This window comes from Dermacentor variabilis, chromosome 1 (genome assembly GCF_050947875.1).
Source record: "Dermacentor variabilis isolate Ectoservices chromosome 1, ASM5094787v1, whole genome shotgun sequence".
Classification (NCBI taxonomy): domain Eukaryota; kingdom Metazoa; phylum Arthropoda; class Arachnida; order Ixodida; family Ixodidae; genus Dermacentor; species Dermacentor variabilis.
The window spans coordinates 238,539,164-238,683,342 of NC_134568.1; the positions used below are offsets into that span (position 1 = coordinate 238,539,164).

General features: G+C 46.0%; 2 protein-coding genes and 1 non-coding gene across 5 annotated transcripts in view; all 3 read right to left on the reverse strand.

Annotated features, from left to right (window-relative positions):
• Positions 1-24,748: 24,748 nt before the first annotated feature.
• On the reverse strand, positions 24,749-88,978 carry LOC142560195 (uncharacterized). Its single transcript, XM_075672117.1, has 4 exons — positions 88,886-88,978; positions 58,742-58,870; positions 31,322-31,444; positions 24,749-25,670 (listed from the first exon to the last, which is right to left on the reverse strand). The coding sequence occupies exons 1-4, from the start codon at positions 88,959-88,961 to the stop codon at positions 25,540-25,542; spliced, it is 459 nt and encodes a 152-aa protein (XP_075528232.1). The 5' UTR covers positions 88,962-88,978; the 3' UTR covers positions 24,749-25,539.
• A 6,576-nt stretch (positions 88,979-95,554) lies between these two features.
• Oamb (Octopamine receptor in mushroom bodies) overlaps positions 95,555-144,179 on the reverse strand; it is a 783,118-nt gene continuing 734,493 nt past the window's right edge. For all 3 annotated transcript variants that reach the window (XM_075672144.1, XM_075672127.1, XM_075672136.1), the window contains one exon: positions 95,555-102,907. In XM_075672144.1, coding sequence (XP_075528259.1) covers positions 101,368-102,801 — 1,434 coding nt within the window. In that variant the 5' untranslated portion in view covers positions 102,802-102,907 and the 3' untranslated portion in view covers positions 95,555-101,367. The remainder of the gene's footprint in view (positions 102,908-144,179) is intronic.
• On the reverse strand, positions 135,675-135,858 carry LOC142568388 (U2 spliceosomal RNA). Its single transcript, XR_012825431.1, has one exon. It is a non-coding gene; the product is annotated as a U2 spliceosomal RNA (small nuclear RNA).

Consider the following 144,179-nt stretch of genomic DNA (forward strand, 5'->3'; position numbering starts at 1 on the left):
GCCACTGAGTGTGCGGCAAGTGAGGGAACAATTTTCATCGTTCGCAGGCACCGGCACGCCACGCGCGAACTTCTCGTCAGCGCCACTGGATGGCGCAGCGTGTCTAGAAAGAAGCGCTACAGAGGAGTCCTCTTGCCGCATGACGCGTTTCTCAGCGTTTGCGCGCAATTGCGCGCCATGCATTTCGGGTGCCACGCGCAAGCTTCGCGGTGGATGTACTAGATGGCGGCAAGTGTTGTTACGGAAGCGCGAAAGAGGAATCCCGCTGCAGTGCACACCTCGTACATGTTTCGATGGTGGCAATACGTTGTGTAGATATATTGATTGAATGCTAACGTATTACTGTCTACAGTGGGTTCAGCCGCGATTGTCGTGGAATAATATTAGTCATCGCAATAAAAATACTAATCTTTTAGAATAAAGAATAGAACACGTGTATTTTGAAACGTGTGTATTATTGAAATGTCATAACGTTAGAGTCACATTTGTTAGGCAGCCTTTGTGGCAGTCACAGAAGTCGTGCTGGCATCAACGGGCGAAAGACAGGTGTGACCACCTTCACAGCAAAGCATCAGTTGTATACATTTGATCCTGTCAAATCTCATTGCTAATTCACGCAAGGGCTTTTCTCGAATTAGCTCATTTTGTGTTTCAGATATTGCTCTATTTGATGTACACATTCATCTCTGTTACTTATGTGACCCCAATTCTGGGCGAGTCTCTGAGAGGCTAGCATAAACTTTGTTGTTCTTGGCTTTTGTAGTGAAAAATTGAGCGTACGTGCAGTGCCTTCAGAGTTAAAGTATCGGTAAATTTAATGAAAAGGCTGTGCTAGCTACGTACAGGCGGTTTACGCACTCTGATGGACAGACTTTCTGTGCAAATCAGCTAATGCACAATTTATAAAAATGATATAACGTTATAAATATCGCTATTATGGTATAGCATATTTTATCACAAACTTAAAGATAAACGTATTGGAACTGAATTCCATGTTGAATTATGCTAGAGCGCTTAGGTTCCGTGATATTCATAATAAAATTCGACACTCAATGGTGAGTTAATCTAGCTCTTAGACGCTAGAACCTCGAAACTAAGGCACGCGGCCGTCTATATGACGCAGCCGATTTCGTGTATCACGCCAGACTATAGCATGGGGGCGCTGATAATACCTGTGCTCCTACTATCGGCTGGCAAAACAAGTAAATACTGACTTCTACCTTTCTCCTGCACTAAGCTATCTCATATAGGGGGTTCTGTGCGTCGAGACTCCCTCAATGAAACTAGTGTAGTTGTCAAATTTAATGCGGAATAAGTCCGAACACAAGCTCTCTAGAGTTATGAAAGAAAATGGAGTTGTCTTCGAAATGGGAGTTGCCTCGTATATAAGTAAACAGATAGCACAATGAAAAACTTCTCATTTTTGATCTGAAAGATAATTCCAATGAGCACTGCGGAATGCGAACGGTAAAAAAAGTGCAGACTGCCAACCGGGACTTGAGCACTTGACCCGCTCCTTCACTTTCTGCGTGTCACGTACTTCTTCCATCACGCCTTCTTTACTGGGCCTTAGTGTTGTCCATAAAATTTTTTTTCCTCCTCTCCTCCTCCTTGAGGGTGTTGTTCCTCCAGATGCACGCAGAGGCAAGAGGAGCCGGTGCCGGTCGCATGTGTGAACATTTTTTAAAAACAGGACTGGCGTATACTCACTGACGCTCCTTGCGTGCGTGTATTTAGCTTTAAAGAGCAGCTAGCGTGAAAGTGTACTGCAGCTTTATCATTTCAAATTGGGCAGAAACAACAAGTTGGCGGTTGTTTACAAGTGGATGAGCAATCGCATGTTGACAACGTGAAAAGAAAAAAAAAATGATGTCGTTTTCTGTTTCCGAAACACACACACACACACACACACACACACACACATATATATATATATATATATATATATATATATATATATATATCCGGAAGACGAACGCTCATATTGTTGGTTTTAAACGGCTTTTATTGGGATGAATTATGTTTCTTCTACCGCGCCTGTGGTTATCAATGCATAGGGCATTCTTGTTTGTTCATCAGTAAGAGTGCTACTAGGACGAATCTAATACGACTAAAAGGTCACTTATCTCGGAGAATGATTAGTGACATGATTTTGCCGATACTCATTAGAAAATACGTTTTGCCAATATTGCTGTAGTGAGCGAAAACATTTTGAATCTCAAACAGGAACACATTGGATCATGCTAGTGCTTGGCCGACTACGCTGAGGGTAAAAGACTACGCCCCCCCCCCCTCCTTTCTTTTTCTGATGTATTTCTGTTCGAAAAAAAAGTGCTGTATTTCCCACAACATGATAGGTCAGTTTTTCGTAATAGTTCCATAAAACCCCTAAAGAACCGTGATTCCTGCTTGAGATTGAGCACTGTGTTGAATAATTGGTTTGTCCCGCAGCTCGTGCTACTCACGTTACCTTAAAAGTAACGGCTCTAAAAAAAAGTAAAAAAAGTAAAAGTAATGTCTCTAGTAGTCAACACCGACAAAGGCTACTCTCATTGGCACACATTGAGATGAGATGAGCACACAATGGCACACTGGGTGAGATGAGATTAGAACGAAAACTTGTTTCCGACGAGTCCTGAGTTTGGTGACACAGGTGCACAAAGAACGAAGGATAAAGAAGAAGAAAAAGAAAAGAAATAAGGACTATAAGCTTTTCAAGAGAGCTGATATAAAGTAAGGAAAATATTATTACAGTGGGTTGAATGTTCGGCAAAAGCTTGGGAGGCTACCTTCCGATATAAACAGTTGCTACAGAATTGTGCCGGTCTAGGTCATTAGTATAGCCAAAGGAACACACAGTAGTTGCCGCTGTTTCTTTGGTTACATTATGTATACTAGGGAAAAGCTTTCACATTGAGTGTACATTCCCAGCTTTACTCGCGGACCTGGCTTGTTTAAAGGAATGGACCACGGTTGTATGTTACTAATGTGGCTGCTTGGGCGTGTTGGTAAGACATGACTAAAAATCTTAAGTGCACAACGAGACAAAGATGGTGAAAGGAAGCGGGAGACACATGACCGCTAGACACGTTGGAGGCAGCTCCGAATTGTTTGTTGTTTGCCAGGATGAGTAAAAGCAGACAGCTCTGTGTCTACTTACAGCAGCGCACCTTTAATAACGTAAAATTGAAGAATAACAAGCGAACAGGAAATTGCTTTGAAATATTCGCAGGAGATTGTGAAGTTACCAAGTGTGAGAAAAGCGATACCAAGCCAGTGTATATAAGGTGTGCCAGCTAACGTTAGCCAAGCTGGTCAACGAAAAAAAAAAAGATTTAGAAAGCATGGTGCGAGATACTATCTTAAGACCTACGGTGTTTAGTCATCAGAAGTTTGACGACCGAACACTGTATGTCTTAGTATCTCATCTTGCACCATCACTTTTTAATTTTTTTTTCGGTGAACACTTCTGCTAACGTTAGCTCGGACACACGGTATATATAGCGAAAGTTCAATTTATAAATAATGACAAAACTCGCCGCGGGGGCTCAGTGGCTGTGGCATTCTTTTGCTGAGTACGAGGTAGCGGGCTCGAATACCTGTCGTAGCGCTCTCATTCCGATCCACTGTGCTACTTTTGAATAGTAAACCCCATCATACCAACACTTAAACATGTTGAACAACAACAACAACAACAACAACAACAACAACAACAACAACAACAACAACAACAACAACAACAACAACAACAACAACAACAACAACAACAACAACAACAACAACAACAACAACAACAACAACAACAACAACAACAACGTTATTTAGAGAAGTGTTTCGACATATGTTTAGCTCCACCTCATCAAAACCGAAGTGGAATAGGACAAGCAGCCGTTTTTCCAAATGTGTTACTTTGCACTCGTATGATTTTACACTCGGATGGTGAAGGCACTGCGCACCCGCTGCGAGGCGTCGAGTGGTGGTGATCATTTATTGGCATCGTCTTTGAAACCGGGCGTTGACAAATAGTCTCCTAGCCTGCTTGAGTTATTCAGGTATGTTATACATGCTTTTCATTCTAGCACTTTTGTATAGATCTCTTTCACCTTTTTTCCCTTACTCAGGACATCTCTATCTACCTTTTACCACCACTTATGCCTGTAACGAATCCAGTCGTATTAATATCTTTCCTTCTATTTTTCCACCAATACGTCTCTTGCTCATCTCGACTGCTGACCGCTCGACGCTTCCGTCCACTTTAAATGCAAGCTCTTCTGGGAGGCGTACGTTACCTACGGGTCTCACTGGATGAATACCTTCGTATCCCATTGGGATGTGTTGAGTGGTCTCCGGACAAACTTTGAAAGTTGTAGCTTGTAGCATCGCATTCTTGTGTGACATTTTCTCACTTTTTTCTTTTTTTTCTTCTTTCACCTTTTATTTCCTTTACCCCTTTCCCCAGCGCAGGGTAGCCAGCCGCTACTTACGCTGGCTAAGCTCCCTGTCTTTCCTTCACTTTAGACTATCTTTATTTCTTTACGGATTACTGCTGCAGTATACACATGCCTCATATAATTGCGAGTATTTGCTCCGGTATGTTTCCGTCCTTAGGCAACCGACTCGAGCCTCAGAGAGCAAGGCACTGCCCTTTGTGCTATCGTACAGATATTCCCTTCTAATTTCTTTCTTCTTATTATTTTAAATCGCCATGTTTTTTTTTTGTTTCCATTCTTTGCATCCAATTCACTGTCGCTGACTCCATAGATGACTAGATGACTCCTGGTTGTCTGTTTACACTATCAATTACCCTGTACTTTGTTGCGAACTTTCTGGACCTCTTCCTCCGTTCTGCGTCCACGCTGTTCAGGTGCAGATACTTGTACACTCTAGCCATCCATTTATTTTCATCCATGTTTCTGAGTCTTTCTTGAAAATTAGTTTTGCTCTGTGCTTCTCTGATTTCAAAAAGGGCTCAACATATGTCACCCTGCACTGCCTCATTTGCAGTTTTACCGTGGGCTCCCAAAGTCAACCGGCCTACCGATCTTTGATTAACTTCTATCCCCGATAAGATATCCGATTTTAGGCACCGAGTAGTATTTGCGAACGTTAGCGCTAGTACCATTACTTCTTTCCAGATTCCGTGCACCACCTCATACTTACTTATTGTGGCCCTTGATTGTTCCGTGTTTCATTATTGCTGCATTTCGCTTCACCTTTATTTTCAAATCATCTTGATGGGTGCTTGAGTACGTGTTTCCTTCATTTATGTATATGCCGGGGTACTTATATTGCTTGACTATGGGCATGACTTGCTGTTGAATTGACACCACATAATTACTTGCCCCTTCAATATCATAATTCCCGATTTATCTGTGGTAAACTTAGGCCTAGATTTGTTGCTGCGTTCCCGCTCGTATTTGGAAGTGTCCGTAAATATCTTGCATTGTCTGCTAGTAGCACTATGTCGTTCGCATACATCAATGCGGGGAAGCTTCTATTGCACCATTTGCCCGTTACGCATGTATAAGAAATCAAACCCTAATTCACTGTTTTCTAGTCCTCTTTCTATGCCCATAACATAAGGCGTGAACAACAATGAGACAGATGACATGCGTGTTTCAGTCATTGTTGGATTTCCACCACTTTATTACATTTTCGGCCTTACCATTCTATTTGTATGCGGTTGTCTCTATATATATCTCTCTGCAGCTCCGATATATATATATATATATAAATATTATGGCATCCTCTATGTATCATTCGTAAGTGTATGTCGAAGCGATTTGCACTTTCGATTATTATACTTGTAATGCCAGGATAGCATGGATGTAGTGCACAGGCACTGTATTAAAAATAAAAGAAAAGGTGTGGCCTGTCGCGTCAGGCGGACTTCAATGGGAGCGGACGTGACAGCCGTAGTTGCGTTCTCAGCTGCTTGGCTGGGCTGAACGGCGCCAGCTGGCGGGTATGGGACGCGTCGGGCTACGGCGTCCCAAGCGCTTTCCTGACGCATTTTCTATGCCGATCCCAGAAAACACTCCCCGCCTGACTGCGCCGCGACGGATCACACCATTTACGACAAACGCGGCAGGCCGCGCCTTTTTTTTTTCTTTTTGTTTTTATCCAGTGGCCGTGCCAGTGCACCGATTACGTCCCATCATATTTAGCATAATAGGCGTTATCCCGCGGTGCTGTGATTGAACATTGGCGTATAACAAGTGCCTGGACGACATATCATAGTACAGGCGTCTCAGAAGTAGAAACAGTCAATTTTTTTTTATTCGTTTAAGAATGTCAACCAAGGTTTGAATGTCAAGGTTTGAACCAAGGAATGTCAACGAAATTAGGTTTGAAAAATGGCAAATTATTTCTATGTGGTTAAATGTTTGTTGCAGAAAGTTAAGGCGAACATTGTTGAAAACAAAATCTTCGCCTAGTTCCTACGTGTAGCTCATTGAACGAAAAACGCCCCTGCTATATATATATATATATATATATATATATATATATATATATATATATATATATATATATATATATATATATATATATATAGCGAGAGAGAGAGAGAGAGAAAGAGAGAGATCTGGAGAAATATTTATTTGATGCGATCGCTTTTCTATACAAACCTGGTGACCATGAAGATGCTGATGCAACGTCACGCACGTTGAGAGGAAGAACGGAGGCTTGTAATTATTGTGATCGGTGTCCATCAATTCGTTTCTTTAGCTTAGTCGGTTGTCATCTAGTATAACATTGGTCTCGCCTTTGACCTTTGGGTCAAAGCGGGTTCAGTTTCAACTACAAAGATTTTAGAAGCCTGCAGAGCTTTCCTCCAGTACCTTATACTTGGGCGAAGAAAGGTGGATATTGACAAAGCTTCGCATAAGCGCATAAACGCTTAAATACGCTTATGACGGCACATATACGGTTGTTGTCATTCATTTTGTCATCGAGGTACTTTCCTACATAGATGCACGCAAATGCAAGGGAAAGGGCAGCACGAAAATATCTCAATTACCATGAACACAAAAGTAAACTAAGTTTCTTTTTTTTCCGATTGTTTGTCTTCTTGATGAAATGAATCGCTGGTCCTTTGGTTGGGTCATTATTCTTGTTTAACATGCTTACTGCGTTGTTTTCGTTCCTAGTGCCTAGCGCACCTTAGTTTATTGATAAAAAGTAATTATTGTTTTTTTTCACGTTGTTAGCGCGATTGTTGCATTTCCGAGCTTCCTTCACGTAATATTTGGCTGAGTTCATAAACTATTTGAGTTTATTTGAGTTTACAATTCATGCTGCTTGGTATTTCCTAATCGCGATTTATTTGACGTGCTTTATTGTTTTTCTGACAAACCACTGATCATATAGTGATATCCCTAATTTAGGAAGCAGGCATTCGCGAGGTCATCTCCTTTTCGAGCCGCACTACTGCCACTGTGTCGCGGTGTGAGTTTTCCCGATCCGCGCTGGGCTTCCGTTCCCACTCCCGGCCCTCGTAATCGGGGCCCGTCGTGCTCTGCGGGCCGAAGCGGCGCCGCGTGCTCCCGCAGTCTTCAGCGGCCTGCTCGGCGCGCGTCTCCCCTTGTGCGCAGCAGCCGGTCTGCTGATAACGGCGCGGCCGTGGTCTTAGCGGTGTCCCCGAGAGAACGCGCCCAAAGGACGTGACCTCAATGGTGGGCTGCCGTAGGGCCACCCGAGCGTGACTACGAGCCGGGCTCCTGGCTCTTAATGAACGCGGCTGGCGTTCTTGTCGACTCACGACGCGCTTTGTCGACCTCCAGTGGCGCGCGGCGCTTTTCGAAGGTGTCCGCGCTGCGCGCACGTGTCGCGCGGCAGCCGGAGCCGAGCGTGGTCAAGTGCCGCCGCATTGCAGTCGCATCGCGCGCTTTCTTTTTTTTTTTTTTTTTTTCGTGATCGACGCGCGGTCTTATCCGGAAAACGGATGGCCCTTCAGCGATGCGCTTACGCTTAAAAGGTTTCGGTACATCAGGTTAGAGGAGCCGCACCTGCGGCTATTGCTTGGAGCGACATAAACGTTTTTTTTTTTTTTTTCGGTTGGTTTGCGCACATGCGGAATTCATTCTTTCGTAAGTACGATCAGCGCGTCCAAGATACTGCGGCCACTGGTTCAACTCCTATATGCGAGGCGTCAGCAGAGGCGATATAGGTAAGACGACTGCTTGAGTTTGCTGCACTGCTTTGGTGAGACGAAATACGACACAAGGAACGACGAGGACACGCGGATCCACAACCGTTTACTGTTTTGTCCGCGTGCGTCCATCAGGCATACGAGACGCCGCGGAATTCGAGGAAAAGAGTAGTAAACGGACAAGAAAAGTACTAATGCGATCAACTCTATCAGTATTACTGGGACACGCGTGGCTGTCTGCTATTGTCTGAAAATGTATGCAACGAACTAGCATCGTATCGCCCAGTGCCATTTTGTCATAGTATCGCCCAGCATTTTGCGTGGTGACGGCAATGGATAGTTAGTTGGACAGAAGACTAGGATTTTGTTTATTTAATACAATTGAAAACTGCCAGCGCGTGTGGCTGGATTGCGGCAGCGGCTGCTCGCTGAACATAGTGTACTGGGCATTATGAGTCACAACGGACCCCGCCGAAGAGGCGATTTCTCGACACTTGCTGTTTATACGAACATTTCTAAACTATGCATGCGACTGTGTTCTAGAAGTATAGCTATCATCAGCCAGCTGAAAGCTATGGGAACTGATGTTCATGTCTTACGTCTTATTCATTTATTCTTTCCCCAACGTCTTATTTTATTCCTGATCGGAGGAAGTCAGAGTAAATTGAGACATATATTTCGGGGGGTACCACAGGGGATTCTTTTGTCACCACTGCTTTATACTTTGCCTTGGCTAGCTTCTCGCGAGTGCTTGGTTGTAGCTGAATGTCGCTTTAAAGGATATTAAAGAGCACCGAATCAGTTTAAACTGTCCTGCGAAGACTTAGTATTTAATTATCTGTGCAGAAAAAATGTTACTTTCTAGCCGACAAAATACAAGGGAAGTTTGCCTATCATAAATATTGCTCCCAAAGCGAACTAAATGATGTTCTACAAAAAAAAAAAAGAAAAACAAAAGACATGAGCGAAGAGAGGACGGCAGGATGTACTATATAGCGAAGCGATGTGTCATGTTATCCAATTTCATCGTTGTTTTTTTTCCTCCTCTGGAATATTACTTAGTCGCTACGAGAACCGAAAAATCTCGCTTATCAGTTTCATAGCACGATACGTCAGTATGACGTCATGAAATTTAAAGTATCTTCAAGTGCTGAGGGCGCCTTTGTGCACATAATGCTATTAAAAAGAAAAAAACTCGTTAGGTTGATTGTTTGGTTCTGTTAGAATGCAATGTATTCTTTATTTATCGACAAACTATTAGCTAGTCCCGAGGAGGTACCATCAAAATTCTTGATGCCACTGCTAGCGCAGTAACATCAAGGTAGCTTCTTCACTTGTCTTTCGCTTCTGCGTATTTTACGGTTTACGAAGCTCCGCACACAGTAGGACTTACCTCTTCGATGTTCCAGAAGTGTAATTTACCAATTCAGTTTAACCTGACAGTGCTATGTAAGTAATTCATTATTTATTCAACTTTATTTTTCTAGTCTATGCTAGAAATGCTCTTCTTGCTGCCGTAAACAGCTTCACTGCTCATAGCGTGTGACAGCGCGAGAAAGGCTGGTGCTCTTGAAGGGCAGACAAACGGTAAAACGAACAAAAATGGCAATTGAAAACATATCGTCGTCATCTCTGCCACCACCACCACCACCACCACCAACAACAACAACAACAACAACAACAAAGAAAGGTAGGACGGGATGTTTTGGCGCACTTACGAACGCATCATGCCAGCGACAGGGTACCTGACATGTCATATTGACGCTGGCGTAGTAATATATCAGTTTTTTACCGACAACGAAGAGAAAGGTGCGTGACCTATTTAGAGCAAACAACATTTTAACATTCTATGTGATAAAGTGGTATACAAACAATAAACTTTGTCACACAAAAAGTATCAATTACCTATGAGCATATACACCTACAAGTTCAAATACACCTTCAGGTCGTTGCGAGACAATTTAGGGGTGTTAATGTATTCATTAAGGATTTTCGGTAACTGTTTAATGAAGTGAAAATTGTATTCTGTGCGAAAAATATGCAGACAAGTGTTTGTAAATTCTGTCGGGTAAATTGTGCCAGTATAAGCTCGCGTGCTAGCGAGCGAAGCTATGTAACTGCATCGGTTGTGTACTGTTGCAGTGCTATACAATGGTCACCATCATGGGCAGATCGGGTGGCGTCATTCGCACGGTTGATATCACAAGTGCCGCAATGACCTGGTATCCACTGATATGATCTATTGTCTCCACATCTTGCATCTGATTCTACAGCTCCGTCTTTACGCCTGGAATATTACGAGCTAAGGATACGCTTCCGTGCCGCCTGTGGCTCGGCGTGTGTCACAAGAACGCCAGTTGATTTCACATCGAAATGGTTGACAGCCCTGCATGCTACACGCATCTTCTCTGTGAATGTCCTTGACACACTGTTCCTAAAGAAGATCGAATCCCGGCCATGGCGGCCGCATTTCGATGGGGCCGAAATGGGAAAACACCCGTGTACTTAGATTTAGGTGCACGTTGAAAAACCCCAGGTGGTCCAAATTTTCGGAGTCTCCCACTACTGCGTACATCATAATGAGATTATGGTTTTGGCTCGTAATACCCCATAACTTATTTTTTTGAAGACAATCATTGGACTCTGGCTCAGACTGTGAATTGTGGCGCGCTGCAACGAATGCTCTCATGAGCAGATTTTTCTTCTTATTTTGCATGTGCCTCCTTCTATCACGTTTAATTCTCTTTACCCCAGCACAAGGTAGCCAGCCGATGTGCACACTGTCTAACCTCCCGGTCTATCCCTCAATGAACATTCGCTGGGCAAGGGAAGAAGAGTTCAGGATCACCAGTCAGCCTCTAGAGTCTATGAAGGAATACGTTTACCTAGGTCAATTACACACAGGGGACCCTGATCATGAGAAGGAAACTCACAGAAGAATAAAAATGGGTTGGAGCGCATACGGCAGTTATTATCAGCTCCTGACTGGAAGCTTACCGATATAATTGAAAAGGAAGGTGTACAATTAGTACATTATACTGGTGCTAACATATGGGGTAGAAACTTGGAGACTGACAAAGAAGCTTTAGAATAAGTTAAGGACCGCGCAAAGAGCTATGGAACTAAGAATGCTAGGCTTACCGTCAAGAGATTAAAGGGGATGGGACACCAAATTTTGAGGCTATAAAAATTATGTTGTAGGCTGCTTCCGTATGCAAAGACCCCCACAACGAGGTATTGGACGCTGCAAACATTTCAAAATAATTTTAATTCAGTTCCAAAAAGTGATTAAAAGCTCCTTCTCGTGGACTAGACCCATCGCTAGCGCGGCAGTTCTGACGTCACAGCGGAGGAACGAAAATATTGACGTCATAGCACACTAGCACAAAGACGTTACGTATGATGAGTATATAACGATGAAATGCCGATTACGGAGCCTGCTGAGCCGAGCGACCGAGCATAGCCTCCACTATGACCGAGCTACAGGCATATAGAAATCCTTTCTTAATGCAAAGAAGGGGTAAGGCGTGCAGACACGGACACAGGAGGGGAGAAGTAAACAACACGAACGCCGCACGGCGGCCCGCGAACGGCAAACTGAGTGCGGCGAGTTGCCGTGCCGGTAATGAGGACGGGCATTTGAGTGCAACACGTTGAGTGCAGCACTAGCCGGCCGACTGCGAAAGCGACCAGGATATGCGGCGTTCGTGTTGTCCGTTTCTCTCCTGTTGTGCCCGTGTCTGAACGCAATCGCCCCTTAATTTGCATTATGACTCCTAACCAACTAGCTCAGCTCCCTGTCAGTCTAAAAAATCCTTTCTCTATGCTACAGGCTTCTAGAACACTGTAACCGAGCTAACCCTGGCCCCTGGCTAAACGAGACATGCACATCGCTGTCGTGGAGAGCAGTTGACGTAGCATCTGCCAGTCGCATAGTTCGGCAGCTCGGAGCGGTCTCTCGTTCGCTTGGCCTTTCTCAATGGGAAGGCCCGTCCATGTTACCGGCACGGAAACTCGCCGCACGCCGCTCGCGGGGCCCCGTGCGACGGAGGTTTTACTCGCGAACGGCGAGATTTCCTTGCCGTAGAGAGGACGGGCCCGGGACCCATTTGTGCGGTAGCCGTACGGCGAAGCGGCCAATCAGCGACCGAGGAGTGGTCACTCTGGCACCGACGGCAGCCTCAACGCCACTGATCGTTCGGCGCCGCCGATATCGTCGCTAGGCCTTTTCCGGTTCACTTCAAAGCTAAAGCTTACGGCGCTTCGGAATGAATCACCGACTCTCACAAGCCGCAATATTTTCTTACCGTTGTTGTCGCTCTTCGCAATAATTATAATAATCGCGACATGCACTTCGAATCGCCAGTTGTTTATCTCTGCTGGGAGGGCACGCGTATGCGCGAGCAGACGACGCAGCATAGTTTTACGTCACTATTTTTTGATTCCCACGTGACCAAGCCGTGTTGCGTTTCCTCTCCTATGACGTAATACCATCACCCGGAGCCCAGAAACCAAAACCGAGATCGCTCGGTATAATAACGCTATTATTAAATTATTTATCGGGTATATATGAATCCCGCGGTGTGTATCATGCTTACTGAAGCAGTACGCAACGCTTGAATTGAAGAACGCATGAACGAAAATTTTCATGTCTCCACCCCTTTAAGAGACAGAAAGAAAGCGGTGGTGGATCAGAGAGCAATTGAGGATAATCGATATTGTAATTGACATTAAGAGAAAGAAAATGGAGCTGGGCAGGTCATGTTAGACAACTGGTAGACCATTAGGGTTACAGAATGGGGGCCAAGAGAAGGGAAGCGCAGTCGAGAAAGGCAGAAGACTAGGTGTGGCGATGAAATAAGGAAATTCGCAGGCGCTAGTTGTAATCGGTTCGCGCAGGACAGGGGCAATTGGAGATTGCAAGGAGAGGCCTTCGCCGTGCAGTGGACATAAAATAGGCCTTTCTTTGCTGAGGATCTGCTTTAGCGGCATTCTTAACCTTCCATTGCACGCCGCCGCCATTCTTGACCAACCATCGCAAGCTACGTAAGGGGAAGCGGGTCAATCGTAGACGCCGGCACGACCCTCTTCATACGGTTATCTACTTTCACTGTGCCGATTCGGCCCTATCGAACCCCTCTCTACTTGAGCGTGCTCCTCGCCTCTTTTCATGCAAATCTATATAAATAAAAAAACCTGCTCAACGTAAGCAATGCTATTTGCTTTGAAAGAAAAAAAAAAGTGACCTCCTATAAACGAAGAGCGCGTTTGATTGGGCATTTCGAACAACGCTGCTGGTTACCGCCCGAGGCTTGCGTTTGTGGTTACGTAAATTCGACGACAGGAGATTGGAATCAAAACAGATTGGAATAGTTTCCCGTTATAAGACCCTAGCTTTACGTTATAGCGCCCCAATTTGCTTACCGCAAGCAACGGCATCTCCGCATGGTCACCTTCGTGTGATGAAGCCTTCAGGCAACTACGTCGCCTACTTACTTCGCCACCTATTCTTCGATATTACAATTCCACCGCGCCTACAGAGGTACACACGGACGCCAGCGGCATCGGACTTGGTGCAGTCCTGGCACAACGGAAAGACCGCTACGACAAGTACGTCGTCGCGTTTGCGAGCCGCACTTTAAAGAAGGCAGAAGCCAACTACTCTGTAACAGAAAAGGAGTGCTTGGCCATTCCTTAGGCTCTCGTCAAATTTCGTCCATACTTATATGGTCGCCCTTTTGACACTGTCACAGACCGCCCCGCCCTTTGCTGACTGTCCTCGTTAGAAGATCCGTCAGGTCGCCTAGGCCGATGAGCACTTCGCTTACAAGGATATGACATCCGCATTGTCTACCGATCGGGTAGGAAGCACTCTGACGTCGATGCGCTTTCGCGATCGCCGATACCTTGTGATGTGGCTTTAGTGTCTACGCCCTTCGCATCCATGTCACCCATCAACGTCGCTGATACGCCGGACGAGCAGCGTGTTATCCCTTGCTGAATTTAATCCGCGATCCATCCTTCACACCCTCTTCTCGAACACGTCGTCGCCAAGCCGCTCACTTCGCTGTACGCGACAACGTCCTTTACCGTAGAAAATATTTGCCTGATGGTCGCAAATGTCTGCTTCTCATACCACGACACAAGCGTTCTGACATATGCGCTTATTTTCATGCTGCTCCTCATAATGGTCACGCCGGCGTTCTGAAAACGTTTACTCGGCTGTGGCAGCGTTTCTACTGGCACGGCATGTATCACTTCGTGTGCCAGTACGTAGTCGCTTGCGCTGCGCGCCAACGGCGTAAAATTCAACAGCGCCCACCTGGTGAGTTACAGCCGCTGCCCTGTCTGGCTGGGCCCTTCCATCGCGTTGGAATAGACCTATATGGACCACTTCCATGCAGCTCCTCGGGTAACCGATGGATAATTGTAGGTGTAGACAACTTGACGCGCTACGCCGAGACTACCGCATTCCCGGCGGCCTCGGCACGCGATGTTGCGTTTTTCATCTTGCGGAACTTCGTCGCTGTCCCTGAGCCCCCTGTCGCTAAGCGAACTGCTCAGCGACAGGGGGATTCCTGTCCGAAGTAATCCAAGCCCTTCTCGCTGCATGCAGCATCGTTCACCGCGAGTGTACAGCGTATACCACCCGCAAACCGACGGCTTGACAGAGAGGTTGAACCGCTCACTCGGTGACATGTTGACTATGTACGTCGCCGCGCACCACAGTAACTGGGACACTGTTCTGCCGTTCGTAACGTATGCCTATAATATGGCCACACAAGCTACCGCTGGATTTTCGACATTTTTTCTGCTACATGGATGAGAGCCCTCGTGTACTATAGACACGCTGCTCCCATACCGACCCGACGCTTCCGAATGCACACCAGTGTCGGAAGCCGTCAAATACGCAGATGACTGTAGACAGCTCGCTCGTACCCTTACGACCACCGCTCAAGGTCGCCAAAAGCTGCGGCGTGACAGTGGCATGCCTACACCAGGTTTTCCGATTGGTTGGCTTGTTTGGTTGTGGGTCCTACCTCACAGCCCTGGACTTTCAACCAAACTTCTTGCACGCTATGATGGCCCCTACCACGTCATAGACCGTACCTCCGCTGTCAACTACGCTGTCGAACCTGTGACGCCATCACATGACCTTAGAAATCGCAGGCGTGACACGGTTCATGTAAGCCGACTTAAGCCATACTATGGCCCCCTGATCCTACCTACGCCGTAGGTCGCCAGGATGGTTCATCTTCTCTCCCGGGGGCATTTGTAGTGAAGAAGAGGACGAAGAAAACGCTCTTGCGCCTGTCGCTGTACGCGCGATCAGCGTTCGTGTACTGACGGTGCGACATCCATTGTGTGAGACGTTAGTGTCTTATAATAAATCGTCATACTACACTGGCAATGAACGAAGAGACGTTCGTGCAAAAGAAGCGCCTTCAGCGACACCAGCAGTGAGAGCACCGATCAGCCACCAGTTCACAACTGAGTAGAGGATAGCAGAAGACTAGGTGGTGCGATGAAATTAGGAAATTCGCAGATGCTAGCTGGAATCGGATGGCGCAGGACAGGAGCTATTGGATATCGCAGAGAGAGGCCTTCGTCCTGCAGTGGGCCTAAAGTAGGCTGCTGCTGCTGCTAATGATGATGATGATGATGGATCGGCGTACCCGCTACCTTGGGCGTTCAAAACCGGGCGAAGTCATCATGCGCAAATGCAATGAAATTGGTGACGTGACGTGGCTACATTTCATTTAGTCCTCCCGGCTGCTTCATTGTGAAAAGAAAGTTTTTGACAACTTGCAAATAAGAGGTTTACCACATGCGTGTGTGCAAGAGGTAGTGTGCCTCCAAGGACGAACGATCGTGCGAAACTAGACCTCGCGTACTCTACTCTCATTTTACGCAACACTGAACTCGTGGACGCGTGGTGACTCCTTTTGACTCTGCACAGTCGCGTTCAATATGAGCTGCAACATGGTGCCAATGTTCTAAGGGGGCCCAAGACTGCATGACGGAATTGACATACGAAAAATCTGAAAATTAAACACCGTTCGAGCTATCGGTATTTAGCAAACCAATTTTTCGTATGTCCGCGCCATCGAGCAGTCTTGTAACCCCTTCGACCAAGGGCACTGTGTTGCAGCTCATGTGAACGGGACGGTACGTTTCTGAGAAGAGGAAAGCTACGATAAGGGTGGAGAAATCGCCGACCCAGACTGCCAGGCTAGCCCCGCCAGTGCCAGCCACCTTAAGCGACCTATGCATATACCGACCGACCAATCGACTTGCGCAGCCGTGTGTCTTCTTAATTTCTCGTGTTTCCCTTTTCCCGAAGTAAGTGCAGTAAATTAAAGAAAGCGTCAGTTTGGAGCAGCGGTGGCGGCGGACAGAGACTCACTGAAACCTCTTCCCTCGGCGGCAGTATGCAGATTGTATAACTGCACATTCTCATTTTGTGGCATATTGCAAGACTTCACCGGGAAGTTCACAGCATCCGTGGCAAGAAGGCTCTCACTTTCAAAGTGTATGCCACTTCCTTCTGCCCAGAGATTTCCTGCGCACCAATAAAAATCTGTGTTCAAATTTACAAGGCATTTATTTCGTAAGTGACGCCTGCCATTATCCGACCAACTCTGTTAACATGTTCAACATGAAATCTGACATGCCCTCTGCTCTTACTAACGATTCTAGCATAACAATTTCTTTTTTTGCAAATACGGGTCCTGAGGCCGCGTCCCAGTGTTTAGTGCGTCTGATTTTCAATTGCACATTGTTCATTGGTGCAGGCACTTTAGTTCGATCGTTAGGGCGATGGTGGGGGAACTTCCATTTTTGGTTTTTCACTATATGTTGAAGACGAAACTGAGCTCTAGAAAATAGCCGTTTTACGACAACAGTGCAACGGAAAGACGGACATGATGAACGGATAGACACAGCAACCGTCTGTCGAGTTCTTAACTGCTAGCACGGTAGAAATAGAAAAAAAGAGGATACAGAACCAAAAGAAAAGGAAGAAAATAAGAGAAAGAGAAACGAAACAAAACAAAACTGACAAGTGAAAACAATAGCGTGACGAGTGAGGCAGCCTGGACACTCTCTGACTTTTATTTTCTCCTAAGAGGGTTCGGTTTCTCTAATGAAGCACAGACGCATTCCTTAACGAAGGCTTGAAATTACGGAATGCATACTGATCGAGGCTCATGTGAAACCAACTGTAGCCTAGAAATCCTTTCTACCAGCATATTTTGGCGTTGCGTTCCTTGATGCGTCTTTTTGGTGTAGCGCTCAATATACCACATGTTAGTGCACAATTAACGGAGCACACAAAAGCGAGCGCGATAAACATTCTTTCGCACAGCAAAGTGAAAGCTTCACCATTGCTTGACGTTAGATTTGTAGGTTTTTTTAAGATATGTGCAATCGTAACCATGCTATTCTCATTGCTGTAAATGATGTTATGAAATGAAGTTAACATCTCCTAGTTGAAGTAGTCGGCTCCTATCCTCAGCAGTGTTCAAATCAATCGTCGAAGACAGATGTTGTGATGACTTGTTAGCTAACTTGTTGACTTGATAGCCTGGATCACACAATAAAGGATGCCCTAGAGACTGCCACGCATTCGCTTCAGATAACATCTACACGCACTGAACACGGCATTGAACTGGAGAAGCTTCGTGCAATTCTTCGCCGTGCAGAGCGAAGATAGAGGCCTACAAAGTCTGTACACGACTGGCGGTTGGCCAGAAGAACTCAAAAGAAAATTCAGCGTTGGATGGAAAAACTTGCATCGCAAAGATGGCCGTCATTATGCGAGTCTTTGGATCCACGAAAACCTTTGTCTCACGTACGGAGAACTGTTCGTGGTCTCCGTGGAATCCCTCAGCAACGCCACCCTTTCAAGTCTTTGGCCCTTTGCCAACAATGCAGAGAGATTGACGCCGCTGAAGATTTCTGCAGGAGGACCGCTGGCAAAACTAGTTCCGATGGAACATCGACGCTCCACCATTCACCGATTTCACGCGACCCCTGCATAGACAGTACTTTCTGCATGGACGAACTCGAAGCTGCACAACCTTGTGCGCGCGTTCATCTTCACCAGGACTCGACGGTATAACCTACCGTGCCCTATGTAATGTTGGTGAAGAGGCTCGGAAATTGCTCCTGCTCTTGTTCAACAGCTCTTGGCAGAGAGGTACGTTTCCCTATAAATGGAAGACCAGTCGTCTAATTCCACTGCTCAAGCCTGGCAAGTCGCCTGCAAACATTGCATCATACCAACCAATTGCGCTTGCCAGTTGCACCGAAAAATTAAGAGAGAGGGTGGTTCTCGCACGGCTAGAATGGTACCTCAAACATTACCAGGTATATCCAGATGCAATGGCCGGTTTCAGGTGTGGCCGTTCTTCCATAGACAACGTTATCGACTTGCTGACGTATGTCGAGCACCAGAAGTCCCGCAAAAGATTATCTGCTGCCCTGTTTTTGGATGTTACAGGAGCATACGATAACGTAACGTACAAAGCGATTTTCAACGCCTTAGAGGCAGTAGGACTTGGCGGCAAGATCTGTTTCTGGATTAGTAGCTATCTACATAAGGGATTTTCTTCATACTTACCGAGGATGGCCGAACCTCCCAGCATTGCAGTAACCGTGTGGTGCCTCAGGGCGGCATACTGAGCCCGACGCTCTTCAACTTAACACTCATTGGACTCGCCGACACCCTTCCATGCACTGTTAGGCCCTCTATCTATGCCGACGACATCTGTATTCGGACGTCGGGTGTGACGCGACAGCAGCTTCGCACGCGGTTTCAGAAGGCAGCTACTTTAACATCATCCTACCTTCGACAACAAGCACTTTCATTATCATGTGAAAAGTGTGCAGCGGTGGCATTTACCAGAAAACCAGTGTCTCCATACGTGATACCTGTCGACGGACAGCTGATCTCCTACAGCACAAGTCAGAGATTTTTGGGGGTGGTCATTGACGGAAATCTCTCCTGGACTCCTCATGTGAATTATGTGAGAAAACGCCTGACACGAATTTGCCATATGTTCAAGTTTCTAGCAGGAAAGACCTGGGGAGTGTCAATACAATCTATGCTGCAACTGTACAGGGTCCTCTTTATTGTATTCCTGTGGTACAGCCAACCGGTCTTCTCCAACAGCTGCAGAACTAACCTGAATACAATCCAAAATATCCAAGGCCAAACGCTCAAGATATGCCTTGGTCTACCGCGGAGTGAGTCAACGACTGAAGTTATTGCAGTCGCTCAAGATTAGACTATTAGAGCGCACATTACCATTGAAACAATGCGTTTGCACCTAAGACACTTCGCCCGGACCCCCATCCACCACCTCGCAAGTCTACCTGTAGAAAGGCCCCACACGACATTCAGTGCAACTGTCTTCGAGCACCATGCCTCTCTCAGGCAAGGTTACGCACCTGCGACAAAACCTTCGATTCTTCCATAATGTGTGAACCGTGCTCAAGTAAACCTTACAATCCCAGGACTTCAGAAAAAGTCGGACTTGCCGGCATCAGCACTCAAGAAACTTACTTTACTCCTCTTGTACGAGAAATACAGCGACTGCACACACGTATATGCAGATGGATCAACTACATCAACCAGTTCCGGTGGCACTGTAGTCATACCAACAATGGGAATAACCCAGGAGTTCAAGACTTCCCATAAAACTACGTCTACGGCTGCAGAGCTCGCGGCTCTCCGCGACGCGCTTCTTGTGATAAATGCATAAAGTCCTCGAAAACGGGAAGTCTTCTGCGATTCAAGGCCGGCCTTGCAATATGTACAGTCGTTTCTCAGATGATGGCAAAATACAAAAAATGATGATGTACAGTCGAACCCACATATAGCAACATTCAAGTGCCACGAAAATTCCATTGTTATAACCTATAATTGTTATAACAGCGTTGCATGAAAAGATCAAAATAGGGGGACGGCTGATCTGATGTGAGAAAACTGGAATGGCGGGGAGGCCAGTGGCCCTCCCCAGCACCTTCCTCCATCCGGCTGCTGATTGTGTTTACTCGTTTAATTGCTTCCTGGGTGCTTTGATTGCGTCTAACAAGCCACGGCTCTCAGCGGTAAAGAATGGCACTGCTATAACAACTGCAAAGAGGGGTCACGGGTGGCAGGCGATATGCGAGCGCCGGCGAGGCATCGCTTTGGTGGCCCCATAAGGGTCCTTGTAAAAATTGCGAGAAGTCTGCTGAGGCAGCCTGTCAGCTTGAGAAATCCAGAAGAAACGTTGAGGTGAGATCGCCACAAGCATCTCACCACGTACTTCCCACTGGCTTAGACGAGAAAACCAGATGAAACAGAAAAACATGAAACTCACGATCAGCTCACGTGTGAAATAGTGGAAGTTGTGCACCTCTTGAGAGAAAAAGGACATGATATCTTATTTCAGTGGATACCAGGTTATTGCGGTATCGTTGGAAATGATGACGCAGATAAGGCAGCACGGACGTCAAACAAACAAGACCGCTGCCTTCCCATTCTTCTCTGAAGGATCGACGCTGTGAGAGAACTTCGCCTTCTAGCACACAAGCTCTCCTTAGCAGAGCGGAATACCGCACATACAAGGTGCACCATACTGCACAGACTAAACCCTTCACTGCGACTCAGATCTTCGGCTGGACTGCACCGACGCGAAGCGCCTCTTCTGTGTCGGTTGTGGCTTGGAGTTGCATTCACGAATGCCCACTCAGCACTAATTGGAATAGCCGATAGTCCTGCATGTGATGTTTGCGGATGCGAGGAGGACATTGACCACTTATTGTGTCACTGTCTTCAGTTTCAAGCCCCAAGACAATATTTGTCCAAAACATTGAGGAAAATAGATGATCGTCCTCTAAGTGAACAGACAGTACTAGAGCCCCGTCCCCACCGATCATCGGCTGAGAAGTCAGCGAAGGCGCTTTTGTGTGCTTTCTGGGAACGCCTGATTTTCACGAGCGGCTTTGGCTCAATGACTGTCTGTGCACGTCTCTTTACCCCTCCCCCATCTCTCTCTCTCTCTCTGCCCATTCTCCCTTCCCCCAGCGTAGGGTAGCCAACCAGACTCTTGACTGGTTGACATCCCTGCCTTCCTTATATCCCCCTCTCTCTCCTCTCCTACCTTCTGACGTGGAGAGGCTTCCACAGCTTCATTGTGTGGTCAACGAAGCAAATTTGAGAAAATAGACTGCTAGACAGGACGGAAAACGAAATGAGAGAAGAGGAGTCATTTTACTTCCTCAGAAATTTGCGTGGAAATTTGGGCCGGCTTCAAATGGCTGCATGCATGTGAAGATGCATAGCAGCCAACCACGACAGCATTTTACGAACGAAGGGACGGCTCCACTTACGTCCTAACCATTCTTGCACCCACCTCTCCACCCTCCCCGTAAATAGTGTACTTTATTTACTTGGTACGCTTTTAAAGAAACCTACAAAATTTAATCAGAATCAATTTAATTATCTGGCGAGGCGGACATCACTGCAAAAAGACTAATGCAATCAATTCACTATTTAAATTAACTACATCTTTTAGTTTCATAGTTAAAAATTTTACGGCACATCTTTACATTGGAAAGTTAAAGGAATCGTCATGAAAAACTATTTACGTCTACATTTCAGTGTGGTCACGTAGTCCGAAATACCGGGTGGTTTCATTCGTTGAATTTACTTGATTACGGATGCGGCACTGCGAAGTGCAGCTCTCCGTCTAGCGCCATTTGCAGTAAAAGCCGAAACGTCGAAATTAAATGTTTGTTTTTGCTTTTCTGCGTGCGCCTGCACATTTCCAAGCTATATATATATATATATATATATATATATATATATACACATGTGGGTGGCGGGGGGGGAGGCGGAGGCTTGATGCGATGGCTCGAGAGATAGACTTTGTGCGATGAGTGAGAGTGACATTTTTCCAAGCGCGCCTATGAATTAGGATTGAATTTGGCATGGATTCTTTTGTTCCGATTCAGCACCTGTATTCACAAATATTTCTTGCGCTAGAATTGTTATTAAAATAAAATTTGAGCCGATCGTGATGCTGGACATATCGTCTGCGAAGGCGGCCAGCCAGTGGCAAAGAACACTTACGAACGAAGAGCTTCGTGAATTGGGCCCCAGATAATTTGTCATCCATGTCACTGAGTGGCCGATACCGATGATAGCTGAGGTAAGGCTTCGTGTGTGCTCATGACAGAGAGAAAATCGAATGGAAAATGAAGCAAACAAAATTAAAGAGTATGGCCCAGAGCGTCGTAACCACCTGTTATGTTTAAGCGCATCGCAAAACACGCAACCATTACATCCAAAAGTTCGCTGAGCTCTACAGCGGAAGGCCCGGCCGGACGATGTTGGTGTCTGTTCTTGCTGCTGCGTCCAAGCACATTCGGGCGCAGCAGTCTGCGCTTAAAGTGGCAAGGGGGTTCCACCGTACTTAACACTGAAGAAAGTATAAAACACTGTAAAAACGTCTCAACATGCGCTTTATTTTGTACACTATTTGGTCACAACCGACGCAAGTGAACGTTTGTCCTTTCGTTGAATACATAACAAACGAGTATGCTGTAAATGGGTCAATGGTCTGTGGGTCAATGGTCAATGTGCCAAGCGGGCAAAATTGCTCTTTTTTGGCGTCCTCAATAATATGATGAATTGTTGTCTAAAGCCAAGGAGCAAACATATTCCTCGCAGTGCCGACAATGAGTTTCAAGGATTCGGAATACTTTTTCCCTCTGTAGCCTGGTTCTGATTTTACTTATTTTTAGTTATCTCGGTTTTCCGTAGCTCCGACATGTCACTATTTTAGGGAGTGGTGGAGTGAATAGAGATCAACAGTGGGAATCACAAAGAAGACGGTGGAAAGGCAACATAAATGTTAGAAATGACGGGTAAGAGATTGACGGCTACGCCAGACACACGGGCCCGTATTTACAAAAAAGCTCTCACGCTAGAGTTGTTGGCAAAAGAAAATTCCAACCAATTCTGATGCTGGACATTCTATTAGCCAAGGCGCCCGGCCAGTGACAAAAAAAAAAAACACTTTCGAACGAGGGCTCGTATTCCCGTCTTTTGACAATCACGCGTAGTTTTATAATGACTGGAGTGTAGCAGAGAGAATGCCTGTTCATGAAAGTGGAAATAAAAAAAAGCACCGATGATTACAATACTCCCTAATGGGAAATTTGAGCGCAGCTGTATATGCGTTTTGATTTCACCATATATTGGCAGTCGTGGACAATCGGTCTTGCGCGGCACGTTGCAAGTGGAGCGAAGTGTGGCGCGATTGCCTCGCTAATCGTGACGCGTGGGCGCGGTTAACGACAGCTGCCGCAGACAGACCTCTGCTTATGCAGTGCTTTGTTTCCATACAGACGGCGCGCGCTATTCTGGCTCAATCTCGCAGCCATCGCTATAGCCGCAAAGCCCGTCGTGCGGTGGCACTGCACTTTTCTTCTTACGCTCTCACCGTTCCGTCCTCCTCCGCTTTCCTCCTCGCGCTCTCTTCGCTATCGCCGTCTTTCATCCGCACTCCGCGTACGCTCTTTCATCATTCTGCTGTGCTCGTTCGCTCGGTTACGTCGAGGGAAGACGCCGACGCCGACGCCGACGCTCGATGCGGGAACATTCTCCCGTTAACTACCGCCGTATTTTCTTGACGTGCATTTGTTGCAAGATGCTGGAATGTACAATCGCATCTAAAATTTGCTCACATCTAGAGTGTATACCATTTTCTTTTTCACTAATCAACATGAATTTAGGAAAGTTTTTTTTATGTGAAACAAAGCTTTTTGAACTAGTGACCTGCATTATAACGTGAACAGTAGCCTAACCAGTAACCAGTAGACTGGTTGCCTGTTTCTTGGTTTCGCTAAGGCTTTCGACTGTGTTTCTCACTGCCGCTTAATCTTAAAGCTATCAACATTAGTACTTGTTAACCTCGTCATGGCTCCGTAATTTTCTTCACTTTTCGGCAGCAGTTCACAGTTATGAACAATTATTTATCATGGCTTTGTTACCTTGCTTCTGGGGTGCCGCAAGGCAGCGTACTTAGCCCTTTGCTCTTCTTCATATATATTGATGACTTGACCAGTAACATATCGTCTTGTACTATCATTTTTGATGATTATTACATTATATACTGTGCAATTAACAATTCTAATGACGACCAAGCTTTTGGTAAGTACACTGAACGTACTAGTAGTTCGTGTAAAATTTGGTTATATACTTTAAATTTGATGAAGTGCAATGTTGTCACACTTAATCGTAAACATGATAGTTCCAACTATATGTATCAAATTGGTAACCATACGGTGTCTAAAACTACTGAATATAAGTACCTATGCGTTAGCCTATGCTCTAATATTTCTTGGTCCTCACATGTAATCTCTATCTGTGCTAATGCTTTCAGGTCATTCGGCGACTTACGCCGTAACCTACGTAAATCTCTTTCTAATATACGGTAAGCAAGCATACTTACCTTATGTTCTTCCTGAACTTGAATTCGATTGTGTCATGTGGTGTCCTCATTATCATTATTTATTCGATACGCTAGAGGCTATTCAAAGCAGGGCCAGTAGATTTATTTCAAGTAATTACAGTTTTCAATCACGTGTAACACAAGCTAAACTGCATCCATCACTTCAGCCATTAACCGTCTGATGTGACACTGTCCTATTATCATTATATCACAAACTTGTTCACAGTAGTAGTATCTGTTCATTTTAAACCCACAAATCGGTCATCACGCGGTTTAGACAGTGACATCAGCGCCGCGCGCATTTACGGAAATACAGATGCTTCTAACTCATCAGCTCTGCTGCGAGATATCCGATTACAGAATGACCTTCCAGATTACATCTGTCTGATCATAACGCTTCTAAATTCCGTGATCGCCGTAACAATTATTTCTGAACCAAAAATTAATATCGCTTCTTATTAATATTTTTTTTCTTTCTGATGAGTTCCACCAAATGCGAAAATGAAGAGCTTTTCTGGTGCCGTCTTTCAAGTGTTCATTTTATCCTTCGTTGCTTAATGTATGTAACACTGGCGTCACTACGTTTGTGCAAGAGTCTGCATAAAGAAAAAACGAAAAGTTGGTCACAATACCGCCCATGGTATGGAAGAATGTCTAAATAATTACCTATGTACTAAGTTACAATAATGCTTTGAAGCCTGCAAGTACTACGGCTTGAAGGATGAGCGCACTAAGCATTTTCTTTCTGTTCATCGATGCACCCGCTGCTTTTGCACTAATGAAAAACAATTATATCTGCGTAGCTTGGCGTGTGCCGTGCAACCTTCCTTTAATCTGGTCGGTGAATGACGGCCGATTCGCTGCGCTCCGCTTGCTTTAATTTCGGCAGCATACTTGGCTAAGCGGGCAGTCGCTGGTGGGCTCTCTTGAGATACATTTATCCCAGCTTTGTTTGGGCACGCATACTCCCTGGTAAGCGGCTCCTGTGATGCAGCTGGTGCCTCTGGCTGTGTAAGAAAACATAGAAGGCATTAGTTCGTTAGCATCAACATGCCTTTCAGTTTAAGCTGCCTCGCGCGTTGGCGCCATGAAAGAAAAATACAAAAGCAAACAAACACATAGAACGCTTGATGTACCTAGGTATTTAGGTGCCACTAAGAAAGTAACTACCAGGTCCAAAAATGGCAGTGATTGTTTGTTGTCACGTGAAATAAATGACAGAAAACATGACGGCATCTGCACGAATAATTCGGTGCGGCGCACGCCTTGGTCATGTCTCTTCGCGGTGCTCAAGTATGAGATGATGATGATGAGAGCAGACAAAGTTGTTAGCTCGCTGTCTTTGCGGGGGGCCTGCTAAGTCTTAGAATCCATGTGACCTGCCCGCCCGCCGTGCCCTGTTCACTAGCTCACGCTGGTCATCAGGGTTAAGGCTGGTGATTTGCGTATCCCACTGCTCTTGTGTGGGGCGGGGTGATGTCGGTGTTTCGGTCGCATTCGCATGCCCTGTGGTACGGGGTGTTTGTCGTGTGTCAGAATTTGCAGTCGTATTCATGAAGTGTGCGGCAAATCAGGTGTTACTTCATGCCGTGTGGGAAAGTGTTGGTTTGTAGATATCTGTAATTAAGTTAACGCGCCCTCTTTCGAGAGCTTCGGGTGTGGCGGAATATAAAATCTTCTCTCAGAATTCCTAGAAAGCATTGTAGATAGATAGAAACTTTATTGTAATGGAAAAGATTTGAAGGAGGGGTGGTCGGAGCCTCTCAGTCCAAGGCCCAACTGGCCTCTGCCGCCTGCCTGACCTGGCTAATTAAGGACTTTTGTGCTGCCAGGTCGGAGCGGGCGAGCTGTGCCTCCCACTGCTCCATTGTGTCACTGATATTTGGCCTATGAGGTTGCTTAGTACACTCCCAAGTTATATGTATTAGGGTAGGTATGCCACCGCACCAAGGACAGTCGGCCCTATAACGAGTGGGATACATGGCGTTTAGCAATTTAAATGGGGGAATACCCCGGTCTGTATTTTATGCCAATTGGCGGCCTCTTCCCCGCTAAGTTGTGGGTGAGGCGGCGGGTATTTTCTGCGGACTCCGCGCTGATGAGCAAGGATGTCTTTGGCATTTAAATTGGTGGAATATTGTGAGGGATAGTGCGGGTGGTTGGGGTTAGAAGAGGACGCCGTCGCTCGTTTAGTGAACCCTCGAGCTAACGCGTTAGCCTTTTCGTTCCCCTGTAACCCCGCGTGGTCCGGGAACCAGATTAGGCGATGATGGTGGTTGAAGGATTTGTGGATTATCGCGAGGCTAGCCGCAGTCACGCGCCCCTTGAGAAACATGCGACATGTCTCCTGGGAGTCCGTGACTACGACCGAGTCCCTTTGCGAACGCTCCGCGTGAGCGAGTGCGATCGCCACTGATAATATTTCAGTCGAGGTGGGGGATCCAGCCGTGGCCGACGCGGTAATTTGCTGTTGGCTGATCGCGTTCACGACTGCCAGGGCGTACCTCCTTTGGTAGCGCTGCCCGGTCGCCTCTGCATACACAGCTGCGTCCGTGTAGTACGTGTTCTACCTATGGATATTAGAGTACGCTGATTGAATGTGTTGTGCGCGTGCTTTGCGCCTTTCTTTGTTGTACTCGGGATGCATATTCTTTGGAATTGGGGCTACTGTAATTTTGGATCTCATCGAAGGAGGGAGAGGTACGGCCTGCTCTGTGAGATAAGTTGGGTATGCTGGGATATTGAGTCTATCCAATATTGCCCTACCAGTTTTTGTGAAGCTTAGGCGCTCCCTCTGTCGCATCAGGGTGGCCTGCCTCAGTTCGTCGAAAGTATTGTGCACTCCCAAAGCTAACATGCGCTCCGTTGAAGTACATTTAGGCAGGGTCAGAGCAGCTTTGAAAGCGGTTCGGATTATTGTGTTAGCCTGCTTTCCCTCCTCCCTGTTCAGGATTTGGTACGGTTAGCCATACGTGATTCGACTAACCGCTAAGGCCTGTACGAGCCTTAGGGTATCGTCTTCTCGCATTGCCACTTTTCGATACGTCACGCGGCGTATCATTTGGGTTATGTTGTGGGCTGTGGATTTGAGGGTCTTGAGTGTCTGTACTGCTCTAAGAATCAAGTATGAGAGCAAGAAAAAAACTCAGTGGCGGTTTAACGGTAAATTTGAGAGAAATGCGGTAGCATTACGGGGCACGTATTCGAGATTCCGGATACATGGGGGGATTTAAACCGCGTTCAGAACATTGCAAATTGTTGTTCAGGAGCTCACTCGACTCGTCCTGCCTCTTCGAGGACCGAATTGCAACTGACGGTGGTCCGCAGCAGACCACCGTCAGTTTCAATGTATAGATATACATAGGCTCTTTCAGCTGCAACAAATTAAAAAAAAAATTGTCTATGGAAAATAGCGCAATTGTAACCCTTGATCTAAATTACTCGATGAGGCGGCCATTACTTCTACGAGAAATCAAAATGCTTAATAGAATTACTAGCATACTTACCGTAATATCCTATTCAATTATTTTACGGCGCGTAGTATAATCTACGAAGCTACTGAGTTTGCAAGGCATATTGACTGGGAACGAACTGGTTTCGAGATATGTGCCGTCAAAGTTGCGGCAGAAATGTACTCTTGTTATGCTTACATTTATGAGAAAATGCCGTTTTATCCATTTAAGCGCAAAAGTAACTGAAACACCAATGCATTTCGTCGGACGTTATGAAAATTAATATCTCGAAACTAGTGGAGTCCTGAGAATACGTTCTAATTAGATATGCCTTGCGAACTCACGGACTACTATTCTTAGATTGAAATTAGTTATTAATGCGTAATTACTCAAAAAGCTAATCCGTATCATTATCGTAATTATTGAATTACGCATTTCGATTTCTCGTAGAATTAATGGCCGCTTCATGTAGTAATTTAGATAAAGGGTTAGAATTCTGCTAAGGGCCACAGGCAAGTTTTAAAAATTTGGTGCAGATAAAAAAAAGAAAGAGAAAAGAAGAGTGTGTGTGTGTGTGTGCGCACACACACACACACACGCACGCACGCACACACACACGCACGCACGCACGCGCACACGCACACACACACACACACACACACACACACACACACACACACACACACACACACACACACACACACACACACACACACACACACACACACACGCACGCACACACGCACACACACACACACACACACACACACACACACACACACACACACACACACACACACACACACACACACACACACACACACACGAACTGTTTCTGTGGGCACTGTCACGCAGTCTGCGAAGGCGTTCCTAGTATTTAGGTGTCATCGTCCAATCCTACGTCACACAGTGTACAGTCACAATTTGTCACAAAGTCCCGTGTGTTTTAAGCACCGCAGCAGTGCCTTCATAGCGGATCGCACTGATGTTCACGTAGGCCGGTTTCCAAGGATGTTGCTTCCTGTTATGGGGCGCTTGTCCAGGGTGGCTGAAAGAAATGCTCTTTGCGGGTTGAGACGAGGGCACTCACAAAGAAGGTGCGCGATTCTTTCATTGCACCCGCAGAAGTCACAAAGTGGCCTGTTGGCCTTTCCGATAAGAAAGAAGTACGCCTTTGGAAATGCTACTCCAAGCCATAGACGGACTAGAAGGGTACAGTTACGTCGTGGATGGTCGGGCGGAATACGGAGCTGTAAATTAGGGTCCACGGTATGAAGGCGTGCACTTGTGAACTCTGATGAATTCCGTCGAGCTAATGTTAGGTCACGCGCAAGTGCCGAAAGTTTTTTCGTTGTGTCGGCTCTCGAAAGAGAAATGACAACACAGCTGCCGCCGCGGTCGACAATTACCCCTAAAAGGTGGTGTCTCCATGCGTTTGCAATTGCTTGCCCATTGACACTTACATAGTAACGCTTCATTGCCTGCAGAGTGAATGTAACAAGGCAGCATTTCTCTGAAGGCTGCTTACTGCATGTAATATTGCGCTGACGCCAGTGTTACACACTGTTGCGTACTCCAGGGTAGCGTATCGTACTGCTGCCGAGCTGTAGCGGCGCCTGCATATCAAAGCTCGACCGACGTTACTTATTGGGTAGCGTGGCGTTGTCGGCGGGCTGCAGGCATCCGGTAGACCATGGCGAACAAACAAGGGCGAGACGATTTCTAGTGCGAAACTTGCACGGTTTATTCAAAGGTAGATGAAAGAAAATAAGAAGAGCATGAAGGGATCAAAAGTACATTTCGGAGCCCCTTAAATAGGCTCTCTACAATCGTGGGCGGGATCTTGGTTCCGTCGACGTCACGTGACCGGCACAGAAAGAGGGCCCCTCCTCCTCTGGTTATACCGAGTCTGCTGCAAGGAGGAGGTCGTCCCGCCTCCTGGAATTTTAGACGCCTGTCCGTCTTTTCTGCGCCTTGCGGGTTCGTGGAAGTTCTCCTGTAGTTTGTTCGAGGAAAGGGTCTCTCTAACACACACACACACACACACACACACACACACACACACACACACACACACACACACACACACACACACACACACACACACACACACACACACACACACACACACACACACACACACACACACACACACACACACACACACACTCACACTCACACACACACACACACACACACACACAAAAGAGGCCTGTACACTGCGGGGCTTCCGCCAGACGGGCAGACACTCGAAATGGTCATGGCGAATTAGGAAGTCACGCTTCATTTCGACGAGGCCTGACGGAAGAAGGTCGGGTGAAAGTTCTCTCTGCACGTGGTGCGGGACGCCAACCATCGCAGGAGAAGTCATGCCTCATTTCGACGAACGAGGTCGCGTGAGAGAAAAGTCCCCTCTGTACGTGGTGCAGGACGCCAACCATCGCAGGAGAAGTCACGGCTCATTCCGACGAAGATGGTCCGATTAAATTCCTTTCCGCACGTGGTGCCAGACGCCAACTCTAACACACATAAATAAAAAGAACTTGCGCCTGCAGAACTACGATTGGTTGACGCGCTGGTATTCGTTGATGCTTGGCAGCTGATCTATAAAACATCAACGAGCTTAAAGAATTTAACGAAAGCCCGTGGTGAAAGCGAAAGGCAGTAAAGGAAATAAGAGAAACAGCTCCGTCTCTCCACTTCACCGCCTGGGATGCCACGTACATGAAGTAACAGGGTGACATCCATTGCATACTGTGATTATATGACGTGCTCGAACGATGACTTGGTGCATACCAGTGGGATTTAAACCCGTATGACTGTTTACCAGCTTTAAAGTTGAAGTGCCTAATCTCGCTAAATTTCTGTAAGGGGTATGTTCTGCCCAAAGCACCTTTTTAGCACCCTGAAATTAATGAATGTGTGCGTAGGGGTTTTCTTCTAACGAGTACACCCATTTAAAATTTTTCAATAAAGGTAAGCGTGCATAAGGAATGTTTCGACATTCAATCCGCCCTAGAGGGTGTTTATTTTCTTAGGGTGTATAAAATTCTGATTTTGTGCTGTCTTTGCTTTGGCGATAACACTCATACGTTAGTCTACTGCCGGAATGGTCAACCGCTTTATATCAAAAAGATAGGCGCGCAACACCGGGTTTTCCAAAAGGTGTAATTCAAGCTGTTTCATTAGGAAATAGTGGAACTTACTCTTCTCACAGCACACCTTTCCTTTGGTGCAGCCGAATAAAAAGGGTATGAACATGTAATTTTTGCACACTTGCCTCGAAAGACATGAGTAGCCCTCTGTCTCACAATTTAATGGTTTGTTTCCTGTATGAGAAATTGAGTTCAGATATTAGTCACATGAGAATACAGTCATAGATGGCACAGAGGATTTCAGTGAGCATAGAAACACAACACATTGTGAGGGGTGTGACCCATTGCTTTTCTGCAAGCCGTGCGTAAAATGCATGCATTTGGTAGAAGCTCTAGCAGATAGCCCAACAGCTCAAACATGGCCGAGATTTGTGCTGCGCTCTATGACGTGCAATAGCATCCGGACACTGTCACATGTGAGCGACCCGACAACGCCATATTTTCCAGTGTTTACCAGTTTTTTAGTCGGAAAATTAGGTCACGTGCGCTACTTAACAAGCCAAGCTAGGCACCGAATCAACTGGCATTAAGAGTCGTGCATGACATTTACCGCTGGAAAAATCTATGCAGGATTGCATCAGTACCTACGCACAAAATAATAAAAAAGGCATCGTAAAGCGCGCATAGAATCGATAAAACTAAAATAAATGGAAGAAACACACTGACTTCAACATCACGGAATGCTACACGTGTAATTAATTATAATAAAAAAAGGTGCAGAGGTATTTGTGCTACAGCTTCTTTTTTCCGTGAAACACTGACTAGTGCGAACACAAAAGGCTAATTTCATCTTTGCTGGCATCGGCTCACACTTAACAAGACTACACACCGAGATTTTAATTGTGAAGACACGCACTGCTTAACCCAGTGATCACTACAGTTGTGCCATTGGAGGGCACTTTCGCTTCGTCTGAAACAGTGGTAGTGGAAACAGCGCCACGATGGTGGACCTGATACGTCACTCCTCCGGAGATAATTTCTCTTCGTACGTGTTTTGGCGAGCGAAAGCAAGAAAACGTTAACAGAAATTTTCGCAAGCCGCTATACAAGATGGCGCCAGTTGCACTGTTGACGTTGAAATTATCGTCATCGTACCCCACACACGTTTATAGAATGGTAGATTCTACGCGAAGCCTACCAAATCGCAACTTTGGTCGCTGACTCCGACCAAGTGGCGCGTCCACTGTGAGCGCAGGGGGCGGCATGCCGTTGCAGCAGGTTAGCCCTTAACATTTTCGTACCAGTAGACCACATCGGTGATAGGGTGCGAGACCACGTGCAGGGCATGGACTGGTTGTGTCACGTGCATGAAACGGAATTTGGGTCCACAGGTGATCATCCGGCAACTACCGCGAAAGCCTTAAGTTTCTTGCGCGTGCGTACTGGACGGAGCGGCATAAGCTTAGTGTGGGCATAAAGCAATAAAGCTCTAAGCTGATTTTGAGCAGCACAGCCTAAACTTGCAGTGTTGCGGAGTGAAGGTCGTGGGCGCGGTATCAGCATTTAACGATGACCCACGACGCAGATCGGGCTACGTGATGGGTGAACGCGAAACGCCCCTGCGGTCTCGGCGGTCGCGAAATTTCAAGCAAACTTTATTTTAATGGACCACAACATTGAGAAAAAATTCGTATACACATTATCTGTGCGTGCTGGCTTTCTTACTTTCTTTCTTTCTTTTTTTCTTACTGCCCGATTATACGGCCATTTTTGTGGCATTATTCGCGTCCGAAAAATTTTTGCTGGCTATAATTAATTGTGTTCACTGTCGGCCGCCAGGGGTTGCATTATTTTGCATACCAGTCTTGGCGTACCCAGACCCAGTACCCGCACCCAGTATAAAGTAAAAAATAAAAATAAAAAATTAAGTGCGGGCCTTACACAAATAACTACGGTATTCATTTGCTTACTGATACTGCGGAAAAAATGCTTAGCAAGCGTTGAGTTTTGGCTTTTCAACATCGTTTCTAGTGTTTAGCGTAGAAACTTGAAAAAAAAAAATGGATAGGAAACAGAAGACACGTGCTCGTCTTCGCTCCGTTTTTCTCAACTTGCTGCGCCAAACATTATAGAAAAGATGCCAATACTTAGGTTTGTGATGGAGGGGTAACGCAGAAGAAACAATCACTAGACGCCTATTTAACCGCGAGGTCGCCTAGCGTAAGATATACTAAGGGGGCGGGGGTTCTAATTAATTCCAAACCAGAACATAAAGAATTTTTCTCGCATAAATGGGAGTTATCAGCATGTCGTTCTCATGAGAAGTTTTTTTCTTGTGGCAGGCTGTAAAGTAATGCCAATTTAATTTTACCCAGTAAACAGTAATAAAGAAAGGAGACGTTGCTGACTTTTCTATGAATTACTAACGACGACATGCTATTCTTATTCATTAAAGTGGAGACGAATTAATAAGTCCATATTTACCAAGTATAACTTTAGCTGCTTTGTAGTTGCTATTCTTGCAATATCTTTCTTGGTGTAAATATCAAAGAAAGTCGAGGCATATTCGAGATTAGATAAAACCCAGGCACTTTATTCTAGAATTTGTGGGCATATACCTGCAGCATAGAGCAGGACAGATCAAACTTACGATTGATATAACACATTTTACTTACACAACAGAGTGTCGCACAACTGTTCACACACTGCCCCCGGATGCGTACAGACCTCGTACTTTAGTATTCTCGAACACGAGCCATACGTATGTTACGGTCGCTGAAGTTTTGAAGGTGATCGAACTAGCTGCGACCAAACGTTCATGCAGTGTCCGCCACGGACACCTCCTGGGGACGTAATAGTGGCGTTATTAGATTTTCTCCTCCTCTTCGGCTGTTCTCTTAAACTGTGTCACTTTCTGAATATGTCTCTCTCTCTCTTTCAAATTAAGCCCTTGACATGCAACTCATGGGAGTGGCCTTGCACTGCCGGGTATACAAACGGAACCCACGAGGCTGTGAACTACTGTTTACCTTCTACGAAAAAGAAATGTGATTCGGCGCACAAGCCCACCTCGTTGATATGCATTCTTCCTGTCGGAATTGACGCGTACGTATTGCGCTTAACTTCAGCCAGTTTTATCGTCAGCGCCACTGGTTACATAAATGGACAGATAGCGAGAACATGAGAAATAGGGTATTAATGTTGCCCATACCAGGGGAGTGACGCCTGAAATGGAACAGCCGCAGAGAACAAGAAGGTAGCTCATCCCTGCATCGCCAGTAGGGTGTCCGCCTGGGGTTTTCGGAAGAAATAACGGACCGGCGCTCCCATGATCACTTTCAGAAAGTCGACGACTCTACAACTGCTGTGGCGGGCTGAGTACACAAGGTGCCCACGGGGCAAGGGGCTGCATGTTTTAGGGCAGGCACAGGTGCATTTCTAAGCCTCCTTTTAATGAAAGACGGCTTGCTAAATGCAGACTCTCAAATTTCACACATATGGCGCGACTACTTTAACCTTTACAAAATTGTGACACCCATATGTTTATGCCTCGAACTCTGAAATCACTAGCACGAAATGAACTTGTGAAAAATTTAGGGATGCGATGAAATAATGTACATAAAGCCTACGTCAAAAGAATGTTCAACACAAGCCATCATGCCGTAAGGGGTAATGGCTATCACTGTTAAGGCTAGATGTACTAACCATTTGTAAATGCCCGAGAAAGTGGAAATAAGGATAGGGCCGCGATTTTTTAAAGGTAAAGCATCGCGCGCGTAATGCGGACGATCGTGGGTTCGGCTCTCACCTGCGCCAAGTTGTCTTTACGTCCACTTTCATTTGTAGTTTATTTTATTGTTATTACAGTTCATTTAAAAACAGCCGGTAATTTTCCTGATGCTTTCTCTGACTTTGTTGCCTTTGTTTCACTCTGCATATAGTTGGTAAAAACTGTGGAGGTCAGCAAAGAGTCAGTAATAGTTTCATTGTAATTTACGATGCTTGTTATTTTATCCTGAGGTTGACTAAGGCGCCTCTAAAGTTTCTGTGGATCAGATATCAGAACGTACGAATGTCTAAAAAATGCTTTTTCAAGTTTCGCGTACTCGCAATAGTGAAACATTTCTTCGCTCGTGTAACCTTAGTGACGAAGTGAGATTTTGCTTGTTAATTTTTTTCAGCTTCTGCTTAATGCGTACGAAAGTTCTGATAGTTTAGAGATTTTGGTGCTTGGTATTGATTTTTATGTTAGCCACAAAATTATTTATACGAAGTCTTACAACGCAGCAAACATCTCTGCCAGGAAAATTCAACTCTATTAAGGGGAAAGCCTTAGGTGCCTCATATCCCCGATGCTCTGGAAAACGTGGCATGCTGTACAGGAAGTTATGTGAGCTCGCTTCGCGCAGACACGCGCTCGTGCCTCTGCTCGCGCGTTCGTCGTCGTCGTCTTCTTCCACAGCTGACTCCGATGCCGCTGATCATGCCAGCCTTCCCATACTGTCCCTCGCGCTCGTGCCCCTCCGCTCGCCTTCGTCGTGCTCTTCTTCCACAGCTGGCTCCGGTGCCACTCATCGTGCCAGCGTTTCCATACGGCTCCTCGCGCTCGTGCCACTGCTCTCGCCTTCGTCGTGGTCTTCTTCCACAGCTGGCTCCGACGCAGCTCATTATGCCAGCGTTCCCATACCGCTCTTCGCGCTCGTGCCCCTCCGCTCGCCTTCGTCGTGCTCTTCTTCCACAGCTGGCTCCGGTGCCACTCATCGTGCCAGCGTTCCCATACGGCTCCTCGCGCTCGTGCCACTGCTCTCGCCTTCGTCGTGGTCTTCTTCCACAGCTGGCTCCGACGCAGCTCATCATGCCAGCGTTCCCATACGGCTCCTCGCGCTCGTGCCCCTCCGCTCGCCTTCGTCGTGCTCTTCTTCCACAGCTGGCTCCGGTGCCACTCATCGTGCCAGCGTTCCCATACGGCTCCTCGCGCTCGTGCCACTGCTCTCGCCTTCGTCGTGGTCTTCTTCCACAGCTGGCTCCGACGCAGCTCATTATGCCAGCGTTCCCATACCGCTCTTCGCGCTCGTGCCCCTCCGCTCGCCTTCGTCGTGCTCTTCTTCCACAGCTGGCTCCGGTGCCACTCATCGTGCCAGCGTTCCCATACGGCTCCTCGCGCTCGTGCCACTGCTCTCGCCTTCGTCGTGGTCTTCTTCCACAGCTGGCTCCGACGCAGCTCATCATGCCAGCGTTCCCATACGGCTCCTCGCGCTCGTGCCCCTCCGCTCGCCTTCGTCGTGCTCTTCTTCCACAGCTGGCTCCGGTGCCACTCATCGTGCCAGCGTTCCCATACGGCTCCTCGCACTCGTGCCACTGCTCTCGCCTTCGTCGTGGTCTTCTTCCACAGCTGGCTCCGACGCAGCTCATCATGCCAGCGTTCCCATACGGCTCCTCGCGCTCGTGCCCCTCCGCTCGCCTTCGTCGTGCTCTTCTTCCACAGCTGGCTCCGGTGCCACTCATCGTGCCAGCGTTCCCATACGGCTCCTCGCGCTCGTGCCACTGCTCTCGCCTTCGTCGTGGTCTTCTTCCACAGCTGGCTCCGACGCAGCTCATCATGCCAGTGTTCCCATACGGCTCCTCGCGCTCGTGCCCCTCCGCTCGCCTTCGTCGTGCTCTTCTTCCACAGCTGGCTCCGGTGCCACTCATCGTGCCAGCGTTCCCATACGGCTCCTCGCGCTCGTGCCACTGCTCTCGCCTTCGTCGTGGTCTTCTTCCACAGCTGGCTCCGACGCAGCTCATCGTGCCAGCGTTCCCATACGGCTCCTCGCGCTCGTGCCACTGCTCTCGCCTTCGTCGTGGTCTTCTTCCACAGCTGGCTCCGACGCAGCTCATCATGCCAGTGTTCCCATACGGCTCCTCGCGCTCGTGCCCCTCCGCTCGCCTTCGTCGTGCTCTTCTTCCACAGCTGGCTCCGGTGCCACTCATCGTGCCAGCGTTCCCATACGGCTCCTCGCGCTCGTGCCACTGCTCTCGCCTTCGTCGTGGTCTTCTTCCACAGCTGGCTCCGACGCAGCTCATTATGCCAGCGTTCCCATACCGCTCTTCGCGCTCGTGCCCCTCCGCTCGCCTTCGTCGTGCTCTTCTTCCACAGCTGGCTCCGGTGCCACTCATCGTGCCAGCGTTCCCATACGGCTCCTCGCGCTCGTGCCACTGCTCTCGCCTTCGTCGTGGTCTTCTTCCACAGCTGGCTCCGGTGCCACTCATCGTGCCAGCGTTCCCATACGGCTCCTCGCGCTCGTGCCACTGCTCTCGCCTTCGTCGTGGTCTTCTTCCACAGCTGGCTCCGACGCAGCTCATCATGCCAGCGTTCCCATACTGTCCCTCGCGCTCGTGCCCCTCCGCTCGCCTTCGTCGTGCTCTTCTTCCACAGCTGGCTCCGGTGCCACTCATCGTGCCAGCGTTCCCATACGGCTCCTCGCGCTCGTGCCACTGCTCTCGCCTTCGTCGTGGTCTTCTTCCACAGCTGGCTCCGACGCAGCTGATCATGCCAGCGTTCCCATACGGCTCCTCGCGCTCGTGCCCCTCCGCTCGCCTTCGTCGTGCTCTTCTTCCACAGCTGGCTCCGGTGCCACTCATCGTGCCAGCGTTCCCATACGGCTCCTCGCGCTCGTGCCACTGCTCTCGCCTTCGTCGTGGTCTTCTTCCACAGCTGGCTCCGACGCAGCTCATCATGCCAGTGTTCCCATACGGCTCCTCGCGCTCGTGCCCCTCCGCTCGCCTTCGTCGTGCTCTTCTTCCACAGCTGGCTCCGGTGCCACTCATCGTGCCAGCGTTCCCATACGGCTCCTCGCGCTCGTGCCACTGCTCTCGCCTTCGTCGTGGTCTTCTTCCACAGCTGGCTCCGACGCAGCTCATCATGCTAGCGTTCCCATACGGCTCCTCGCGCTCGTGCCACTGCTCTCGCCTTCGTCGTGGTCTTCTTCCACAGCTGGCTCCGACGCAGCTCATCATGCCAGCGTTCCCATACTGTCCCTCGCGCTCGTGCCCCTCCGCTCGCCTTCGTCGTGCTCTTCTTCCACAGCTGGCTCCGGTGCCACTCATCGTGCCAGCGTTCCCATACGGCTCCTCGCGCTCGTGCCACTGCTCTCGCCTTCGTCGTGGTCTTCTTCCACAGCTGGCTCCGACGCAGCTGATCATGCCAGCGTTCCCATACGGCTCCTCGCGCTCGTGCCCCTCCGCTCGCCTTCGTCGTGCTCTTCTTCCACAGCGGGCTCCGGTGCTACTCATCGTGCCAGCGTTCCCATACGGCTCCTCGCGCTCGTGCCCCTCCGCTCGCCTTCGTCGTGCTCTTCTTCCACAGCTGGCTCCGGTGCTACTCATCGTGCCAGCGTTCCCATACGGCTCCTCGCGCTCGTGCCCCTCCGCTCGCCTTCGTCGTGCTCTTCTTCCACAGCTGGCTCCGGTGCTACTCATCGTGCCAGCGTTCCCATACGGCTCCTCGCGCTCGTGCAACTGCGCTCGCCTTCGTCGTGCTCTTCTTCCACAGCTGGCTCCGGTGCTACTCATCGTGCCAGCGTTCCCATACGGCTCCTCGCGCTCGTGCAACTGCGCTCGCCTTCGTCGTGGTCTTCTTCCACAGCTGGCTCCGGTGCTACTCATCGTGCCAGCGTTCCCATACGGCTCCTCGCGCTCGTGCCCCTCCGCTCGCCTTCGTCGTGCTCTTCTTCCACAGCTGGCTCCGGTGCTACTCATCGTGCCAGCGTTCCCATACGGCTCCTCGCGCTCGTGCCCCTCCGCTCGCCTTCGTCGTGCTCTTCTTCCACAGCTGGCTCCGGTGCTACTCATCGTGCCAGCGTTCCCATACGGCTCCTCGCGCTCGTGCAACTGCGCTCGCCTTCGTCGTGCTCTTCTTCCACAGCTGGCTCCGGTGCTACTCATCGTGCCAGCGTTCCCATACGGCTCCTCGCGCTCGTGCCACTGCTCTCGCCTTCGTCGTGGTCTTCTTCCACAGCTGGCTCCGGTGCTACTCATCGTGCCAGCGTTCCCATACGGCTCCTCGCGCTCGTGCCCCTGCGCTCGCCTTCGTCGTGCTCTTCTTCCACAGCTGGCTCCGGTGCCACTCATCGTGACAACGTTCCCATACTGTCCCTCGTGCACGTGTCACTGCTCTCGCCTTCGTCGTGATCTTATACAGCCGGCTCCGGATGCCACTCGTCGTGCCAGCGTTCCCATACTGTCCCTCGGACCCGTGCCCCTGCTATCGCCTTCGTCGTGGTCTACTTCCACAGCTGACTCCGATGCCGCTCATCATGTCAAAAAAAGGCAAAGTTAATTTAGATATACTTAATTCAGGCACTTTACCCCCGATCTTGGTGGAAGTCGAACCGTAAAACTTATGTGGAAGTCGAACCCACAACCTTTGGTGTAAATCGAGGTTAATTAAGAGACAGTTATTTAATATAGAGTTAATTATTACGCATGAACCCCCGACCTTTGGCGGGAGTCGCACCTCGACCTTTGGTGGGAGTCGACCCCCTACCTTTGGTGCTAATTAGGGTGAAGTTAATTAAGCCACAGTAAATAAAGTAGCGACAATTAAGAAACTGAACCCATGACCTTTGATGGGAGAAAACAAGTAATAAGAAGTAACAACGCAGTCGACTGAGAATGGTATGGTATGGTATGGTATGGTATGGTATGGTAAAACTTTAATGAAGTCCTACAGATCGTGAGAATTCACGAAGCGGGCCGCTCCCACGTGGGAACCAGAAAGCCGAGCTTCTCGGCCGCATCGTGGGTCTGGTGGACAGCCCAGAGTTGGTCAGCCAGAAGAGGGCTGCGAAGAACCGCCTCCTATCTGGCCGAGCTGTTATCGATGATAGAGCGTGACCGGGCACACCGCCAGAGCATGTGGTCTAACGTGGCTATTTCTCCACAATCGTGGCAGGTAGCGTTGGTGTAAGTATCCGGATAGATTTTATGTAAAAGCGACAGATTGGGATAGGTATTCGTTTGTAGTAGACGGAGCTTATGAGGGAAAAAGTAGGTTCTACAGCTCAGATAGTAGTGTTTAGTAATCTCGTTGTAGGTGGAGGGCGTGTCCCTGTTCTCTGAGGAGTCGGCTTCCAATTGGTCGAGGGTAGCGCGGTGGGCAAGTTCACGCGCAGCCCCGTGAGCCGACTCGTTGAGGTTGGGAGGAGCACCCTTTATCTGACCCTGATGTGCGGGAACCCAATAAATGAAGTGGTGCGTGATTTCCTTGCCCCCAAGGAGTCTGAGGGCCTGTTTGGAAACGGCGCCTTTTTCAAATGTTCTGACTGCAGATCTTGAATCACTATAGATGACATCCCGTGAGCTATCCAGCAGGGCTTGTGCAATAGCCATTTGTTCAGCTATTTCGGAGTACCTCGTCGGAACCGAGGCAGCATTGGTGATTCCTTGCCGACCATCGACAGTGACGATGGTGAATACGTCGCTTACAAGAAGCGGCATCCACAAAGCTGACGTGTCGCTGATCACTGTGTATTTGCCTAAGGAGGTTGGCCGCCCTTGCTCTCCTTCTACCGCGATTATGATCGGGATGCATGTTCCTAGGTATGCGCGCGACCGTAATGTTATCACGAATCGACGGAGGAACGTCAGAGAACTCTTCCGCTACTCTGTCGGGATGATATCCGAGTTCCTGCAAGATGGATAAACCTGTCTTCGTTGTAGTGAGGCGAGTTAGTTGTGCGCGCTCCTGGGCCTCTGCAATCTCTTCGAGAGTATTATGAATGCCAAGCTGCATTAAGCACTCTGTACAAGTGTATACGGCTAACCCGAGAACCCGCTTAGTAATCTTTCTAAGCTGTGCATTTAATTTATCCCGCCCTGCCAGTTTCCATCGATGCATGGCTGCCACGTATGTAAAGTGGCACAGAACGAAGGCATGCATTAGTCGAATGAGTTTATCCTCCTTGAGTCTATGATGCCGATTTGATACCCTCCGAACTAAACATACAGCACTTTCAGTTTTAGCAATTAGCTTGCATATAGTCTTGCCATTTGTACCCCCTGACTCAACGATCATGCTCAAGACTTTGATTGAAACGACTCTGGGTATGCGGCAACCGTTTCTTTTATATAGGTGAATGTCTCTGTCTTCTAAACGATGTCCACCCCTTCTGCCTTGGATCGCGTTTCTTGGGACTATACAGTAAGAGTTCCGACTCCAAGGGGAAGCATCTGAGACCGGTGGGTTTGAGATAGGTTTCGATAGTGTCTATAGCGTCCTTAAAGCTCCCTCAACGTGACCATCATTGCCTTCTGTGCATCATATAGTTATATCGTCAACATAGATAGTGTGTTTGATGCCTTCAATCTTGAGAAGCTTTTCGCTTAGGTCGACCATGACTATATTGAATAAACAGGGGGAAATGATTGACCCCTGTGGGGTGCCCCTCTCGCCAAGTTCCAGCGGTTGTGATTCGAGATCAGCCATCCGGAGGGTAGCTTTCCTATCCGAGAGGAACGATCTAACATAGTTGTAAAATCTCTCACCCAGATTGAGCCGAGTTATCGAGGCAAGGATATGCGAATGTAGAACGTTGTCGAAGGCCTTCTCAAGATCAAGCCCCAAAACGGCCCGAGTGTCGCTAGAGTCGTTGTCTATGATTTGATGCTTAATCAGTTTCATGGTATCCTGTGTGGATAGGCCTGGTCTGAATCCTATCATACTATGGGGGTAAATGCCGTTATTCTCCAGGAACCGGGAGAGTCGATTCAGGACCGCGTGCTCCGCTACCTTACCCACACAGGATGTAAGCGAGATGGGCCTCAAGTTGTCAACGCTAGGTGTTTTTCCAGGTTTGGGGATGAGTACTGCGAGAGCAGTCTTCCAAGGTAATGGGACGGTTCCATTCCTTGAATTACCTTGGAATGGAATGCCAATTTATTTAATAAATGTATTTTGAGCGCGCAGGCTTCCGCCTTCATCCTCTTTGGCTTATGCTAAGATGTCTGTCAATTATTTTTTACGAACTTCACGATGGTCACTCAAATAATGAATAACCAGAATTCTGCTGCCTCGCCGTATAGTTCAACACAAGATAGCGCATATATTACGTACGAGTCGGCTTATATGCATGGCTATACGTATAAGTCGAGGCGTTATTTCTGTACAATCATCTGTACCCTGTAGATGTGCCAGTGGTAGTCTCTCTTCTTTACGGAATTACGCAATGAAACAACAAGCGTTACCTAAATGTTCTGAGTGCAACAAATGTGCGCCTTCAAACACATTATTCCTTTATTAAAGCGAACAGCTTTCGTTGGCGCTCTCCCGTTTTCGTGGTCGGAAGAGTATGCGGTCTTAATCACACGCGCACTTGTCTCCTGTGTAAACGCAAACCAGCACTTTGAGGTGCACGTGCTTTCGCGCGAGAGCTCTTTTTTGGCATCCAAAGGTTTAGACTGCGGTCAGTGGTGGGGCTGTCTCGTGTTTCTCCGCTGACTTGGCTGGCGGTTGCGAGGCGTCGTTTCGTCTTGACGTGCTTACCACAGCTTTGCTATACCAGCTGTCATAGTGCCCGTGGGATGTGCATGGTTTTTTAAAATTCTTCGTCTACTATTCTGGGAGGTTTTAAGTTGGCATTTAGGTGTTTCTCGACGATTAACAACTCTAATCACACCAGCGTCCCAACTCCAGCTGTAGTTCACTGCACCCTATATTATGTACGAAGATGCTTATCTTATGTACTGCAGCTTCACAAGAATCGCAGAAGAGCAATCGAGGCGCTTCACTTATACACAGTGACATAAATGAACAGAATGGATGACATAGATTTTAAAATATGTATCATCTATGTAGCATAAATTTCCAGACATGCACCATTGTTTAGCAACGAATACTGTGTTATCTGTACATCACGTGCAATGGAAGTGAACATTGAAAAACATCGGTCTACCAAAACCAGGCCGGACGAAAAGCGAGTTTCAAGGGCCCTTCGGAGACCGACACTAAGGAGAGAACCACTGTCGAAGAAATTCTTCTTCGCCAAGGAAGAAGAGCTCCTGCGACTAAACAGACAGAAGCTCCAAATGCAACCGCTCTAAGATCGTAAAGAGAGAGGGCGGCAGCCAACGGCAGCCACCTCGCAGTGGTTCCGTCACAAAGAAGGCTTCTGCAATAAGGAGAAGCCCCCTGAAGCGGCCCAGCGAGCAATGCCCAGAAGAAATGAAACGATTTATTCTAGGGCCGCAAAATCTTGCATTCATGGACCTCCAGAAAGCTCTAGCAATAACCTCTTGCCGCAGAACATGCTGGTTCGTCTCGTGCAGTGACAGTTCGGACATGCTGCTGACTGGACCATTTCCCGTTGCGCCAGGCGGTCAAGAGTGGCAAGCACGCCCAACCTGAGGCGCCACGCGAAGTCGCGGAGGGAACGAGACAGAAAACACGCAGTTAGCCTTCCTCATGACACCTGTCTGGCGTGAGTAGCACGCGCTGGGGAAACTGGTGGGAACAGTAAGGCCACTGTCGTGTCAATGATGGGACTAGCAATCACGTCTACTCTGGGACAGCTCAGCTGCACACAGTGATAAAATGCTACGGCAGTTGCATAGAACATCTGGAACGTTAGCGACTGGGGGCCTTTGTTGAGACGCACGTTTGGCAGCAACTGCCGAAGATGAATGCCCAGGTTAGAACTCACGCGAGACCTCGCGAGAACTCGCGCGTGGAATTTGTCAACTTGCACTAGACACAGCAGGAAAGATAACGTGACCAGAAAATGGAACAGTGGAGTGACTGAAGAGATGACGAAATGCATAATGGGGGTTGAGAGAGAGAGAGAGAAAAGGATGCACAGAAAGGCAGGGAGGTTAACCAGAGGCAGTTCCGGTTGGCTGCACTGCACGGGGGAAGGGTGAAGGGGGATAAAAAGAGAAAAAGAGCAGAAGGGGGAGATAGAAAGAAATAGAGACGAGCACGACCAAACCGCGTGCATTACAAAGCGGTAGGCAGCGGCGTTCTTACAGTCTGTCGTGAAGCCCCGCAGACCGCAGGAACCTTAATAACGCGAGTAGGGCCTTTAGCGTGGATGTTCTGTGGGAGTACTGACCTAAAATTTGAGTTCTGATAGTGGACGATTGTCCAACTGGTCCAGTACTCTGCACATCACTTGTCTCTAGGCGCTGTATCATGGGCAGACACAGATAATGTGTGCGAGTGTCTCATCGCTGCTGCATGTGTCGCAAGTGGAGTTGTTGACCATTCCAATAAGGAAGGCATATGAGTTTGTAAATACAACGCCTAGCCACAGACGGTACAGCATGGCCTGTTCACGTCCTGGTAACCCAGGTGATAGATGCATCCGGATATCCGGAAACAACGAACGCAAGCGACACATAATGAAAACGTTCGAGTCCCACAGGGGCAAAGTACATTCATGAGACATCAATCGCAGCCCAGCCGCAGCGTCTGTTCGCGAAATCGGAATCAAAACACGTTGACCACTTTCATGCGCAGATCGGGCGGCTTCGTCGGCGTGGTCATTCCCGCTGATGCTGCAATGTCCTTGAAGCCCTTAAAGATTATGTTGTGTCCTTGGTCATGGCTGCGATGATACATGTGTAGAATTTCTGAGGCTAGTTGTTCATTGAGTCCGTGGCGCATTGGGCTTTGTATGCACTGAAGGACTGCCTTGGAGTCACTAAAGACTGTCCATTGTTGTGGTGGTTCCTGATTAATGAAATCAAGTGCAGCACGGAGTGCCGCAAGTTCAGCACCCGTTGATGTGGTCACGCATGAAGTTTTTAATTTTATTTCGTCAGATTTTGCCGCGATGATGACTGCAGCAGCTGAAGTGTTGAGTTTTACCGAACCATCTGTGTAGACATGTTGCCGGAATCTATGTACGTTGTGAATATGTTCCAAAGTTGCTTGTTTCAAAGCTTGCAACGGCGCTCCAGCTTTCTGTCTGATTCCTGGAATTGTCATTTTCACTTGCGGCTGGTGCAGACACCACAATGGATCTGATAATCGTGTAGCTGGCGTAAATTCTGATGGCAAGTAGGACTGATGTCTTACAACACTTTTGGCAAAAGTTGAATGTGGCCTCTTTGCTGGCAAGCAAGTAAGATGGTGTGAGGGAATCCGAGTCAGGTGTCGGATATGTGCTCTCAGGATATTTGTATTTATATAGGCTGCCAAAGGAGTGTCTCCGGCAATGGCCACTGTCGCAATCCATTACGTAGTTTTGGGGAGACCGAGACAAGTTTTGTGTGCTTGTGCTTGCACACTCTGAAGTTTGCGGATATTTGTAGCGCAAGTATTTCCTAGTACAGGTAAGCTGTACCGCAGGAAGCCCAAAAACAGTGCTTTATATAGTTGCAACATTGATGATACTGTTGCGCCCCACGACTTCCCGCGGAGAAATGCAAGAAGGTCCACGATGGCGGCCAAACGCTTTGTCATGTACGAGACGGGAGGACTCCAAGACAAGTCCCTATCAATGATGACGCCAAGAAAGCGGTGCGTTCGTCTGTGTCGTACAGTTTGGTCATTAATCCCCAAAGCATACGGGGCCATCGCTTTGCGAGTAAAGGCAACGAGTGCACATTTCTCCGGGGAAAGCTCTAGGCCTTGCCTACTTAGGTATGTTGACACGGCCGTCGAAGCCTTCTGAAGTAGTGCGCGGACTTGTAGACGTGTCACTCCTGAAGCCCATATGCAAATGTCGTCTGCATATACGGAGACTGAACGGTTTACTGTAACGAATCGGCGAGACTAACGAGCACCAGGTCGAACAGGGTTGGGCTGTGTACTCCGCCTTGCGGTACACCACGACTGGTATAGCTAGACGTCGTTGGTCCGTCTTCAGTCAAAATAAAGAAATATATTTCATTCAAATAGCTGCGTATCCAGCGAAAGGCGTGTCCACCAATCCCTACAGATTCTAAGGCGTCCAGAATCGCATGATGATGGACATTGTCGTATGCACCTTTAACATCAAGGAATAAGGCCGCAGTGATTCGCTTTAGATGTTTCTGGTGCTGTACATGTGTTACAAGGTCAATAACGCTATCTATTGACGAGCGTCCGCGTCGAAATCCAGCCATTACCTCTAGATAGACGTTGTAAAATTCCAAGTACCATTCTAACCGTGTAAGGATTATGCTCTTCATTACTTTGCTGCCCACACAGCTGGCCAGTGCTATCGGACGGTAAGATGACAATTCCAGTGGAGACTTGACAGGCTTGAGGAGTGGAATAAGGCGACTGGATTTCCACGTGGTAGGGACCAGACTGTCACGCCATGATGCATTGTATAGGCCAAGAAGTGCATCTCTGGCCTCTTGACCAAGGTTTGCAAGCGCAGAGTATGTGATGTCATCGGGTCCTGGTGACGAAGATCGTCTGCAGCCAGCAAGTGCCGCCTCCAGTCCTTCGATGGAGAAAGAAGCGTCCATACGAGGATCTCAGGAGCAAGGGGGTACAATAATAGGAATAGGTGCCCGAGGTGAATGGGTGAACGCTGGACACGCGATCCTTGCGCAGTAATCTTCGGCTACGTTGACTTCTCGGCGGCCTTGACGGAGGGCTAGAGATTTAAATGGCCAGCGCTGTTGAGGAGCTGTTCGAAGTCCGCGGACTGTTCTCTAGACAACTGACAGAGGTTTACGCGGATCGAGAGACTCACAAAAGGATTTCCAGCGTTGATTTCGCAGCACTGCAAGACGACGTTGAATTTTCTTTTGAAGACGTCTGGCCTCTCTAAGGTTGTAAACCGATTTAGTCCGTCTGTACCGTCGCTCCGATCACCGGCGGATTGCACGGAGGCTCTGTATTTCCGTATAAAAATATGTGCATTTCTCCAATGGCCGATATAAACGCTGTTAAGAACGGCCAGCTGCAGTGCAAGTTTGCCAGCCAGTTACGCCAGCGGTGGTAACCTCATCTTGGAACGCAATCGCCAACCTCTAGACTCGTCGCCGTTGCGACTGAAGGAGTTCGACGAAGCAGGCTTTGGGCTGAAACCACCAACCTCTAACGTCGGCTCCGGACCTTTACACCTGTGTGTGTGTGCGGCATGTGTATGACAGCCCTCATCCTCCAAAAGGGCGGGTCATCTTGAATGACGTCGAACTATGACGTCGAGCAGAGAGCTTATAAGCAGGGATTGTCGGCAGCTGGGTGTGCTCGCTGTGTGCTCGTCGTGGTGAGCTGAGTGCTCGTTGTCGTGCTCGAAATGTACTAGTGAGGTGCGTGCTCGTTGTCATGCTCCAAATGTACTAGTGAGCTGTGTGCTCGTAAGCTGTTTGCTGTATGTTAGTCTTGCGGGCTCCATATGGGAATCACGCTAGACTGTCGATGTATGTCTTGTCTAAGATGTAAATAATGTAAATAAATCCTGTTCACCGAGTTCCTCTCTACGACCTTCAACTCCTTCAAATGGTGGCAGCGGCGAGATCGTCCGACGAATCCTACATCTGGTTGACAGCGGTGGGATCGTCCGACAACTCTTACAACGCATAGCATCCTGCATAGCCTTGGTGATCTGAATTTCTAGTGTGGACGAAAAGCCTTCGTGGCATGCATCTACCATAAGTGATTTAAATATAGGACAATCTATTTTTTGTTTAAGATTGGATGGGACGGATTTGGTTAGGCCTTTAATCTTCAGGTAGGTAGGTAGGTAGGTAGGCAGGTAGGTAGGTTGGGTGGTTGAACTTCGTTATAGAGATACTAGGTAGTGCCGCGAAAGATGGACTGCGCGAATTTCTCCGCTCAAGAAGTGGAAGGTCAAATTCTCGCGAATATTAAATATTCGGCTTTGATATCTTCGGGCGCATCCGACCACACGGAGTCAGAAATGCCATAATGATTACAAAAGCTGATATACGATGAGATGCGCCTAGTTGTATATAAAAAGGATGCTTCAGTCTACAGTTTCGTAAGGTAATGAACAAATATCTTCATTTTGGAATAGTAGGAGCTTTGTCCAATATGAGACCATACGCAATGGAGAGGCGAAGGCAGCGTGATAGGCTATCCTCAAGTGCGAAGTACAATGTAGTGTCGTCTGTGAGAGTTTTCACTTTGGCAGCATTGCTGCCAGGGAGCTGAAGGTTTCGCACGCATGAATAACCCTTGAAATAAATTATGGGGTTTAACGTGCCAAAACTACTATCTGATTATGAGGCTCGCCGTAGTAGAGGACTCCGGAAGTTTCGACCACCTGGGGTTCTTTAACGTGCATCTAAATACACGGGTGTTTTCACATTTCACCCCCATCGAAATAGGGCCGCCGCGGCCCGGATTCGATCCCACGACCTCGTGCTCAGCAACCCAACACCATAGCCACTGAGCAACCACGGCGGGTAATAACCCTTGAAATAAAGCATTACAATATGGCTCAGGACTACCGACGAATGGTGAAGGTTCCCGAGGAACCCATCGAGTAATGGCAAAGAGGGCGCTTTGCCGGCCTCAGTGAACAAGATGCTGTGTAGGTTAGTGTAGACCTCCCTCAGTCGTTTCGCAAAAAGGTTGAGGAAAGCCAAACGTTTTCAGGACACAAAATATGTACGCGTGTTCTGCTCGGTCGTATGCCCTTTCACGGTTCAACGTGACCAGGAGACCACGGGCAGACTTTGACATCGTATGAGCTATGGTGTCATGCGTTGTCAAAGCGAACAAGCCTGATGACGGTAAAGAAAGAAGCTCATCAAGACCCCCAAGCGCCGAACGATACTGACCAAGAAAATCTTGTAATCAATTCGCCACTTCGGCATGAGCACAATGCCGTCATTTCAAAAGCTGACTGGGAAAACGTTATCCAGAAAGCACCTGCGGATAATCGAGGTAAAGGAGACCCCAGTTTCATTCCAAAATGGCAGCTAGGTGGAAGCTCAATATGCAACACATTCGGCCCGAGGGCCGAGCCATGCTTCATGGAGCGCAACGCCGCCTTCACTTTTTCATGTGACGGAGAAGCGCGCAGATTCAGCAGCTTGAGAAGGGACCTGAGGCAGCTCTCTAAACATAAAAGGTGAGGTTGATATCCACGTTGGCTTACATGGCCAAACACGCCATTGCCTCAATATGCGACTCGAACCGATCACGCACACGAAGCGCAGCAGCAGGTGCCGCCTCACATTCGCGGAGTCCATGGCTCCTGCTGGCCTAAAAGCGAGTGCTTTGCGTACCGTAATGAATCTGAATAAGGACAGGGGTTATGCCCACACCATCTCGCGGCCGCTGCTAAAGAAGAGGCAGCGAAGAGGCGCTGAAAGCGTTGAAGCGCCGCCAAGCTCGTGTCGAGATGGGAGATCGGCGCGATGCGGAGATTTGCTGTTGTTGCAGCTAGTTCTCCAGAAGCATGGTGATGCAGTGCGCGCTCCTTAATGAAAGAGTATAAGTGCGTATGCGTTTCAAGTGCGCCTCGGTCGTCCGGTCTAGATCTAACAAGTGACGCGCGTATAGAGCGCAATACACTGACGCTGACATACACCATTCACAAGACGGAAAAGGAGAGGCACAGCTTGAGGATAACAGACCGGTTATCAGAGACCCACACGGAAGACGGCGGAAAGTGCAGAGCGTTTAAACGGGAGACAAAGGCGTGGGACGTAAGCGTGGTGGAGCCTGCGGACCACGTTGCCACGCCGAGACGAACTTAGCTCTGTGCACATTATGTGCACCCAGTAATGATAGGGCTAGACGAGACGTAAAAGACGTAATTATCTCTCAAAAGGGTACGATTAAAATCACACCTACTCCTCTGAAACTAAATGTTGGAAAAGAAAAAAAATCACAATCCTGATTAAACAGGCATTTGAATGCAAGGACGTTATAAAGAAAATAAATTCATTTTAGTTTCTTGCAAGCACGTCACATGGGAAATTACAGCTTGGACTATACTAATCAGTTCTGCTTACTGCAACGAACTGTTAAACCCTTGCACATTTAAATGCAATATTTTCATAATATCAGCCTTAATAAAAGCAATTTCTCTTCTGGACGCACAGCTCATCACGATGTCCTGGCACATGTTCAGGGGGCACGCTCTGCTGAAGTAACAAAGAATTCACCTTTCGACTCTTCAGAATAAGGTCGAGGTTTAAATGGACCGTTTCAAGTCGACCTCGTCGACATCGTCCGCGCTAGAGCCCGGTGTACACAAGGGGAGTTTGCAAGGCGGATCCACTTGGAACGAGTTCTCAGGATGACACCACTTTCGAGATATTAATTCTCGAGCTTTGGGGAGAAATGCATTGGCGTTTCAGTTACTTTTCCGCTTCAGTGCATAAAACGATGTTTTGTTGAGAAAGTGAGTGGGATGACAGGGCATTTTTTACCGCAAGGTTGACGGTGCATACTCGTAAACGGTGTCATCCACACAATTCCTTTCAAGTGGGTTTGCCTTGCAATCTCAACAGCTAGAATTTGTAAATTGGGATATTACTTAAAAACTCAACTAGTGATTTTTTATGAATTAGTCGACTAAGCATTTCAATTTTTTGGGCAAGTAATATCAGCCGCTTCGAGTAGACCAACTCATGGCCTAGAATTGCGCTCTCTGCCACAGGCAATTTTAAAAATTTTGAAAGTGTTGGCTGAAACATTCTTTATATAGCGGGTATGGACTACCTGGTGCTTTTGTTGGCGTTTAAGTGCGATAGCAATTATAATGATATTGTGCACATTTTGCCGCCGCCGTGCTGCCCCGAATAAATGCGAGGATAATGAGCGGCCCACTCGACGTATGCTGCAGGTGCGAGAGAAAGCATGCGAGGGCAAGCGGAAAAGGATGGCGGCGTGACGCGCGCTGTCTTCCCGCGCACCCAAAGCTGGAAGTCACGTAATCCAGTGCGCGCCGCGCTAGAGGAGCAAAGCGCGCCTCTTTTCTAGCTTGGCTGCGGCTGCTGCGGGTGCCAGGATATGGGCGAGCCGAGATGGTTGGTGGCTTCGCGTACATGTGTTATATATATATATATATATATATATATATATATATATATATATATATATATATATATATATATATATATATATACACAGTGAAGTAGACGCGCGTATGAAGCGGTTTATTGACGTTTCGGCCGGGGTCCGGCCTTCATCAGAATACATTGCATGATGTCACTAGAGTTAATATACATGCGCCTATCAACCAAATGAAGATACGTTTACATGAAAAACAAATAAAATGGGCGAACAAAATGCATCCGAATCGTTCAAAGGATAGCCGACACGTGTATATACCGATGGCGTTTGCAAACATATCATCTAAAATACACAGCATAAAAACGCACCGAAATGAATTGTAAAAACCAATGGCCACGTGACAACAAAACGTCAATATGTGCTATGTTATCAAGCAAACACAGACACAGAAAAAGAGGAATAGCGACGTACTAGTAGAAGAAGGGACAAGTGACGGGCTACAAAGACAGGCAACTCAATTTTCCTACACATTCATTCATACCACACGCGACGGTATCAAACTTATACATAAAGAAGGATTCGCGGGCTTCTCTATCATAATTCGAACGAAATCCAGATTCAAGCAACGTGACACGTGTCAGCTATCCTTTGAACGATTCGGATGCATTTTGTTCGCCCATTTTATTTGTTTTTCATGTAAACGTATCTTCATTTGGTTGATAGGCACATGTATATTAACTGTACTGACACCATGCAATGTATTCTGATGAAGGCCGGACCCCGGCCGAAACGTCAATAAACCGCTTCATACGCGCGTCCACTTCACTGTGAATATTTACCCGGACCCAGAACTGCCTTTTTTTCTGGTATATTGGAACAATGGGGGGGGGGGGGGTTCCGGAGAAGACCGCGTTGAAGCACGTCTACTGGAAGTACCCAAAGAGAGCTCCGTCACTGACCGTTGTAGGTGACTCCCAGACGAAGCATATTTACCAGTACTTCGATCCTGCGGTGAACGAAACGCCAGCGTTTGTGTCTCAGTGCGGTGCATCAATCAGTGACGTACCAGCACTATTGGATTTCGTCCCCCAGTACACCACAACAATCGTTCTTCATGTAGGCACCATCGACCTAGCTCGAGTATCAGCCCGAAAAGCTTTCCAAAGTTACTGTGAAGTCATCAATCACATCGCCAAGGAACGTCCTGAAATCACCAGAATCTATGCCACTCTCATACTACCAAGGACCAGGAACCGCCGACGAGAGTACCCCAGCGCCACATTTGTTCGCTGCTTTAACCAAGAAGCGTGTTATTTCAACACCCGGTTGAAAAAATTCTGCAGTCGCTCTCGACTAGTATTTTTGCTGGACCATGGGTTTGAATGGCTCCCCCCGCACCGCGTGCTCGCAGCTGATGGTTTACACCCGAACTTCGAAGGCGTCTCACTCATGGCCTGTCACATTCGGCACCTCTGTTACAAGCCGTCCAGTGCTATGTACCATTCTTGGTTAGACAGTGCTCCCAGCAATCCGCCTCAGCACTGCACTAAGGAACCGAGCGTTGAAGGCCCATCTTCTGACCCGGCGTTATTGATAGGACAGACAACGAATGGTAGTCCCTCTCAAAAGGAGTCATCACCCCACAATCGAAAGACACAGGTCCATCGCAAGAAGGCTGCTTCAAAGAACCGCAAGAAGGCTGCTTCAAAGAATCGCCCAAAGAACGCCGCAGTGATAGCTCCGTCAGCTGAACAGTCGCCTTCAGCACAGGACGCTACAGGTTCCTCCCCCAAAAGGTCCCCGCTACGAGTTTCTCAGAGCCCACACGAAAACCGTGGATGATGCTCCGGCGAATTAACTAAAGGCTGTGTCTCCGGGTAACAATATTTCTTACCTCTGTTCAAATGCATTTCTAAGGCTATAGAAGATTACAGAAAAAAGAATTCGCCATGCTCTACATGTAGATACGCTAAATACCTACCTAGCTGCGGCTGTTGCACCAAAGGGTCTCCGTATTGTTGTAAAACCAGCTCTGTCGGACATGTCTGAGCGCAATATAGCTAGATGGGATAACATACTAACAAATGCTTCACTACAACTCACCCGTGTCATGTTAGATCACTATAGTTCTTCCAATAAGAAATTCATGAACCAAGAAAGTCAAATTGCTGCGAGCTTAAACTTGTCCTCTAGCCAATCCGCCGCATTAGAGGAATTCGCAACCAAAATACGGAATGAAATCTACGCAATGAAAGCCAAGAAACTGTCCCGTGATGGTGTTTTGTGCTCTTCTGGAAGCCAGGACAAGGTATTCAACTCTGCCCCTCTTCAAACCAAACCTCTAGAAGTACACTCTGGCACTTCTTCGTCATCCTCTGTTAGTAGGTTTGCCCATCAGGAGCAGAATAATATTGTTAATATTTCGGACATTCAGCTAACAGCTGAGGAGTGCAGTGTTCTACGTCGTGGTCTTAATTTTTGTCCAGCAACAGGTGGACATAATGAATTTCAACTACTGAAAGATTTGGATAATTTCGCCCGTAACTTACGCTGGCTCGAATACTTCCATGACCGCTCCAATTTAAGCAATTCGAAACACGCGTTACCCTCTGGCAAGCGCTGGGTCCCTCCTACACAGCGCGATAGATTTTTGGACATGTATATCAAAGCAGTACAACGAGACGTTCTACAATTGTATCAAAAACAAGCACCCTTCCGCCGTAATTTGTCCGCCAGCGAAATGAAAGCACTAAATACCCTGTCCTCTCGCAAAGACATCGTCATTAAGCCTGCTGGCAAAGGTGGTGCTGTTGTCATAATGAACAAGTCCGATTACGCCGCAGAGGCCCACAGACAGCTAGCAGACGCGACGTTTTATAAACGCCTTGATCATGACCCCACTGAGCAATATAAATCTTTGATCAAAAGCACAGTGCTAGATCTTGTCAAGAAGAAAAAGGTGCCTGACAATGCGGTTCATTCTCTAATTCCACTAAGTCCTGTTGCTGGTCGTTTTTACCTTTTACCTAAAATTCATAAGATAAACAACCCAGGTAGTCCCATCATTTCTGGTATTGGTACAGTCACAGAAAATTTGTCCAGCTACGTAGATTCCCTGATTAGTCATATCCCAACTACGTTTGCCTCTTACGTAAGAGACACTACCCACTTCCTGTCGGATATAATCGATCTCATTATTCCTCAAGGTTCTCTTTTGGTCACACTTGATGTAGCATCTTTGTATACTAACATTCCACATTCTGATTGCATCATGGCTGTCGTCAATTGCTACGAATGTGTATCACCCAAGAAACTCATCGATAGCGACACATTGACAACTTTGCTAGCCCTTATTTTAAAACTAAATAACTTCGAATTTGAAGGACAGAACTATGTGCAAGTTAGTGGGACGTCTATGGGTACGCGAATTGGCCCGAACTACGCCAATATATTTATGGGTCAGCTAGAAGAAAAATTTTTGCTAACCAGGACGTTAAAACCTTTTTATTACAAACGCTACATTGACGATGTTTTTCTGATTTGGCCTCATGGGGAACAGGAACTGCTTTCTTTCATATCCGACTTTAACAATGCCCATCCATCCATATCATTTTCTCACTTGTATTCTGCATCTACTATTAACTTCGTTGACGTCAGCGTTTCAGTGCTAAATGATAAACTGTCTACTGCCCTATACAAAAAGCCGACAGATAGATGTCAATATTTGCACTTCGATAGCAGTCACGTTAAACATTGCAAGACTAGCATTCCTTATAGCCAAGCCTTACGTTTTAAAAGAATTTGTTCTGCGCAATCAGAGTTTCAAAAGAATTGCGGTACCCTAAAAAACGCTTTAGCCAAACAAAATTACCCACCACAATTAATTGACGATGCAATAAAACGCGCAGACGTGCATGACCGAAGGACGCTTCTTTGCATTAAGAACAAACCGACTCCCTCACCCCAGACAAATCTTGTCCTAACCCACACTGCGTCAGTCTCAAGTGTTTCGCATGTATTAAAGAAACACCACAATATTCTAATGCAAAGTGAACGCCTCAAAAACATATTCTCTGATCCGCCTAAAGCAGTATACCGTAAAGCTAGAAATATTCGAGACATACTAGCATCATCATCTAAGACTGACTGCCCTGATGCCATCGGATGCCATCCTTGTCGAAACCGCGATGTAAAGTATGCCCCTACATGGTGACATCGCAACAGGTTACTAGTACGTCTTCAAACTTTTGTTTAAAAATCAAAGGCGATTTCGACTGCGACACAAAAAACGTAATATACATGCTTGAATGTACGGTCTGCAAAAAAACGGTACATCGGACAAACAGAAGGGCCTTTCAGATTCCGCTTTAACAATCATAAATCCCACGCTAACACGTTGCCCAACCTGCCCATCTCAAGACACGTGCATCTTCCTGACCACTCATTTGATAAACTGAGAGTCACGTTGCTTGAATCTGGATTTCGTTCGAATTATGATAGAGAAGCCCGCGAATCCTTCTTTATGTATAAGTTTGATACCGTCGCGTGTGGTATGAATGAATGTGTAGGAAAATTGAGTTGCCTGTCTTTGTAGCCCGTCACTTGTCCCTTCTTCTACTAGTACGTCGCTATTCCCCTTTTTCTGTGTCTGTGTTTGCTTGATAACATAGCACATATTGAGCACATATTGACGTTTTGTTGCCACGTGGCCATTGGTTCTTACAATGCATTTCGGTGCGTTTTTATGCTGTGTATTTTAGATGATGTGTTTGCAATCGCCATCGGTATATACACGTATCAGCTATCTTTTGAACGATTCGGATGCATTTTGTTCGCCCATTTTATTTGTTTTTCATGTAAACGTATCTTCATTTGGTTGATAGGCACATGTATATTAACTGTACTGAAACCATGCAATGTATTCTGATGAAGGCCGGACCCCGGCCGAAACGTCAATAAACCGCTGCATACGCGCGTCTACTTCACTGTGAATATTTACCCGGACCCAGAACTGCTTTTTTTCTGGTATATATATATATATATATATATATATATATATATATATATATATATATATATATATATATATATATATATAAATATACTGTGTGGCGCCCCATACTTGGCCCACAAGCTTTGAGTCAATTGTCAGGACAGCACCTACCAAAGCGACGGCTCTCGCGTAGGACCAAATCTGGGTCCGTTATCACAAAGCTTTCCGACCGGTAGCTCTTTTTTCCGTCGCTCGCCCACGTTGGCTAATAATATGTCCAGCATCAGGATTGGCTAGAATTTTTTCTTAAGAACAATTCTAGCGTAAGAAGTCCTTGTGAATATGGGCTCTGATCTGTTTTCTGTGCAACTAGTGACGGTCGTAAGAAACAAATGCTGATATAGGCGATCGCTTTCTCTTGTCTCATGCATATGATAGAGATTCAGCATTAAATTGCAGCTGTCTTTCAGATCAGTTGCCGATTCGAGAGCTCGTACAGACCTAAAGGGGGATGTTTACGACTGCAGAACCGAAGATGAATTGCTTTGGCTGATGGTGGTTAATAAGATACCCACACATAATTAAACATAATAAATTGTCCACTGGTAATGTACTAACACTCAGTTTTTATGAAGAACCGAAAAACATACACCGAATGCAAGGCCTATGTCATCTTTTACATTATTATTTATCGTAGCTTTGCTTTCTAGCCGTAGTGGCGCCGCAAGCGCAAGACGCAAATAGGTAGTGAAGAAACCCTTCTCAAGCTCGTATATCCTGCGTATCCAGCGTTCGCAAAGCTTTTTGGAGCCCCCAAATATTGGTTTCCCATTTCATAACTCTCCATTATAAAAGAGTGTGCACTAATATATACTTCATATGCTTCAGAGAGCCGGTGCGAAGAGCAAACTTCAAACTTATAAATAGGCGACAAACAACCTGTATTTGCGGCCCTTTACTAGCGCACATTGCACAGAAGACACGCAATGGTCATGTTAAAGATTTGTAAAGCGGTCGTTGTCACCTTACAAAGGAATATCACTGCAGCGCGTGCTTGCTTTTCATGGTTATGGCTTCTATGCAGAGTTAGACGGGCTTCGTGCTTGTCTTGATACCTAAGAAGTGCCTACTTATAATGTAGTGATATCCGAGCAATGACGTCTAGGAAATCTAACGCAACCTAAAGAAAAAAAAAACACTGAATTAGTGTATCCTTAATAGGTCTACGCAAGCTACTGAAATAAAGCCCGCCATCCGGTGTGTTTTCTATGTACGTCACCTAAACGCAATCGCCAAAGTTGAAAGCTCCTTTTCTTTCAGTCTTGCAGTAACTGAACTTCTGCCAAAACGGGGCCGCGGTAGCTCAATTGGTAAAGCATCGCACGCGTATAGCGAAGACGCGGGATCGCTCCCCACCTGCGACAAGTTTATTTTTCATCCACTTTTATTTCCATTAATTTATCATTGCTTTATTTCAATTATTAAGTACAAGTTATTTCCCCTGTGTTGTCCTTGCTGTCTTTGTTTGTTGGCTTCTTATGACATGAATGTATATATATATTTAAAGTTTGGGGGTAGACCTATTTTCCAGTTCTTACTATATATATATATATATATATATATATATATATATATATATAGTAAAAACTGGAATATAGGTCTACCCTCTCCCCTATTTTACTTCTAACAAAAATGAAAAGAAGAAATGGTGTAGTCCGAAAAAAATGATCGGTATATAAGACGGGGATCGATTTTATGCCGTGGTTTTTTGCATACGGGGTATACATATATGTATAATAGTGTGACTGGCGACGACACTATTTCTTTACCAAAGGCGTTTGGCGCTTCTACTTTAAAACCACCTCTATTGTTTTTGAAGCTACCAGTTTAACACATATGTGCATTGGGCCAGCACCCTTTTAGTTTCTTCACACTCTAAGGTTATGCGAGATAACCTGTGCGGAAGGAAAGGAAGTGTTCTTCTAGAATGTTCCTTATGGCGCGGAAGAGAAATAGGGAGACGTCACTTCTGCTGATTATTCTACAGCAATAACGTTGGACACAGTTTGTTTCGAGTGTTGGCTAAAGACATACTATATATGCCGCCCGAGTTCAAGAGGCCCTACATAGCCTAACGTTTGGCCACTGCAACCAGCACAAAAAAAAAAGCGAATGAACTCTGTATCCAGATAGAAAAACAGCTGCTAAGACAGTCTCTAGTCCTTCGTCAACGTTACAACAAGCGCAATTTGTTTCCTCGCGGCGTCACAAGTCCACACACACACACACACACAAAAAAAAAGAACGACTGCGACCATCCTCCTCCCTCCCACCTCACTTCTCCCCGAAGAGTGCTCTTGCCAGCCTCCGGGAGAGCACTTTTCGGGCTGTAAGAGGTACTCTTATCCTCCCAATCGAATACTCTGCAAGGCGGGATTGTGGAGGACATTTGATCATGATGACAACCGCTGTTCTTGGTGCACAAAAGACGTCATGCAAGCAGACAGCTGTCCTGGTTAAGATAATGCACATAGTCACTGGTGGCCTTGGATAAGTTCGCAGCGAATTCTATTTGTACTTATGGAAGGCGTGTGCAAGAGTGGAAGGAACAATCAGTGGTACTTACGATCTCCAATATTTCCTGATGGATTCACATCATGGGCGGCCCTTCTCTCTCTGTTCGGCAGATGTTCCTTTATTCTCACTCCGGCGATGTGGGGCTCAGAGGTGCGCGTAGCCGACCCCGAGTGCTCATCTGCTTCGAGAAAGTTTCGGAGCGAAATGAGTCGGTCCTGTCCTATGCCACCTATAGACGGGAGATCACATCCCGCCCCAGTTGCTACGAAGCTAACATAATGATGGCACATGTCGTTCGGAACATCGAGAACTGCAGGACGACGCTAATAAGCCGTACGAGACATCACCGACAATTAGTCAATACTCGAAGTGCAATGAGGGAACGCAGCAAACAACTGTCGCAACGCCGTATTCACGCAGTTTGCGGAAATGCTGTAATGACGCATTGTTGAGAGCATTAATCGCCTATGAAGATACGCGATATCGCTGGTGATAGGTTCACTTGCATGGATTCCCGCCAAGTTATACGGCAGACTGGGAGAGTGTACGGGGCTTTCCAGCGCTGTTTTCGTATGTTATTTTGTGTATAGCTCAGACTCTCAACTGCTTGCCCGCACGATAAAGACTGGGAATAACAATAGGCTGATTCCTTTGTACCGGAAAGGCGCTCGAACATTGTGCGCAGCAGTGCGCGTAGCGTGACCCTCGGAAGAAATGCTGAAGTAACGTATCAAGGGCCGGTTGCGGCGTCGTTTCGGTGGTGCCCAAGTCATCGACGACACTGCGCGACTTCTCTTCGGAGATTTTTGGCCTTTTGGCCCTGCAACCGAAAAAACTATGAATTATCTGAAAGTGCGAGACAACTTGAAACGATTGATCTCTGAAGGCGAGAGAGAGACAGAGAGAATGAAGAGGAAAGACAGGGAGGTTAACCAGATATGAGTCTCCGGTTTGCTGCTCTACACTGGGGATGGGGGATAGGGGTTAAGAAGATGACAGAGAGGAAAAAAAAAGAAAAGAAAAAGAAACACGCACACATGGAGACACACACACACAAAAGGCGTTCTAGTTAAAGGCGTTCGCAAAGGCCGGTAGATCGCAAAAAAGCGCGATAGCGCTTGCACGGACTTCTTCTGTGACGTTAGCTCCCTTCGATGTTGTAGAATTCTTTTTTCGGATAGCGGTTGGTCGTCCAGTTGGTCAAGTTCGTGGCGAAGGCATTCCCTCTGTAGACCGTACTGCTGGCAATCGCACAAAATATGGCCAATTGATTCTTCATGGCCTGGCCGCAGTGGTCACAGGTTGGGGTGTCGGTCGTCCCTATGCGGAATGCATAGGCTTTGTTAAAGGCAACGCCCAACCACAGTCGATGCAAAAGCCTGGCGTCTCCACAGCGAAGCTGTGATGGCGCTCGAAGCCTTAATGTTGGATCAAGTGAGTACAATCGCGCATTTCTTAAAAGGGGGCCATTCCAATGTGACATGATATACTGCCGAGCAAGCAGGCGGAGTTTCCGTGCTGCGTCAGTTCTGGAAAGTGGAATTGGTACGTGGTGCTCCTCAGTATGGGCTGAACGGGCAGCTTTATCGGCCCGTTCATTGCCGATAATCCCGCAGTGACTTGGAAGCAATTGGAAAGTTATTTTATGGCCTGCATCACTTAAATGGTGTAACGTCTCTGTAATGTGAAATATTAGCTGTTCGTGTGGTCCGCGTCGTAAAGGTGACAGTAGAGACTTCACTGCCGCCTTAGAATCACAGAATATCGTCCACTTGTGTGACTGTTCATTACCAATGTAGTGAAGGGCACTAAAGATCGCTGCGAGCTCTGTTGCCGTCGACGTTGTCGCGTTAGTCGTCTTAAATTTGATTGTTGTGACTGTCGCTGGTATCACGATTGCCGCCGCGGAGCTGTTTGGCAAGATAGATCCATCAGTGTAGATATGTGTAGAATCACGGTAGTTCTCGAACAGAAATAGTAGCGTGAGCTGTTTAAGGGCTGGTGATGTTAGATCAGCTTTTTTCGTGATGCCAGGTAATGTGAGATTGATTTTTGGCTGAGCGAGGCACCACGGAGGAACCAACTTGTTTCACTCCGGCTGCGAGAGAGGAAGAGAAAAGAACGTGCTCATACTAGCCCTGCTGGCGCCACTTGTTAACACGTGTAACGCGTGGTATTACGCTCGTTAATCGAGACTGCGCAAATTTGTTTTCGCTTTTTTGTGTTCCAAGTTTTTTTACGAAGTGTTATCCTCAAGGTTCTTAATTTATTTCTTGATCGGACCTTACTCGTCGAACAGAGATATAGTGAGAGGGAGAAAGAGGGAAACCGAATCAAAGGTTGTTATTGGTGAGAGCTGTTTAGGTCGAAAGCCGTCGCTGCCACTTACTGCGCCTAAGTGTCTGTTACACAAAACAATGGTTCAAGCTAACACAACTAAAGTGGTCTCAATTGGTTACAAAACGATCAAGAATGGACGCAAATGGCTATTTTAGTAACATTACAATCTTACGGTGCTCTCATTTTCGGGGTGCCCGAGAACGCTTCTATCACCACTCATTTAGCTTTCTCAATCTCAGCAATGCTAACGATGTACGGTAAGAATTGAGAACTCAGCGTGAACTCTTTAGTTCTGAGTTTCATAACGTGCACCAGCGCCTGTTGCAAAACTTGCGAGTCGACGTGGTTTATAGGTGGGTTTACCCTGGTATGGTGTAATTCATGTAGTGCAGGCCTCTAGTTCATTGAGCTGTCAAATAAACGTATTGAGGAGTTTAATGACAGAATCTGTCTTGGCTAACGCATGTAAAGCTGCACGTGTATAATGTCTAAATTCAGGTTAGCAAATCCTGTTAGGTGTTACCCATAGACGATGAACGTTTGTTCAAGCCCCCGATTACTTCGCTTTTTTTTTTCAGATTTCGTTGCAAGCGACCGTCACCGGCCTGTTTCCTGTGGAAGGCCAGCCCTACGCACGCCTTTCTGACGCAGAAGCGTCCACGGCGTCCGCCTTCAGGAAGCGAAACGGCTAAGAAAGCAGCGCTGACACCGACGACACCATGATCTACTGCATTGACTGTGAGGAAACCATCTGACGACAACTTTGAAACAATCCGACGACAGATTATGCTGAGCCGCAGGGGGAAGAGAATGCTCAGCGTCGCGTCCCGTTCGAATGCGTCCAATGTAAGGGGGACACGAACCCCTCAGCAATTCGCCATCCTTTTCGTGCCTGTACTCGCCACCAGCAACATCAGAGAACTCAACAGGCAAAGCGTATCTATGCATTTCGAGGCGCTGATGCCTAACGAAGTAAGATACATCAGTGTCAACACTCGAAGGAATATCCTCGCCATAGATGGGGAAGACCGCATCTTTGTTCTGTAGGACGCCTCTCATTCGGTCTTCTGAGTTCTTGCGTTCTTTAGTGTATTTTGGGGATCATGGGTCTCCTGCATGTGATGATATATCCTGACCCCGTTGTACGTAGCCCTAAACGGCATTGCCTTCGACGTCAACCTCAAGGAAATGGAGCAGCCGGGATGATGGCACCGACAGCACTCAACTGTACACGGTGAGTAGCGATGACAGCAATGACAGTTTCGTCCCTATGATAAAGCGCAAAGCCAAGAGGAGGATCCCCAGCGCGTCTTCACCAGCAAGTACGGCCACCATGAAGAGTAGTCGTGGTCCTCCGTGCCATATTATACTGTTTGTTCCCATCAATTCATCGGACAACCTGAGGAGCGTGAATCGGCAAATCATTTCGGCATGACTAGAAACTCGTGCCGAATGAGATAGAGGACATTTGACTCAATCCCCGGAAGAAAGTTCAGGCCATGGACATCGAACACCCTGCCACATAGCATGCTTTTGCGAACCTTTGCGGAGCTTGGGGACATCAAAGACTGCGCTTACATCCCGCAGGACCGACACACGGCAAGGAACCTCATATATGATGTCGACGTTTATATTCCAATTGCTGACTTTCCTGTTCTTGGTCCAGCCGGCTACTGACCCTACAGATATATTGGAAGTTTGCCTACATTGTAACTTCAATTGCGTCAAGGTGATCTTCAAGGGTGACTGTCTTCCTTCACATGTGAAAGTGGGTCCTTTTCGTCTTCATTGGAGCCTATATTCCGAGGCATCTTTAATGCCACAAGTGTCTGAATACCACAAGCACCTTCATGTCCTGGTCAAGCCAGCTACTGATACTACGGCCATATTGCAAGTTTGCCGACTTTATACAACTCCCATTGCGTCAAGGTAATATTCAAGGGCGACTGTCTTCCTTCACTTGTGAAGGCTGGTAATTTTGCCACGCCATTGGAGCCAATGTTCCGATGCCTCTTCAATGCCACAAGCGTTTGAGAAAGGGTCACGTGAGTGGAGTATGTTACAACAAGCCAGCTTCCCCCGCTGCACCGAACCCCACACAGTAATTTCTTGCAACGCGACTATCCTGTAATGTAGATACTGAAATGGAAATCATGATGCCTCATGAAACAACTGACCACTAATAAAGAAGAAACGGAGCCAAATGGTGAAGAATAACTCGTCATAGAAGGAAGCGATAACGACTGTTAAAAGACGACGTTCCCGTTGATGGCGCGCTCACTAGAAAGAACAAGGTGTTATTTAGCCTCCAGTGTGGTCCTTTACGCGGGCGCCACCGGCCCCACCGCCAAATAGACTACATCTAGATTGTCAGAAAAACGCTGAGGCTCAGAAAAGAGCTGCTGACGCTCCTTGGCCTGCACAAGCAAACTTCTCCGTCTCCATGCAGCGACAGTATCGACTACCGCCAAGTGCTACTTGCTGTAGTGACGTCGCGGTAATTGCTGTACTGAGGTCGCTGTTGAGTGTTATCCACCCACTCCTGAATGTTCTGCCAACACCTTCCGCTAAAGGCGCACTGCAAGCCCTGGACACCCTAGAGCAGTACTTCCAGGCTTGCAGTAACATGATGGCTTGCCATCCACAATCACTCAAGCCTTTCTGGAAGCTAGTCAAGTGCACTTCCATACTTCAATAGAGCGTCAGAGATCTGAAGTCAAGGATCTGAGAATTTCGGGCCTAAAGTAATATCATTACTTGCCATCGGCAACCATTCCGGCCTTTCCGGAAGCAAGTCAAGCGCGCTTCCATACTTCAAAAGAATGCCAGTGGTCTGCTGTCATGGATGTCAGAATTTCAGGCCTACAGTAACATGAAGGATAGCCTTCCACAACTACTTCGGCCATTCTGGAAGCAGGTCAATTGCCCATCTGTCATACAATAGAACGCCAGAGGTATACTGTCACGTATGTAAGAATTTGATGATTGCTTGCCATCGACAACCACCTTTCCGGGAGGAAGTCAAATGCGCTTCTCTATTGAATAGAACACCAGAGGTCTGCATTCATGGATGTCACAACTTCGGCACTTTGTTTTATTGCGATGTCAACTGTATGGACACTCACGGCGCATTTCTGCCATTGGCTTCGCTGTCACCGTCGCCGTGATGTTCCGTAGAAAGTGCAAGGGTGATAACATCGTTGCCGCGCGCCGTATGCTCTATGTGCGAGTGAAACCGTCCGAGGGTGAGCCGACGAGCCGACGTGGGTGAGCCGAATCTCGCGCGCGCAAGGGAAGAAAGTGAGGAGAACGCACTCGCTTTTCACTTTTCGCACTTTTCATCCCGCATGGACCACCGGTTCAAAGTTGGCGTGCCAAGCTGCAGGACTAATCTTTATTTTGATTCGTTTGTTCCGAAGACAAGCGCGGACTGGAACCACCTTCATGCCTCCATCGTGTCCATCGCAGTAACCGAAGTCTTCAAGTCTGCTGTACATGATCATCTTCATTAACCTGCCTACTAAAAATGTATTCGTGTATAGCCATTTGCATTTTTGTATAGCCACTCCTCTCTGTAACGCCGAACGGCCCTGAGAGTAAATAAATGAAATGAAATGAAATGAAACGAAATCCCCGGGGAACGGAGGGGCGGGAGAGGGGGGAGGGCGTTCTACTCTGGCGGCTGCTGCATATCGCACGGCCGCACGTGGCTTCGCGGGCCCTATCTTGGAATCGATCTGCGACGGGGACAGAGTCCGCCGTGCGCTGTGTTTTCGCCGCTTCATTTGCATTGAAGCGAGAGGCAGCACGAAGGTCAATTCGTTCGCTGCTTCCGCTGCGCTTCCTTATTCCAGCGTTTTGACAGCGAGTTTCCGCGGTCAACAAGTGCGATGTGTTCCTGTTAGCTTATGCGTGCGTGGCACCATGCTTGTTATTTAGTTAGTAAGTGAATCGAATGTTTTTACACGTTTATACGGCAGATAAAACTACTATCTTTATTTCGTAAAGCTGTCTACTAATTTGCTATTGCAATCAATGCTTCGCCTTTCTGACGAAACTGCGACTTTTTTTCAAACAAGTTCGCCATTATCAATTTTTGTGAAGCTAATTTTTCAAAGAAAGTGTGACTGGTGGGTTATGAATAATTTGTTTCTTCATCATGCATTCAACGCAGTAAAGTTATTGTGCATATTCTCAAGAAGATCACATATGTTCACCAAATAGTGCAGCCTCACGGCGACAATGAGTACTTGTGTATTCGTGTTGCAAAACAAATGTGTCATTTACACAGATATGTGCCTGTATGTCTCCTTTACGTCAGTTTGATAGACAGACTGAAAGATATATTCACAACAACTTCTGGTTCTTGGGCAATTATGGGCGACATTAACGCTCATCATCCACACTGGGGAAGCATCAGGGCAAATTAGAGGCTCGAGTATAGTTCACCTGGCTTCCGAGCATGGACTGAGAGTTTGGAACCATGGCAGCTCGATTTATCTCCGAAGATTGACTTACATCAGCTGCTCGGACTTGACATTAGTGTCGCAGAGTTTAAATGGCAAAGTTGACTGGTTCTCAGATATTGAAACTCACGGCAGCGAGCATATATATCCCTACGCACATGACTATTATAGGCCTTGATAGTTCTCTCACTTAGGCTCTCATACAGGCAAGCATATCGCATTTAGGTCAAGGCCAAGCGTAGACATGAAGCTCCCAAGTCCTTTGTAGACAAAGTCGCACAAACGCTGCAGGCTTCTACGCGTACCTTTACAACATGTATAAGACACACAGATTGCGTCGAAGAATTGGAGAGGCTTCGGGCGATCCGTTGGCGGGTCGAGAGGCGGTGTAGGCACATCAAGTCCATATATGATCTCGGGGAAGCCCAAGGTATTCAGAAGAAAGTTCAGCGTCAGCTGAATAAACTTCAGGACCAACGATGGAAGCCATTCTGCGAATCACTGGACCCTCCGAAGCCATTATCCCCTGTATGAAGAACCCTTTAGGTTTTTCGCTCGTTTTCACGACAGCGTCGTCCCTTCACTGCACTGGACTTACAGCAAAGCCATCCAGAGCTTGATGTTGCTGGTTATTTTTGTCCTAAGGTTGCTGGCGATGTCGTTTTGCCAGTCGACCAATCACTACATGATGTTCCCGTCGCGTGAAATCAAAGTATGGGAGTGCTTTTCTCTGTGGAAGAACTTCAAGTGGCTTTGGCTACGTGTAGGCGGTGGTCATAACTAGGTCCCGACGTGGTGACCTACACAGCCTTAAGCCACCTAGGTCAAAGATCACAATCCTGTCTTGCGGATACCTTCAATTATTCTTGGTATTACATCATAGCCCTGGACGATTGGAAGTGTAGCCGCCTGGTGCCTCTACTGAAGCCTGGAAAATCTCCGCTGCACCTTACACCTTACCGGCGGATTGCACTTGTGAGTTGTATCAGCAAGGTCATGGACATGATTGATGCTGCTGACACGTATAGAATGGTGCCTAGAATATTATGTCACCTACTATTATGCTATGGCTGGTTTTTGACGTGTCGTGTTTTGGCTGGTTTTTGACAGAGTTATTGATCTTGGCACAACCGTGCAACAATAAATATCTGTGAAGCGTCTCTCTGTAGCACTGTTTCTAGACGTAAAAGTTGCCTACGACAATGCTACCCACGAAGCCATTCTCTAAGCTCTTGAGCCTGTAGAACTAGGATGTAATGTCTTTGGATGGGTTAGGACCTATCTCTCAAAGAGATGTATGTTCGTTCTTACAGAAGATGGCGCGACAAATAAGTATTCTTCCAGTCATGCTGTCTCACAAGGCGAAATGTTCAGCCAGAGTCTTTTCAGCCTCGTGCTAGTGGGGATTACCGAAACGCTACCATCAAGCGCTCATGTCTCGCTCTACGCTGATAATATCTGCATCTGGTCGTCCGACGTGACACCGCCACAGGTGCGCACAAGAATACATCTAGTGCCGACCCTGACTTCGACATACCTTCGCCGGCAAGGTTTGACGATATCTACCGAAAAATGTACATTAGTGGCACTTACACGCAAACCGATTGTTCTACCCGGTGTGCATTGAGGGCCACTCACTCACGTATAAGAATACTCACGGGTTCTTAGGTTTATTGTCGATCGTGATCTCACCGGGAGTCCCCATATCTCCTACCTGAAAATTAATTTCTAATCCTAATATGTTTAAAATTGTAATTGGAAACTTGTGGAGACCATCCATGCACTCCATGTTACAGCCATAGGCAGCACGTTTTCTTGGATTCGTGCAACAGCCTTGTCTTTTCCAACACATCCAAGACCAATATTCGTGCGCTACAAAGCGTACGATCTGAAGCACTTAGGACACGTCTGAACCTCCCGAGATGTTCTTCGACAATGGCAACAACCGTCATTGCACAAGAGCACCCGGTCACCACTCATGTCGCCGTTGAACTGTTAAGAGTGAACATCTAACACCTCTCACGGCTACCATCCCACCATTTATCCTGTTTGCAAGTGCGGAGAACACAGGCTTCATTCTCTAATATTGTGATTAAATACCCATAACGCATTACAATATGGCTTCAAGTTTGCGAAACGCTCAACATCTGCATTGTGATATCTCCGGTAACCTTACGTGTGCCTCTCAGTTCCTGGGATTGTTAAGTACGCAGACTTGTCAATGATAGCTTTGAAGCAGTCTCTGCTCCTTCTGAACAAGTCCTATCAGAACCTCTTACACATGTACACAGACGGTTCCACCAATGCCAACAGCTCTACCTAAGCAGTGGTACCTACCTACCTACCTAAGAGACGCCGTCTCTCTGCAATTTAAATTTTGTCACATTACGACGTGGACAGCAGCAAAACTTGCGGCTCTTAGAAGTGCAGTCTCTTACGTGCTCCGACAACTACCAAATCGCTGGGCCATTTTCTGTGATTGAAAACAGCACTACAAACTTTGCAGTTTGCCTTACGTTATCGGCTACACGACCAGCTACTATACTAAGTAAGGCATAGTCATTACCAAGCACTCGAGAAAGGACACGACATTCTATTTCAATGGTTGCCGAGCCACTGTGTAATTGTCGGCAATGGCAGTGGAGAAGAAGCTACGTGGTCGGCTCATCAGAAATAGCGGGTACCTATACCACTCTCGAGAACGGATGCTGTACTCCAACTTCAATCACTTGCTCCCCAATTCCCACTTCTAGAATGAAATTCGCCGAGTTTGACCAACTCGCGCTTGTATTCTCTCCACCTTAACTTGCGACTTCGCCTGCCACCCGGACTCTCCCGTCGTAAAACTACTTTATTGTGTCACATGTTCTTGGGCGTCACATTTACGAATACCTACTCATTCCTAATAGGAATGGCCAACAGTGTGGCGTGGAATTTTTACAGGTGCGACGAGATAATGGGAAACCTGCGCCGCTGCCCATCCTTCGAGGATAAACGATGCGTTCTGCAAGCTAGGGCTGCAGGGGCGCTATAACCGAAAGCTATTCAAAACTTTTCCATTCCGATTCTGCAATCAGGCCTCCACAATCGGTCAAAAAATTTTCGGGCCACCCCCCACTTCGTCTCTCAGTCAAAAGACGTAACAAAAAGCGCGATAGCTCCCCATTTGATATGACGTGTACACGCTAATTATGCATGATCGGACCAAAGAAAAAGAAAATAGTTATTTCTGATTCGACGCCTTTTTGCGAATAAGCCTCTGCTATATTGGGCAAAAGCCTCTGCTATATTGGGCATATTGGGCAAGGCAGGTGAAGCGGGCTGCACCCACTTCACCTGCCTTTCACGCAATGTCACAAAACCGCAATAACTCACTGCGTCAAAGTGACGAGTGCTCCTTAAAAATGAAATATTATGCCGAACAAAACTGTATTTTTTTTCCGAATAGCCGCAGGCTGCCCCGTTCCGAAAGGAATAAAACGTGGCTGCCGCCGATCGCTCAGGCACTGGCTACTCGAACCTGCCTGGAGCATGGGTTTATTTGGGTATAATAGAACTTTTTGCGTGGCAGTATAACGTTGCCGAGCCCTTTAGGCATGTATATCACATCACTCTGCCAAGTCTTCTTCGGTGAGGAGCCTTTTTAGCGGCATTTTTAACCTTCGGCTGCACGCCACCGCGATTTTCGACCCGCTTCCGCAAACTAAGCCAGAGAAAGCGTACCAATGGCTGACGCCGTCACCGCCCTCCTCATACGGTTATCTACTTTCACTGTGCTGGCACGGACCCACTGAAACCGTCTCTATTTCTGCGCGCTCTTCACCTCTTGTCAGCCAATTAGATAAGAAAAATCTGTCAACTTAGGAAGAACCATTTTATTTCAATGTAAACAAAAGTAACCTCCTATAAACGAGGAGGCCGTTTGATTGGGCTGTTGAAACATCGCTGCGGGTCACGCCATGATGCTTTCGTCGGCGGTTATGTAAGTTTGACGTTAAGATATTGAAATAAAATCAGAATGGAATAGCTTGACATTATACAGAGGCCCTATAAGGTCAAAATATTCCAATCTGTTTTTATTAGAATCTCCTGACGTCATATTTACGTAACTGGCGACGCAAGCATCGGGACGTAACCCGCAGCGTTGTTTGAAAAGCCCAATCAAACGCACTCCTCGTTTAAAGGGGGCCACATTTTTTTGCTTTCAAAGCGAATAGTATTGCCTACATTGAGCAGTTTTTCTTATCTAATTGGTTGACATAAGGCGAGGAGCACGCTATAGTGGAGAAGATTTCGATGGGGCCGAGCCAACGCGCTGAATATATTTAACCGGTTGAAGAGGGTGGTGCCGGCGGCTGCGATTGACCCGCTTTTTCTTAGTCAGCTTGCGGAGGATGATCGAAAATCACGGTGGCGTGCAACCGAATGTTTAAAGTGCCGCTAAAAAGGCTCCTCACCGAAGAAGACTTGGCAGAGGGATGTGATACACATGCCAAAAAGGCTCGACAACGTTATACTGCCACGAAGAACTATTTATTTCACCCAGAGAAATTCATTCTATCCGGCAGCTCAGAGTATGCAGTGCCAAAGCGATCGGCTGGCAGCCATCTTTTATTCCTTTTGGAACGGGGCAGTATCTTGCTATTCCAGAAAAAGAATCTGCTTTGGTCGGCGTATAATTGATTCTTTAGTGCGTACAGGTCAATTTTCTGTGATGAGTTTTCACGGTTTTGTGACGTGGCGTGACAGACAGGAGGAGCGGGCACAGCCACAAAAATGTTGACCAATGGCGGAAAGGGCATAGAATCGGAATAACTTATTTTTCTTTTGTTTGGCCTAATCATACATAATTAGTGTGCACACGTAATATTAGAGGGGGTGTCTTCTCAGTTTTCGTGATGTCGCATGACAAACAGACGTGGGATGGCCCGAAATATTTTTGACCTATCGTGGAGTTCTAGTGACAAAATGGAATAGAAACAGCTTGGAATAGCTTTGTGTTACAGCGCCCCTAGACTCAGTCGCTTGGATGACAGATCACTATTGGACGAAAATGTTCTGGGTCCTTCGCCTAAGCATTCTTGAATGCACTAGGCCACAAAACGCGTATTGCACTTCTTGAAGGCGACTGGCCTGTACGAACGCCTGTGATTGTCAGCGAACATTCCTCTGCGAGTCTGTTCAGAGCGACTGCCTCTTTATTTATTTTTTCTTTTCTTTTCTGCTTATATATTCTTCCCCCTCCCCAAGCGTTGGGTAGCCAACCGCGAACGTTTTTGGTTAACATCCTTACCTTTTCATCTCTCTCTCTCTCTCGAAATATATGTTTAAGACGTGGGCGCGTTAGAGACCTTATGCCAGGTCACCAAACTCGGTGGTATGCAAATCTGATCCCATGTTCTACCCGGCAAGGAGGTCAACACTGGCGTCATCTACGACATTGACGAGGCCATTTCAAACACAAATTTGCCAATAGTTATTAAGCCAGCTACAGACTGAGCTACAAATTGGTCCCACACATTTCTCGCATCAGCAAGTGACGTTGTGTCAAGATGACTTTCAACTGTGAATAGCTTCCGTCACATGTCGCGGTAGGCCAATTTCGGCACATGATCTGTTTATTCATACCAAGATCACTGTAGTGCAGTAAATACATGAAGCTTGGACACGTGAGTAGTGCGTGCACGAATGGGACGGCGTGCACCCGTGGCTCCAAGCCTCATAGCACTGACTGCTGCAAAGCCACGCTCTCAAGTGGCCTTACTGTTTCGGACCCCATGATGCCTCGTGAAAGGAGTGCCCCCTTATTCAAGCAGAAATGTCCATATTGAAGCAGGTGGCGAGGGGCCAATCGTCGTAGCGAGAAGTTGCCGACATAATTTAAAAACGACGCTGACGATTCTCAAGGACCCTTACAGCACCTATGATGTGAGTGCCACTTCCTTCATCACTGCCTCCTTTGCCACCCACGCCAAGCAGACGTTATTCGATTAACAAATAATCCAAGCCTAAGAAAGCTGCGGAGAGCGAAACTGCTGATTGTTGACCTGCACTTCCAAAGCATCGTTCAAGCTCGGATTTGCAAGGCACAACGCCAGCGTCGAACTCTTTAGCTGATCCCCAAAAACTGCAAGAGGAAGACCAGCAGGTCGCCGTCATACTGCAGTCACTAGTGAATGCTCTTCACAGGATACTTACTAAGCTGCGCACACTTTCAGCTCGAAGCGACTTACAAGTACTCAATGTCCTGCATCCAGTACTTGCATGATTTCAGTGAGCACCATAGGTCGCCTGTGGTCATCGTTTCCCACAGAAGAAAGATGCTTAGCGATGTGCCAATGAATGCTAGAGGCATAATTTCTCGCATTTTCTCACAATGCTGAACCAACTCGTACAACTAGCTGCGCTGTGCCTATAACCTGTTCTCCCTATTATTGCAGGTGATGAGAAAAAGCGCACGCTGATGACATCGTCTTTCACGCAAGGACTGCCGTATTCACGCTACTGGCATGCTCCGATTGGGTAGTGGACAGCGTTCCAATACTATACAACTGCTCGCGATCCGAACTAGCTATTCCAGGGTCTCGTTCTTCGGAGAGGCCATTCGACACACTTCTGCGGACAGCATGAACTGAAGGTGGTGCCACAATTGCTTAGAAGTGAAGGATGACGTCCAAGGCGATGCAGAAGAGAGTGAAGGCCTCGTAGTCGAGGGCCTCTCACAGGCTCTTCACTAAGGCTGCTGAACGAAGACAAGAAGTGGTATAACAGGGTGTCCCGAGACAGGCTATCAGATAGCAGCCAACGAACTTGCGGGCGCACTGGTAAAAGCGGCCCATAACAAAACGGAATTTCAGCTTATTCAATTCGCATTAATGGATACGCGTTGTGCCTTAAAAATTCTGAAGTAAGAAGCACAGCATTCCGACTTCTTTCACTGAAAATAAGAGTTCGATCCGTTGCAAAGTGTATTCTCGTCTTAATTACGCCTCGTATCTAGAGCTTTCAAATAGGTACGGAAACGCTAATGTATCGACTGCAGCTCGGTACAACAAAAATTATGTACTTCATGAAACGCGTGCCATTCCCGGCTTGCTCCTATAGCTACCATAATGAGGACATTCGCCCGTCTGTACCTCAGGAGCCCCGTACACGCTTCGATTGAAACTCGCGGGCCCTGCCTGACACCATTCAGATGGCGCGCCTCTCCAAGCTTCCTCTACTTCAAGAAAGGTGGCGCGCTGCTTTTGGACTTCGTTGACACATGGCGCGACCAATTTTTATCGCAGGAGCGGTTTTTCTCGAGGTATCCCGCAGACTTCCGTTTCACGGAAACGACGTCATCATCCGACACGTTCAACACAGGACAGCACACATACTAGGGGCTTATTCTGATGCGGAACACTTTACGTTTAAGGAAACTAACTTGTAGGCTCCTGCCGTCTTTGTAGATTGGTTACGTGGCTAGGCGTTTAGTAAAGCAATGAAGGGGGCTAGTTGGTGAACGTTCATGGTTATATTGCTCTCAGTTTTACGAACACGATATTAAGGAAGGACAGGTCCTGTCCTTCCTTAATATCGTGTTTGTAAAACTGAGCGCAATATAACCATGGCTAGGCATGCATTAGCAACATGCCAAATTGTGACGATAAAGTCGTTAATGACCGAAATTATAACATTTTGTAAGAATTGTAACTAATATTTTTAATAACTTATTTTAGGGCACAATTGTAGTTGCGAAATTGACGCTGAGAAGTAGTCGTCATGTATGCTTAAGACAATTCCTAAGACTAGCACCACTTTCGAGACATCCGTTCCAAAAATTTGCTAATATATGACTCGGCATTACAGTTAAGATCGCCACATACTGTTGGAGAAACGTTAAGGAAACTGTTAGCTGGAATGGCAATACACTCTAAGAAAACTTTACAACCTTTGGGTCGTATCTTGCCACACAAGGATAATCGTCATCTGCCTTGTCCCCATATCCTTTCTTTAACGCTGCGAGCCCGGTACTTTCCAGTAACGAACGGCATGCGCGTTATCAGCATAACATAGGGTTGCCGACAGCAAAGTATAGCGGGCGCGGCGTTTTCAAGAAAGGAAACGCAAGCAAGGCAGATGACGATTATCGTTGTGTAGCAGGTATACACCACAAAGGGTGTAAACTTCTTTTAGAGTGCGCTCTAAGAAAAGTTTACACCCTTTGGGTCGTATCTTGCCACACAACAATAAACGTCATCTGTCTTGTCCGCATTTCCTTTCTTCAACGCTGCGGGCCCGGCACTTCCGACACTCTTAAGAAAAATTACACCCGTTTGCCACACAACGATAATCGTCATCTGTCTTGTCCGCATTTCCTTTCTTTAACGCGGCGAGCCCGGTATTTTCCAGTAACGAACGACATGCGCGTTATCAGCATGACATAGCATTCCCGACAGGAAAGTAGCGGGCGCGGCGTTTTCAAGAAAGGAAACGCAAGCATGCAAGGCAGATGACGATTATTGTTGTGTGGCAGGTATACACCCCAAAGGGTGTAAACTTTGCCTGAGAGTGCAGTAACGAACGGCATGAGCGTTATCAGCATGACATAGCATTGCCGATAGGAAAGTAGCGGGCGCGGCGTTTTCAAGAAAGGCAGATGACGATTATTGTTCACTCTCAGACAAAGGTACAGCCTTTGGGTGTATATCTGCCACACAACAATAATCGTCATCTGCCTTGCTTGCGTTTCCTTTCTTGAAAACGCCGCGCCCGCTACTTTCCTGTCGGGAATGCTATGTCATGCTGATAACGCGCATGCCGTTCGTTACTAGGAGGTACAGGGCTCGCAGCGTTAGTGAAAGGAAATGCGGACAAAACAGAGGACGTTTATTGTTGTGTGGCGAGATACAACCGAAAGGGTGTAATTTTGTTTTAGGGTGTTGTGTGGCACATATACACCCCAAAGGGTGTAAACGTTTTTTTAGAGTCTGTGTATATTGTAGCCCACGTTGAGGTCGCATATCTTTGTTATAACTAGCGGAACATCATCTTCAACAATCTATATATCACATAGCTCGCACAGAGTGTGCATGGTTTTTCTCATGAGACCTTGCTTGCGCGTTCTTCAAAGTCAGAATCCTGTCACTTGATTCATTGCCCCCTGTGACATTGTCGGAGTCACGTGATATTTCCGCAAGCTTCTCATCTGAAGCACCAATCAACAATAATAAATAACCAGCCTTCGAAGACCGTTCAAGCAAGGAGTGATTAACAACTTCTACGACCACGAACTCTGTCATAAAGGGTGTAGCACTTCTCTAGTACGCTACAAACTATTCGCAGTTTTACCATCTCTAGTTATTTTTTTTTCTGAATTCATTAACTGTGCACACAACCACCCGATTCTTTCTCCCTGCCTCACAGTGGCCACGAGCCATGCTCTGAAGGGGCATCATCGTCATGATGGCGAAGGTGCCTGTATGGAGTCCGTCCTATAAACGTTTCCGGTGTCTTAGTTCACCCATAGATTCACCCATGGACACCCTGTGTCATAGTTCAAATTTATCGGTAGGACACGACAGATCAATGGCAAAAAAAAAAAGATGTTCCTTAAGAGCTACTTCAGTACAGATCTATAAAAAATGACTAAATACTCGAGAGTATTGCTGTTTGAAACAAAGAAATTGGCAAAGGAATATTTGTTTCATTATGAGTGGCTTCGCAATGCCAAGATTTTCATCAGGCGGAAAGATGGAGAGCGAGTGGTGCTAGTATAGACGGCGGATGACCTATAAATTTTCACTACCACTATATCAGCTTATCTAATTGTGCATTTCTTAAGTATTTTTCTTATAATGTCTGATCAATAAAAACTCAGTGCCCTTTCACTCTGTGAAGAAGGATGAGCATGCAGCGAATCTGTGTATGTGGGCCCCTTAAGAACCCGGTTAATGGCGAACTGCACCTCCGCCGCGGGCCGGCCCGGTATTGCACCATTTTGGGGATCGGCCCACGTATGAGGAGTTCTTAACGCCTGCTTCACCTCCGCCGTGGGTCGGTCTGGCTGTTCACATCTTCGGGATCGGCCCACGTATGGGGAGTGCTTAACGCCTGCGTCACTTCCGCCGCGGTTAGACCCGGTATCGCGCTATCATCGGGATCGGCCCGCGTACGAAATATGTTGGTCTACGCCCGGACGCGATCCGCCAGATCCTAGCCACAGACATCTGCGTTGTAATAGCTCCTAATTACAGTAGCAATATTGACGGGACTCAATTCAAGTCGTCCTTTAAGCTTATTAATGTCTGCTGTCGGGCTAGTTTTTACGTGGCTAGAAATAGTTTTAGGCGCAAAATAAGACATGGACAGGCGCACACTCGCATCTGCTTCTAATTATTTAAGCTTTTTTCCCGATGCTTCGTTTTACATACTATCAGGCATGCGCACAAGAACATAAAAAAATGAGTTTACATGAGAATGATACCAAGCTCAATCACAACCTATCAGCAAGAAAACTGAACTCATTCTCGTAAAGAGACAACCGCGGAACTCTGATATACTGGCATCTGCTAGTTCCCGTACCACCGTATTTTTACTTTTCCGTGGTATGCATGTGTTTACCAACAAAGGTTCGCACGTACACACCTTCCAACGATACGGCAAATGCGAGCCTGTCCTGTTTCTGATGGATCATGGGTGCTCTCGCAAGGGATCACTTATACAACGGCTAGTTTTATTTTCGGTGGGCGAAGCTATGTTGAAAAAATTTCAGTGTGTGCCAAAGAGTGCTTCGGAAGAAAGCGAAAAGAAAAGGAAAACGCGTCCTGTTGTCATTCCGTATGTACACAGAGTGGCTCATTCGTTAAAGAATGTGGCTTCTAGGTATGACGTTCTGGTAGTGTTTTCGGCTCCTCGAAAACTTTCTCGTATTTGTGCTCGCCTGTCATTTGTAAAAAGTGCCGAATGTGTTGCGAAGCACGCAAAGTGTTTTTTTTTTTAAATCTACATCCGGGGTCGTTTATAAGATTCCTTTAAGCTGCAGTAAGGTATACATCGGCCAAACTGGCCGTTGTGTAAATGATCGATTGTGAGAGCACGCATGATCACTCAGAAATTATAAGTTGAATTATGGGGTTTTACGTGCCAAAACCACTTTATGATTATGAGGCGCGCCGTGGTGGGAGAGTCCGGAAATTTTGACGACCTGGGGGTTCTTTAACGTGCACCTTAAGTACAAGGGTGTTTTCGCATTTCGCCCGCATCGAAATTCGATCCCGCGACCTCGTGCTTAGGATCAATCAGAAATGGGACAGGCTCGCATTTGTCGTATCATTGCAAGGCGCGCACGTGTCAACCTTTTCTAGTACACACATGCATACTACGTAAGTATAGATAGATAAGTATAGATAAGTATAGATACGATGGCGCGGGAACTAGCAGAGGCCACGTATACAGGGTGTCCCAACTATCATGCACAAAGATTTAAAAGTTTGCAAATGCCACATTGCTGGACGGAACCAAGGTAATGTTGCTTGCCGTCGCTTGGAGATACTGAGAGCGTCTCTTGCATTCCGTCTAATTACATAATTAGTTTTAACTAAATAATCAACTTCTCAGATATTATATATATATGAGAAGCGTGAATGAGACAATTGTAGAGCGACATGAAAAGCTCCCAATACAGCTTTCTGTGGCCCACTAAGTGTTTTTCTGAGCGTGAATCAAGCCCGCGAATGCGCGCAAGACTGCCGTGCGGCTGGCCGCTCGAGGCACTTTGCATGTATTCGCGGGCTTCTTCCACGCTTGTGCGTGCATTATTTTGCTCCCCAAGCCATTTCCAGTCTATTAAGCTATTCCTCTCATGCTAGCATGCAATCGGCCAGAGACAGAAGCCTTTTTCCAGAAGGATTACTTAGCCAAATAAATTTTGAATTCAGTTCTAGCGTGCTAACTGAAACTTGGTTTTAAGTGAAGATGTGCCTTTTAACATTTCTGGCTTCAAAACAGATAATCTTAACATAAATAACGGAAGAGGTGATGGCGTCGCTGTACTGTCAATAACCGACTGACACTGCGAGGTACTGACTTCCTTTACGTATTACGCATTGAGGTGTTGACGGAACAAAGTGGCCAATTAATACTTGTTACAGTTTATCGGCAACACAACGGAAAGCTTCCCTCATTTTTCAGTTATCTAGAATCTCTTTTTTCATTTGTATATGAAAGTAAGCGTGCGGTTACGTGCGAAGGATAATTTAATATTAACATGTTTTCTAGTTCCAAATGCGCTAATGAATTTGAATTAATGTTTCATACAAACTGCATCTATACCCTTATAAAGTTACCGACGAAGATAACGAGTCGTTATTATACTCTCATTGTCCTGTTCATGACAAATCACAAGCCTCACTACACTAAAGCAGGCGTTTTCGCTTCTGACATTAGCGAACAACTTCCGATATTTTTATGTGTTAACACAGTAGAAAAAACAAGCACTTACTTGCACGGCTATCAAGTACCGAAAAATTCTGCCATCACAGCTGGTTTATTTCCGACATGATATAATACCTACTGAATGGTCACCCATTCGCGATGTTAACATTGGGTTCAACCTGTTTTTTAGAAGAGTTATGCATCTGTGCTCAAAGTAGTTCCCTTTCACGGCTTTTCGAGCTCCGAGAAAAACCAGAAAGCCATCGATAAACAAGACCCTGTTAGTGGTTTGGCACGGTAAACCCCATAATTAAAATTTTTTAAAGACCCTATTTGTGACAACCATCCTAAAAGAAACGGTTTATATGAGAAGTTCTTCAAACTCGAGGCCCCTCAGATTTTCAAGAATTTAAGAAGTACCGCAGTGACCTGAATAAAGAATTGAAGAAAGCCAAGACCCAGTACCTCGAGAACGGCTTTGTTTCCCTCAGCCGTGCTATGAAAGGTATCTGGACGAAATTAAATGACGTTCTAAACCATTTAAGTTATCAAACTGCGGAAGTGATCTGACAATAAATGCTGAATTTATAAGTGGGCATAGTTAATCGGATGCCTTGAATGCAAAATATACGAATTTGTCACTACCATCAATAAGCGATCTGATACACGTAGAATCTAATACCGATTGTTCTAGTAGCATGTTTCCCAAACCCGTTACGGCAGTTGAGATAGTCTACTATTTTCGCATTGGATAACACTACTAGTTGTGGCACTCAAGGGATACAAATAAGACCTGGGAAATTTGTCATTGATGTGATAGCACCAGTCATAACGCATATATATAATGTGTGCTTCAGCTGGGAACATTCTCTAAAAAATGACCATACATATAAGAGGAATTACAATAATTTTGGGCATTGTCGCCCGGTTCCTGTGCTGGCAGTCTTTTCAAAGGGCTTAGAAAAATTGATTTTAATGCGACCTTCAGATTCTTTTAATAAAGCAAACATTCTGTTCGATGCGTAGTACAGTTTCCGCCTACATTGGTGAACATAATCTGCGTTACTTGACCAGACGGAGTATACTATAAAGAATATAGACAATAGGAAATATGTATTAGCTATATTTGCTGTTCTTACAAAAGGATTTGATCACCTAGACCGAAAACAACTAATTAGCAAGTTGGAAATTTACGAAATACGAGTTGAACTGTTGCAACCAATCCAATATTATCTCTCATATAGTTTTCAATACGTAGAACGGCAACTATTCGGGCTTGCTCCCGATTTGCACAGTAGTACTCCAGGGCAGCATCTTGAGTTCATTTTTATTTATTCTGTACTTAAATACCATTTTGGACGAACAGATCAAATTAGTCATCTATGCTGACGATACGAGTATTTTTAGCTTCAGAAACTACCTCAAAAATTTTTGACCGGGCAAACACCGCGTTAAGAAAGATTAGTACTTGGGTACTTCAAAATTGGTTGGTGATTAACACACGCGAAGCAAACGCCATACTGTTCAAGCAGAGTGAAAGGTCATTGCCCCATGTCTAAAGCTGATGCAGTCTGGTAATAAAATGGAACTCGTACACCAGTTTAAACTTTGGTGTGATAATTACCGCGAACATGTCAGACATAGAATAGATGCCTAAAAAAGCTTGTGCAAATAACTGGACAGCTTTACAGACACAAAGGTTGTCACCAAAAGTATCTTATTTCTTCTTTACAATACGTTGTTTCCATCACACATAAATTATTGTATGCTACTTTAAGGTACAATAACTATGTTTAATATTGAGAAGTTTTACTATTAATTCTATACTTGATATGTATAGTATTAGGTGGACCCACTGACAGTTTCATAACTATGGGACCGCCGAATATAATAACGAAAAAAAAACAACTACGCAGAAACGTTATTCGAGTTGCTAACCCCTTCTTACTTTATATAATTCCCCCCTCCCCCTTCGGTACAGCCATTACTCCATAAATTAAGCTTGTCACGGATTGAAGACATTCATAGCTATAAATTGTGCAATGCGCTAACAAACGATTTGAAAGACAATATAAATTATCTCGCTAAACTTCGTCAATACCCGCCGTGGTTGCTCAGTGGCTATGGTGTTCGGCTGCTGAGCACGAGGTCGCGGGATCGAATCCCGGCCACGGCGGCCGCATTTCGGTGGGGGCGAAAACACCCGTGTACTTAGATTTAGGTGCACGTTAAAGAACCCCAGGTGGTCTAAATTTCCGTAGTCCTCCATTGCAGCGTGCCTCATCATCAGAAAGTGGTTTTGGCACGTAAAACCCCCTAATTCATAAAAAACTTGGTCAAGTTTTTTGAAAACGTCATACTGATTACAGCACACGTAAACTAGAATATAGGAAACTACACGCTTACCGCGCCAACTATGCGACACAGTGACTTCAGTGCCACATTCCCACTTTGCTGAACAATTACATGAAAGACAATATTGATATTATGAGCGTGAATGTAAGAGAATTGGAAAAAAATGTTTAATTAAACATCAGAGTCTTTTAGTTATGAACACGGAACGCGAATCTTCTAATATTATTTTGATATGTACTTTCTTGGCCAGAATTTCTTTTCAATGAGAAAGCGTCAAGTGACCCATTGAGCGAAAAATCCGCCGTCTGTAGTCTGTAACAGCGAAACGGCGCCTAAAAAGCCATCGGCTGAGACGCCACGTCACGAACACGCCTCAACGGAGCAGAGTGGGAGAAAGGGCAATGATAGCGTGCGAGGTGTCGCGAGAACGGAGAGGGCATCACCACGTCAGTCTCGCTCTTGCTGCCGGAAGCCAGCGCGCCGCGCCCGAGCCAGCACCGCGGGCCAGCACTGCCGCTTGCTGGCTCGGGCAGCACGTACCGCTATGGTACTCGCAGCATAAACCTCGAAGGACCGCTCAGCGACATTAATCTTAATGCTTTCGCATTCACAACTCACAAGAAGTGCTTAGGTATCCTCAGATTTTGAATGAATGATGTACGGTCTGAAGTTATATACTTGATCATTTTGTGTTCAGTACTTCTTATTTTTGACAGCGACTTTGCTTCTCGCAAATTTCATTTACGCAATTTTACTCTTCAGCTATAATATATTACAGAGCTTTTTGTTGTTTTTTTTCTAGGAATATTATGGTTTCCTTCTTACTGGAATGTATATCTACATTTCACAACTGTATTTGGCGTTTCTTTTTTCTTGAGGACCTCTTCTGCATCACCTGCTCTATCCAGAAGGGGGAAGAGGGCCAGTCAGGGGTGGCTATACAGCAGTTGTCCTCTCCTCATCCATTAATGACGGAAACAAAGTATTTTATTCTGTTCACAGATAAAATATTCACTATTGGTGAGACGGTTGAGCGCTATTCTGTAAGTCGAAGTGACATCTTCAGCCAGCTTTTAGCTGCCATCCTTGACAGAGCTGCTGGTATTTCACACAAATTTCTCCGCCCATGCAGCAGTGCAAGCCTCGCAGGCTAACTACGGTAGAAGAACCGCGTTCCTTTCTGGGGATCCGTCACAAAGGAAGTTGAGATAAGCATATCAAAGTCTAATGTAAACACTATGATACGTCTAATTAACAGGAAGCGCCAGCCGAAAAGGCACACACTACGGAGCTGACCCATGTTCAGCACAAATTTGCAGCCGTCGAGGACAACGTGGATGGACGAGACATGCAATGCCCCCTTGTGCCTGCGAGGAAACCAGGACTGTTGTGCTGCTTTCAAGGAAAAATGACTACTAGACCCTTAATGTGTGGTGGCCCCTCAGGTGTCCACCTCACTTTGTCCGACTGAAAAGTGGCATTTTATTTCTTCAGCTGACAGCAGCATTTTCTTGCGAGATACTCACAATTTGTTCAATAATATTCGGTTTTACTCCTCAAACAAACTTCTGTGCATGAAGAGTTAAGCTCTACGTAAATCTTTATCGCGTATAGTGCAACTTGTTCCTGCACTTCTGGAATGAACGTGTCGCCGAGGGATTGTACCCAATCTTGGGCCATGATTTAATGGGTTACGCGTCGGGTGTTTTAATGTGGCACATCGCCTGCACTGACAAGGACGTTTGCCGAGCCCTTTGTTCTCGGCTTTCAGCAGTTATCGCTCTGTTCTACTGGGTAAGTTGCAGAAGCTTTATCTTTCTCGAACTATGCAGGGTGTCCCAACTATCATGCACCAATATTTAAATATATGCGAATGTCACGTAGCTGAACAGAACCAAGGTATTGTCATTTGCCGTCGCTTGGAGATGCTCAGGTTAATTTTTGCACTCCGCGTAAATACATAATTATTTTCAGTTTATTAATCATCTTCTCTTATAATTAGGTGAAAGGTGTCAATGAGAAAATTGTACAGTAATATGAAAAACTCTCGATAACGCTTTCTGTTTCTCAATACGTGCTACATAAAAGGGTTTTTCCGTAGGTGAAAGGAGCCCGTGAATACACGCAAAGTGCCTCAAGAGGCTAGTCGATTGGCGATTTTGCGTACATTCGCGGGCTTCTTTCACGGTCGAAAAAAAAACAGCACTTTTGTGTAGCACGTTTTGAGCAACAGAAAGCTTTATCGGGAGTTTTTCTTTTTCAACACGCACGCACGCACGCACGCACGCGTACACATGAAATCCCAGTTATAATTTTATCCTAACAGACAGCACTTACAACATTCACCATTCCCGAGGGACGCATTATCATTGAGGGACACGTATTCCTGAAAGTGCACTATTAATAGGAAGCTTTCTGAAAAATTTCAGTCATGACGACTTGAGACCAAAAGCGAGGAAGGCTCCCATAGTTCTACAGCAGTATGGACAACAATTTTGTTAGGAATCTTGTTAGAAATTTGTGCCTTGATATGGAAGAAGCTCGGAATGCCGACTACGTTACTTACTAAGACGCAAGAAGTATTTGACGAGTGCCTTGCATTAAAACTATTGATCGGGTGGGCCGAGAATGGAAATTATACGAATAGAAGCAGAAGTAATCGTGCACTGACCAAATGCAACTTTGAGCGGAAAGTCCAAAGTTCATACTAGAGAACTTCAATTAGCCCATTCAGAACTTCGCGCAGTGCCAGTTTACTGTGAATGGAGGATTGCTAAATAATAACATGCAGCAATGAAATCAACAACGATAATCGCAATGGCGACTGTATGGCTGTGGGTACAGAAAGAAAGGCACACCTCAAAAATCTGCTGTTGAGATCACGGACACACAGGTTATCTGGCTAGGTGGGTTCATAAGTGTAGTACAGCAGACATGCATTATACTACTTCGCGTTGCTATGTAAATCAAAGGCTACCAAAACTTGAAAGCAGCGAGAAAAGTTCCTGAAGGGTGTTTTGTTTTCTTAGCACAACGGGGGGGGGGGGCGCTGGCTCAGACGCTTAGCAACAAAATTACTGGATTGAGCAGAGGGTTTCACTGCATTAACCATCCATCATAACAAGCACTTAGTCTCCGTTTGACTGGTATTGCTTCTCAACACGCACAAATGGAAAGTTAAGAAAAATTTCTGAAGGATTATATGGGGATAGCTTCAGGGGACCTTATTCAAAATGAGTACAGGAAGAGGTTCTGGAGTTACAAACCTGTCGGGGTGACATCCTACAAGTAATCAACAATATATTAATTAACTTGTTATTGCGAACATACAGTGACAAGAAAGTACACAAGTTTAAATAGCAAATAATTAGGCAAAACAAATGTCTACAATATGTGAAGTGCAAGAGTAGTATAAACTAGGTATGTACAACACAAATGAAAGCTGTAGATTTTCTGAAAAGAGAAACTGAAGACTAAGGAACATAAGTTAATCAGGGCACAATATGAAAAACATAACCATAAGTAAACGTTGAAGAATGTAAAATAAACAAGGTTACACTATATATTCACGTCATGTATAGTGTAGACGTCATACTGATTACAGCACACGTAAACTAGAATATAGGAAACTACACGCTTACCGCGCCAACTATGCGACACAGTGACTTCAGTGCCACATTCCCACTTTGCTGAACAATTACATGAAAGACAATATTGATATTATGAGCGTGAATGTAAGAGAATTGGAAAAAAATGTTTAATTAAACATCAGAGTCTTTTAGTTATGAACACGGAACGCGAATCTTCTAATATTATTTTGATATGTACTTTCTTGGCCAGAATTTCTTTTCAATGAGAAAGCGTCAAGTGACCCATTGAGCGAAAAATCCGCCGTCTGTAGTCTGTAACAGCGAAACGGCGCCTAAAAAGCCATCGGCTGAGACGCCACGTCACGAACACGCATCAACGGAGCAGAGTGGGAGAAAGGGCAACGATAGCGTGCGAGGTGTCGCGAGAACGGAGAGGGCATCACCACGTCAGTCTCGCTCTTGCTGCCGGAAGCCAGCGCGCCGCGCCCGAGCCAGCACCGCGGGCCAGCACTGCCGCTTGCTGGCTCGGGCAGCACGTACCGCTATGGTACTCGCAGCATAAACCTCGAAGGACCGCTCAGCGACATTAATCTTAATGCTTTCGCATTCACAACTCACAAGAAGTGCTTAGGTATCCTCAGATTTTGAATGAATGATGTACGGTCTGAAGTTATATACTTGATCATTTTGTGTTCAGTACTTCTTATTTTTGACAGCGACTTTGCTTCTCGCAAATTTCATTTACGCAATTTTACTCTTCAGCTATTATATATTACAGAGCTTTTTGTTGTTTTTTCTAGGAATATTATGGTTTCCTTCTTACTGGAATGTATATCTACATTTCACAACTGTATTTGGCGTTTCTTTTTTCTTGAGGACCTCTTCTGCATCACCTGCTCTATCCAGAAGGGGGAAGAGGGCCAGTCAGGGGTGGCTATACAGCAGTTGTCCTCTCCTCATCCATTAATGATGGAAACAAAGTATTTTATTCTGTTCACAGATAAAATATTCACTATTGGTGAGACGGTTGAGCGCTATTCTGTAAGTCGAAGTGACATCTTCAGCCAGCTTTTAGCTGCCATCCTTGACAGAGCTGCTGGTATTTCACACAAATTTCTCCGCCCATGCAGCTGTGCAAGCCTCGCAGGCTAACTACGGTAGAAGAACCGCGTTCCTTTCTGGGGATCCGTCACAAAGGAAGTTGAGATAAGCATATCAAAGTCTAATGTAAACACTATGATACGTCTAATTAACAGGAAGCGCCAGCCGAAAAGGCACACACTACGGAGCTGACCCATGTTCAGCACAAATTTGCAGCCGTCGAGGACAACGTGGATGGACGAGGCATGCAATGCCCCCTTGTGCCTGCGAGGAAACCAGGACTGTTGTGCTGCTTTCAAGGAAAAATGACTACTAGACCCTTAATGTGTGGTGGCCCCTCAGGTGTCCACCTCACTTTGTCCGACTGAAAAGTGGCATTTTATTTCTTCAGCTGACAGCAGCATTTTCTTGCGAGATACTCACAATTTGTTCAATAATATTCGGTTTTACTCCTCAAACAAACTTCTGTGCATGAAGAGTTAAGCTCTACGTAAATCTTTATCGCGTATAGTGCAACTTGTTCCTGCACTTCTGGAATGAACGTGTCGCCGAGGGATTGTACCCAATCTTGGGCCATGATTTAATGGGTTACGCGTCGGGTATTTTAATGTGGCACATCGCCTGCACTGACAAGGACGTTTGCCGAGCCCTTTGTTCTCGGCTTTCAGCAGTTATCGCTCTGTTCTACTGGGTAAGTTGCAGAAGCTTTATCTTTCTCGAACTATACAGGGTGTCCCAACTATCATGCACCAATATTTAAATATATGCGAATGTCACGTAGCTGAACAGAACCAAGGTATTGTCATTTTCCGTCGCTTGGAGATGCTCAGGTTATTTTTGCACTCCGCGTAAATACATAATTAGTTTCAATTTATTAATCATCTTCTCTTATAATTAGGTGAAAGGTGTCAATGAGAAAATTGTACAGTAATATGAAAAACTCTCGATAACGCTTTCTGTTTCTCAATACGTGCTACATAAAAGTGTTTTTCCGAGGGTGAAAGGAGCCCGTGAATACACGCAAAGTGCCTCAAGAGGCTAGTCGCTTGGCGATTTTGCGTACATTCGCGGGCTTCTTTCACGGTCGAAAAAAAACAGCACTTTTGTGTAGCACGTTCTGAGCAACAGAAAGCTGTATCGGGAGTTTTTCTTTTTCAACACACACGCACACACACACGCTCGTTCATACGCACGCACGCGTACGCATGAAATCCCAGTTATAATTTTATCCTAACAGACAGTACTTACAACATTCACCATTCCCGAGGGACGCATTATCATTGAGGGACACGTATTCCTGAAAGTGCACTATTAATAGGAAGCTTTCTGAAAGATTTCAGTCATGACGACTTGAGACCAAAAGCGAGGAAGGCTCCCATAGTTCTACAGCAGTATGGACAACAATTTTGTTAGGAATCTTGTTAGAAATTTGTGCCTTGATATGGAAGAAGCTTGGAATGCCGGCTACGTTACTTACTAAGACGCAAGACGTATTTGACGAGTGCCTTGCATTAAAACTATTGATCGGGTGGGCCGAGAATGGCAATTATACGAATAGAAGCAGAAGTAATCGTGTGCTGACCAAATGCAACTTTGAGCGGAAAGTCCAAAGTTCATACTACAGAACTTCAATTAGCCCATTCAGAACTTCGCGCAGTGCCAGTTTACTGTGAATGGAGGATTGCTAAATAATAAAATGCAGCAATGAAATCAACAACGATAATCGCAATGGCGACTGTATGGCTGTGGGTACAGAAAGAAAGGCACACCTCAAAAATCTGCTGTTGAGATCACGGACACACATGTTATCTGGCTAGGTGGGTTCATAAGTGTAGTACAGCAGACATGCATTATACTACTTCGCGTTGCTATGTAAATCAAAGGCTACCAAAACTTGAAAGCAGCGAGAAAAGTTCCTGAAGGGTGTTTTATTTTCTTAGCACAAAGGGGGGGGGGAGGGGGGGGGCGCTGGCTCAGACGGTTAGCAACAAAATTACTGGATTGAGCAGAGGGTTTCACTGAATTAACCATCCATCATAGCAAGCACGTAGTCTCCGTTTGACTGGTCTTGCTTCTCAACACGCACAAATGGAAAGTTAAAAAAAATTTCTGAAGGATTATATGGGGATAGCTTCAGGGGACCTTATTCAAAATGAGTACAGGAAGAGGTTCCGGAGTTACAAACCTGTCGGGGTGACATCCTACAAGTAATCAACAATATATTAATTAACTTGTTATTGCGAACATACAGTGACAAGAAAGTACACAAGTTTAAATAGCAAATAATTAGGCAAAACAAATGTCTACAATATGTGAAGTGCAAGCGTAGTATAAACTAGGTATATACAACACAAATTAAAGCTGTAGATTTTCTGAAAAGAGAAACTGAAGACTAAGGAACATAAATTAATCAGGGCACAATATGCAATACATAACCATAAGTAAACGTTCAAGAATGTAAAATAAACAAGGTTACACTATATATATTCAAAGTATTGAACCTGTAGATAGTAGTTCGGTTAGCAAATGTTTCTTGACGTCTTTATTGGGTGTTAGGCTATATAGTGCAAAGGGCTTTAGTGCGAGATGGTAGTTCTTTCGCGTATTTAATACCCATACAAAGAGCAGTGAATCTTCCATAATTACTGTTTATTCAGGGAAGTGAGAAATTGTTCTTAGACGAATCTCTTATATTTTTATGGTTAGTAAGAGAACTATTATTTCTGTCTAAGAAGACTTCATGGGTGAGCATGCGGTACATCAGTAAATTGGGGTGAAACATTTAACGTAATGGTAGGATGCTTAAAGAGCCGTAAATTAGAACTGCGTACTTCATATAACTACAGAAATTGACAAACTTCGGAGCTTGTTGTAAATGTTGCAGATGCATTATGGGCGTAGACTGTGTGTTTCCGCAATCTGAGGTGCAATATTGCAAGTGGAAATTACACATTTGCAATAAAGTAAAATATTTTTGTGTCGTGGCATACAGGAGCCTGTTAAAATTAGTGTGCTTAAACCAAAGCAATTTTTTGGCACCATATGTCAGAATAAGTTAAACTAAAGGTGATGGTATAATTTAACACCAAAAACACAACCTCAACTGAAGCTAAACGGACATGAGTTTCTAGAAAGAGTGGCATTGCAGGGCGTATTACACGGTTATATGTATGAAAAATATAGCGAAAATAGGTTGCTTAGGTCGGAATGCACTCGATTTATTACTGTTTTTAGGCCTTCCCACGTTGCAAAAGTAACGGTGTCATCAGCGTGTACTATGGATGAGGGACTAGTTAAACTGCGAGGAAGATCATTAAATACATAACGAATAATAGAGGGCTTAAAAGCCAGCCTTCTGGAACAGCTTTCATTACTTGTTTGGTATGCGAACCACTGATACCTACAACTTGAGTTATGTTAGTTACATGGAAGAAAGGTTAAGAATGAATGTGGTGGCTGATGGTGTCAAACGCGACAGTCAGTATTCAAAATTCAGTATCTTTATTCCTCCAGAAGGCGGACATGAATTCATTGGAGTTCGTGGGGAGTTTGTAGAAGAAAGCGCGCATATTCTGGTTGTTTGGCTTAGTGGGGCTCGGAAAATTTGCAATAGCTCTGTATAACTTGCAAATTAATAAATTAAGGAGCAGATGCAATGTGCAAGGAGCCTGCTGCCCATAACTTAATTGCTTTGCTTTAAGTCTGTCAATAAGGTAAATGCGCCAGAAATGCTCTGCTATATTTGCGTGGGGGACTGCGGATTTCAGGAACGCTATATGCATTGTCTATTATAGCGTCACCACGAAAGAAATCTACGGGGCTACCACTGCGTGGTTTAGTTTTCAATGTGCCTTGGTCTTACACCTTTCGTGAATAGGTTAATGTAATCTCGATGGTAGCCTGAAGGTAGCTTTGCCAACTTACATGATTCAGGACTTCCCCCGCCGAATGTGGTCCCGCTCGCGATAAGCAGCGCGGCAAGTACAGCGTGACTGGCCATGTCAGTGCTGCAGGCCACTCGTGTCTATAAAACAACGGTACTTGAGCTCAGTACGAAAAAATGCGGGCCTTTCGAGCTTCTTTGTTCGGATGCCTTTTGTTTCTTATTTTTCCGGCGTTTCTGCCAACTTGGAGCCCTTTTTGTGAAACCTATTCATGTGAAGCCACATGTTTCGTGCTGAATGCTAAGTCCCCTTTTATGAGCGTAATGACGTGCTTTGTTCATTTGAAGACTGTATGATAGCTTTCACACGAATTCTGCCACATAAACTCAAGAGCCTTTGTCAAACGTACCGTTCTTTCTATAATACAGGGTGCTGCAAACGTTGATAAACAAAGAAGGTGCCTGATTTAAACTGTAAAGAAAGACTGACTTCGCCTTCAAAAGAAAGTGAAACCTGTAAGCTGATCCCTATGAATCTAAAGCAGGAAAGAGCGGCAAGACCGGCGTAAACATTACACTCGCCTACTTAGTCGACACTAGTAAACCTGTTAGGCTAAGCAAAAAAAAAAAGTCAGCAACAACAACAACAAAAGTAGCTATCGACTCTGTATATATTGTTGGCTGTTTTGCTGAACCTGTGCATACAGCATACAGAAAGCGCTATTAGCCTGTATGTGATACCATCTAGGGGAATCAACTTCTGTTCACGCTGACTATAAAACGAACTATCTCATTGAGTCGTCTCACTACGGATAGGAGATTCGGTGCTATTTCAGACGACAGACGAAAATAGACACATAGACGAAAGGTAACGAACTCATGATTGAAGGGCGTCGCAAATTCTGCCTTCCTTTCTGCATAGCCCACCACTTTACTCCACCAACATTGCTATTACGGCCTCTTTGCGTCTCAGTCATTTCTCTATCATCGCACCATATGCTTTTTAGGATCAGGTATCAGTTCAGTATACAGTTCTTTTTCTAGCCGTAGAGTGAAAAATTAACCAAGGAAAATACTGTAAGGACGGCTGGAGCAGTTGACAGCATTACACCCCGAACCACTACTTCTGCACCCCTTGATGATGCCTGATGCCTTTCGCTGTCCTGGCTGTTTAGATCTTGTCTGATGCTTTGCAGCAAATGCGTCGTGTTAGCCGCTTGCTTGATCCCATGCCTTCTACCTGTATGGAGGAATAGGAGCAAAAGAAGTAAAGAAAGACAGGGAGGTTAACCAGACGCACGCGCGGTTTGCTACCCTATGGTGGTCTTCCCTTCCTCCCTCCCTTTTTTTCTTTCTTTCCTTCTTTCTTGTCATCCCTTAGCCGTCTTTCCCCCTGTACGAAAATCACACAACTGATAGCGCAAAAAAAATCTTCCAGAGTTGAATCAATCGAAGAAAAGAAAGGAAAGGAGATGGGCTTAGTTTACGCAGCGCAAGCATGACAAAAGATGCAGACTTTGTTGAATCTTCACAGACGTCACACTTTATTTACAAAAAAAAAAAAAAAAACGTGAACAGCATCCACATATGGTAACGCATGGTTCAAACAAGTTTTCATCTTCGCAATATACGCCTACGTACTGATCATGGTGTGTTTACAACAACCCAAAAAGGTGGCACACAACACTAGACGCGATCACAAATCACAAACGCAGACATTACGGTATAGTTTTATTATTAGCTCACCTCAACTCTCGTGGACTGAACAACCCAAAAGAATAGAATGTCGCAATAATCCAGCTGTCGCATTCTTTCCGTGAGTTTGGTTTTTTATTCTGGGCGACTACCTTACAAACTACCGTAACAGCAGAGAGCTGCAACACGATCTTTTGATATAAAATAGAGAATATAGGCTCACTTTTCTGTTTATGTACACTTACACACTGACACACACTGACACACACATTTGCACATGTACTTTCAATTACGTGCACACAGACTCTGCGGTGGATACGGCCTAGTTTACACTAAGATAAAATGGAACACGTAGAACTCAGGGTGCATGTTAAGTCTTACTGGTTTATCTTTTGTGTTCAGCTCGCGGCATGCTTACAAGACGCTGACTTCAATTAAATCAGCAGGGAAAAGTGACCGCAACAGGCGTGATTACTTTGGGTTGTGTATTGTGCATGGGCGACAAAACCAGGGAATAGCTCGGAGAGTCATTGTGTTTGCCGAATTGTTATGCTTTTTCGATGTGCCACAATATTTTATCGCACTAATTTTCTGGCAAGTGAGCACAGCTTTATCAGCGTTGTGCATTCGCTTTCTCTCCGCAACAATCCACGAGCAAAACATCGCCGAGAAACTTTTGCATTTTAGTGCATTGGTATAAGCTCACTCCATTATAGGCTGTGAGTGCCATGAAGTTATTGTTCGCCAACGCAAGAGACGCCTTGCTGTGTATGGAAAGAATCGGAGCCGCTTTCCACAAATTAGAGCCATTTGAGCAAAGGGTACTTTTAGGATTAGGTAATGAAATAAATCATGGTGGTGGGCCGAAACCAGTGGGTGTAGTTATCAGCGACTGCATATTGCCTGAACGTGTGATGGATCTCATGCCTGTCAGATATTACACATAACGCACCGTGACGTTTGCAAAATGTCTTAAGAATGTAAACATTCACAAACACTTCCAGTTAATACTTATTCCCAGAGCTGTAGTTTGTTTTAAAGAAAGTAAAAATAGCTTGGTGATAGAGTTGGTATCTCCTACGAACCGTGTTCGCCGTCGTAGCCTTCACATAAAAACGACGACGACTTGGAGAAAGGAATTCACTACAAGCAAATAGAGTGCAGTAAGAAAGGGCATGACGGTATATGATGAGCCACTAGGGAGGCACGGTGTTGCCTGTGAAGTGCAACACAACGAATGTTGGAATCAGAGAAGGCTCTGCATTTAAGGTTTACTTTATGGCATTACGAGCAGAAGAACTTCGTATGAGCCCATTCCGGTCAGAAAAAAAAAAGGTAACAATGATGCAGCAACCAGCAATGCGTTTCAGGCTTTTGAAGTGAAGAATGCATAGAAAACACGACCGTGCAATGACCAAAAAGTATAAGAACGAAATGCCTCGTTGTGCTGCTCGTCTCTGGTGAAGAGTAGTGAACTGCCTTTTGAGAACTCTCTTACGTCCTCTACCATTGTCGGGAAACACATCGTCTAAAGAGGATAGAATTTTATAGAATCTGAGTTCTTTTCATTGTTTGTTAACGACAGAATTGTAGCTCAGCACTTATGGTGCCCTCCCATTAGACACGTGCATATCCTAACGGGTTGCGCACATCCGCTCAGCGGGAACACCACTCCGCTTGCGCACAGTGCTCAAGCCGGCAGCGGAAAACAGAACACTGCCCTCGCGCCGCTGCAAGACGGTTGAGCAGAACGGGACAGTTCGTCCATTTGGTTTCCTTGTTTCTCCGCAAGACGCGGACTTTTCAAAAATGTGAAATCAACGGAGCTTTCTGGCTAGCTTGAGCGCGTGAAAGGGGAGCGTAGCGGTAGGTAAACGACGCTGAGCTACAGCAATCTGATATCGGACTCCTACAGATCTTGAGCGTTGTTTCACCCAGAATCTCGTATACTGCTTTCTCGGAAACTTGGCTACAATTTCAGCATGGAAACTTCTACAAACGAACATTTATGAGTGTTAAACGCTACCTCATTTAAGAGACAATTTAATAGCGCATCGTAGGCTACCTTGAAAGTCGCGTATTGAACGCATGTAGCGGCGAGGCTCAGGGGACCCTTCTTTCCCTTAAATGCCTGGTATCTCGGTAAGCTTAGATATGTTAAAACTTTTGTTTTATGAGTAAAATAATTAAGACGGCAACCGCTTGCGGATAATGTGCACTTGTATTGGTATGTTCACCACTCCTTGTTTGCCGATACGAATGCCTAACTAAATTATTTCAAAGCCGAAAAACGGCAGGCCATACGAAGGCTCCGGATAGAGCCGAAAATGGAGACAAAGATTTCCACTCAGATGACACATCATACGAATAATTAAGATCCAGTTAGTGAACCAGGCTGACTGCAGCAGTAAACTAATCCAACAGGTATGCGTATGCGTAACCAAGATCGCCATATTGCGATGTGCAAAAGCACTGTGGTGCGTTTGCACATAGCATGGCGAGCGATAAAAATAAAAAAAGAAACATGCTCACATCCTGCAAAAGTCACCGGAAAAAAAGTCCACAGAGGCGTCCTGACAGTTTACCGAATGTCCAAGGGAATTCGTGCTAGGTAGACTGCACTTCTTCAGGCAGCGTCCCTGCAAGAACCATAAGTCGTTTATAGTTGTTGCAGGAACCCCACCACAGGAAGCACAGTCGTTTGTAGCCTACGTCCCCTTTTCTCAACAGTTATTACAGCGGAGCTGGTATATGTTAGATTCTGGCGGTTTGTGTGCGCAGGCAAGAAAGACGGCTGCCACCTCAGAGCCAAAAGAGCAAAAGCATAAAGCAAAAGCGTACCGCCGGGTATGCCCCAGCTGCGTTTGATCCCGAGAAGTGTCAAAACGTAAGGTGATAAAAAAATATCGTAATAAACAAAGTAAAACCGGAATAGACACTGTTTAGTGCGGATTGTGGTTTGACGTCACGGGCTGTATAGGCAAACCACGTAACCTTATCTCAGCTCACTTCCAGCCGTGCAATGGGCAGGCCGCGTGCAGTGAGGACCGCGGAAGAAGAGCGCGCCTACGAAGAACACCGTCGTGAACAGCAGAGGCGGGAATGTGAGCGGCGACGGCAGGCGGCACGTAATACGGACGACGATCGCGCCGCAGACGCCAAGCGTATGCACGTTCGGTTTGATCACCCCTACCGAGTCCACCCCCATCGTAATTGTGAGTTATTTGAACATGGACGTGTCTCGGCCATGCGGAAAGTGGTTCGTGGCGTTTCTCTTGGAAAGGCTCGGCATTCAACGTTACACCAACATCAGTGTGCCTACGACGCTTCATCGGTCGTGTATACACCTCACATTGGCCAAGAACCGTTCCAGTGTCGCCGCAGAGCCACTGGCCGTATATCCTAGCGATCATAAAGCGATAGTCACCACGGTTGCCAAATAATAAATACAAAAAAGCAAACAAAACAAGGTTCAAAATGACAAAGAAGCATTGAGTATGCAATTTAATAAAACAACAAATATTGTGAAAAAAATTTATTGTGGTATGTGTCTTTTACTTTCAACGAACATATTCACCACCATGTATACAGCTCCGCTGGTCATCCATCTTCACAGAGTGGAATGGCTCTGAACTTTATATATATATATATATATATATATATATATATATATATATATATATATATATATATATATATATATATATATATATATATTGTTTAATTAGATGTTCATACAGTACTTATCCAGTAATTATTATTGATGAAATACTATTAAATTTATTACCTGTCGGTCAAATATGTCATATCACGGCTACCCTTGCTCAAAAAGTTAGCTGAAATTGGTTAACTTAATCTTGTGAATGAGATGTGCCCTTTTAATAAGACACGGACTGCGTATCCAAGTGGGAAAGCGTATAATACTTGCACCGCGTGGTGTACAAGGCTGAAACTTGGTATCACGAGACATAGTGACTCTACTTTTTCGTGTGATAGCAACGAATGCTTATTTTTTTGCGGGGTTCCCAAGTTCCTAATGATACAAATGTGTTCCTTAACTATTATCTAGTCAGTAGAAGTGCGTTAAATTTCATACAACGCTGCATGGATTAAAATTTTAAAACATAGTCTCGTATTTAGTACGACCAAAACCTAGTCGCTGTAATTTTCGTGCCATTACCAGTGATAAGGAACAAAGTCAATACACCCTTATCCCCTGCACGCGTCTCCGACGCCTGCGTATTGTGAATATGAATCACAATTTATTTGTTTTTCTACGCGTATGTAATCTGTGCTTTCAGTAATGTGTAATCTGTGCTTTCACTGGAAGAAGTGGAAGCCAGGAAGCTTCTGAAGCATAAATGCCAAAGCAATAAATGCCTGCCGTTGAGTGAAACGATTGCCGTCTCGCGGCATTTTTTCGCGGCAGTGGAAACCTGTAGTGCCCTTGTCAAGGGTCGCCAAGCCAATACTAGTTTAAGCAAAGCTTCTGGGCAAAGTGAACTGGTCTCTTTGGCGCTCCTGGCACCGAAATGGTGTGAAGGGTAAGCACTGGGGTCATAATGTGAGCCTCAGCGCTCACATTCCTATAGCATTGACCTATAGCACTGACCGCGTTCTCAGTGGGCAAGGTACATATGAAGATGGTGCGCTTTTAGTACGCAAGCACAAGACATGCTATGGAGAGAGACAACAAAAGAAACAAAGGTAGAACGGAACAGAAACGGAACATTATCAACAGACATACATGGGAGAAATAAGAAACACCACTTAGTGATAATAATAAAAAAAATGCCCTCACGAATGACCGCCGAGGCTAGCACGCGCATGTGCTTTCTCAAGGGACGCAGAAAATATGCGTCTGTGCTGTTTTCTGCTGAGAGTTCTCCAGTTATGTTTACCTTATGCAAGTGCAACCTGTCCCAAAAGCACAAAGTGCAACATAGTTTACACAGTTTGCATATCTGCATCTCAGATGCAGATATGTGAATCTCGTCTCAGTATTACTTCTACGATGAACGAACTTGCGTTTTTATTTTCATCTCGCATTACATTTTTCCCGTAAATCCAACCACAGATTTTAACAGCATGTCAGTTGCTTCAAACTCAGATTAAGTGTTACCTCCTTGCAATTTATGAACGCTGTTTTACCAATGGATAACAAATCCAATGAAGTTTTAAAAAAAGACGCCGCCTCGAAGCACGACGGCAACACACTGGGGCCTGTTTTCGTTTAGACAATGGCAGCAACAGCCGTAACAAAGCAAAATAGAGGTGTATAAATTACGTATCAGAGGTCTGTGGTTATGTATAAAAACAGTCTCGCAGCAGGTGTTTTAAGTAGCACAATGAGGTCTGTCTGTGCCGTATTCTTTTTCTTTTCGTGTTCCTTTTTTCTCATCTATCTCATCCTCTCGCCCCTCCCCATGTATAGGGTAGCCAACCGGAGATAATCTCTGGTGAACCTCCCTGTTTTTCTTTTGCCTTTCTCTCTCTAACACACACAACGACGTCCGCATAAAATTCTGCCACACACTTCGAGTCACCGGCACTTATCATAAACGCACCTTGTTGGCGTTTGTACTAACCGTTATCGCCCACCTTAATGCGACTTATACGTTTCAGATGCGAATAGTGCATGCGTGGAAGTGACCTGATATTAAAGAACGCATCATTTTATCAGTCATTTAAATATATTGCTAGTAAAAGTAGTAGTCATGGTTGAGGGCAAGGCCTTTTATAAGGAGACTTTATATATTTTCTCGAATACTATGTTGCTGCGTCACTGAGCCTTACGCTCTGCCCGTGTAGATAAAGATGTGTTGCATGGAACAGGAAAAGTCTCAGTGAGAGCTCCTGCAATGCACGCCACACTAAGATGTCCATCGAATTAGGCATGCTTACATCACGCTGCTACTATTGTCTGTTTTCTTCCTATTATTTTTTATTTTGGTGATGCAGTACTGAACGTCTTCTAATAAACTGCAAGAATAATTCGTCAATGTTGGTAGTGATCTTGCGTGACACAACAGTGTACATCCCGTTGCAAGAGAAAAGATGAAAGATTGAGAAATCGAAACAAAGGAAAGGTCGAATAATAATGCCTCGGTGCCCCGTTGACACATTGCTGGTTAGGCGACAGGAGACGATGTAAAACAAGGCAGTCGCTTTCACTCAGAGGGCTTTGCGGGAGACTGCGAACTCAGGTTTTCATAAGCAAACCTTAATGCTTGCCGTACCACCGCGTGAATTGATTGGTAGGACGCTCTCGCGGTTTTCGTGAGTGTTCTGTTTTGTTACGCTTTGATCATTCCTGATTATTATGAGATTATGGTTTACTTAATTAGCGGAGGAGCCAAACCAACTTGCTTTGTCTTTTCATACTCAGCAGTACTGAAGCTGTGCAAAGTTTAAATTAGCCTCAATGATGTATGCTTAATGGCGGCGCGGAGCAAACCTTTCTGTGAGCTTCATTCTTGACATGAAATGTTGTGCAAAGTTTCTTGTACGTGGCTCTACCTTTCAAAGAATAACTTAACAGAGACCCTGTACTCGTAACAAACGATTATCTGACAATCTGCGTAAAGCTGCGGACCTGACTAGAAAACAGCTGCACGTAAAGACCGGCATGTGGACGCATTACACAACATAAGGCTACGCTGTGGGCACAGTAAATCGTTTCAATATAGAAAAACAATTCATGATCAGCCAAATGCAAATTCAAGCCCTTAGAAAGATCACTACATATGGCGTTACGTAAAAGAAGAAGTCTATAATGTTATTAAGCTGTAGCCGTGCTGAAAAACACGAAGAAAGGAAAGAATTGTGGCGCAGAAAAAAGAATAAAAGATAGGTAGAGGCGGGAGATTTATAACTACCCAGCAAACGGCTTCTTGCTGCTCTCATAAGGCTGTTTCTTCTCAGTATTATTGCCTATTTAATAATATAACAACAACAGCAACAATAACAATAACGACAAGAAAATTTTCTCACTTGTCAAACGTTAAAACGTATAAATATTTGAGGAGAAGGCATCCACCACTTCGCACTCAGCATGAAACTTTTATGAGTATATCACATGAAAAGTCAACCAAAAATAGTTAAAATGCTCAACGTAGGTAGCATAAATAAGAAACACTACAGGCATGCCACGTGAAGTACATTTTTGAAATGCGTCTCCCAGGGTAGAAAAAGCAGCACAAACACAGTTCATGCATGTTGTTTCTATAGTCTTGGCATGTGGACATCTGCAATACAAATCGCAAGGTAGGCAGATAAAAGAAACGTCTAGGTGAAAGTAGGAGCTATTTTCTCACACGTTCAAACACTTCGGTCGAGCTCCTTCATCAAATGCAATGAGAATGTTCGGGTTTCCGAACTACTTGAAAATTTTCTTATCACTTTATGCTCACCGGATACCACCACGCATAATTGCATTTACAGAAAGGCGCTCAATTAAGCCAATTTCATTTTATAGGCAGCACACCTTTAAGACACTGACTAATGCTAAATCCCATAAACACGAGCGCTGAACTCCAACTGAAGGTTTGTTGCGGTGCGAGAAGTATTTACTCGTATATTTGCCCTTGAACACTGCGCATGCTCTGGGGAAAGGAAGAGTAGGATAAAGGGCTAGTTGCATCAGAAGGATAACATTGAGGCCGATGACCTTAACCACAAATGACAATATTTAAAGAAAAGAAGCTGGGTAAATAAAGCGGAACCAAACGATACACCACCCTTGGCTTTGGGGCAATCAGATGCGTAAGAACTTTTTCTTTTCTTTTTTTCTGAAAAAGCTGCCGAAGAGTAACTAACACACCTGTCCTTCATCCTGTGAATTTACATCACTTCCAAAATTCCCCTGTATAAGTTTGCGTCTTGTTCAGCACACCACATTGGTATGTTCCATTTGGGGTGAGCAGTCGCAGTCTCTGCAGTGGAGAGCCAGATGACCCGAATCTTTTTTTCCAGCAGTGGTATCTGCGCTTCATCAGCCGTGTGTTGATGCATCTTCCCGGTTTGGCCAAGATACTTTGTGGCAGATCATAAATGAGAAGGAAGAGCATTAACCGAGGAGCCCGATTTTTTTTTATTAGTCATATCATAAGAAGCCAACACTGACACCAAGGACAACATAGGGGAAATTACTTGTGCTTCATAAATGAAATAAAGAAACGATAAATTAATGGAAATGAAAGTGGATGAAAAACAAATTGCCGAATGTGGGGCCCGAACCCATAACCTTCGCGAAATTGATTTATCGTTTCTTTATTACATTTATTAAGCGCAAGTAATTTCCCCTATGTTGTCCTTGGTGTCAGCGTTTGTTGGCTTCTTATGTTGTGGCAGGTCAGCGGGATAGAATATACAAGCCGCTTTGCGCATTTGAGACTGTGAGGGTGACGATTTGACGTAGCGACGCCCAGCGAGGTAGCCGTATCGTTTGGTTCTACTTTTTAGAGCGCAACTCTTAGGGGCCAGTTCCTGCGTTCGGAGTAACCGAGCGAACGAGCACAGCGAAGGACGAAAGAGCGAACGCTGAGCGCAGCGGGAGGGGCGGGGGGATGAAAGACAGCAAGAGCGAAGAGAGTGCGAGGAGGAAAGCGGGGGAGGGGAGTATGGCGAAAGGGTGAGGAAGAAAGCGGTGTACCGCACGAGACGTGGTTCAGGCAACACCACCTTTCAGGTCGGCTCAGGTCGGCGACGAGGCATGCGGCGAGCGCGTCCACCTATACCATATATGGAAACAAAGCGCTGGCGTGGGCTTCGGACCCACTGCGCATGCGCTACTTCGCCTGCGCCACCGCCGCTAGAGAATGAGCTCCGCGCGAGCCACGCGTTTTCGGGTTCACGAGTTCTTTCTGAACTTTGAGCGACGCAACCGGTGGAAATGCTTCGTCTGGCGCTGCTGCTGAGCGAGCTGCCCGAGCAGAGGCTCAGCGCCGCCGCCGAGAGGACCCTGTCGTTCAGAAAAAGATTATATAGCGAAATCAAAACACCCGAATTGCTGCGCTCAAAATTCGCATTAGGGAGTATCATAATCGTCGGTTAATTTTTTTTTCAGGTACTTTTTATGTGGCCTTTTGTGGTTAAGAGGAAGCATTAGCTCGGGCCCAACTGCATTGTCGTCTATCCAAATACTTGTAAAACGCCGAAATTCTTTTCTGAGATGAGCCCAGGGTCGATTTTAAAGAAATTTGTTGCATTTTAAGAAGGAAGTTAAGTTTTACTGCCTTTTGAAGGCATACTTCTTAATTAGGGCTTGAATGTCTTTGCAAAAAATTGCCGAAAATTGATGTTAAAAAATAGAAGCACGATCTTAACAAATCCGTAACTGCACCAAAATGAGATCACAGTTATCTAAATTGCATCAGTTAGAAGATTCAAAGTGAAGAGAATTGATATGTTAACTGTTATGTCACATAAATTGTTATATTGTTTACGAGGGTACTGAATAAGTCATACTCACATAGTAGTGGTGTATTTAAGAGCCACGTATAATGCATCAGTTTTGTCCCCTTCAGACTGTCCCCTTCAGATTTGATGCAATTTACAAAATTGTGATATAATTTGCATTGCTGATTTAGAGAGTTGTAAACTTGATAGTTTACTTTTCTGAAGATTGGTGATATTCAACAAAATTTTATTAAAGATTGACCTCCGAAATAAAAAATAGTCTTCTTAGTCACCAGATTTTAACGTTTTCCTTTAAGTGCAAGAAACCTTATTAATTTCGGTGCAGTAGTGGTCGAGAAAAACGATTTGTCTTTTCTCCTGCATTTAAACGGGAGCCCCCGAGATAAAGCTTCCCCTTAAGGTCCTCGGCCTTAATCATATCCCTTTGATGTACCCCTTTCATCCCCTCTTGCTTTTACTGGCGCGTGCGTTGAGTTCAAACGCAGATATAAATGCTTCTCACGCAGCAATAAACCTTCATTTGCAGTTCAGGGCTCGTGTTTGCGTGATTTAGTGTTACTCCATGTCTTAACAAGTGCGCTGCCTGTGAAACGATAATGGACAACCAATGAGCCCACCAATATCTCCTCAGCAATTAAGACAACTCGGACAGTAGTGAAAATTTTATTAATAAAATAATATCATTTATAACTTATATTTTATGACTGCGATTACACACACCTAAATACCCGATTAATTTGCCTTCATTTACAAAACAAGAAGGAATATGCGCAGAGCACAAGGAAAATATGCAGGCAACATGTTCGGCGTACTTTCAATCGAAAGCTGGGTGCTCCTGCTTGTTCACTTTCGCAGTGGCACTCATTGCGTGTTAAAGCATGGCTACCGGCTCTAGGGGCATACAAATTACACGGCACTTTCAGTTAGAGACACAGTGCGCTTGGTACAAATTTGTGCTCCGTGGCTGCAGCTCAGTAAGCATGTGACCGTTCGAACTGCCTTCGAGCGCTTGCGGTCGCTCACGGGGAGTGGAGACTTTACATCTTCTGGGCTAGACAAAACGTGAAAGAGATCATATTGTTACGCACAAGTACGAACCAAGTGCGCACAGCAGCGTAGGGACGACCACGAACGCCTAGTAACAACGAGACACTTAGTGTGTACAAACAGTTAACAACTGATCGTGTGACAAACGTGTGGCAGAAACGCTCTGGTACTGGCACGTTTGCTCTGCTGCTATAGTGATTCACGTGGGTGAGGAAAACGACCGTACAGCCGTGAGATGGACACCGACAAAGTCACTACGGCACAGACACGCCGTGCAGTGAGCGGGTGAGGTGCAAACAAGTAGTGGCGCCCAGCGGAAGTGCCCCAACAGCACGGGCAGGAGAAGGATGTGACCAGGATTCTAGGGCGACTCGGCGTTGTCCGGGGGTGCGTCGTCGAGTACAGTGAGCATGTGGATCTGTTTGATGAGTGACGAGACGCCTCCCTCTTTGAGGCGGCAGCGACACAGGATGCGCTTGAAGGCCATCCGAAAGTCCTTGCTGACCAGCGCGTAGATGAGCGGGTTGATGGCCGAGTTGCAGTATCCGAGCCAGAAGAAGACCGAGAACAGCAGGTTGGGGATGCAGTGCTCGCAGAATGCACGCACCAAGTACACGGTGAAGAATGGCAGCCAGCAGCATATGAAGCCGCCCACGATAGTGCCCACGGTCTTGGTGGCCTTGGCCTCAGTGCGGAACCGCTTGGCCTGCCAGCGCTGACTGCGTTTGCTCGAGCGTGAGCTTTTGCTGCCGCCGCCGCTGGTGCCGTTGTGTCCACTGTTGCGGGCGCTGCCCCTGTTCGATTTGAACGAAGGCGGCGCCGAGCGCGTGGCCCGCTGGTCACTCTGTTGACGCGCCTTGCTGGCAGACGACCGGGCGCTGGCTGACGGCTCGTCCCTTGACTTCTTGAGTCCGGGTCTGCGACGGCCGGTGACGATGCCGTCGATGCAGGTCTCAGCACCTAAGTGCTCGCTGCCTCGCTTGGCGTTCATAGCGGAATCGTTGCCGCGATGGACGCGCAGCGTAAGCCTCTGATCCTGCGTGCGTCCTTTGATCTTGCCTGACTTTGTGGTTATGAAGCCTCGCTCAAGGGCGCGTCCAGTTTGGATGGCGGCGCGGTATATGCGGTAGTTGAAAAACAGCATGAACAGCATCGGTATGTAGAAGGAGCCCAGAGCTGAGTAGATAACGTAGCCCTTGTTGTTTATGAGCACACACTGCGCGGACTCGCAGAGCGGCAATGGTTCATCGGCAACGATGCTCAAATTGTGTGAGGTCTCGTTCAACCCGTGGTAAGGCACGCTGTTTTGAGTCCCGTCGTTCCAGCCGACGAGCGGCGGGAAGCAGATGACGAAGGCAATCACCCACACCGCCACTATGAGCAGCTTGGCGCGGCGCGACGACATGAGGCTGCGGTAGCGAACCGGCCGCGTGATGGCCAGGTATCGGTCCACGCTGATGGCGCACAGATTCAGGATGGACGAAGTGCAGAGCCACACATCCACAGCGAGCCAGATCTGGCACCAGGTGTGGCCGAAGAGCCACACCTCGAGCACCTCCAACGCAATTGAGTAGGGCAGCACGACGAGCCCCACCGACAGGTCGGCCACGGCCAGCGACACCACGAAGTAGTTGGTGACCGTACGCAGCTTCGTGGACGCCAGCACGGCCACCATGACCAGCAGGTTGCCGAAAATGACGAGTACGTTGATGAAGCCCAGCACGAGGAACAGGGCCACAGTGACCGGCTCGTAGAGCTTGTCCGGCGGCACGCTAGACAGGCACGTCTCGTTCATGCTGCTACCGGGCCGCCGCCACGGTGCTCGGGGCTACCTTGCGTCGCGGTTCGCTCCCGGCCGCCAGGCCCCGTCCGTCGGGGCTGCCCCCGGCAGCATGGCGTGCCTGCGACAACACGAGAGGCCACACGTTAGAACGTTTGACTCGCGTGCTTAGCTTAGGGAGGTCAAACCTTTCATCCTCCCCAATAGACTTTCCTTGATTTGGGGTTGGTGCGGTCGCGGTGCCCAAAACTGCTGATGCCGTTACGCCTGAAACTATGCCGCAGATGTGATTTGCTTGAATTGAATTCTTGTATTCCGTTCTTCCTGAGGAGTTAGTAGTTGTATGATGTAGTATTAATGACTGCTTTTATTGGGCCCTCAAGACCAGCTACGAAGACCAGCTATAGAGAGTGAAAACGAGTCTGAAATGGCACTGACTTTTGTTACCCTGACCAGAAAATTTACACATAGCAATGCAACTTCAAAACTGAATAGTAAGGAGCAAGTTTTACTTTGGATTGTAAGTTTAAATTGAGAACTTACGGCGCAATTAGCAAAGTGTCGTCCAAGTAACTGTGTGGGAACAGAAAAAGAAACTACTAAAGCATGAGAATAAAATTTCAAATTTGGCAAAGAGCGAGAGAAATAATGTTTAATGGCAGAAAGGTAGAGAGGTCGGCGTGAATGAAGTGCCTCTAGCCTGCTACTCCACGCTGGGGATGGGGTTTGGGGAATAACAGAGGTGGGATAAGAAGAGGAAAGAGGGTGGTGGTACGGCAAATACGATGAGGGCTGCACATTATACTGTAGCTGTACATTGTGTACGTGCACACTTCATACCACAGCACAGTCATCTTAGCGAGCAGAGTTAGAAGTTACTGCAATGTAGCCAGGAGACTGTCTCAAATTTGGCAAAGTATCAAACGAATATTGCGGAAAGAATAACGTTAAAGAAGATCATATTAGTCAACGGTTAAGAGCGCACTACGAGTGAGAAGCGAATGCTGCGAGGATCAGCCAAATGGTAAGAAAAAGGAGAACATAAAGTATCGTAAAGAAAATAGTGATACATCGCTACATTCAACAAAAGCACAATGTAAAATAACTCGGAGAAGAGAGTGGTGAAGACCTCAAGGTTATCCTCTCGACAATTCGAGATCACGCCTCCAAGTAATGCACAAGAATTTATCGGAAAGCTGAATTGAAACTTTAGAACATAAGTGCAGTGTATAGCGGCAGTTTAGCTCTGCGTGGAACCACAAAGCGTGAACTGTTTCATAGTTTTCTGAAATAATAAACTCTATCTTGTATTCAGTATTCCAGAAATGCCGAAGCTCGGCATCTTGAGAAATCATTGAGTGGAAATTATTGTTCTAAGGGCAGAGAACCTGCGGACACATGGACGAACACATAAGCCGACAAATACGAACGCTGAAGTGCAACTAAAAGTTTATTGTTGAACAAGATACGTTTATTTTCATGCTTCAATGCAACGAATGCGCAGGAGAAATGGAGGGGGTTTGAATAGGCACATCAAAGGCATAAGGTGTTTAGGCCACAACGGCCAGAAGAGACAAAAAGAGAGAAGAAAGAAAGATGAGGGGGGTACCAAGGACTACCCTACTCTAGTCTTTACGGCTGCCAGATACTTTATAGTCTTCTTTTCCTTTCCTTTCCTTTTCTTTTGGCAAGTACAGTATGGATCAAGGAAGTATAAGCTGCACTTACATTCACAATTATCTACGACGGTTTCTGCAGAGTTCCCAATAAAGCTTCAGGTAGAAACTGCCAGATTTACCTTATTTTTGACGCTGTCCTCCATGGCATTAGAACACAACCAAAGAAATTATGCTCTCATGTATGTGCCTAATTGCAATTAGAAGACAGAGGTTCACAGGAGAACGGAGGCTTGAGGTGATTTAATGTTTTACAGCAAGGCTTTAGTGACATTCCTTGTTCTGCCACAGTTAGCTAATTATCATGTGCTAGTTTAGACATGGTCATCCAGTAATTCTCAGTTTGATCATTGCAACTAAGAATAGAGCGGCCGGTAAAACACCTACACCCCCCCCCCCCCCCCCCATCACACATAATACGGTGCATTGAATGGCTTTGCGGGCTTTCTTGCAGTTCTCTGGTGATTACTCTGATGAAACATTATGTGTGTGAAAAGGGCTTTCATAGTGGCGTGTCTACTGAATATACAGGATGTTCTTTTTAGCTGCACCAAATTTTTTAAAGATTCCTTATGGCAGATAACACAATTCTAACTCTTGATCTAAATTATTCGATGAAGTGGTCATTACTTCCACGAGAGATCTCAATGTTCGATTGAATAATGAACGTAATCACGCTAATGAACTTTTAATTAATTAATTTACGTCACATATTTCAATACACGAATTATAGCTGCTAAGTTCGTACGGCGTATCCACTTGGAACGAATTCTCTGGACAGCGCCAGTTCCGAGATATTAGTTTTCAAAGTGTCCGACCAGATACATTGGTGTCCCAGTTACTTTTGTGCTTCAGTGCATAAAACAGTGGCCTCCTAAAAAAGTAACTGGAACGCCAGTGCCTTTCAACGGACACCTTGAAAATTAATATCTCGCAACTGGTGCTCCCAGAGAATTCGTTTCAAGTGGATACGCCATTGGAACTCAGCGACTATAATTCGTAGATTGAAATATATGGCGTAATGTAATTAATTAAAAAGATAACGTAATTACGTTAATTATTCAATTGAATATTTGCATTTGTCATCGCAGAAATGGCACCTCATCGAGTAATTTAGATCAAGGGTTAGAATTGTGCTATCTGTCATAGGCTATATTTTAAAAAATTTGGTGCAGCTAAAAAAAAAGAACATTGTAGATGAGGTCCTTTTTCATTTGGGACACACTTGGAAGAATCACCTTCACATGTCGTTGCTGCTTACTTTCGACGTCCTGTCGCACTTATAGTTTGGAGGGTATTGGTTTGGTGTTTTCTTTTTCGTCGTTCACTTTGACCCCCTGAAGTAGTACATGCCAGGTGTTTACCTAGGCTAACCTCTCCAGCTTTCATTAACGGCTCCTCTCTATTACAGTAACATCTCGTACGGGACCTTACAGTTGCGTTAGTGGCGTCCCCGTTATTGAATGTGATTGCTCTAGCTAACGGTGATGATCAGCATCACGTTGTCCTGCCATTGATAAAGAGAACCTTAGCAAGTTGCCGAACATGATACCTTCTTCGTGAAAATTGACCACTCCCACCATGCGCGATCGCGACATTGACGGAGTGTGTTCACTGCGAGCAGCAATGCCTCACGAGCAGCCGTTGCGGGGTGATCTGCAGTGCGCGATACATTCATGAGCCAGTACCGAAGTGAAAAGAATTAAGTTAAAAAGGTCGGCTGCCCAAAGTAAAACACAGCAGTTAAAACATTAAAACGTGATATCGGTGGTTCTTCAGGCGTGGTAAACAGGATGGTTCCATCGCTGTATCATTGGGGGTGTAATGTGGATTTATTCGAGACCCGGCCCGCAATGGGCGTCAGCCGTGGGTCGGGTACGAAGCCAGCAACTCTCTTTCAAGTCGGGCTTAGGATGGTCCGGGCTCAAAGTACCGTGGTATATGATGGATGGATTACATAGCCAGACTTTGTTCGAGTTTCAAATGCTGGCGCGCCGCTGCGAATATTTTCTGCAGCCAGACATGTATAAAACACCAGAGAGTCTTTTTTTAATATATACCGGGTGTTTCAGCGAGCACTTTCAAAAATATTTAAAAGTCGCCTATGGCAGACATCACAATTCTAGTTCATGAGCTGGTCTACTCGAAGCGGCGGACAATGCTTGCACAAAAAATTTAGATGCAAAATTGACTAATTAATAAAAAGCACTAATTAAGTTTTAGCTAATTACATTATGGCCCATATTGCAATTTACAAATTCTAGCCGTGGAGTTCGCAAGGCGGATCCACTGGGAACCAATTTTCACGACACCAGTTTCGAGGTATAAATTCCCGAACTTTGCGGAGAAATACATTGGCGTTCCTGTTAATTTGTTAACAAAACGTCGTTTCAAGCACTAAAGCACACAAGTAACTGGAACGCCAATGCATTTCTCCGCAAAGTTCGGTAACTTATACCTCGAAACTGGTGTCGTCCTGAGAATTCGTTCCAAGTGGATCCGCCTTGCGAAGTCCGCTGCTAGAATTTGTAAATTGCAATATGGGTCATAAGATAATTAGCTAAAAAGTGAATTAGTGAATTCTTGTTAATTAGTTGATTTTGCATTTCAATTTTTCGTGCAAGTAGTGTCTGGCGCTTCGAGTAGACCGGCTCATGAACTAGAATTGTGATGTCTGCCACAGGCAACCTTTAAAAAAATTTGAAAGTGTTCGCCTAAACACCCTGTGTATTGTACAGAATTTTTAAATATCGACTGTGGCAGATAGCACAATTTGAACCCTTGAACTGGATTATTCGAAGAAGTGGACATTATTTGCACAAAAATTGAAAATTATTAATTTATTATTTAACTAAATTGCTCTTATTAGGATTTTACTAATTACTTTAGGGCGTATTTTAAAATTAACGAAATGTAGCCTGTGAGTTCTCAAAGCACATTCACTCGAAAGGAATTCTCAGGATGGCACTAGCTTCTAGATATTATTTGCGAATTGCATTTACGAATTGGTCCAGTTATTTTTGTGCTTCGACCAATGCATAAAACGGCGTCCCCTAAAAAAATATGTAAGTAGAACAACAGTGCAGTTTTACGGCAAGTTTGACCGGGTGTATCTCGGTATACCGGTGTCATCCTCAGAATTCGTTCCAAGCGGATTTCTCTTTCAAACGAACCGACTAAAATTCGTGAATTCCAATACGCGTCTTAAAGTAACAGTAAAAAAATTAATTCATGAAATGTTGTTAATAGTCCATTACGCATTTTTGCTTTCTCGGGGAAGTAATGTCCGCCTCTTCGAGTAATCTAGTTCAAGTATTTGAACTGCGTTGTTTGCCGCAAGCGGTATTTTAAAACTATGTAGGGTAAAAAAAAGGAAAATGAAAAAAACCCACCCTATGTAACATTGCGCTAGCTATCGCTTACAATGCTTCGAATTGTGGGCCGAAACTGCAACATTCAAATGATTAGATAGCTTCAACGTACGTTGTGTTTGATAGACATATTCATTAAATTTTTGGTATTCGACATGCGAATGTGTTCATCAGACTCCTGGCTATGAAGAATGCAATAGCAATCGCTCCCTCGGTTTACTAAAATAAAAATAAATATGACAGTGTTATTTGTTTCGGTGGCAATTAATAGTTGTTTTGTTCGGCGAAAGATGTGCGTAGCCCAGAAAACTAGGTTGCCATAACGCCTTCCCCCCCTAGGCCTTTCCTCGGTTGCTCACAAATACTTTTGAAGCTAAGAGCAATGATTTGGAGGAATAGAGCATTATTATAAAAGATTAGCGAAAGCGTGCACTAATGTGACTGACACCAGGGGCGTAGCCAGGGGGCGGGGGGGCTTGTGGGGTTTCATCCCCTCGCGAAATTTTGTCTTGCTGCCATGCACCGCCGACCAAAACAACCCCCCGCGCCGGAAATCATTCTGTCTTTTGTCTAGAATGTATTTTTCACGCTAGAAAACACATTTAGGCGCGAAAATTGCGAACTAGGGCAGAATTTCGTGGCAACGCCCATGCACCAGAGTCACATAACGCAAGGAGCCTCAGCCGAGCACAGACATTCAAGGTTGTTTTGATGGCGTCCGGGCTTGTCGCGGCATCTTGTGGAGGCCGCGGAATCTACGGAGCGCATGGATTTCAATTCCGAAACTTTATGGGTATAAGGTTATCACAAACTTTTGATGCAAAGGTGCATTGACTTTTTCTAAAGCCGTATATCGCACCGTACAACGAGATAAGCCAAATCAACACACTATCAAATAAGTTGGCAAATCACGCAGTGAGGTCTGATGAGACGAAGCGTTGTGGTTGATCATTTGTGCCGTCAAGTCACAGAAAAGAATATCAACATGTTTTTCACCTGCGCCAAAGCATCCATGTCAAGACACTAAAGCCAGCAAAGGTAACTACGTTCTTATTTATTTTTCTACTTTGACTTTTATTCGCGAGGATACATTGAGCCTCTTCACTTTTCATGTTCTCGCTACCCGCGAGCTGCCGGAGCCAGGCAGAGCACATGCGTTTTTCTCGTGTTGCCCAGATGAGCGCGCGGCGCACTTCGGTGTACATTCGTTTTGCCCTGGCCGAGTGGATTTTGGCCTGGCAGAGGTTGGGACGCTTTCTGGATAGCGGACGAAAAAAAGAAACAATAGACGCTCGCCGCCATCACTGTGTGGGCTCGGCGGATTGCAGCGCGTTCGCTTGAGGGCATCAGCTTCACTTCAATGTTATCGCAACCTCTCTGTAAAGTCTTTTGTCTCGCCGGTGTAGGATACCGAGCAATATGTATATGATTGTCTGGGGACGAAGCGTTTCACATTTGCTTCGATATTCCTTCAGCAGCTACATTAGGTGCCAAAAGTAGGCATTCCATTGTGGCCAACATTCTTTCTTTGTGTTTTCTTTTTGTTTTCCGACAAAAGAAATAAAGCCGCTGCAGCACAGCGAATTGTCGCACGCTGAAAGTTCGATTTTGTTACTTCTTGTTCTGCGGAAAGTAATGGGCCACGGTAGTCTTTATTTGCCGGATACCGTTATTATATTATCGCCATAGCAATTATGTGGACACTCCAGGCACGATCCGGCCGTCGTCGTCGCCGTCATGTTCCATATAAAGTCCAAGGGTCATAACATCGTCACCATGCGCCGCATGCTGTATGTGCGAGTGAAAGCGTAGGACGGAAGCGGGGGATGGGTGAGCCGCCGATGGTGGCTCAGTATTGTGGAGGGAGGGGGGGGGGCTTAGGATTCTGTGAATCTGTGATTGCACAGCATGTTTATTTGCCTTGTTTGACAAATACGAAATGATTCTTTGATAGAACGCTTGTTCTTTTGTCTCCGCTTTTTCGCTTTGTTTCCCTGCATTTCTGGGAGCTGCCGCTCCCTGCTTGCGGCAATGGATGAAGAGATCTCCGAGGACTTTTTTGATGTGCAGCCGTCAAGTCTGCTAGCGCCCAGGAAACGTGGAAGTGCGTCAAGCGATACAGACAGCGAGGCCACTGAGATATGTTCGGACAGCTACGACTCGTCGGACGATGACTTCAAGGTCGTGATGAGTAGATCAGCGAAAAGAAGACTACTGCAGGCATCTTCGTCGCCAAGTGCTTCTACCGTGAAGAGTGGACCGCTGCGCTGGCCGCACACTGTGCTCTTTATGCCCGTGGACCCGGCGACCAATTTGCGGCTGCTCAACAGGCAGGTCCTCTCTTCATTACTCGAGAGAATCGCACCAAATGAGATTAAAGACTTGCGAATAAACTCGCGGAGAAATGTTCTGGCAGTTGATGTCTTACATCCCAGCGCACTACAAGACCTACGAAATATAACTGAGATCGCCAATGTAAAGGTGCGCTCAATGATCCCTACAGGCGGCAAGGGTACTGCGGGAGTCATTTATGACGTCGACTTTGCCATCCCTAATGACGACTTGCCAATACTGATAAAGCCAACGACAGAAGGAACTTTCATTACAAGGATTTTCAGACGGGGAAACACACGTTGTGTGAAGATTTTGTTCGAAGGAGACAGCCTTCCTTCCCACGTCAAAGTAGGACATGTCCGCCATCCGGTACGACCATTCGTACCGAAGCCCCTCCAGTGCTTCAAGTGTTGCAAGATTGGCCACGTAAAGGGTGTCTGTGTGAACAAAGTCGTGTGTCCGCGGTGCTCTGAGTCCCATTCAGAAGACGCTTGCAGCACACATGTTCTAAAGTGCCCTAACTGCAGTGGTCCTCCCAAGGCCTCATCAAAGGATTGCCCGCGGGTGCGGAAGGAATTCGCGATCCTAAAACAAATGGCGCGGGACAATTCAACGCACCGAGAGGCTGCTGCCGCTGTTCGGCGACGTCGGCATCGACACCGAAAACGTTCACGAAATTCCGCAACTGCAGATAGGAACACGCCAGTTGCCGTCAGAAGGACTGCCGCATCACCGCACGGCGCCACCAAGACAGATACAAGGAAACCAAACAAAGCGAAGAGGCTGGCCCGTCCTGAAGAATGGCCTGAGCTACCGATGGCACAACTCCCTGCTAAGTTACCTCACACCGTACCGTCTTCGACGGCTTCGGCAACTTTGAAGATACGCGGGATGATGACCTCTAGGTCATCAACATTCTGCGGTCGCTCATGAATGCCATTCGGGTAATACTTACCAACATGAAATCTTCGTCTGCGCAAAGCGCGCTACAGGTGCTGGACACTTTGAGTGCAGTACTTGCAACTCTTGGTTAAACTCATGGCTCTCCAGAAGCCGTCGTTTCATGACGAAGTCCGGAACGCGTCGATATTTCAGTGGAACGCCAGAGGACTTAAGTCCCGTATGACGAACTTTCGACAGTTTGTGTTCACAAATAAGTTCCCAGACATCGTCATCTGCGAGTCCCTATCAGATAACATCTGACTGTCCGGGTCTGAACGTTTCCAGTCCGCCACCCACGGATAATGCAGCAAGATCATCGTATTCATACGAAGTGGCCTTACGTATGTCCATCATCCAGTATCACCTGACCAAGAAAACCTGTACATATGTCTGACAGTGAAAAAAGGCAAGCTAACTTTCACATTAATTGGAGCCTACATATCGCCCTCAAGTCGGCTGGACTGCGAGCGGTTACGGCGAATCACGACAGCGACTCTGCAGCCTTTCGTGATTACTGGAGATTTTAATGCCCGCCATCATCTCTGGGGAAGTTCTTAGATAAACTCGAGAGGCAGAAGATTAGTGTCATTTGCCTCTGAACAAGAACTGTGCTTGTTAAATGATGGAAGCCCCACCTTTCTGCGTCGAACTACCTACTGTAGCTGCCTGGACCTCAACTTTGTTTCACGCTCCTTCACTAGAAAGGTCAGGTGGTTTCCGGATATTGAAACGCGGGGAACGTACCACCTACCCACTTATCTTAGGGTTGAAGGGTTGACGGACTCTAGGTTAGCCTGCGTCACACAAAGTATCGACTGGCCAATGTTTAAGTCAATTGTCGAAGACGGCTGTCGTGATGACTTCTCCTCCAGCCTAGAGGACATCATAAAAGGTGCCCTAGAGGCTGCGGAACATTCGCTTCTGAGAACGCATACACCCACCGAATACGACATTGAGCTAGAGAAGCTTCTTGCAATTCGTCGTCGTGCAGAGCGAGGATACAGGCGCACGAAGTCTGTACATGACTTGAGGTTGGCTAGAAGAACTCAAAAGAAAATTCAGCGTCGCATGGACAAACTTGCATCGAAAAGATGGAAATCATTCTGCGAATCTTTGGATCCACGAAAACCTTTGTCTCACATATGGAGAAGTGTTCGTGGTCTCCGGGGAACCCCTCAGCAGCGCCACCCCCCTTTTAAGTCTTTGGCCCTTCACCAGCAATGCAGCGAGTTTTACGTAGCGGAAGCTTTCTGCAGGAGGATTGCTGGCAAAACTAGTTCCGCTGGAACATCGACGGTCCACCACACACCGACTTCACGCGACCCCCGCACGGATAGTCCATTCTCCATGGACGAGCTCGAAGCTGCACTGGCCTTGTGCAAGCGCTCACCTTCACCAGGACCCGACGGTATAACCTAGCGTGCCCTATGTAATCTTGGCGAAGAGGCTCGAAAACTGCTCCTGCTCTTGTTCAACAGCTCCTGGCAGACAGGTACCGTTCCCTATAAATGGAAGACCAGTCGTCTAATACCACTGCTCAAGCCTGGCAAGTCGCCTGTAGACATTGCATCATAACGACCAATTGCGCTTGCCAGTTGCATGGGAAAACTAATGGAGAGGATGGTTCTAGCACGGCTAGAATGGTACCTCGAACATTACCAGGTATATCCAGATGCAGTGGCCGGTTTCAGGCGTGGCCGTTCTTCCATAGACAACGTTATCGAATTGGTGACGTACGTCGAGCACCAGAAGTCCTGCAAAAGATTATCTACTGCCCTGTTTCTGGATGTTAAAGGAGCGTACGATAACGTAACCCACGAAGCGATTTTCAACGCGTTAGAGGCAGTAGGACTTGGCGGCAAAGTCTATTTCTGGATAAGTAGCTATCTACATAAGAGATCCTTTTTCGTACTTACCGAGGATGGCCCGACCTCCCAGCATTATAGTAACCATGGGGTGCCTCACGGCGGAGTACTCAGCCCAACCCTCTTCAGTCTAACACTCATTGGACTCACCGACATCCTGCCAGGCACCGTTAGGCTCTCCATCTATGCCGACGACATTTGCATTTGGACGTCAGCTGTGACGCGACTGCAGCTGCGCGCGCGGCTTCAAAAGTCAGCCACTTTAACATCATCCTACCTTCGAGAACTAGGACTCCGTATATCATACGAAAAGTGCGCATCGGTGGCGTTTACCAGGAAATCAATGTCTCCATAAGTGATATCCGCCGACAGACACATGATCTCGTACAGCACGAGTCACGGATTTTTGGGGGTGGTCCTTGATAAAAATCTCTCCTGGACCCCTCATGTGAATTATGTGAGAAAACGCCTGACACGAATTCGCCATATGTTCAAGTTCCTTGCAGGAAAGACCTGGGGAGTGCCAATACAATCCATGCTGCAACTGTACAAGGTCCTCTTTATTGGATTCCTGCGGTACAGCCTACCGGTCATGTCCAACACCTGCAGAACTAACCTGAATATAATCCAAAGCATCCAAGCCCAAGCCCTCAAGATATGCCTTGGTCTACCGCGGAGTGCGTCAACGACTGAAGTTATTGCAGTCGCTCAAGATTCCACTATTAGAACGCACGTTAGCATTGAAACAATGTGTGTGCACATAAGACACTTCGCCCGGACCTCTACCCACCACCTCGCAAGTCTCCCAGTAGATAGGCCCCACACGACATTCAGTGCGACTATCTTCGCGCACCGTGCCTCTCTCAGGTCAGGTTACACACCTGCGGCAAGGCCTTCCATTCCTCCATGGTGTATGCGCCCTACTCAAGTAAACCTTACACTTCCAGGACTTCACAAAAAGTCGGACTTTCCATCATCAGCACTCAAGCAAGTAACTTTAGTTCTCTTGTACGAGAAATACAGTGACTGTACACACGTCTACACTGATAGATCAACTACATCAACCAGTTCCGGTGGCGCTGTAGTTATACCAACAATGAGAATAACCCAGCGGTTCAAGACTTCCCATGTCACTACGTCTACAGCTGCAGAGCTCGCGGCTATCCGCGACGCGCTTCATGTGGTAAATGCTGAAAGTCCTAGAAAATGGGCAGTCTTCTGCGATTCAAGGCCGGCTTTGCAATCTGTGCAGTCATTTCTCCGACATGCAGCTCACGATCAGGTCACGTGCGAAATCGTGGAACTTGTCCATCACTTAAGAGAAAAAGGCCATGATATTTCTTTCCAGTGGATACCAGGTCATTGCGGTATCATAGGAAATGATGACGCCGATAAGGCAGCTCGGTCATCAAACCAAGAAGACCGCTGCGTCCCCATTCCTCTCTCAAGGACCGACGCCGCGAGACAACTTGGCATTTTAGCACGCACGATCTCCTTAGCAGAGTGGAACACCGCACATACAAGGCCCACAAAACTGCGCAGACTAAACGCGTCACTTCAACTCAGACCTCCAGCCGGTCTACACCGACGTGAAGCGTCTCTTCTGTGTCGGTTATGGCTTGGAGTTGCCTTTACGAGTGCCTACTCAGCACTAATTGGAATGGCTGATAGTCCTGCATGTAATGTTTGCGGATACGAGGAGAATATTGAACACTTATTGTGCCATTGTCCTCAATTTCAGGTACAAAGACAATCTTTGTCCAACACATTGAGGAAATTAGATGATCGTCCTCTGAGGGAACAGACGTTCTAGAGCACTGTCCCGACCGGTCATCGACTCAGAAGGCAGTGAAGACACTTTTATGCTTTCTCAGAACTTCTGCTTTGCGCGAGCGGCTTTAACTCAAGTGCTGTCCGTACACGTATACACCTACTCTCTCCCTTCTCTCGCTTCCCCTTCTTCTTCCCCTAGAGTTGGGTAGCCAACCAGACTATTGACTGGTTAACATCCCTGCCTTCCTATATTACTCTCTCTCTATTCACACATAATACACAGTGACATTTGCTTAGATACGTAGATTTATTGGAAACTTATACGTATATTTCAATATCTTGTTGAGAGGTCTTGTGTATACATGCAGTGAAATTTGTTTCCAGTGGCCCTTTTTTGTCTTTTATTAAGGTGTATCTTCGCATTTGTATATTCCATTGTATTTTTAGCATTTCTAATGTATATATTGCAGGACTCCTGCTTTTTGTGTGTGTTCATTGTTGTGACTATAACTTCGGTGCAATTACTCATAATACACGACCGGTGACAGCTGATCCTGCGCAATACATTGGAACGAAGGACAGCGTCATTCAGATTTTTCTCTCACTGTTGCATATGTACGAAAATGTAAAAAAGGTTCTTGAGTGACTAAGTTCCAGTGAAATATTTGTCCTCAGCTTGTTCATTTCACGGCCTTTACGTTTTTTATATCAGCGGCATGCACTGGTTTCCGGATTTCGAACTGATATCGTTTTAAAGTTCGTGTGATATATTTTTAACTTATTAAATAGACAAAAACTATGGAAACATTGACATCAGCTATTTCTGGCACAACGTTTTGGACATACTAATATAGTATTCTATAAAAAATACATATTTTACTTGTCTTGACAGTGCCTAGCATTCGAGAATTCGTCTGCAGCATCTATGGCAATGTCATTGCAGTTATTCATGTATTTGATCCATTGCCAAATTCTATAAGGAGGGGGCCGAGCTGCAACGTGAGCCCCCCCCACCCCCATCCTCTCCGAACGAAATTTCTGCCTACGCCACTGACTGATACAACAAAGATTTTAGTATGGCAAAATTGAAAATTCGCCCTGAAGTTATATTTCTAAGCAGAAGAGCCGAAGGCGTGGTAAGAATTGTTCCTGTTAGGAAAGCGTCGGTCATTTCGCCGGGTATAAAGAACTTAGGTTGGAGCAGGTCGGCGGTGGTCGCTACAAGAGTGATTACAGCGAAACGCAGTATCCCATTTCCATACTCTGAAGCCTAATTGGCCAGCGTATGATCCAAAGAGGCCAATGCTTGTGTTCAACGCGATCATTCATCAAGCAATAAACAACAACAACAACAACAACAACAACAACAACAACAACGACGACGACGACGACACGTCGTTAGTGGGGGCTGTCTTGAATCAACGCATTGCTGACTATTACGATTGATCAGCGGACGCGTTCTGCTAATGGCAAGCGATTATCCCGAGCGGACGGCTGTCTGTATTCGGTGCCTGATTTTTCTTGGTTGTTGTCGACATCGCACACTGCTATGGGACATGTTAGGGAGCGAAGGAATCATTTTTACCTGTTTGAATACCGGGAATTTTTCAAGAGACACAATTTGTCAATAATGACCATTCAGGGAAAAAAGAATATAAAGAGCCCATCACGCAGTGCAGTTCTCTTTCTTTTTTTCTGCTCTCCTTTCTTTTTACTTAACCGCCGTGGTGGCTTAGTCGCTATGGTGTTGGGCAGCTGAGCACGAGGTCGCGGGATCGAATCGCAGCCACGGCGGCCGCATTTCGATGGGGGCGGAATGCGAAAACACCCGTGTACTTAGATTTAGGTGCTCGTACGTTAAAGAACCCCAGGTGGACCAAATTATTCCGGAGTCCTCCACTACGGCGTGCCTCATAATCAGATCGTCGTTCTGGTACGTAAAACCGCATGATTGAATTCTTTTTTCCCCTTCATTTTGTAAGAATGTGAGGCCCCCTATCATCAAGATCTGGCAAACGAAAGATATGGGAGAGGCAGAAGGAACTTGTTACGGCCATTGGGATAAAGCTCGCTCGCCCCTTGAACCGCTGCAGTGCGCGTGATCGTGCTTCCAATTCGAAATTCCGAAGCTGAATGAGTCGCCCGGAGCGCTGCGCTTTAATGAAGAGCCGACACGAACGGACGCGCGCCAGTATACTCGGCGCACTCTCAGCGGTGGCCACAGAGCGAACTTTATTACGTTCCTGCGGCGCGCCTGTTTACATGCGACACGCGGCACGGCCACGGCATATTGCGCGGATTTCGGAGTATGCCCTCCCTACGAGCAAGTATTTCACTCAAAGGCGTTCGCAAGAGAAATGCAGCTTAATTGAGCTCTGGCGTGTAGGATGGCCGTGGAATGAAATGCACAGCACGCTGGCAAATGGAATCCTACGAGGAAATATTGTATTCCACAACGCGCTGCCTAGGTCACCTTGCCTGCAGACGCGATCAGACATGATGAGAAGCCTGAGAGTAGCCGTTATTCTATGACGGGGGAGCTTTGAATTCGCTAGCATTACCTGATTTTCCTGGGACAGCCCACGAGGATGAGACGAGGACCGACGCAAGCGCATAAGGGAGAGCTGAATTTAAAAAAAGTAAGTATATTGCACAAGGCTTAATGACGGCGATAACGACGAAGACGATCACGACAGAATCGACAACCCTGACGACAATGACAATGATGGCTGCGACGATGGCAAGATGACGATGGCGACAAATGATGGCACGACGACAACGACGATGACATGCGAGGCAATGCCGGCACGACGACGCTTCCTATGATAACTCCGAAGACTGCACAATGGCAGAAAGGCCACAGACGCAAGTTTTAATCCTTGGTGAGGAAAATATAGGCCTATTTTCTGACTTCTCTCCCAAGAAGCATGATTATGCTAAGCATGATGATGATAACCTGCCACAAAATTTGCCTGTGGCTACCATAGCAGCCAATCCTGCACAAAATGCTACTCACGGGGTGTCATTTTCGCACAAGAACGCAACAATATGAACTTAGAGCAAGCTGGTTTACAGGAAATAGAAGAAAATCAATCTTGGCTGCAGTAAGTGATTGGAAACACTGAAAAGTTAAATTGAATCTGGCGTTTTACGTTCCAAAACCACGATCTCATAATGAGGGACGTCGTAGATGGGTACTGCGATTTAATTTTCGCCACCTTCGGTGCTTTAAGGTGCACGCAATGCACCATACACGAACATTTTTTAGAAATGCGGCCACCGCGGCAAGGGATCGAACCCTCGAACTCATGCTTAGCAGCGCAACACCACAGCCGCTAAGCAAGGACAACGGGTCTCTGCAGGCACTGAATGCAGCGGCTGTGATAAGGTTTGAAGGACACATACTCTGCTGGACAATCACTGCTGTTTTATTGCTTCCGCGCAGTCATAGCGCTTGAAGATTCAGCGCCTGAATGTCCAACGAGACTGAATATTCAAAGAGCCTGAATGTCCTACCAAGACGGAATGTCCAACGAGGCTAAATGTCCATCTAGACGGAATGACCAACTGAGACAGAATTTACAATGAGACTGAGTGTGCAACGAGACAGAACGTCCAACCGAAGGAACGAAGCGAGAACTGAAGCAAGTACTAAGTGTAAACAACGTGTCATTATTTAGTGCATACTTAGGCGCCGCCTCTACGGTACCCTTGGGACAATGGAGAGAGAGAAACAAGCTTTAATGATATGCTGGAGATACTAGCATGGCCGTTCGCCTGATATGCTACTCCGGGTGCTGGGTGATGGCTGTGATATATACAGAGATAAACACTTAACACACACACACACACACACACACACACACACACACACATATATATATATATATATATATATATATATATATATATATATATATATATATATATATATATAGAGAGAGAGAGAGAGAGAGAGAGAGGTAAAGAAAAATTGATAGCGAAAAAATTTAAATAAGGAAACGAAAAAAAAGAACGAATGCCTAACTTTAGTCGTTGAGGAGCTGTGGGGGTAGGTTGTAGATGCAATGAAGCTCTGACTGTAGCTGTTTCATCTGTTAAACAGTGTTTTGCTCCTGCAGTCGAACGACGTCGTCTCCCAGAGCCGGCACTGAACCACACGGGGTGTGGTGAAAACTGCGAGGCTTTTTCCATGTGGAAAACTCGATGTGGTGAAAGAACACAGACGGCAAAAGCAAGAAGGGCACTCCGCAACAATAGAGCAGAAATGCCACAAAACGTGTGAGATCAAAGCGTCTTGGCTGCAGCGCCGCACCGAACTCACTCTAAAGGGTTCAAGCAGACTTGTCGGCAGCTTCAGTGGCATCCGGGACGCGGACTACTTAATGACTAAAATTGTAGCAAACACGCTGATTGAAAGCGAAAAGAAAACTTTCTACGGAGAAATCGAAGCGCATGGGCGTGTCCGTAAAAATACATGGAATCGCCGATATACATAATAATAATAAAGAAAAACTGTTTTAACCTGCGCTCTTCCCAATTTTGAATCGAACTGGCAGGTTGCAGTATACCGGCGACAATGAAAAGAAGTTCTCCGCTGCAGCGATCTACTTGTGATAGTCGAATGTGAAACAACCCATGAATCAATCGGGCACATGCTGTAAGGCCTCTTCCGAAAAAAGGGAGTGAACTTCACTGTGGCACATGGGTGCCGACAGATTCCGCTGTGCAGGCTAACGATCTTTTCAGCGCCCCCTGCTCAACAACGAAAAAAGCTGCGCACTTTGGCCGCCCGATGCGCTCAATAAGTACAGAGTTGAACAGCGTCCACGCCTGGGGAGTTCGGCTGAAAAACAGCGCGCCTAGCATGGTCGGTGGCTCGCACTGTGCCGCGTTATAATGGGGCCGAGCGTCGTTTTTTTTTCTTTTTGGCTGCTCGCATAGGGCGCAGTCTCCATAAACGACTACTTCCAGGGCTTTTAAAGGAGCTGGTCGTGACATCGCTATCGTTTTTCTTCGAGGCTTGCTTGCTTGTTGTTTCTTACATATAATACGGCCATTGGTTCCTTTTTGCCGAAGAACTCCGTGCTAGAAGAAAGTGCTATAACTGTTCGCGGCCGGTCTTCTTCATAGCATGCGCGAGGGAACTCAGTTGTCTGAAGTATCTGCTATGGTATAGGAAAACGAATGGTTATTTGGCCCTAGAAGTAGTTCTGCTCTTTTGTGTTGTTGTTATGCGTATTGGTTTTGCCAGATTTAGGCTGAAGAATTGTAACAACATCTACGCACCGTAATACCTCACAAATGATTTAGGAACATCAGCATCATTAAGTGAACACTTTGGAGGACAGCAGAAGAAAACAACAGTATAGTTCTGACGTATCAGCATTACGCCTTAGTAGTTTTAGACATGTGAACAGCCCGATACCTCTTCCATTGTTTCGGACCTGCCTGATTTTAGTCTATAGTTTCGCTCTAAGCTTTTGTTCTGATAGTTTTTGAAACTACTGATAGCTTTTTTTTTTGCACCGCTAATAGAAGTGGTTTAACGGAATGCTGGACTTCTAAACGTTTTCACTCAAACCGCTGAGAACCCTAATCTTTATGAGAACTAAGAAAACAATGAGAATTGCAAGGCACCCACATTTTGAGCAAGACACCAAGCACGAAGAACTAAACAAAAAAGTAAGGTATAGCTGTTGCACCAGCATCTTTGATTTTGCACAGTGATAGTGGTATGTGGCCACACACCTGAGCGCTTTTATTATTCACATAGAGCGTGTGTGTGAGAGAGAGAGCAAGGCGAGGAAAAGTACCGTCAATTAATCAGGCGTTTTATTTACTACACGACATAGAGGGAAAAGAGAATGGGGTGAGCAGATAGAGAGAAAGAACGAAGACAGGCAACAGTGCGTTGCACAAATATCGGTAATCAGTCAGGCTTGTCGAGAAAGAGGAGAGGGAGGAAAGGAAAGGTGGTTAACTATACTTTATCTAGCTATCTTTCCTGCACGTAGGGAGGGAGACGGCGGAATAAGAGAGAGAGAAAGAAGGCAGCAGCCCCGTGGGCTTCAATAATTTTGACATGATTGAAATCGCATTCTGCACTAGTGATGGATGTAGCCATGACCGCCGAAAACGTACCAGTGTCTATTCGGTTATAAAGTGGTTCGCAGAGAGAAGCTTGGGGCGTCGTTACAAGGGTAGAGACATGTATGCGTACCAGGTATTCTCTGACATCCGCGTATCCTGAAAAGCAGTTCCGTTTGGATTTTTCACCTCCCGTATCCGTGCTCACCGTGTATATATATATATATATATATATATATATATATATATATATATATATATATATATATATATATGGCACTGCCAGTATGTGGCACTGCCAGTATGCGGCACGCTAACCCGTTTGCATTCATTGTACAGCTGTCCTTCGGCCTGCTGCTTCATGCCGGGGATGGAGGCACTGCGCAAGCCGGGGCAACCAGGGCGGCGCAGGAGCTCTACGCTACCCAATGCCACGTGCTGGATCCACCGCCATACTCATCGTGGAAATTGCACCGTCAACACCGGAAGATAGCATGCTCGGAGATCTTGGCCCGTGATCTGCGTTCAGCGCCACTGCTCTCCGCTGCCTTAAATAGCCTGCCTGGGATCGACTCGGCCACTGGGCACGGTGGCACTGCCAGTATGCGGCACACTAACCCGTTTGCATTCATTGTACAGGTGAGAAAGGATTTTGGATATTGCATCCGCTCAAGCGACCCTTTCTTGCTAGTGCTGCCGTGCCCACCGTTTTGTATCCTGGTTTTTGATGTCGCCTTGGCCTTGACAAAATTGCTGCTATTAGGTGGTGATATTGAAACTAACCCTGGCCCCGATCTAACCCAAATTTCAAAACAGCTGAAGGATATTGCAGCCGACATCAAAGATATTAAAGAAAAACGTTTAGTAGATATAGAAAACAAGCTTGACCTCCTTGCAATCCTTGAAGATAGAGTCGAATCCTGTCAACAACAAATCGCCTGTATGAGCGAAGTAATAGACATTCTTCAACATAAAATTGACGACCTTGAAAACCGCAGTAGGCGATCTAACCTAATTATCTATGGCCTAAAGGAAAAAAACGATGAAACTAGCGAGTCGTTAGAGCAAACTGTGAACAAAGACATTATCGAAGACACCCTGGGACTAGAAAAAGTTTCCATCGAGCGTATACATAGGTTGGGGAAACGCGCCACAGATAAAACTCGACCGGTAATAATGAAGTTACTTGACTACAGACAAAAAGTGGCAATCTTAAGCCGAGGTTTCAAGCTAAAAACAACTGACTACTCAATTGGTGAAGACTTCTCTAAAAGAATAAGAGACATCCGGAAAAAACTTTGGGATAGTGCAAAACCAAACCGTGAAAAAAAAGAAAAAGTATCACTTTCTTTTGACAAACTTTACATTAACAAACGCGAATATATTTGGGACGAAGAGAAGAAGGACAAAGTACCGATGCAAAAAAACGACGCAGAAACAAACCGCCGAATAACCCGCAGAGCCGCACAAGCGGCACAAGCCACACTATCAAAAGATTAACATTGATAAATGTAAACGCCCGCAGTGTCCTAAATAAAACAGAAGCCTTGGAAAGCCTTCTAGTCGATTACGAGCCCGATATTGTGGCCATCACGGAAACATGGCTATCACCCGCTATATTCGACCACGAGATTGCCCCGCCAAACTACACAATCATCCGAAAAGACCGACCTTCACGAGGTGGAGGAGTGGCATTACTGATAAAAAACTGTCTTCGCTTTGTCCTTCTTCCCGAGGTGAACAACGCTGAAGCCGTTTTCTGCAAACTTTTGTGCGACGGGACGTCAATCGTAACCGGTTGCGTTTATCGGAGCCCTTCCTCTGACAGTGCATGCCTTTCAGCAATACAAAAATATATGCAGCGTCATGTCCATCAATCCAGGATTATTCTTGCGGGCGACTTTAACCTAGCTGACATAGACTGGTCCACAATGCATCATGCGTCAGAAGCCTCCGAAGTGCTAATAGACTTAATGCTAAATTTTAACCTACATCAACTTGTCACTCGTCCTACCCGCGTTCAAGGCTCAACGAAAAATATCCTCGACCTCATATTTCTTAGCAACCATTTTACTACAAGTCAAGCACAAATAGACATTATTGAAGGAATATCTGATCACAGTATACCTATGTGTACATTCCAGCTTGATCATTGTATTACTACCCAGTCTACACTAAAAAGCTTTTTTAACTTTCATAAAGCAGATGACGCCAGCATACTAACTTATCTGTCGCATGAATTCGATTCCTTTTCAGAAAAAGCATCTCGGGAATCTACTGATGTAGATGCATTGTGGCTACATTTTAAGAGCATTGTCCTGCACTGTATAACTAATTATATTCCTATGCAAAAGAAAAAACAGCACCTTAAGAATCCATGGATCACACGCGAAATCATCCATGCTAAACGGCGCGCAAATCGGCTTCGTAAGGCAAACAAGGATAACCCAAAACCATCTACAACCTTGAAGTTAAAATCTGCAGTTATGCATCTCAAGCAGAAACTAAAAGATTCGAAACAATATTACTACAGTGTCACTCTTGCTAACTTCCTAAAAGATAACCCACAAAGATTCTGGAAACATCTGCGCAGTACCGAGCAGACAACAACCAAACTAACTGAAGAAGAAAAAAGTGCAACGGCAAACAAATATAACAATTTCTTCAAATCAGTCTTCACGGAAGACAATGGTACACTCCCCCCTCTTCCACCATCCTGTACGTCAGTGCTTGATCGGTTAATAATAACGGACGCCGGAATCCACAATCTTCTCCTCAACATTGACCCTAAGAAATCAATCGGGCCTGACGAAATTCCAAACGAATTCCTAAAAAAATATGCTGAGTGGTGCAGTAGATATCTGGGACACATTTTTCGTAAATCACTAGCAACTTCCAATCTACCACATGACTGGAAAAAGGCTAAAATAATACCGATCCACAAGAAAGGAGACAAAAATAATGTTGCCAATTTCAGACCCATATCTCTCACCAGCACTTCATGCAAAATACTAGAACACATCATTCTAAAACACATGACAGTATTTCTAGAACGTGAAAACATCCTATCGCCTCACCAGCATGGTTTTCGATCTGGCTTATCAACCATCACTCAACTAACAGAGGTAGTTCATGACCTTGCTCTTAGTATTAATAATCGTTCTCAAATTGACATGATTTTACTTGACTTATCTAAAGCTTTTGATTGCGTGAGTCACACTAAGCTAATTGCAAAAGTGGAGCATGCCATCGGGAAAGGAGAGGTTTCTGCTTGGATAGCAGCTTTTCTAACACACCGCTCACAATTTGTTATGTTTGACCACATGCCATCTAATGTCGTTCCTGTCACATCTGGAGTACCACAAGGCTCGGTACTCGGGCCGCTGTTATTTCTGATCTTTATTAACGATATTACCAATAATATAGGATGCAAAATCAAACTCTTCGCGGATGACTGCGTAATATACAAAGAAATTAACAGCTATAACGACCATCTCGATCTTTCTGATTCCCTTAACACGCTAACCGAGTGGTGTTCCCAGTGGCAAATGTCTATTAACGTCAATAAATCAGTGGCAATGACAATAACAAGAAAAAAGCAACCCTCTCATTTCACCTATATCGTTAATGGCACGCCTCTTTCCATGGTTGAGCAACAGAAATATTTAGGGATAACGCTGACATCAAACCTCAATTGGGAAACACACATTACTAATATTACAACTACTGCACTACGAAAGCTATTTTATCTAAAAAGACGCCTAAAGATCGCTCCAACGAACATTAAGCTTCTGGCCTACAAAACATTTGTGAGACCTATTTTAGAATACGCTAACACAATTTGGTTTCCTTACACAGCAACTAACATAGCTAAACTTGAAGCTGTACAAAGAAAAGCCGCAAGGTTCATTCATAGCAAATATCGTTCTACTGACTCACCTTCACGTCTCTTAGCTTCCTCAGGCCTCAACACATTATCCACGAGAGCGAAACAAGGTCGACTAAAATATCTGTTTCAAATGCTGCACCGTCACTATAAAATTGATATCACCCGGTACATTTCATATTCGCAATCTAGGATAACACGGCATCAACACGAACATACGCTAACCGAGTATTCCTTTTCTAATGACTCATTCAGGTACTCATTCTTTCCTCGAGTAATCAGAGAATGGAATGAACTTAACTCGTCATTAACAGCGACAAATTCTTTATCCCTGTTCGTTTCACAACTGGAGCTCATCACAAGAGATTATTAACGATTTCTCATCTAACAACTAACAGTGCTTAGAAAAAAAATATGTATACACTTGTTTTTTTCCAAATACTTCACGTTTTTGCTTTGACTATATGCCCCGGTTGTTGTTCATTTTATTCTCCTTTTTTTAGCGTTCTGTTGTATAGCTTATCTACCTTATCTTTTGTATTTTTGTTGAATATTGTTGCTTTTTCATTCTTTGTGTAACTCGCACATGTATTTATGTCGGGAAAAGAAATGTTCATGCCCGTCTGCTAGGCTCTCGGCTGAGAGCGGCAGTATTGTAAAATAAATAAATAAATAAATAAATAAATATCATATGCGATGATGATACTTTGGTCCATATTGTGACGTGTGGAAAGACACAGACGAAATATGCTATTTACACGCTATTTACACTGGAGCCAGGCAGCCAGGCTGACACTCGCTCGTGCCAAGGGCACCGACCAACTTCTTCGTAGTTCTCGCTTCGGCTCGTCTCTTGAGCATCGCTCGATGATATCGTAATATTACCCCCCGGCGGCAAAAGCACCGTCACGGTGCTGTTAAATATCCAAGGTGCATGGAGAGTTGTAGGGCTTGAGTCGGGCAACGTGGACAATGTCACTGGTTGTCACAGCGGAGAACGTAGTGGGCGTGGCTAGAACGATTTCATAGCTGACATCGGTCACTTTGCGTATCACGCGATATGGGCCTGTGTAACAGGAAAGCAGTTTTTCACAAAGGCCGACTTTACGCGATGGTGACCAAAGCAACACGAGCACGCCACGGTGACGGAGGTCGTAGCGCTGTTTCTGCTTGTCTTGAGACACTTGTAGACGAGCGCGCGCAAGTTGGCGAGCATGGTCAGCATGGGCGATTGCATCACGGGCATAATCGCTAGTTGAAGCTGTGGCGGACGGAAGCACAGTGTCCAGTGGTAGCGTCGGTTCGCGGCCATAAAAGAGGTAAAACGGTGAAAAGCCCGCAGTTTCGAGACGGGAAGAGTTGTATGCAAACGCAATGTAAGGTAGAGCGAGGTCCCAGTCACGGTGGTCGTCTGAAACGTATTTGGATAGCATGTCTGTAAGGGTGCTGTTCAAACGCTCAGTGAGGCCGTTCGTTTGGGGGTGGGAGGAGGTGGTAAACTTATGCTGTATTGAGCAGGCATGCATGATGTCGTCAATGACTTTGGCCAAAAAGGTGCGGCCGTGGTCTGTAAGCAATTGACGCGGAGCACCATGCATCAAAATGATATCATGTAGGAGAAAGTCCGCAACATCAGTTGCGCAACAGGTCGGAAGAGCACGGGTTACGGCGTAGCGGCTCGCGTGGTCCGCTGCGACCGCAACCCACTTGTTTCCTGATGTAGATTCCGGAAATGGGCCGAGAAGGTCCAAGCCGACACGATGGAAGGGCTCGGCGGGGATGTCGAGCGGCTGCAGGTAACCATGCAGCGGGGAGCTGGGAAGGCTTCTTGCGTCGTTGGCAAAGTTCACATGCGGCGACGTAACGTCGTACGTAACGAGCAAAGCCCGGCCATAAAAACCGGCGACGTACACGGTCATAGGTTCGAGATACGCCGAGGTGTCCTGCCGTTGGTGCGTCGTGAAGCTCTTCTAGAACGGTGGAGCGGAGGTGTTTAGGTATTACAAGAAGGAACTCATAGCCGTCCGGATGAAGGTTACGACGGTACAGAGTACCGTCCCGGAGGACGAAGAGGCGTAGAGCAGCATCGGCCGGAGAGTGTTCAAAACGGTCGATGAGTGCTCTGATGTAGGCGTCACGGCGTTGCTCGTCGGCGAAATGAAGGAGCTGGGTACAGAGAATACGCAAGAAGCACTGGCAATATTGGAGGAGTCAGAGTGGTTAACAGGGTAACGCGAGAAACTGTCAGCGTCTTGATACTGGCGGCCAGACTTGTACACCACAGAATATGAAAATTCCTGTAGCCTCAAAGCCCATCGACCAAACCGGTCTGTAGGATCTTTTAGCGATGAGAGCCAGCAGAGAGCATGATGGTCAGTGACTACGGAAAAAGGGTGACCGTAAAGGTAAGGACGGAACTTCGCAACCACCCAGACAACAGCAAGGCATTCGCGTTCCGTAATGGAATAGTTGCGCTCCGATGCTGCTAGGAGGCGGCTCGCATAAGCAATAACGCGATCCTTGCCACGTTGACGCTGGGCTAAGACAACACCTACGCCATGACCGCTGGCATCTGTACGTAATTCTGTAGGGGCATCAGGGTCGAAGTGGGCGAGAATGGGTGGTGAGGTTAGAAGAGTGACGAGACGAGAGAAGGCAGCGGCTTCTGCAGTACCCCACGAGAATTGTACGCCTTTCTTCTCTGTCCCTCTCTCTCTCTCTCTCTCTCTCTCTCTCTCTCTCTCTGTCTCTCTCTCTCTCTCTCTCTCTCTCTCTCTCTCTATATATATATATATATATATATATATATATATATATATATATATATATATATATATAGAAGAGGGTGCTGTCTTGCACGATTGGTCGGCACCGGGCGTAGTGCAAGCCAGTACCGCATATACTGCAAACCGAGGCGGACTGGGGCGGCAGGTGAGATATATGTAAGTGCGGACGTTAACTTTAACAGAACCACGCCGTCGTCGTCATTTCTTCATCATCATTTCCTCGCCTATGTGTTCATGTCGTCATCGTGAAGCCATCGTGGTCGTTACCCGCCGTGGTTGCTCAGTGGCTATGGTGTTGGGCTGCTGAGCACGAGGTCGCGGGATCGAATCCCGGCCACGGCGGCCGCATTTCGATGGGGGCGAAATGCGAAAACACCCGTGTGCTTAGATTTAGGTGCACGTTAAAGAACCCCAGGTGGTCAAAATTTCCGGAGTCCTCCACTACGGCGTGCCTCAGAATCAGAAAGTGGTTTTGGCACGTAAAACCCCAAATATTATTATTATCGTGGTCGTTTCAGCGTTGTAATTTCAGCTTCGTCATCCCATTGCTGTCATGTCGTTGTCATCATTTCATCGCCTTCATCGTTGTCATGCCGTTGTCGTCACGCTGTTATTATTCTTCTGTTGTCATTCCATCATCATAATTTCATCGTAATTATGCAGTCGTGGTCATACCGTCATCATCAAGCAGTCTTAATCATGGCATTGATTCCATCACCATCATGCCATCGTTGTCAGTGCGTCGTCTTCATACAGTCGTCATCATGCATTAGTGGTCACCGTCATGATACCGTCGTGGTTGCTCTTTCAACATCATTCCCTCGTCGCCATTCCACCTTCGTCATCTCGTTGTCATTATGCCATCGTCACGCTGTCATCGTCATACTGTCGTCATTCCAGCATCGCCATGCCGTCTTTGTCAGACCACCGTTATCCAATTGACATCACGCCGTCTTGGTCGTTCCATCAACGTCATTCTGTCGTAGTCATTCCGCTGCCGTTTAGCCGTCGTCGTCATTCCGTCTTCATCATCGCGTCGTCGTCATGCCGTCGTGGTTGTTCCGACATAGTGATTCCACCGTCGTTATTCCTTTTTCGCCACACCTCCGTCGTCCCTTGATAGTCGTCAGTGTTTTGTCGTCATTCCATTGTCGTCATCCCTTCTTCGTCATGCATGAGATCGGTATGTTCGAGCGCCACAACCTTACGCTGAGTGAGGCGTTTCCTGGTGAAAATGTGTCCACTTTGGTCGTGTGCTGTCTACTTGCATATGGGCGCGAAAAAAGATCATCCTTCTTCACAAACCCCAACGAGTGTCACCTAAACCGATTCCCAAGAAACGTGGGATCCACAAATTTTTTTCAGGATTCCGGTTTCATTTATATGTCAGCAAAAGCTTTGTTATTAGAAAAGAAACGGAAGGAGATATTTGTCATCTGAAGATTTGAATTTCTCGCTTCAACCTCAGCTGCGGTCCGTTATTATGACGTCATGGAATTCAAGATATTTTGGCCGTTGCATATCTTCGTTCTCAGTTTTTTTTGGAAGCATTATCAAAACTCATCGGGTAGATTGTTTCAATCCTCTTAGAATGCGATGCTATCCCTCTATCAATAAATTCATTGCAAGAATCCGCTCACTATGCGATTTGAGTTTCTTGTGTTCCGAAAGGTTAGTTTCCTACTACAGCTTAAAATGGCTCTTTAGTATCCCTTTAAGCCCGCAATCATCTCTGGTTCTTCATTAAAGTCATGTAGCATTCATCCATTTCTCAATGTTTGTGAAAAAAACGAGATAAGTGTTAAAGTCATGAGAAGAGGTCGGAAGTTCTCCAAGAAATCTTTGAGTATAACTGCTGTCTTTTCAAGTCGAGGCTCGGCCTACTGCGAACCTTTCAGCAAATCTGTCCTTTTACATCTTATATGAGAGAAGCACTTTAAATGCGCAATCATTTCCATTCCTGCCCAACGAAGAAACCCGTCCGCCCGCCGGTCCGTCGATCCGTCCGTCCGTCCCATAGGACGATCGCTTTCAAAATAGGACCCGCAGCTGCGAGCGAATTGACCTTCGTGCTGCCTCTCGATTCAGCGGGAACTGAGAAGCGAGAACACAGCGCACACGAAGCTGTCAGCACTGGGCGCACTCTGTTCCCATAATAGCGCTCAACAGAGGGCGCGCGAGGCCACACCATATGCAGCCGCCGCCGGAGTACGGTTCATCGTGATTGATAATGGTTCGACAAACGGATGAGGCACTAAAGAGAAATAACCCCTTATAATGATCGAAACGTCATCAGTGCAGCTGCAGCGCCGCCACCTGCAGTAATTTTCTTGCGTCATCAATTCACCTTGCGCCGCCGTCCGCAGCAGTTCGTGTCACCGCAGCGCTGCCGCTTATACTGGTCGGATCAAGTCTCACAACTTTGATAATGACACCGGGCTGCGTCGAGATGAGCAAGTGCCACAATGCTTACGCATACTTAGACAACTGCCAGAGGAGTTTCTGCGTGGATTTATTGCGCATTTTCCTTGAGGCAACGATGCGCAGAAAATAATTCTGCGCATCATTACGTGCATACTGCTTGTTGCGTACACTCAGAAAATTTTTATACCCTCAAGGGTTCTGGTTGGTATTATGGATTACCGACTGTTAATGTTACACCTTACTATTAAGGCTATAAATGTTTATTGTACACGACACGAATTGTGCGACCGCCTTTGTTGGAAGGAACAGCACAAAAGAGGACTAGGCAACAGGAGTCATATGCTGTGTTGCCTAGCCTTATGTGTTGCCTTATTTCGTGCCATTTTTTCCAAGCTGAACCTCTACAAAATAGGCCAACAGCAAGTCCTGCTCTACCACCATGGTTACGCGAACAGCTAACGGAATGTAAGCATCTTGGTGCCATTCACGGTCCAAACCCGCTAGAGGTTCCCTAGCTGACCGTGAGAACATTAGCCAACCCCAGGCCTTTGTCGATTCAAGTGTCGCCAGCAAAGTGGTCCTTACTGCTGTAACTGGTCTTCAAATGATCCCGTTCTAAACATGCCACTACCACGTTCCTCCTAGCGGCTTCGACTATTCACTAAGCTACGTACCACATACGAGGCGTTAACCGCTGAATGATCCCTACTCGACAGCTTTTATTGAAGAGAATCTCCCTGCTTCCAAACTAAGCATATAAACATATAAATTTTGCGATTTCAGGCCAAGCCAAGGATTCTTGGTGATAGCTTTTTCGAGCAGCACCGCGTTTTTCTGTGATTGACATTTATTTATTTATTTATTTATTTCAAGATTACTGCCAGCCTCTGGTTAGAGGCCTTAAGCAGGAGTGGTTACATACATGACGAACAAGACTGAGTACAAGGTATGAAGCGTGAGCGAAATGAAGTAGCACTGAATTTGAAAATATAAGCAGTGTGTCATTTGCGAAAACGTAGCAATTAGCGCTAAAAATGTGAAATTATTCCAGAAGAAAATGTAAACTGCTCTTAGTGCCAAGTTCACAAACACTTAAGAGACAGAAGAACTAAACTAGAATAATATAAGCATACCATGCGTGGTAAACGATTACAGAACATACATCCTGTCAGACAAATATAATGTGGTAGTGTGTAAAAATGTGTAGCCGTGGCAGAAGCATCAGAAAACACGTGCGTTCAGCTATGTGGAAGGACAAGCAGAAAAGAAAAGAAAAAAAAGGAAAGGAGGGCAGGGATGTACCCCGGTCATTTACACAATTTCTTTGAGCAGCTTTAAGAATGATTCGATGGTGTCGGAGGCAACCACCGCAGCAGGAAGTACATTCCATTCCCTAATGGTTCGGGGAAAATATGAATTTCTAAAGGCTTCTGTTTTGCAGTAATAATCTTTAAGCTGCTTAGCGCGGCTAGACCGAGTTGATCGACGAGTTAGAGGCTCGGTATACGTGTCCTTGTCGATGCCCAATTTTCCATGATAGAGCAGATACATGTACTTTAATCGTTCTTTAAATCGCCGTTTTTGCAGGGTAACCAGTTCTGCTGTTTCGAGCATAGCACTTGGTGATGCATACCGGCTGAAGGAATTGAATACAAATCTGATCGCCTTTCTCTGAATTTTTTCCACCTTTTTTATGTTAATATCGCTATGTGGATCCCAGACGACAGACCCATACTCAAGAATCGGGCGGACGAAAGTTTTGTAAGCTAGTAGCTTTATCTCATGGGGTGAATTTCTTAAGCAACGCCTCAAGTAACCAAGCTTCTGCATGGCTTTCTTTTCTATGTATGACACGTGCTCATTCCATTTTAAATCCGAGCTGATAACTACACCCAAATATTTATAGCTTGTCACGCGGTCTAAAATTTGCCCATCGATCGAATACCGGTTGTTTAAAGGGTGTCGTTTCCGCGTCACGGTCATCGCTACAGTTTTTTTCGCATTGATTTTCATTTGCCATGTGCTGCACCATAATTGCACTGTAGACAGCGAGGTATTTAACAGCGATTGGTCAGCGGGACTACGGATTTCTTTATATAAAACGCAGTCGTCAGCAAACAATTTTATTTTAACTGGCAATTCCTGTGCAATATCATTGATGAAAATTAAGAAAAATAAGGGCCCAAGCACTGATCCCTGTGGGATTCCGGATAGTACAGGTCTTGAACGTGAATGTGTTCCGTCTATGTTTACAGTTTGTCGTCTCGAAGTAAGGTATGCTTGAATCCAAGAAAGAAGGGACTCATTTTTAAGTATAGGTTTCAATTTTATCATGAGTTTGGTATGTGATACCCGGTCAAACGCTTTCTCGAAATCTAGAAAAATAATATCAATTTGCCCTTGCTCATCCAGAATAGCGGCGAAATCATGAATGGTTTCTATAAGCTGAGTAGTAGTTGAAAGCCCTTTACGAAATCCATGCTGCCTGGGGTCAAGAAAACCATGAAGCTCAAGGTAAGCTGTTAGATGTTTAAATATAATGTGTTCAAGAAGTTTGGAACATGTGCAGAGTATAGAAATGGGTCGATAGGAAGAAAGCAGCGATGGGTCTCCTCCTTTTGGCACTGGAACAATCTTTCCAAACTTCCAGTCATGAGGCAACTCGGATAGTTGTAACGACTTATTAACATCTCGGAGATTATCCTGTCAGCAAAATAAAAAAATTGGGTTCAATTTTTTGGCTGCTGCCATTATTGTCAGCCTCAACTAAAATGACAATTTTAGTTGCGATTAGGATGAAAAAGGGGAGTTTGGCAGGTTATGTAATACGTAGAGCAGGTAACCACTAGAGTCTGCTAGCTTTATGAAAAATGAGTCCGAAGGGAAGAAAAAGAAGCCAAGAACGGCAGAAGGTGAGGTGACTTACAACGACAGCAAGCTTTCTGTTGTTTCGCAACAGTTTAGGCGCAGAGAAAATGGCCGCAAGAGGATAAAAAATTACGACACAGATGGCGACTATCAGCTGAAACATTAGACCACAGGGGAGAGAAAAAGAAGACAAACAAGTATGTGCACATGTTGTGGGGAAGGCAGCGCCAACCACTCAACCATGAACACGCATGCGCACTCTGCTCAGTTAAGCTGTGACAGTTCTTCGTTGTACAGGAAATTCTAAGGCTCGCTGATGCACCTGCATCGCAATGACTGATATGGCACACCTCTACCATAAGATACCCTTCTTCATTACTGTGTCCGACTAGGACATCACTATTTTCAAAAGTTGGAGTGTACTTATATTAGGCTGGCAAAAAAAAATTGATGAAAACTTAGGATAATGCTACGAGTGGTGAAAAAACATTGCAGAGAAGTAGAAAGGGGAAGAGAGAAGCGAAGGGAAGAAAGTCAAGCAAGCTAGATTACATCCGGTTTGCGACCAGACAGTGAAGGAGAGGTGATGGACATGACGAGAAGAAAAAGGGACATACTATGAACGCTCACGCACTTGATCACCACGTATTAAGAGCAAAGTTAAGGGACTAACACAACAGTATATTACATACATTATGCGCGAGTACATGATAGTCTAAGAAAAAAATGCGTGAGTACATGCCATACAATGCTTCGAACATAGAAAGGGTGTCCAATGGAGTAACAAAACGAACGGATGATGATGAGGGTGGGGGTGACGCAGACTTGAGGGAGGAATAGTTATATGAATGATGAAGTTACAAAGTTAGGTGGTATGTCGTGGCTTCGGTGTTACTGGAAATTTTCGGGAAAGGCTAGCGTCATACTGAACTTAGGTTAAATGACGATAATAACCCTACCTTACTTAAATCGCAGATTGAACGGGATGCTTCGCGCAACGAAGTAGGCAGAATTATTTCGAAGCAGAATATTCAGAAAGGACTAGCTTTAGAACAAATGGGCCCGTCATTAACATAGATGATGGCTGTCACGTCCGCTTCGCTAAGTCCACCACATGCGTCCGACGTTTGTCGTGTCCATTTATGTTTCAATAACTATACAAAAGAAAACTCACGACGTTGTGCAACTGCATGACATCAAACTTTCTCTTTCTTGCGCAAACAACCTTACAACCTTTGTTCTTGGCTTTTAAACAGTGTACTCCGCCTCACCACCTCCGCTTACAAGTGTAGATATCCACCCGATTTTCTGTGCGCCTGCTGCTGTAAGGGATAAAGGCAGCCCACGAGCTGCCCCTTAGAGCTGATGGCTGTGAACGGGACGGCATTTTTCTTTTTTCTCGGGACGCTTGTCGGTTTCTGTTCACGGGGCTGAAAGGTGCGAGCCGTCGTTGCGCGCCTTGCCGTCCGCGTAGAAGAAAGGCTGGCTCTTTAGATGGGAGCAGCGAGGCGGCCTTTTTTTTTTCCTATCTTCCCGAGCTGCTTCCACCTGCGCAGGCTCGGAGGGGAACGCTCTCGGCGAGCCGTTCGCGACAGCTGTCGCTGCGTCCAAGCTCGCCGGCGCTAACATGCCGGGTGATCGAGAGCGCTGGAGAAATGTGCACGCCCCCCCGCCCTCTATGCCCTACCCTCTCCCTCCCTCAACTACCGTTCTTCGCTGCTGCACCATCGGCGCCATCGTCAATGGCGGTGTTACGGTGTGTGTTTGGCGACAGTGGTCTTCTGCGCACTGGCAACAAAGCTTTTGGCCTCGTCTTCATCTGCACGCATTTGCCGCCGCCTTCATAGGAAGCAAGTGGGCCGGGAGGATCTTGGCGCGTTTGCATGCACGGCCGCCGCCGGGTTGGCCATCAAGCGCGACTATCGCCAGTGGGGCGCCGCCATAACTCACGAGTTAATCGGCTGAGTGTGCAAAGACGGCCGAATTAATGCGCCGCGCGTACGCACGTTCCAAACACTCAGTGGGGGCGGCACCTGAGAAGAATGTGAGGGCTTTGCCGCATCAACTAGGGAATCGCTGTCTGCCGTGGTTGCATGGCTCCAGAGTCGTCGCACCACGAGGGAAGACCAACTGGCTAACCAGCACTGCAGCGGACCGCGCTTTGTTTGCACGCGTTGGTGCACCGGGCAAGTGAAAAGTGTTACTGAACGCTTCGCGGATTTCAGACGGCTGTTGTGAGGCAATCGCAAGCGAGTGAGCTTATAGAGAGAGAGAGTGGGGGGGGGGACATGCACAAGAGCGAAATGGAGGGCGGTGATAGCTGTACACGGTGCGCTACTTCCGAATTTCGTTCCCTTCATTTTCCATTTGAACCATTCAGCCTTAGCGCTACCACTCGGCAGTGCTCTTTAAATTGCCACACCAGCCGCCGCCCGCGCTACAGCTATACTGCGTCACACCATGTGCAGATCGCACCTACATAGAATACGCAGCGCATTATGTATGACGGCCAGCCAACCAAGTCGTGCAACTATACAAGCAGTGAAATTCTGCAATTGTAGCTCTATTCAAATAAATGGGCGAACACGGTAAACCCACACGCCTACAACCTTGGGCACCAGCCGTATTCAAAAATTATACTCCTCTTTCGAGAATGGGCACAGTGCTCTTAGGTAACCGAGTTTTTACTCATTTCTTTAATGACAGTGAACACCGCGATGATTTTAATCTGTCATAAAAGACAAACAATAGACGTTTGTGATTATCACTGTCGGATGGTTTCGCTACACCCGAAACTGCTTGAACACGTTGTGGGTTTTACAATGAAGCTGTTTATGACTAGGGTTCTGTGCATTTTTGTTATGCACGCGCGAAAACCGTGAACCAATCCCGAAGATATTGCAATGCCAGGCCGATCCGCGGTGGAGGTGAAACAGCTACGCTTGAAGCCCTCCGCCAACTTGTAAAAATACGTTTAATATCTTGAGTCCAAATAGAACCCGTATCAGATATTAAGCTGATAAGTACAGATACTACACCTAGAGTGTACTAGAGTATGGTCGAGTGGGCTGAACGGCGCTTTCTCGCTGAGGCGCCGCGTGTGGAAATATTTTGCGAGGGCGCTGCGAGCGAACTGGATCAACAAGACTGAATTGGAGCGGAGACGCGCTTCGGCTGCGTATTGAACGTAATTTCGCTGCGGGCCCTGAGACCGATTGCACGCGTACGCTCCTATAATAGTGCTTTATTTCCACTGCAAATTTTATTAACACCTTTTTGCTACGTATACATATTTCAGGCATGTGTTGTACAACACGACGTCCTCAATTTTGCTGTCGTTGTCAAGTGTGTCGTCTGCTAGCGAGCGCGCGTTCTTGCGCGGACGCTGGCGGACGCCCAGTTTTCTTGCAAAAAAGTCTGTGCAGTAAAATTTTTTATGGTTTTACTTGCATTGGTGCGCCCGCGACTCTTGTCGGCCGGTACGAATTGTTGTTTTAGTTAGGTGAACTGCTGTGTTTAATATTGTTTTCTAAATGCAGCACGTAATTTTTGCCACAGAGGCCGCCTATCTGCAACATGAAGCTACGTAAGAAAATTTTATTGATATCGTGTCATTTGACGCGCGCTTCTTGTTGGTGCAATATTGGTCAGGGACACTGATGAAAGAAAACAATATTATAGTGAAATAAGCGAGATATAAGAAGGAACAAGAAGCATGTGCTTGCTGCGGTAAAGCTAGGGAAACTATGGAGCATGTTTTATTAGAATGTGAAGACGTCTACCCAGCGGTCGATTTACGCACCATTGGCCTCCTTGAAGCCCTTGGGTTCAGCGGGAGCAGTGGAAAAGTAAACATGTCCGCAATAGGCATTAGTAAGAGGCGATTGGAGGATTGGTGGACGAAAAGTAGGGAAACGACAAAAAACGGAGACGTACAAAAGCACAGTTAGCAATAGGGGATCAGAAAATTTGGGTGTGGGAGTTCATAGTGTTTTTTTTAAAATTTTTTTTATTGTTTAACTTAGGTAGGACATTAGGCAGTATAATAGCAAGAGCTTGGTGGCGCAACCCACCACCCCGTTCCAAAGGGGACGCTCATAACATCCATCCATCCATCCATCCATCCATCCATCCATCCATCCATCCATCCATCCATCCATCCATCCATCCATCCATCCATCCATCCATCCATCCAGCGAATGTAGTTCGTACCTTTGTTCAAAATTCTGTGTCACCTCTGTGTCATGTGCTAAACAGCTTCGCTGGTCCTCCACCTTCACAGAGTGGAATGGCTCATGATTTGTTGTTCTTGTACATGAGCATTGACGAACAGTACAGTAACATAACCGCCGTGGGAGCAACTCTCCGGGTCACTGCGGGGGCAATGAGAAGGTGTTCGTTTCGTTTTATGGCATTCTATTTTATTTATTTACTGCGTCAATATTTACTTATAAATAGTACCGTAAAGTATTAAAATTATTGCGGTCTTCTCTGTTTCCGCCAAAACTGTGCCAGTTTCCGGACGCTTTGAAAGGATATGAGAAATTCTTCGAGTGGCGCTTCTGTGCACTTCTAGTTTGACCGACGCAATATGGCAGAATGTGGAAACAAAGCATTTTCACGAGTCGGCGCCACCTTATTCTCTGCACCCTCGCTGTTTGCACGTCACTCTCAAATTCACTACATATTGATGTGAGAGGCAGGATAGCCATATTGTGCAGGGTAACAAAAAACGCTAGGGAAAGCCGGCGTGCCCTTTTTCGCGTATCCTGTATGGCGTCACTCATCTTTACCATTTGTTTCTGCGACGGCTTGCCAAGTTACTGCGGCTCCTCTGCATTGTCCGCCCTGAAGGACTCGCAAGGTGGTCGACTTTCTTAACTGTTTATCTGTGGTTTCGTTCCAATTTGCAACTTAAAGCGCAATATGTAGGTCACTGCCTTGGGATCACTGAGGCGTTCGTTGACTTGAACCTAATTAAGCCAGCAACGTGTGAAATATTCAGACGATTTACTTTTTTATTGCTACATCGGTACAATGATAAGACAAGATTAAGTGCACTGACTTCGCGGATGCATGAAAAAGGAGTAATTCCTAGTGACAGCGCTCCATGGGAACGTTGAGCATGAGAAAGCCCACCCATGATGAGGCTGCTGCCCGGGAACAAAAAATTATGTCCGCTGATAAACAAATATATATATAATAAATAAATCGCCCTCATTATTTCTCTTCCAAGTTACGCCGTCGGAGTGCCTTCTCTGAATTTCGCTCGTGCTATAACTCCACTGAAACGCGCCCAGGCTGGTGTTTGAACGAGGCCGTGCGCGAAGTGCTCCCTCATTGCTAATTGTGCCGCCAATGGAGTCTAGAACAGCCACTAGGACCGGCCGCTTATTTACACAATACCTGCGGCAGTGCACAGGAGAACGCTTGAACCCCACGGCGAAATAAAATGGCGAAAGGAAATATGATTCGCCCCTCGCGCCGTAAGCGCGCCACTCACGAAGTGCGCCGCTATATGGCGCGGTCTTCTCACACTCTCAGCGCGAGCGATAATTGCGCCGCGAGCGACAGTCTGAAATCGCCGCTTTCTTTCTGTTATTGCTGCACTATAAGCGGATAAAAACAGCACCACGAGAATGAGAAAGGTTCGCCATCATATTGGCGCGATGTGTGCGAAATCAGTGGTTTCCGCGTGCACGAACAGAAAAGAAGCAACAGAAGGTTAATTAAGCCGACCGCGCAAGACTCAGTGCGGGCTGTCGCCGCTCCTCGTTGCGTCCCCTCGATCAAATCGCTCCACCGCCCCATCTTCGTCTCCGGCCCAATCCAACGGCCTGGAACCTCTCCTCCCTCCCTGAACAACCATCCATTGCAATCACAGATGCATTTGTTTGCGTAACACGTCAAAGCGGCTGTGAAAGAAACGAGCATGTCTGGAACGTTAGCCAGACCCCCCGGAGAATCTTCGAGCGCCGGATGAGGATTTACTGCGTCATTCCAAAAGAAATGGCACGGTTGTGCCTTAGTGCTTCTCGCGCCCTACTATGCGGCGGTAAGAAAAAAACAAAATAAAATACGAGACAGAATAGAATTAAGACGAAAGCGAGAGAGACTGGGCATGACGTCGACCTTTGGTTCTTTAAAAACTCCGTTAAGGGCTGTGCGTACGGAAAATTGCGTTAGAATTTCATTAGTTTAGTGCTATTGTCAAACCTCGGGCTTACGCGAGCTCGTAGGCAATTCGAAACGTCATCGCGCTTTTATTTTTAGCCCATGGATTTTCTTCCACCTGTCTTGTTAAAAGGCGCCTTTAGGCAGGGGACACCTTTAAATCTCAAGAGGACCGCTTTCACTTAACGTCTACAACTTATTCTATAGCGTCAACAGTTATGAAAACGAGGCCCGAGAAAGCTTCCGAGAAATAATCATGCCGATATGTGACAGTCGAAGAACCTCCCCTAGAAAGAAAGCTAAAAATTGAGGTGTCCGGGAAGTATTATCCAACTATAACGTCGCTTTCATTAAGCTGTGAACTCTTAGCTACCATATTTCTGCAATGAGTCAATTACTAGACCTCCTAAATACGCCCAAATGAGCTAAGCACAGAAATACTCGAAGGCGACACGCAACGTAAACGTGATTGTACAGCGCAAAATTAAAACTCAAGGAACGGCCACCTAATCCTCGAAAACTCCATAACGTCCACGAGCGTTCCCTCTGTCAACTCATTCGGTGAATTTACTCCACCGTATCGAAACTTTCAGGTTACAATTAGAACCAGCGTATGATAGAACAGGCGGCCTGTTGAATCATCACAGAAAAGAGACCCCTCTTAAGAGACTAACCATACTCTTCTTGGACTGCCCTGTACCACCCTTGATGAATGCTTGTATCCTATTGGCAATAGGTCTCGACGTGACCAGCGTGATCGTGTCGTTCTCTCTATTCTAGAAGCAACTTACTTGGCTTCCTGCTTTGTAGCGTACATTTTTTTCTTCGTTCTTCGCACTTGTGACGCTTGTGCAGTGAGTTTCGAGACCTCGTACTTTTTGTTTCTTTTAGTTTTAAAGCGAAGCTTTCTTTGCAAACCCGCCCTGACTTTACTGACCGTGGCTGCTGGGTGCTGCTACTATCTTGCCAAATAGCTCACACTTAAAGAAAAAAAAAACAAAAACAAAGCATGACAGGCCCGACGGTGCGATCAAACCACCGGACCCCCAAGCACAGCAGCAAGATGCTCTAACCATTAGGCCACAATCGCAGGTATATGCTTCCATCGTGCCAACGCAGACGAGCTCTTAAGAGGCGATCGCCGCGTTTGTCGCATTGCGCAGCACGGCTTCGCGAGAGCCCGCACGTGTGCGCCAGTTTCTTTCACGCCAAAGACGCAGGAAGGAAATCGACAAGCGTGTCGCATTTCGTAAACCACTTCACGAAAGCTTCGCATCACATAGATTCCAAGATATGCATAATTTTCTTTTCGCCATGGTCTTTTACCCAGTCTGTTCCTGAATAAGTGCGACCAGTGGTGATCTTCCCTTGGTTATTACTTCCACGCACTATTGTTTGGCATGGTTTTCTTTTTGTCTTTGTTTTTGCTCTTTCTTCCTTCTTTCGTTTCCTTCACCCATTTTTCGTTTTTATGCTTCCAACCACTCGTTGCTGATGTGTAGCTGGGTATCGGGCTTTTCTTTTCCTTTGTATGTTTCTATGTTTACAAACAAAATAAGAATAAGAGAGAATAATTGTTAGGATGCAGGCTATAGCAAACGAAGGTACGAGGTATAGTATATACATACAGCAATATGACTCACAGGGCATGCACTTTGTCATGACTGCTTACCAAGAAGTCACCATAGCAGAAAGAAATGCTATGAGACAATCAAACGCGCTAGAGGTGAGCTCTAGCAAAGAGAGAGAGAGAAAGGCAGGGAGGTTAGACAGAGGCAAATTTCCGGTTTGCTTCCCCGTACTGGGGTGAGGGATATAGGGGTTGGAATGAGTGTAAAGAGAGAGAAAATAAAATAAAATAAAATAAAAAGAAATTTGCAACGTCGACGCGACGTCCGCACAGCTTCCCCACAACGTTTTTGGCATCACCTTTAAATTACGGGGTTTTACGTGCCAAAACCACTTTCTGATTATGAGGCACGCCGTAGTGGAGGACTCCTGAAATTTTGACCACCTACGGTTCTTTAACGTGCACCTAAATCTAAGTACCACGGATGTTTTCGCATTTCGCCTCCATGGAAATGCGGCCGCCGAGGCCGGGATTCGATCCCGCGACCTCGTGCTCTGCTTGGCGTCACCTTTCACCCTCGTATGAAAAAATGAGGTTCTTTGAAACAGATGGTTGTTTTGTTACTGACCAATGAGAAATCGCCAACAGATGCAATGCTTACTTTCATTCTGTGTTCAGTCCTCCTACTCCTTCGCCTCCGAAATCCAGTACAGCAAGGTGCGCACTGCCATCTGACATGTCGGATGTTACTTTGTTTGAGCAAGGTATATTTTCCATCCTGCCTAATTTAGACTCAAAAATGTCGTCTGGCTCTGATTCTATTCCTAATGAGTTTCTGAAGCGATACGCTGAATGGGTCTCTAAATATTTACTTCTCACATTTAAAGCTTTTTTAGAACAACATTGCTTACCAACTGATTGGTTACAGGCTAGAATAGTACCAGTACACAAATCTGGAAGCAGACACATTTCTGATAACTATAGACCTATTTCTATCACTTGCACCTGTTCCAAAATGCTTCAGGATATCTTGGCAAAGCGCTTATCCGAACACTTTGAGGACACCAAGAAGCTAAATACCAATCAGCATGGTTTCAGATTGAAGTTATCTACTGTTACCCAACTTCTAGTAACACTGCACGATTTTTCGAAGGCAATGAATGACAGAGATCAAGTGGATGCAATTTGCTTGGACGTGTCCAAAGTATTTGACCATGTTCCACATGAAGAGCTTGTTAATAAGCTGGTTGAGCTTGGTGTAAACAGAAATACTGTGCTGTGGATAAAAGCATACCTCACCAACAGAACTCAGTTCGTGGAGGTAGATGCCTCAGAATCCGACGTCCTTGGGGTACCCTCTGGTGTCCCTCAGGGGTCTGTGCTAGGTTTCATATTATTTTTATGCAGCATTAATGACATTGCAGTTTTCATCCCGCCCTATGTTACAGTCCGCCTATTCGCAAATGATTGTTTAATTTACTCGGTTATCTCAAAACAAGAAGACAAGTTCCCACTAAACTCTGCATTGAACACTAATATTCAATGGTGTACGGCATGCAAAATGAAAATTAATCATGCGAGAACATCACACATTACAATTACAAACAAAACCAAAAACGTATTTTCTTTTAATTATGAAACTAACGGGAAGCTTTTAACACGAGTCACCCATTTCAAATATTTAGGCGTCACTATATCATCAGATTTAAACTGGCACACACATATCGGTAACATATGCTCTAAAGCCGAAACTAAGTTGTGGTTTATCAGAAGAAAACTAAACCTTGCTTCCACAAAAGCAGCACTAACTGGCTATCTAGCACTGGTACGTCCGACACTGGAATATGCGAGCGTCCTATGGGATCCGCATCATACAAACCAAGTTGATGAGATTGAAAAAGTTCAGAGAATGGCGGCTAGGTTTACTTTATCTAGATTCAAATTTACATATTCAGTGACTGACATGCTCCGTGAGCTAAACTTACCTTCACTTTCAAACCGAAGAAAGGTCGCCTGGCTAAAATTTCTTTATCTGTTGCGCAATAATCACTTCATGCTAAACACAAGCTCTTACTTGAAGCAGCGTTCCCCGCGAGCTGTGCTAACTTCTCAAAAAGATCAGATTACACTCATGACGGCCCGAAATAATTCCTTTAAGTACTCTTTCTTTCCAAAACAATAGCAGAATGGAATGCCCTGCTTCAGGTTCTTTTACAAGCAGATAACCTGCTCAATCTCGAACACTGTCTGTCCCGTTACTTATCCAAATAGAAATTCTTGTCATTCTCTAGTCTTTCTTGCCGTGTCTTTCGTGGAAGTTTCGATTTTCACTGGTCTGAAACCCATCGTACTGTTGTGGCTATTGTCGGTAAATATGTTGTATTTCCGGCCTGGATCCACACGGCCGCTGGGCGATTGTGTTATCGTGGTTGCTGGTATCCAGTTATTGAACTAGGTTTGTATAAATGTTGTATTTGTGGCTGTGTGCACTTGTTGAGTTGCATTGTTTGCATCCACCGTGTAACGGCCTTACGGCTGACAGTATTCATAAATAACTAAATCGCCTAAGGCCGTGCAAGCGCTTCTTGGGATCGAATGGCCTGTGTGAACGTCTGTGATTGGAGCGCCTTTTCTGTTACCTGAGCACTAGCAAATTGCAGCTTGGAGCAATGCGCTAGCCGCTAGTAGCCGTGAACAGACCTTCACACCAACAGAGCCAAGATCCCACCCAACGCGAATAGTCGGAAAATTAATGACCCTCATAAGTAGATCTACAGCTTCTGACACAGCTAGCTGGGCCAGATAGAGATGCAGAAATTGAATATCCAGAAGAGCACTAATGTCGGCATACACTGAACCCCGGGTCACACAGGAGGGAACGGTGCATGGTCTACAGAGAGGGACAAATAGCCGCTTCCAAGGTGACGCACTCTGACCACCAGCTATAGGAGAGCGCAGCTCTCGAAATCTCAGCTATGTTAGAGCTGGCCTTTGACCCTGCTGCGTCTCTAAACCCGCTATGAAAATCAATCAATCAATCAATCAATCAATCAATCAATCAATCAATCAATCAATCAATCAATCAATCAATCAATCAATCAATCAATCAATCAATCAAAAGATTTGTTGATTTGTTCAAAGTACGATTACAACAAGAAGGATGTGCAGAACAGGGTCCCAAGGTCACAATACCGTACCTTCACCCTGTGTGCATGAATATTGAATAGAAAATTACGAAATTAGATAGAATTAACCACACCAACAGAAGAAACGGGTACATACACGCAAAATTGCCGCGCGACTGGCCGCTCGAGGCACTTTGCGTGTATTCGCGGGCTCCTTTGCCGCTCGGAAAAATACTTTTATCCAGCACGTATTGAGGAACAGAAAGCTGTATGGGGAGCTTTTTCATATCGTTGTACAATGTTCTCATTGACACTTTCCAGCTAATTATAATATTTGGGAAGCTGATTAATTAATTAAGACTAAGTATCTAATTAGGCGGAATGAGAAAGATAGTTTGAGTATCTCCAAGCGACGGTAAACAGAATTAACTTTGTTGTGTCCAGCTACGTGGTATTTGCATATTTTAAAACTCGGGATAAAGTTAGCTATATGGCGCCCAAGAAGACCG

Excerpts from the sequence above, each read along its gene's own strand:
- LOC142560195 (XM_075672117.1), bottom strand. The coding sequence starts at position 88,961 with ATGGCCAGTCACGCTGTACTTGCCGCGCTGCTTATCGCGAGCGGGACC. Across the intron at positions 58,871-88,885 it reads CGGGGGAAGTCCTGAATCAT|ATGAGCACTCGGGGTCGGCT; the intron begins GTAAGTTGGCAA and ends TTCTCGAAGCAG. Across the intron at positions 31,445-58,741 it reads ATCAGGAAATATTGGAGATC|GAAACAAACCATTAAATTGT; the intron begins GTAAGTACCACT and ends TTTCTCATACAG.